The 135,260-nt window shown below is 47.1% G+C and overlaps 1 protein-coding gene across 2 annotated transcripts; it reads left to right on the forward strand.

The window, feature by feature from the left end:
- The first annotated feature begins 41,416 nt into the window (after window positions 1-41,416).
- B4galt5 (beta-1,4-galactosyltransferase 5) lies at window positions 41,417-98,873 on the forward strand. 2 transcript variants are annotated; one of them, XM_041670344.1, is made up of 9 exons: window positions 41,417-41,663; window positions 88,515-88,649; window positions 90,627-90,740; window positions 91,983-92,107; window positions 92,910-93,026; window positions 93,938-94,125; window positions 94,569-94,691; window positions 95,421-95,522; window positions 95,936-98,873. In XM_041670344.1, the coding sequence occupies exons 1-9, from the start codon at window positions 41,549-41,551 to the stop codon at window positions 96,081-96,083; spliced, it is 1,167 nt and encodes a 388-aa protein (XP_041526278.1). In that variant the 5' UTR covers window positions 41,417-41,548; the 3' UTR covers window positions 96,084-98,873. The 2 variants fall into 2 exon arrangements, with proteins under 2 accessions (XP_041526278.1, XP_041526279.1); XM_041670345.1 differs by lacking the exon at window positions 41,417-41,663 and adding an exon at window positions 45,627-45,691.
- The last annotated feature ends 36,387 nt before the right edge of the window (window positions 98,874-135,260 follow it).

Below are 135,260 nucleotides of genomic sequence, written 5' to 3' on the forward strand. Positions count from 1 at the left end.
TGAAATTGTAAATGACTGTGAGCCACCGTGTGGGTGCTGGGAACTGAATCCCGGTCCTCTAGAAGAACAGCCAGTACTCTTAACTACTGAGCCACCTCTCCAGCCATGTATGTATGTATGTATGTGTGTATATACATACACACATATTTCTCTCTCTCTCTCTCTCTCTCTCTCTCTCTCTCTCTCTCACACACACACACACACACACACACACACACACACACACACACATTCAAGACAGTGTCTCTTGATATGGGCCTGTCTGGCCTAGAGTCCTAGATGTTGACCAATCTGGACTTGAACTTATAGAGTGTCTCCACGTCCCAAGTGCTGGGATTAAAGGTGTGCACCATCATGCCTGGTCTCTGCCTTAGGTTTTGAGTCAGGATCGCTCACTGAACTGGCTGGCCAGCACAGGAATCTTGCTGTCTCTGCTCCCCTACAGAGATGAGTTTATAGATTTGCACCACTATTCCCGGCTTTTTACATCGGTACAGAAATCCGAATTCCTCATGCTGTGGGTCAAGTACTTTACCAACTGAGCTATCTTTTCAGCTCCTATGATTCTTACTTATGCCTCGAAATTCTGCTCCTTGCATGTATGGGGAAACTGAGGCCCTCAGAAAGGAGATGGCATGCTCAGTGCAGAATCCATGCCTGGGCATCAGGAGTCTCAGCACTCACATGGGTGGGAGCTTTGGTCTTTAAAGAGAGGACACAGTGCATACCTTTAATCCCAGCACTCGGGAGGCAGAGGCAGGCAGATCTCTATGAGTTCGAGGCTAGCCTGGTCTACAAGAGCTAGTTTCAGGACAGCCAGGACTGTTACACAGAAAAGCCCTGCCTCGAAAAACCAAGAGAGGGGAGAGAGAGAGAGAGAGAGAGAGAGAGAGAGAGAGAGAGAGAAAGAGAGAGAGAGAGACAGAGAGAGAGACAGAGGGAGAGACAGAGAGAAAGACAGAGACAGAGGGAGGAGGTTTTGGAAAGCGTGCTTCATTGTTTCAAGAAAAAACCAAACCCAGCCTCCTGTCACTCACGGTATGGGTGTGGGCTATCTACTGTGGAGAATGATCTGAGGTGTACCTGGCAACCAGTCATTATTTCAGAGACAATGAGTTGGTGCTGAAACACCGTTGAGCCCAGAGGCAGCTTTGGCATGGCTTCCGGGTGCGGCTGGGAGTGGGAGTCCTAGAATGTTCTGAGGAGTTAAAGGCAGAGCCTCTGTGCTGACACTTGTGAAAAATTGCCTCATCAGCTTCCTGAAGGGCTTCAGAAATGATGTGGGAGTCTCAGAAGACCCGAGTTCAGTTCCCAGCTCCCACATCAGGTGGCTGACATCTGTGACTCCAGCTCCAAAGGATCTGATGCCCTCTGCTGGCCTCTGTGGGCACCACACACACACATGCACATCCTAAAACAAGACTCTATCACAATAGATCTTCAAAGACAAGGTTCTGACTCTTCAAGTGTCCTTTTTTCACTTTTTCTGTCAATACCTGTAGCCTTTTTCTTCTTCATATTTATAGTTGTCTGCGTCTGTCTGTGTTATTCTCAATCTTCCCTACTCTCTTACTTAGGTTTACCTTGTGTGAACAAATCTCACCTTTCCTTTCTTTCTTTCTTCCTTCCTTCCTTCCTTCCTTCCTTCTTTCTTTCCTTCCTTCCATTCTTCCCTCCTTTCTTTTTGAGGCAAGGCTTCTCTGTATGGCCCTGGCTGACTCAAACTCACTCTATAGACCAGGTTGGCCTCGAACTCACAGAGATTTGCCTACCACTGCCTCCCAGGTTCTGGGATTAAAGACAGTGCTACCACTGTCTTGCTCAGATCTCACTTTCTTGTACATTATTAGTTGTGTTCCACTTGGGTGGTTTTGTGAGTCACCCAATGAGTTGGGGTCTAATCTCTGAGACCTAGACAGTTTTCCAGCAGTGCTATGTCACTTTCCATCGCCTCGAGCCGGCCCCTGAGTAGCGCAGTTTTGCTGTCTTTGGTGAGCTGCCTAGACACTGTGGGTCCTCATTTTCCTATATCTTACATGAGGATCCACTGGTTGGTCAAGGCTGGGTGCAGCTCAGTGGAAAATATGTGCACAAGTCCCGGGGTTTCATGCTTGGGAAAAAGGATTGAGTTTAGTCTGGGCTACATAAGTTTCAAGCGATCCACAGACTTCCTTTCTTTCTTTTTTTCTTTCTTCCTTCCTTGCTTTTTTAAAGGGGAAGTTTCCTCACAACATTTGAGGTGAGGAGGTAAGTCAACTCAGAAAGGGCACACCCAAGGCAGGGTGGCTACAGACCTATTGGATACCCTTCTCCCAGAGAAGAAAAGCTGCCTGGGTGCCAGTTAGCCAAACAACCACAGCACAGCATATAGCAATACCTTGTGGACATATTTTTCTGTCTCACCTACCAGCTCCCAAATAATCACATAGAAACATTATTAATTATGAAAGTTCTGCCAATAGCTTAGGCTTGTTTCTAACTAGCTCTTATAACTTAAATTAACCCAGTTTTATGATTTCACATGCTGCCACATGGCTCATGGTTTGTTACTTCATCTCCTACATGTCATGTTTCCTCTGTGTCTCCTCGAAATTCGGCCCTTCCTTTTCCCAGCATCCTCTGTGCCTGGAAATCCTAGGCACCGACTATTCAGTTGTTTAGTAAACCAATCAGAATGACATGACATATCTTCACACAGCGAGCAGGAGTATCCCACATCAATTCCTGCCCCATTTCATGCTGGGAAACCTCCCCCTGAGCAACCCCAGATCTGTGGTTCAGTATGTGGCATCAGCTGACATCTCAGGGCTGTGGGCTTGGTCAGTGGATGATGGGACCTGACTTTATTCGAACAGGAGTCATGCCTGAGCCAGGAGAGTTAAATCCAATGACTGAGTCAGGGCTCCGGGAAAGGGAGGAAGCCTAGGCCGAAGCTGCAGCCTCCTCTTTCTCCTCCACTGTCCCCTCAAGCACTTGCATTTGCAAGAACAAGACCCTTCTCCTTAGGTGCTCTTCCTGGTCTTCTTTCTGGTCTTTTTTCTAGTCTTTTCCTCCATCACCTGGTAAAGTCCAGCTGACCCTTGAGCTTTCAATTTGAGGGCCATCTTCTCCAGGAAACTGCCTTCTGCCTTACATGTGTGACAGATCTTGCATCCTCCTATCGGAAGACAGCCATTCACTGCCCCATTTGTTCTGTTGTCCAGGCTGGCCTCGAACTCTATGTAGAGACAATGACCTTGAGCTTCTGACTTTGGTGCATCTACCTCTGCTAGGTTATAGGTGCTCTGAATTATGCCCAGGTATATGCAGTCCAGGGGATCAAACCTAGGGGAAGTACTCTATTCAACAACTCCTGTCTCAGTTGGTACCCAAGCCTTAGGCATGGTTTTGGGAAATTCCCTGGCTGTTGAAATTGGTTCTTGGACAAGCTCCTGGCTCTAGCTGGACTAATCAGATTCATTCTTGGAATCTTTGCTGGAACTGCCGAGAATAGGAGATCCCTTTGAATAGAGCTACAGGGGAGCTTACAGAGGTGCTCACCACCCCTCCAGAAATGAAAGTGGAGCTGTGGGCACCCAGCTGTGGGCGTCACCATGTACAGAACGCTTGAGTGAACATGAATCCAAGCAGAGTAAAGCAGAGCAAAAGAGTGATGGAGGAGATGGAGAGATGGATTTTTTTTTTTGTTTTTTTTCGAGACAGGGTTTCTCTGTGGTTTTTTTGGAGCCTGTCCTGGAACTAGCTCTTGTAGACCAGGCTGGTCTCGAACTCACAGAGATCCGCCTGCCTCTGCCTCCCAAGTGCTGGGATTAAAGGCGTGCGCCACCACCGCCCAGTTGGAGAGATGGATTTTAAGATTTATTTATTTATTTTATGTGTGTGTGTGAACTTGTGCCATGATGCACTTGTAGAGGTCCTTGGATGACTTGTGGGAGTCCATTCTCTCCTTCCATTGTGGGTTCTGGGGATCAGATTCAGGTGACTCAGTTTGTGCCACAGGAACCTGCCGAGTTATCTCACCAGCTGGATATTCTGGTTTTGAGTCCCTGGATCCAGTGGCACCGAAGAGATTTACTCCAAGGTCTACCCAACAAAAATATTTCACCCTCTTTTTTATTTACCTTGTTGATTGGTAGTCTGCTGCCAGCTAAACTCCATGGCCAGCATGCATGGTGATGATGATGGTGATGATGATGATGATGGTGGTAATGATGATGATGGTGGTGATGATGATGATGGTGGTGATGATGATGATGATGGTAATGGTGATAAAGGCAGTGATGATGATGATGATGATGATGATGGTGATGATGGTGGTGATGATGGTGATGATGGCGGTGATGCTGGTGATGATGATGATGGTGGTGATGAGGGTGGTAATGATGGTGATGATGGCAATGATAATGATGATGATTATGATGATGACAGTATTGATGATGGTGACAATATTGATGATGGTAATAATGGTAATGCTGCTGCTGCTGATGATGATATCAAGTGACAATACTAATAATGGTGATGATAATGGTGGTGATGGTGATGATAGTGTTGTTAATGATAATGGTGATGATCTTTTGGAGAATTAATGAGGAACACTACACACACACACAATCCTTATCTGAACAACCAAAGCATAGTATTGATTGTACTAATGAACGCTGACCATGGGAAAGCATATAGGGGAGCCGACTTTACTCAAGGGAGGCATGTGGCCAAACCCTCAATGGAAACCTGAAACCACAGATATTACGAAGCCTCTCTGTCACTATGGTGCGGTACATGCACAGCCCTGCTTAAGCAAATGATTAAGGAGAATAATTTTAAGAACAGACCAGTGGCCTCCCGAGGAGATGGTACAGGAGAGATACAAATCTCACCATGCTATTTGGCAGTGGTGCCAGACTTAAAACTTACAAATTGTAATCTGGTGTGGTGCACACCTTCAGTCCCAGCACTCGGGAGGCAGAAGCAGGACGAGCTTCATTAGTTTGTGTTTAGTTTATTCTACACAGTGAGTCCCTGGCAAGCCAGAAGTGTATAGTGAGAGACCCTGGCTCAAAAATGAATTAAGTTTAAGAATTGTTTGTTTCTGGAATTTTCCATTTGATAGTGTTGGATAACAGTTGGCTTCAGGGAGCTTAGACTATAGAAAAAAAAAAAAACAAGAAACCCAACTAAAGAGGGCATAGGTTTTACTCAAAGATGAAGTCACTTTGCCCCTCCTAATATGCATGCGTTGGATGAATGAATAATGCATACCTATGAATAGTTAGTGAATGAGTGATTAAGAGACAGTGGGACAGAGGCTTAGTTCAAGGTGACCCCCACCCAGCAGGCCAATGGCTTTTCCTGAAAGTCTGGGCCTTGGGCCAAGGTTTTATTTCTTCCTGGAATGGGCACCTTATCTGGATGTCTTTTTTCCCCAGGAACCTTGGGGAATGACTCACGGGGCTCTTGGTGAACAGCACGTCAGCTAGTGACCAGTTACCTCCTGCTACTGAAGCAGGTGTGATCTCGGTGGGTCAAGCACAGAGCGCCTGCCTACTGAGCTCCTGTGTGGCTGGGGGCCAGTGGCTGCCTTGACCTATGATGTACGATAGCGTTTCTTTTCTAAATGAGTACATGGTAAACTGTTCTGTTTCTAGTTCCTTCAGTTGAGTTAGCTTACTGTATTTATTCATTTTAGATACGGTCTCCTTGTAGCTCTGGTTGACTGGAACTCACTGTGGGTGCCAAATTGGCCTCAAACTTCCAGAGATCCACTGGCTCTGCTGCCCAACACTGGGATTAAAGATTTCTTCTGTTGAGTGGCGGTAACACACACCTTTAATTCCAGCCTGTGGGAGGCAAAATCAGGTGGATCTCTAGGAGTTTGAGGCCAGCCTGGTCTACATAGTGAGTTCCAGGACTAGTGATGTTTGTCTTCATCATCTTCTCCCTCCTCCTTGTCTTCATCCTCCTCCCTTTCTCCTACTTTTCTAATGTGACTGTTTCCATCTATAAACATCTTGGGGGTGATGTCTATGAGGCCAGGGTAGTGACTTGGAACCCGGATGTCCCTGAGTCTGTAGCTAGAACAGACAGACGATGGCTGTGCCGAGATGAAGAGGAGAGAGCCTTGGTGGCTTGCACACTCGCCTGGCTTGCACACTTGCCTGGCTCTCACGCTCCCCTGGCTTTCATGCACTTCATACCCAGAATTCAACTTCTCTTCTGAGGTTAGAGCTGAACCCCTGCTCTCTTCTGTCCACGTCTGCCTTCCCTGCATGGCCACAAAGCTGTGGGTTTTCATCTCTGGTTTTTGGGGGTGAAACGTCCCCACCTTTAGTTTCCTGTTGCTTTGGGAACTCTGAGCAGCCAAGAGAGGGAGGAGAAAGATGGGAGGTAGTGACCGTTGGGCTTGTTGACACATCACCTTCTAATTTCTCAGCTCTGGGTCTTTGGAAAGAATGAGAAATCCTGCCGCGCTTTATGAGAAGGACAGGAAAGCCCTTTATTTCTTCCCAGCGCCTCCTGACTCTTAGGCAGAATTCACAACCGTCTTTCCTCCCACTGCGAACTTAAATTTTGATAGACAGGGTCTCTCACTGAACCTGGGTCTATACTGGTCGCCACCAAGTCCTAGCCTCCTCCTCTCTCTGCTTACCGAAGAAATGAGGTTATGGGTGCATGGCCACTCCCAGCTTTTATTTTGTGTGCTGGGAATTTGAACTCAGGTTCACATGCTCGCCCGGAAAGAGCTTTCCCCCACTGAGCCAGCTCCCCAGTTCCGGCTCCCATCCCTCCCTCCCTTTCTGTCTCTGTCTTTTCTTAGAGATAAGGGCTTGCTATGTAGCCCAGGCTAGCCCAAATGTTAGCTCTTCCTGTGCCCTCCTCCCGAGTGCCGGACTACATGTGTGCTTCATAACTCAGTGTTTGCAAATTTGCCTTTCAAATATGCTTCTCCAAAGTTGAAAATTCAGATAAACTAGGAGAGGTGGAGGTCATCTTTGGCCACATGGTGCGTTTGTGTTACCCTGTCCTATTTAGGAGGTTTTTGTTTTTTGTTTATTTTTTAATTTCCAGACAGGGTTTCTCTGTGTAGCTTTGGAACCTGTCCTGGAACTCACTATGTAGACCAGGCTGGCCTCAAACTCACAGAGATCCTCCTGCCTCTGCTTCCTGAGTGCTGGGATTAAAGGTATGCACCACCACTGCCCTACAGGAGTTATGATTTTTGAGAAAAAAATTAATGTTCGCTCTGTCTAAAACAAGCTGCATCCTGTGCAGGGAGGTGTGCACTGGCTTGTTAAAGGCAGCTTTGTTGATGGTGGGAGCAGCTTGGTGCTTATGTGGGTCCCCTAAAGGACCCTGGAAAGACAGAGCTTCTCAGTGGAAACTCTCTCCATTTTCATGCTGTCTCCTGTCTAGACACTTTTTGAAAGCCCATGACATTGTGATTAGGTTCTCACAGTGGCCAAGCCATTATGTTCATCCACACCAATCATAAGAGATAGGCAACATGACAGTGGTGCCACAGGCCAAGTTCAAGTCCCTGCTTCTCAAAAGATCCATATTTTAAACATGTGGGAAGACATGGAGACACAGGGACAGAACGTTGGCTCACCACTGGTGGCCCCCAGGACGAGTGGCGGGCCCTGTGCTCCCAAGGTTGTCCACCTCTCCTTGGTCACTCTTCAAAAATCCCCACTTCCAGTCTACCCAAAGGCGTATGGAAACTCACCTGGGGTGAGAGGGGGCTGTTCTACCTCAGTGCCGTGCTCAGCAGCCTCGTTCTCATCCATATCCGCTCTACTGCGCTGGGGGTCATAGTCGGATGCTAACTTGTCTTTCTGACATAGCCTGAGACAGGTCGTGGCCACCCCTCAAAAACTCTATGTCCTAGGCAGCTAAGGCTCTCTCTCTTTCTCTCTCTCTCTCTCTCTCTTTGGTTTTTGTTTTGTTTTGTTTTGTTTTTTTTTCTGGTTTTTTGAGACAGGGTTTCTCTGTGGTTTTGGAGCCTGTCCTGGAACTAGCTCTTGTAGACCAGGCTGGTCTCGAACTCACAGAGATCCGCCTGCCTCTGCCTCCCAAGTGCTGGGATTAAAGGCGTGCGCCACCACCGCCTGGCTGTTTTGTTTTTTGAGACAGGATTTCTCTGTGTAGTTCTGGCTGTCCCAGAACTCACTCAGTGGCCTGGAACTCAGAGATCTGCTTGTCTCTGCTTCCTGAGTGCTGGGATTAAAACCATGTGCCACCACCATCCAGCTCAGTTAAGGCCTCTTGACTGACCATATAGTGACCACAGCCCAAAGCATGCTGAAGATGGCCTACAGGTGAGCCTGGTGGAGTGCCCAGAGTGCATGCTGGCTCTCCAGTGGGGCAGCCTTTCCAGCTTTGTCCTGAGAGCTGGGGAGAGGCGTTTGTCTGTGGTAAGCACTAACAACTCATTGAGATTCTGTCACTAAAGGCTTTGTAAGTGATGACTATCTATTGGGACAACCCCTCTGACCCTGGGCAGGCACCTCCGGGAGGGAAGAAGGGACTCCAAAAGAGAAATGGTTGCTAAGTGCTGCGGTCATTTCTGCTCCTAGAAATTGCCATCTTTTCTTCTCTGGCAGTCTGCTCAACTTTCCACTGGAGAGTCTGCCCCCTCAACTGTATGCACTCATAGGCACTGTCCCGGCTGCTGAAAGATCAGACCCTTGTTTGTTCTTCTGCCTCTTGTTTCTTTAAGCTGCCTCAGAAATCTAACAGTAAATCTGGGAGTTGCCTGCAGCCCGAGGCCTATTCCAGCATTTACGGCACAGCGGGTCATTGTGGGCTGGCCCATGTCCTCATACTGACCTGAGCTAAGAAACCAAAATGACTAGGACCTGGAAAGTGACTCCATGGTGAGGCAAGCCCTGGGCTCCACCCCAAGCACAAGGAAGAATGAAGCTAGGCTCAGCACCTATCAAGTATAATTCCTTGTCTACTATTGCATGAGATAGAAGTGCCTGCCTGTAATCTCAGTATTTAGGAGGTAGAGGCAGGAGGATCACATGGGTTTGAGGCTAGCCTAGGCTATAAAATAAGTTCCAGACAGCCTGGGTTATAGAGTGAGATCATGTCCCAAACAAACAAGCAGAAATTTCAATATTAAATATGTTTATATATTGAGTTCCTCATCTGCCTGAGCTATAGGACATCTTGGGTCAACAAACAGCTAAGTACAGTGGTGAACATCTGTAATTCCAGCAGTGGGAAGCCTGATGTAAGAGGATCTGACGTTCCAGGCTAGTCTGGGCTACATCCTGAGAAGTTGCCTCATTAAACAGATAAATGGATGATAGATAGATAGATAGATAGATAGATAGATAGATAATAGATAGACAGACAGATAGATAAATGATAGACAGACAGATAGATGATAGATAGATAGATAGATAGATAGATAGATAGATAGATAGATAGGAGACAGATGATAGACATTCAGACAGACAGATAAGCAAGCTTCAGATTTGCTGCATAGTAGAGGATGACCTTGAACTCCTGACCCTCCGGCCTCTGTAACTCTAGTGCTGTGATCACAGTCACACACCATCATGCCTGTTTATGCAATGCTGGGGTTTGAACCTAGGGCTTTGTGCATCAAGTGAACGCTCTAGAGACTGAGCTGTACCCCGAACCTTGCTGCTTTTTTCATAGGGGCCACCCAGCACTAACATTCTTAGAAAACAAAGAAGACCCCTTGGGCAGGATGGCAAAGGGGAACAGAGGACCCAGGGGTGAAAGACCCATGCTAAGAGAATGTTAGCTATTGGGGAGCCTTGGTGATATATACCTCATTACCAACTGGCTATGTGTCATCTTGGGAAAACATCTCCTCCAGAACCCCAGCCACCTGCCTTATGTAACAAATGACAAGACCACCTTTGAGGTCCTTCGGCTGCCAGCCACACTTTCTGCGTGGTCTTTGAAGAGGACGTAGGGGGAATCATTTGAACTTGACATTCAAAGGACTTCAAGGGGGTACAGCGGGTGCCTGGGTGCCTTCAGGAAATCTTTGAAATGCAGGACTGGGGGACTGGAGGGGGATAGAGAGGCAGGCAGGAAGGATGCTGGGGGTCCCTCGGATGCAGTGCAGGATCACCTCTGACCTCTTAGTCATGAAACCTACCGACAACTTTCTTTGCTTTCCAAGGGACAGTGTCTGGGAGACTTTCTACTGTGGCTGGGCTTGCCCGATGAAAAGGCTTACTTATCTCAAGTACTTCAAAGAAATGTAAAACCCGGTTGTCGGGCTGACTTTGAAGTCTTGCTACCTAGGTTTTGGAATGGTGAAGGCTGACCTCAAGTTAGCAAACTCCAAGCACAGTAAAAATCCAGGAATGGAGGTGGGGCCGGAAAACCGCTTGTAAACCAAGTTCAGTCCACAGCAGCCGTGTGGAAAAACTGGGCTCCCAGGAGAGTTGGGGTGGTAAAGACAGGTGGATGGATCACTGGGGCTCCCTGGCTAGTCTGCCTAGCTGAAACAGTGAACCCCAGGTCCCACTGAGAATCATTTCTCAAACAAGCTGAACAGCTCCTGAGGCATGACACCCAAATTTGTTCTCTGCTTCCAAAGTGCCTGCCCACGAGTACCAGTTCACATGCGTGAACACATACACACAGGCACACATAGGCACACACATGCACGCATGCGCGCACACACACACACACACACACACACTAGGATCTGGGAGTGTGCCTCAGTCAATAGTGCCCTTGTCTAGAATGCAGGAAGTCCTGAGCACCATTTACCTGGGTGCAGGGCACACACCTGTAATCTCATCACTTGAGAGGTGGAGGCAGGAGGATGAGGAGGTCAAGGAGGTCAAAGTCACCCTCGGCTATATTGGGAATTTGAGGCAACCAGGGCTACAGGAGATCCTGTCTCAAATTATGTATGTATGTAAAATAGAATAAAATCCAGTGCTAGACATAGTGGTCTCCTTTCCTCCCAGCTCTTAGGAGGCGGGGCCAGCAGAACTCTGGGAGTCCAAGGCCAATCCGGAACACACAGTTTGTTCTAGGGCAGCCAAGACTTCAGAGTGCCTTTTATATTTTTTTTTTTAAAACCCAGAATGACGGGGTGGGCAGTGCCTGCCTGTAATCCCAGCACTTGGAAGTCTCAGGCAGGAGGATTGCTGTGATTGCACTGATGCTACAAAGTGAAATTCTGTCTTCAGCAACATCAACAAATGTGTGTGTTGTGTTGTGTGTGTGCGTGCGCGCGTGTGTGTGTCTGTCTGTCTGTCTATGCGTCCACAGGATAAGGAAGCCTGTCTCTCAGCCCCTGGAGGCCTGGTCCTCAGAAACACCCAGAATTCTTCTTCCCTTTCCTCTGTCTGAGAATGTGCACACATTTTTAGGATGATTTGGGCTGTATATCCAGTGTCCCATGTCCTCAGGAAGTCAAGACCTAGGTTCCCTTGGGAATATGAGAACATCAAGGACTCTCTCTGCTATCCTCAGCAGGATGCCTTTTTTGTTTTGGTTTGAGACAGGGTCTCAGATGCCCTGTAGTCAAGGATGACTTTGAGCTCCTGAACCTCATCTCTTGTCTCTACTTCCCTAGTGCTTGGGCTGCAGACGCGTTGAGTCACCTGACTACAGCTGGACCTGCAGGCAAGGCCCCCAGAAGTGAAGAGAGATTGGGAGAGAGCATCCAGGCAGAGAAATGGGTTTGGGGCAGTCAGGAAGCAACAGCTTGGTTTTGACCTTATTAAATTTGAACTTCCTTATACAAACAGCAAGTGGCTCTTGGACGTGCAAACCAGCCTATATGCCCCGCCCCCTGCCCTTTTAGTTGATCTGGGACAGGGTCTCCCTGTGTAGACCTAACTGGCCTGGACATCAATGAATAGACTAGGCTAGCCTTGAAATTTCAGCAATACTTTGAACTTTCTATTTCAATGGTAGCGATAACAGATTGTTTTTACAGCTATCTATTTATCGCCTACCTACCCACCTAGTTATTTATTTTTTGGGGGGGATGGGAGCCAGCGTACGTGCCATTCACATGTACAGAGGTCAGAGGACAACGTGTAGCAGTGTTCTCTCTCTACTATGTGTTGTTTGGCATCAACCTTCTTCTACCGCGACCTCTCACTGACCCCAGGATACAGGGGTTTTTGTTTGTTTGCTTGCTTGCTTGGTTTGTTGCTTGGTTGGTTGGCTTTTTGGGACAGGGCTTCTCTGAGCAGTCTTGGCTGTCCTGGAACTCCTGTGGAACTCCTGTAGACCAGGGGAATTACAGAATTTAAAAAGTACTTGTCTTTCTGTGTGTGGTGGCTCACAGCAAGCATCATGGGCACCTTAATAAATCTCTACTCCAGGGCCAGATGTGGAGACATACCTTTAATGCCAGCATTCATACCTTTAATGCCAATGTTCAGGAGGCTGAGGCAGGCAGAATTTCATGAATTCAAGGTCAGCCTTGTCTACACAGTGAATTCCAGGTCAGCCAGGGCTCCATAGAGAGACTCTTTTTCAAACAACAAATATCACAACAAAAAGAAAAATCAAATGCACTCCTGTGGATAAGTGCATGATACATTTGTAACTTTTTCCTGTTTGTTTGCTTTGTTTCTTTGAGACAGGGTTTCTCTGTGTAGCCTTGGCTGTCCTGGAATTCACATTACAGACCAGGCTTGCCTTGAACGCCTGCCTCTGCCTCCCAAGTGCTGGGATTGAAGATGAACACCACCATGCCTGGTTTAATTAGCTTTTGCATTTTTGAAACGGAGTCTCAAGTAGTGCAGGCTGGCCTGGGACACTTTTTCGCTGGGGTTGACCACACAGTTGCAGTGATCATCCCTCTGGCCTCAGGCTTCTGAGTGCTGGGGGAGCAGATGTGGGCATCGCCACCCACATTCTTTCTCTTTGACTACCAGTGCAGGTGTGTTTGAACTTATTCAGAACAAAACTTTCTCTCTCTCTCTCTTTACTTATTTTTGTCTTTACACTGATTGCTTGTGTGGGAGCATGTGGAGGCCAGAGGGCAACTTTTAGGAGTTGGTGCTCTCCTCCTACTCCCATGTGAGTCCTGGGGACCGAACTCAGGTGGTCAGGCTTGGCAGCAAGCTCCTTCACCTGCCGAGCCTTCTCGTTGTCCTGGGCTTTCTCTTATTGTCATTCTAGTCTTTGTATCGAGCTTCTTTTTAATGCTTGATATTAAATATTAAATATTTCCCCATTCTAATTTCGCATTACTCTGCCAAGGCAGACAAAACCTGAAAGTTGTCTGAAAGCTGTGCACGGCACACCCACGATGAGCCAGGCTAGAACCTGCTGACTTTATTCTCTGTGCGGCATAAGCGGAATCCAGCCCTGCAAAGAGGGAGCGGACTTGGACCTTCTCATTTTTATATTTATTTTTTTAAGATTTATTTTTATTTTAGATTCTGTGCATGCAATCAGAGGCATTTGTTGGCTCCTCTTGCCCTGCCTCCACGCTGGTCAGTTACAGCCATTTATCCGCTGAGGTCACAGTGATTGGGTCAGGGCTTGGCACGTGACTCAGTAAAACCCCACAGCACTCTATTCTGGGCTTTGCTGTTGAAACCAATGAGTAGACAGAATCTTTCTGGCCTGTGGTTGCTGGGGGGCTATGAGTGGCCCTGTTACCTCCTGAATGTGGGATTCCCATGAGGAGAACTAGAGAGCAGGGCTGGGGAGGGAGGGACAGAGGGACTGACCCCAGGATGACATTTGAACCCTTGGGTGCAGCTGTGCTGGGGCTGATCCTGGCGTTTTATTTTAGAGGTGTGTGTGTGCATGTGTGCGTGCGTGTGTGTGTGTGTGTGTGTGTGTGTGTGTGTGAGAGAGAGAGAGAGAGAGAGAGAGAGAGAGAGAGAGAGAGAACCCCACTGCGTGCACATGGAAATCGGGACTTTTGGGGGTCAGTTCTCAGGACCAAACTCAGTGTTTGTACTCCAAAGGCCTTTACCTATTGTGCCATCTTGCCACGATCCCCCACCTGCCTATTTTGAGACGGGGCCTCACGGAGCCCAGGCTAGCCTTGAACTTATTAGAACTCACCGCCTCAGCCTCACCACATAGCTGAGGATGACCTTGAACTTCTGATTCTCCTGCCACTTCAGTGTTGGAAACACAGATGTCCACCACCATGGTGGTTTTTATGGGAGTTGGTTCTCTCCTTCTGCCATGTGGGTCTTGGGAATTGAACTCAGGTTGTCAGGCTTGTTTGGCTGCAAGCTCCTTTACATACTGAGCCATCTTGCCAGTTCTTGTTTTTTGTTTTGCTTTACTTACTATGTAGTAGAGGCTGACCTCAAATCAGGGCAATCCTCTGTCTCAGAGGATTCAGGGATTCCTGGGTTCAGGGATCACAGATTACAGGCGTTTCTTTTCTTTTTATTTTCTTTCTTTCTTTTTTTGGGGGGGGGGGAGGGTTGAAACAGGGTTTCCCTGTGTAACAGTCCTAGCTGTTCTGGAACTAGCTCTTGTAGACCAGGCTGGCCTCGAACTCACAGGGCTTCACCTGCCTCTGTCTCCCGAGTGCTGGGATTAAAGGCATGTGCAACACCACTGCCTGGCCAGCCGTGTACTCTTATGCCCGGTTTTTGTTGCTTTGCTTTTGTGTGTGTGCAGTGCTAGGGATCTAAGCCAGAGCTTCACGAATGCCAGGCAAGCAATCTGCCACTGAGCTCTCCCTCAGCCCATGTCTGGTGATTTTAGTGAAGTGGGCCAGTGATCAGCCTCTTCCTGTCATCACGGAGTCATTGACTGAGACGCCCCTCGGCAAGTCCCCTTCTCACCCTAGCTGCTTGGGTCCCAAGCTAACTCTCTATTCCCAGGAGTCCTGTGGGTCTGGACTGGGTTCTTTGTTTCCTTTTCTTGCTCTTCTCTTTTGAAAAAGGGAAGTGAGAATTCCCATTGGTCCAGGAAGGAGAGTATATCAGACTTGGCCACCACCACTGTCCCGTGAGAAAGGTCCCCTCACAGCCCATCACCATTCGTTCAAGTTGGCAGGGAAGAGCAGCCTACCAGTCCGGTAAGCGTGACGGGTGAGAACACAGACAACCAGCCTGGTGGGGCAGCCCTCAGACCCTGAGCAAGATTTGAGCCTGACTGTAGACTTCAAAGCCTGACCATCATTCGCCATCTGTCCTGGCCAGCATCCAGAGTGTTCCCAGGTCCAGCCACTTGCTGGGCAAGGTCTGAGGTTCCCACCTGGTACACTTTGGTCTCATTCCAGGTATAGCTGTTTATGTGAAGGAGCAACTGACAGAGATTACTGGTAATGTATATACCTTAGAAAAGCTTGGGGAGGTGCGGATGAAGGGCCAAAGACTCCACCCCCTCAGTTATGAGAGCAAAGTAAGCCTGGACCTCTTTTTAAAGTTTCTTTTTACTTAAAAACTTATTTTTACCTTGTGTATCTCCCCTACCTCTTGTGTGTAGATTCCTTTGGAGGCCAGAAGAAGGCTTTGAATCCCCAAGTGTTATAGGCAGCTGTGACCCACCCAGCATGGGTGCTGGGAATCAAACTCTAGCCTTCCTCAAGAGCGGCAAGAGATAGCTCCTGACCGCTGAGCTGTGTCTGCAGCACCCTCTTCGACTTCCTTCATTTCACTTTCCTTTCGTGTTCAGTGAAGGTTCTTCTGGAGGCCGGGTTAAAATGGAAACAGCACGTGAAACCTGACCATGCGGCTCCAGATTCATATTTGCAATCGTCCAAGGGAGGGAGGCTGAAGCAGACAGATGGCCATGGAGTTGCAGGCCAGCTGGGCTAGAGGAGACCATGCTCCCCACAAAATCCCCAAATCATAACTCCCCCAAAAACAGAAAAGAAAGGGAGATAGGTAAGTAGACCAAGTTCAAGACCATAGACTGTTCGAAGCCAAACTGAGGTATGTGAGACCGGATCCAAAGCAACAAAACAAAGAGAAAGCCTGCTGTCTCTCGAGTAGTTAAGATAACCGAGGACTCTCCTAGAGCGTGATTCTCTCGCCTGCAGGCTGCCCAGGCGCTAGTGGAGGGCTCCACACCTATACACGGCCTTAACTGGACTTTCTATCAAGAAACCCTGAGTCTTTGAGAAGTCATGTCATGCCCAAGGGCACAGGATAGGAAAATCTAGGGGTCCTAGCTCTGGAGCTCAGTCAGTGTCTTTCAGGCTAGAGCCCTCCTCAATCACTGTCTCTCTGTCTGCAACGCCCTCGGTCTACGACCTGTGCCTTTTAGGTGGCAGCCTGCATAGAGCCAGGGCCTGTACTGTGTCTCCCCAGAAGGCCTTGAAGGGCACCATGCCAGGCCCTTTCTTTCCTTTGGAGCCTGGCCTGGCTCACACGGGTTGCACTGTGAGTCCGTGGGCAGGAGGCCTCTCTGACCAGCAGTGTTGGGTTACCCCAGTGACATTCAATTGTTCCTAAGCGAGGAGGCCCGTTTCTTGGCAGCTTGGGGCCCTGGATTCCAGGAAGCCTTGCTTGACTCCTGCTTGTTTCCAGTTAGCAGGGTGGGTCTCGCTTTCCACAGCTTACATAATGGCAGAGCTCACAGGCACTTTCCTCCTCTTGTTGAGGCTCCCGAGTGCTCTGAGCACATCCCTGGCCAGGGAGGGAGCCAGGGGATGGAGGAGAAGGGCGTGACCCAGGAGCTCGGCCAAGATGGACTTCATCACTCCAGAGGAAGAGCTCTGTAGTGGTAGCTGGGGGCACGTAGACCCTTGCCTGTGTGGCAGGAGTCCTTGTGTATGCAGGTGCGGAGAGAGTAGAACAGGTAGCAGATAAGACGGGCTCTATAAGTTCTAGGTTCAAATGCCTCTCTTACGTACTGGCTGTGTAATTTGTGTAGGAGTGCCTCACTTTCCGCACCTATAGAGACAAAACAACAACAGCAAACCCCCTACTCTGTTCAGTCATGAGTGGAATTGATCATGGCTGTTTCTGTAGCTGAGCATGAGTTGGGTTCTAGTCCAGTACCGGAGTAAAACAAGACAAAACATCAATGTAAGTAAAAGTCTTAAAGCGATGCTGGGCACACAGTAAAGCTCTCCCCAGGGTTCTTATTTTAAAATAGTGACTATTAGGGGTGGGGTTGTAGCTCAGCTGGAAGCAAGCCTGCCTAGCAGGCTCGAAGTCCTGACTTCCTCCCAGCCACAATCCTAGCATGCAAGAGATGGAGACAGGAGAATCAGATGTTCAGAAGTCGTCCTTGGCTACACATGAACTTGGAGGCTAGCCTGGGCTACATGACACTCCCTCCCCCTGCCAAAAACAAAAAAACCTAATAGAGTTTGTACAGTATGATAGCACACAGCTGTAATCCAAACATGTGAGAAACTGAGACAGGAGAATTGCCCAAGTGTGAGGTCAGCCTGGTTACAGAGTGTGACCCTACCTCGATCTCCTCTCAAAAAACAAAAAAGCACAGTTTGAGTTTCCCAACTTCCAAAATCTGAAATCTACAAGATCCACACACATTCAGACTTCCAAATGAGAGTGTTCAACGGACTGATTCTGAATACTCCAAGTCTAAAGTTAGAAATACTGGCGGTCTCAAGCGTCTGTATTCATCAGAGAGGAGGGACATACATGTCCCCAGGGAGCCAGCATTCCTTCTGGCTCTCTGTTATTTATTGATTTATTCCTGAGACAGTTTTTATAGCCCAGGCTAGCCTCAAACTTGCTACACAGCCAAGGATGATCTTGAACGCCTGCTCTTCCCATTTCCACTTGTAATGCCAAAATCACAGGCCACCCTCTTTTCCTTTGAGACAGGTTCTTGCCACATAGCCCTGGCTAAGCCTACAATTTGTGGCAATCCTTTTGCCTCCTCTCGTGGGGTTTAGGATTGTTCCTGGCTGTAGCTATATTTCTGTCGGGGGCAGACTGAAAGGCATCTACGTGTCTGTCTCTCGATAGGGGATGGCTGAACAAATTATGGCTCGTCCATACTATTGAATTCTGGGTAGTAAATTAAGACATTGAGGCATAGGCTCAGTAATGGAGATAGCTCAGTGGGTAAGGGCTTCCGTCACCAAGTCTAATGACTCCCAAGCTCCCACAGGATGAAGAGAGGAAGCATTGTGGCTTGTACACTTTCTTAAGCACTCATACAGACAAATGTAATTTAAATAATTTTAAAAAGAAGACTACCAGCTGGGCATTGGTAGTGCATGCCTTTAATCCCAGCATTCGGGAGGCAGAGTCTGGTGGATTTCTGTGAGTTCAAGGCCAGCCTGGTCTACAGAGCAAGTGCCAGGACAGGCTCCAAAGCTACACAGAGAAACCCCATCTTGAAAAACAAACAAACAAACGACTACCATAGTTCTCTATGGCCTGATCTGTTAAAACTTCCAAATATAATGTTCACCGGGAAAAAAAAAATCAAGCATCAGCCGGGCGGTGGTGGTGCACACATTTAATCCCTCGGGATTAAGCACTCAGGAGGCAGAGGCAGGCTGATCTCTGTGAGTTCGAGGCCAGACTGGTCTACAAGAGCTAGTTCCAGGACAGGCACCAAAGCTACAAAGAGAAATCCTGTCTCAAACAAACAAACAAACAAACAAACAAAAAACCCAAACCAAACTAAACCAAACAACAACAAAAATCAAGCATCAACAGAGAAACCCTGTCTCAAAAAACAAACAAACAAACAAACAAACAAAAAAGACTACCATAGTTGACTACGGCCTGGTCTAGAAAGACTTCCAAATATAATGTTCAGTGGGAAAAAATAAACAAGCATCAAAAGAATAAAATGGGGCATGGAAATGAATGCAAAAAGGCAAAATGCAAAGTAGCTACTGGTCACCCCCACACTGGGAAAGACAAAGTAGCTACCGGTCACCCCCACACTGGGAAAGACACAGGAAAAAGCCAAGGACAGCTTAGTCACACGTTGCCACAAGCCACATGTCACTATTTACATTTAAATGCAAATCAATTAAATTTAAATAAGACGTCGTAACATCCAGCTCCTACATGGTAGTAGCCATGTTTCAAGCCTGGCCCGTGGGAGAAGATGGTTGTCAATGTAGGAAAAGGTCCTAGGAAGCAGGTGTACCTTCTGCAGGGCTGATTGACAGGTGAGAGCTTCAGGGATGTAGAGGTTGGAACGTTGCAGGGCCAGAGCATAATCGCAATTTATCTTGAGTTATCTTTTCTCCTTTCGCTTTCTCGTTGTGGAGACAGGGTTTCTCTGTGTAGCTCTGGCTGCCTCTGTCTCTCACGAGCTCGGACTAAAGGCTTGCACCACTATATCCAGCTGTCTTGGGCTATCTTTAGCCTCCTAAGTAACTATCCCCTGCCTCTTCTATATAGACCCAGCTGTGACTAACAGAGTCCTGGTTTCTACCAACTAAAGGCAGAAGAGTGTCACCAGACAGCCGCTGAAGCCCTTAGCTACCGCTTCTCTGCTTCCATTCAACCCACCTTAATGCCACCACCAGCATAACTGAAAAGTGTCTGATTTACGTTTTTATACTGTTACTATAAAACCTTTATCAAATGTTGTCATGTAACAGAATTTGGGGTAATCTAAATCTGTATTTCTGGGCCATGTTGCTCATGTTTGTCTCCAGAATAGACTCCCTTTCTCTCCTGGTCTACAAGAGCTAGTTCCAGGACAGGCTCCAAAGCTACAGAGAAACCCTGTCTCAAAAAACCAAACACACACACACACATAAAATTGAAAATCAAAAGAAACAAACCCAAAAATAGTAAGGTAAAAAAAATACCAAAGCAAAAGGTATATATACATACACACAACAACAACAACATGGAGTTCTGCCCTGGAGTGTGGCTGATAGAACCAGCGTCATTCCATTGAAAAGAATCGATTTTCCCTTTTCCAGTGGACATCAGTTGCAAATAGCCTCTTGTTTGGAGGTAGAAATGCTAAGAGCCAGGGGTGATGGACAACTCCAGGCCCAGCAGGACTGGTGGACATAGGAACTCACAGAGACTGTGGCAGCGAACACAAGGCCTGCCCAGGTTCAAGTCATGTGGTGTTGGGGTGGGGGTGGAGTGGGGGGGCAGGACGGTGAGGTGGGGCACAAACGCGGGGGGCACGAACATGAGGTTCCACCCCAACCAGAGCCCTGTTTGGTGTTGACACTGTCAAAGCAAGGCAAGAAAGCTAAAGGGGGACTGGGCATGCCCATAATCCCAGTTAGGAAGATTGCCGCAAGTTCAAGGTTAGCCAGGCTACACCGTACCTGGTGGTGATGGAGGAGGGTCATTTGTCTATCTGTTGCTTTTACTGGTTAATAAAGAAACTGCCTGGCCTTTGATAGGACAGAAAACTAGGTAGGCAGAGTAGACAGAACAGAATGCTGGGGAAAAGGGAAGTGAGGCAGTCGCCATAGCTCTCCTCTCCAAGATGGATATGGGTTAAGATCTTACCAGTAAACCACCATCTCATGGTGCTACACAGATTATTAGATATGGGTTAATCAAGATGTGAGAGTTAGGCAATAAGAGGCTAGAACTAATGGGCCAAGCAGTATTTAAAAGAATACAGTTTCTGTGTAATTATTTTGGGTAAAGCTAGCTTTGCGAAGCTGGGCGGGAACGCAGCCCACCCCCACCGCTCCTCCGCACAAGGTGGTACATAGCAAGGCTCTGTCTCAAAAGTGAAAAGAACTCCTGACTCCTGAGTACTGGAATTACAGACGTGTGCTGCCACGCCCAGTTGAGCGTGTCAACTGTTTCTCAACCCTTTTACTGTTATTATTACTACTACTTGTGGAGACCCAGAAACGAACCTATTTCTACTTGTTTGAAGGTCAGAGAGTTTGAGGTTTCGCAAAATTGTTGACAGCAACTAGGGCCACACATCCTGACCCAGGATGTGGTTACTTGGTCCTTTTGACATTAAGATGGCCCAGACAGGTAGATCCACACCCCTTGACCAATGGTCAGGAAATTCAATCGTACTTCTTTTGAGATAGGGGGTTTGACCTTGGGAGTGGCTATCTTCAGGCTGCTTGGTCTAGGGTGGGTTCACTGTCTAAACAACAGAAAGCTTTTGTCAAGAATTAATGACTTGATAGAGAGTCCTAGTTATCCTTTGTATCATATTAGTGCAGTCTTTTGTTTTCTTACCCTTTTTGTATTGGGCTATAAAAATTTATGAAAAATAAATGCAGGTGTTTAATCTCAGCACTTGGGAGGCAGAGGCAGGTGAATCTCTGTGAGTTCAAGGCCAGCCTGGTCTACAGAGCTAGTGCCAGGACAGGCTCCAAAAGCTACACAGAGACACCTTTTAAAGAAAAATAAATGCAGGTGAATTCAGCATTCAGTATTCGCCAAGTTGCCCTCCCATCACTATCCTACGTCTTAGTGATTTTTTCTTATCTCTGTTCCTCCTACTTAACATTTTTCTAATCCTCCTGCCCCTTACCCTGGTAAGTAGTTTACTTTTGAAGCTGGTCTCTGACAACAGCTACTACTATTATTACTGTTTTTGAGACAGGGTTTTACTGTGTAGTCCTTGCTGTCCTGGAACTTCTTCTGTAGACCAGACTGGCCTTAAACTCACAGAAATCCACCAGCCTCTACCTCCTGAGGGCTGGGTTTAAAAATGTTCACCATTACCTGGCTATTATTCTTATTTTATTTGAGACAGTGGCTTACTGAATTCTCCAGGCAGGCCTTGAATTATGGTTGTCTTGCTGACACCTCCCGAGTGCTGGGATCTTGGGCATGCACCACCCTGCCCATTATTGGTGCTAGGACCAAGTCCAGAGCTTTGTGAATGCTAGGCAAGCACTCTACTACTTGATAAAGGAAGTTAAAGTACCCAGAGAGAGGAAGCCTGGGTTCCTGCCTGAGTCTCACACTGACTGTGTGTGCCACTTCCTGGCCCTCATTTCTTTATTTCTCATTGACTCAGAGGCTCAGCAGCCCAGGGGCCCTGTTCTCTGGGGAACTGAACGTTCCTGTGGATCTCTTCCCATGTCCCAGAAACCCACAGAGCTTCCTCCCAACTGTTACAGCAAGGATTCTGCAGGCAGCTGTTTTAAGAAAGCCAAGAAGGACTAAGTTCTAGAAGTTTCTATAGCCAGCACGTAGAGACTTCACGCCCAGCACATGGCCTACGATAAAGTCATCCAGAGTTCTGGAGAAAGTTACCCTCAGATGTTTGGGGCTACCTGCTGGTGTTCAGGGAGTAATCCCCACATCCTGAGCCCCTTTGCTTGGATTTCCCCTTTGAATCCCTGTCACTTCCCATCGGGGTCAGAACCAGCTTTACAGGTGAAAACACCAAGTTTCCAACAAGCTCCATTAAGCCCTGAGTCTTAACTGCCATGGTTGAGCACCTGCTGTATACAGCCGACTGGAGCACAGAGCAGGAGGAATGGAGGCTCTGTTGAAAGCGGTCGCGATTGTATGCTGGGTGTACAGAGCGAGGGGTCGGCAGTGACTGTGGGCCGCTTGCTTCTGCCTCTACTGGTCCCCTGACAAACGTGAGGAGATTTCAACCAGACCACGTTTCCCGGCTTCACCTCAGAGAAGACTGCAGGTCTCCCCTTAGCCTTGGTCCCTCCCGTCCAGCCCCCATACCCACCCCTAAGCCCTCCACCTCCATCCCTTTTAGCAGAGGAACGTCTGCCAGAGCACCTGCAGGCTGAGTGCGTGGGTGAGAGAGCGGGAAAGGGAAGGGAGATTTCCAGAGGAAATATTTCACACATAGAGTGAGTAAGCACGCCGCCTTTAATGACTTAAAGGAAACCAGGGTGTGATGTCTCTGAGATAAGGAACCCAGTGGGAAACCTTCAGGGAGTGAGCGACTGAGCTCTGCTAGGGATGTTTGCTTGCCTTTTCTTTTGAGGGCAATGCAGAGCTATGGGTGCTTTGGAGCAAAGAAAGAGCACATTCGAATTCACTTTCCTGACATCTTACTTTGCCTATCATTACTTTTTATTTATTTATTTATTTATTTATTTTTGGCTTTTCAAGACAGGGATTTCTCTATGCGGCCCTGACTGCCCTGGATTCACTCTGCAGACCAGGCTGGCCAGGAACTCAGAAATCTGCCTGCCTCTACCTCCTGAGTGCTGGGACTAAAGGCATACACCTTCAAGGCCAGCCTGGTCTACAGAATGAGTGTCAGGACAACCAGGGCTACACAGGGAAACCCTGTCTCAAAAACAAAATAAAACAAAAAGATTAAAAAAAAATTATGTGCCACCATTACCTGGCCACCTATCACCGCTTTTATAAACAGCATGGCTGAAGAAACTTGGGAAGAAAGGATTTATTTGGCTTACACTTCCTGATCACAGTCTCTGGGGGAAACAGGGCAGGAATTCAAGCGGGATCAGCGCAAGAATCACGAAGGAACACTGCTTACTGACTTGCTCCCTGCAGCTTGTCCAGCCTGTGTCCTTACACAATCCAGGACCACCTGCCCATGGGTGGCACTGCCTGCCCTGGACTACAGCCTCCCACATCAACCATTAATCAGGAAAATGCCCTATGGGCCAATCTGAAGGACTTGATCCCTCAACTGAGGCTCCCTCTTCCTAGGTGACCCTAAGTTTGTGTAGTGGTGACAACAACTGACCAGCACACTGTCCCTCTTGGTCTTTCCAGAGGGCACGTTTTTTGCAGGTGACGGCTCATCATCTCTGTTGTCTAGGGGACAAACCTTGCCTCCCTCATCAGCTCATTCAATATGGCTGAGTATTCAATGTGGATAAAGGGAACAGTTGGCTCACTGGAAGACGCAACCGTAAGAGCTAGAGGCAAGATGTGTGCTGCCTCTGACCATTGACACACCATGGAAAGGGCTAGAAGGAACCCACGAGGGGTAGATGAGAGCTGAGAGGGAGATGAGCTGTTGTGATTTGAGCTGGGTGTCAAAAGAGGGAGGGCCTGAAGGTTACAGGAGGAGCCATTTGAATGTTTTTTTATACATTCATTTTGTTTATTTATTTTTTGTAGCACATCCCACTGCACGTGATTGGATATCAGAAGACAATTTGGAGTTGGTTCTTGTCTTTGTTGTTTTTGTTGTTGTTGTTTTGAGACAGGGTTTCTCTGTAGCTTTGGACCCTGTCCTGGAACTCGTTCTGTAGACCAGGCTGGCCTCCAACTCACAGAGATCCACCTGCCTCTGCCTCCCGATTAAAGGTGTGTGACACCACCGCCTGACCTTTGTTCTTGTCTTCTGCCACGTGGCCCCAAGGAGCAAACTCAGGCCATCAGATTTAGCAGCAAGAGCTTATTGTTACCAGCCGGTTTGTGTCAACTTGCCCCAAGCTAGAGTCATCTGAGCAGAAGGAGCCTCAGCTGAGGAAATGTCTCCATGAGACCCAACTGTAAGGCATTTTCTCAATTAGTGATCAATGGGGAGTGCCCAGCCATTGAGGGTGGTGCCTCTCCTGGACTGGTGGGCCTGAGTTCTATAAGAAAGCAGGGTGAGCAAGTCATGGGGAGCAAGCCCCAGATCCCAGCGAGAGACCCTGCCTCAAAAAACAAGGATGACGGCTCCTGGGGAACAGGACCTGCGCATAACTCCTCCACGTGCAGTAGAATGTATTGTGCATGTGATAGCTGGGGTTGTTGCATGGATTGAGGTAGTGTGCTGCACGCTTGCTGGTGTGTCTAGAACAATAAATACTAGATCAAAAATATTAGATAATATTGAAGGACCTAAGAATAAGAATATAAAAATGTAGATTTCAGAAATAGAAATGTGGAAATAAAGAAATATAAAGTTGTAAGCCTAGGAGAATGAGAACAGACTATCAGCAGCTTTCTCAGAAGCTTAGGGATTAACTATCAATAGTGGGTTACTCCACTTTACAACCCATAGCTCTATTAACAAGGCCAAAGCATCTCTCTGCAAACTGAGAGCTAGCCTACGGATATGAGCTGAATCAACTTTTAGGCAATAGATATATGACTTTTGGGTTACACATTATCTCTGCTATGTGAGACTGGCAGCATCAAAGGGCTTCAGTAAACACCACCTGGAAGTACCAGGGAAGACAAAAGATTAAGTACAACATGAGTTTAACAGAAAAACTCTGTTAATAGAGATTGTAAAGTAAGGCAATCTGTATCTGGGTTTTACCTCGATATTGTAAAAATTCCTTTTGGTACACCTTACTATAAGAAGGTGGGCTCAGAAACCGGCCTTTGCCACAGCCTTACACAATCCATCTCTGGCTAGCTGATAAGCTTTTTGTACCCCATGGAGATTTTTTTTTATCTATCTATCTATCTATCTATCTATCTATCTATTTTTCCTGGAATCTAATCTGTTTTCTGGAATAAAGTTTGCTTTGGCTTATTAGACTTTGGTGGTCTGTCCCCATCTTTGCACGACCCCCCTGGACCCAACAATATCATGGCTGTTGTGTTGTTCTGCCCCAGCTTCCAGCTTCTTTCTCTTCATTCTCTTCCTCTTTTGGGCTGGGAATCAAACCCAGCACCTCACATACCCTAAGCACCTGTCCAACCACAGCTGTACCCACCCTGTTTTTTCATAAATAGAGCAAGAGGCCCGATCTCCATGGAGAAGCAGAGCAGAGTTGTTAAAACACAGGATAAAGCCGGGTGTGGTGGCTCAGGCCGTCGTGACACTCAGGAAGCTGCGGTAGGAATATTATAGTCAATCCAAGGCCAGCCTTAGCTACACGGTGAGTCAGCCTGAGCTACCTGGTGAGTTTCAGGCCAATCTAGACCAGAGAGTAAGGACCTGTCTCAAATTCAAGCAAGAGAGCTGGGGAGATGACTCAGTAGTTAAGAGCAATTGCTGTTCTTGCAGAGGACCTGGACTCAGTCCCTAGCACAGACATGGTGGCTCTATAGACGAGGCTGGCCTCTATCTCACTGCTATCCACCTGCCTCTGCCTCCTTTAATCCCAGTACTGGGAATAAAGGCATGTGCCACCACTCCCGGAAACAAATCTTTTTTAAAATCCAAATAAACAACTGCCCAGAGGGCAAAGAAGGTAAATTTTTGTTGTCTTTCTAACCTCACAGCAGGAAAGACTAAGGCTAGAAGTTGCTTCTAAGAGATGGGGGAGAGGCTGTCCTAACAGATGTGAAATCCAGAGCTGGGCATGTGGTGCAGGGCTGTAATCCCAAAGGTAGAGGAAGGAGGATCAGAAATTCACATTCAGAAACGGTGAGATGGCTTACTAAGTAAAGGTACTTGCCACCAAGACTGAAGACCCGTGTTTGTTCTCCCACACGGTGGAAGGAGAGAGCCGGGTCCCACAAGCTGTCCTCTGACTGCCACACACGCCATACCATAGTGTGCACATACCCCCAATAAACACATGGAATAAAAATGTAATAATAAAAGAAGTTCAGGGTTAGTCTTAGCTATGTAGCAAATTTGAGGCCAGCCTGGGCTACATGAGTTCCTGTCTCCATAAAATAACAATGAAAATCATATGAAGTGAAACACAGAAGCAACTTTGTAAAAGGTCAGAGCACAGGCTAAAAGAGTTCGGAGGTTAAAGTTGCAAGTCCACACAAAGATAGCCTCAAAAGTAGGTCCGAGGTGAGCTGTGGGCTATGCCTATATGCCCCATGAGCTATGGAGAACACTATTGGCAATCCCCCACTTCTTAGAGAAGGCTGTGTGATGGGGGATAGACTGGGTGGCACTGTTGAGCAGGTCCTGATGCTGCACTTATCAATGCAAACTGGAAAAGTCATCCTCATCCTCAAGAGGCTGTGGACTTGGTTGGGTTGTGTTCACAGCAAAGCTCTGTGCAAGGTGCAGCAAGGTTTTGTTTGTTTTGGTTTTTCAAGACAGGGTCTCTCTATGTAGCTTTGGAGCCTGTCCTGGAACTCACTCTGTAGACCAGGCCGGCCTCAAACTCACAGAGATCCGTCTGCCTCTGCCTCCTGAGTGCTGTGATTAAAGATGTGTGCCACCACTGCCTGGCTCTGTTTTTGTTTTTTGAGACAGGACAAATTTGTGTAGCCCTGGCCATCCTGGAATTCACTTTGTAGACCAGGCTGTCCCTGAATTCCTGCCTCTGCCTCCAAAGAGCAGTGTTGGGATTAAAGGCAACAATTTGTGAGTTGGAGACTTTCTCTGAAGTTGTTTCTCAGGAGGGCATGGAAGTTGTGGCCCCACTGTTTCTGGGCCCACTGTTGTGGGCCCACTGTTTCAGTAGCACAGGTGGCTGGGTGGGGCAGGAGTATGTGTGATTTGACCAGAGATCTATGGGTCAGAGGAAGCAGAATTCTGACACTCAAGAGATTCAGAGTCCGTCTACGCTGGGGAAAGTGAGAAGCTGAGCTAAGTGTGGTGCCTCAAGCACTTACCATCACAGGCCCAAAATGTCAGGGCTGTGGGTAAAGGGACTTCAGCTGCCAGTGTTGTCACTTTCTAGGCTGCTCTCCCAAAGCCATTAAGGGCACGCCTTGATGTGGCCCCTGCTGTGCCCAGAAAAACTCTGAAGTTGGTGACCTCTACCTGGAGTTTAAAGAATGTCCCCCAAAGCTGTGTGGCACCCTCATAAAGAAGCAACTGCGGGGCCCAAACCTCCATGTGGGCAGAAGTATGGAAGGTGGGCTCCCTGAGTGTGCCCAGGCAGCCTGTGGTAGCCAGCCACCAATGTGTCTGGGACTCACAGGCTCGGGACTGTGGCTCCTGGGAGCCATGCGCCAGCTGTGATGAACAAGACCAGGGCATGGGCTGCTAGGTCTCAGGTGTTAAACTGTTGCCCAGAAAGACTACAGAGGTGGAACTGGCTCTGGACAGCAGAGGCCTGTGGCTGAGCACTGTCCAATGGTAGGTTTGGAGGCTTGTTGGGGACTTTTCTCCCTTCCTGAATTCGAGGGTCTAACCTGTGCTCATCATGCCATGGCACTTGTCAGGTTTGACCTTCCAGCCTCCCACCTGGAGAACACATTGTCTGCTGATGAATCATGCCAGAGTCTGGCTCATGCCTACCTAACAGGGCACGAGTTTTACATAAGAGCCTTTGGACTTTCCTCTGGAGTTCATTGTTAACACCTTTGAGGCTATTGAGATGGCATGGGTGTGTCCTGAAAGAGCAGAACCTAGAGGGGTGGCAACAAGTTTGTATTTCGACCGTGGAGGTAGGTGGAGGCGCGTTTTCTCTCCATCCTCTGAGGTTTTGCTGGAACCAGCTGACAATAGGTGAATTAAAGCAAAACAGACAGATACTTGCACAGGGCCAAGCCTCCCTAGACAGCCATGCAGTCCAGGCTTTGATAACTGCAGTCACAGGGAAGAGATCAGGTGTCTGGAACAGGGAGGCTGGAATTGGAGATCCTGAGGCGGCAGTGAGGCACTGCTGGAAGGGTGGGGTGAGCTGCAAGGTGACCAAGGCTTTTTGTATAGACAATCAGGCCCCAGTAATCTCAGCTGTGTCCACAGAAGAGCTGAGGGAGCAGCTGTGGCACGGGCATGTGTTCTCCCTGGTAACACTGTCCATAAAGTAAGGTCCTTCCCCGCCCCCCCCTTCCCCCCAGGGTTTCTCTGTGTAACACTCCTGGCTGTTGGCTGTCCTGGAACTCACTTTGTAGACCAGGCTGGCCTCGAACTCACTGAGATCTGCCTGCCTCGCCCTTCTGAGTGCTGGGATTAAAGGTGTGCAGGTGTGCACCACAACCGCTTGGTGTAAGATTTTCTTCTTCTTCTTCTTCTTCTTCTTCTTCTTCTTCTTCTTCTTCTTCCTCCTCCTCCTCCTCCTCCTCCTCCTCTTCCTCTTCTTCTTCTTCCTCCTCTGCCTCCTTCGCCTCCTCCTCCTCTTCTTCCTCCTCCTCCTCCTCCTTCTCCTCTTCTTTTTGGTTTTTGGAGACAGAGTTTCTCTGCTTAGCCCTGGCTGTCCTAGAACTTGCTCTGTAAACCAGACTGGTCTAGAATTTAAGAGATCCCTCTTCCTCTGCTTCCTGAGTGCTGGGATTAAAGGCATGTAATACCAATGCCCTATGACCTATTTGCTTTTTGTAAGCATAGAAAAATACTCAAGAAATTAATGATAGTGGTGAAGCTTTCTGTGTGTGCATGTCTATGTGCGTGGATAGTATATCTCTGTGTGTGTGTGCATGTGAGACCTGGCAATAGGAACAGGTTGAATAGAAAATAGAGTGGGTAGACTAGGTGGGTGTGATGATTACAACAAGTAGGTGGCTAGCCTGGGCTATGGGAAACTTTGCTTATTATAATAAAAGCAAAAGCTGAGCATGGTATCCCATACCTATGGCCCCAGCACTTGGGAAGCAGAGGCAAGGTAGGGTGGATCTTTGCACTCAAGGCTAAAATGATCTACAGGGCAAAGTTCCAGGACAGTCAGGGCTACACAGTGACACAGAGCAACCCTGTCTCAAAACAACAAACAAACAAAAAAGCAAAAGTAAAAGATGAAAGTTAAAATCTAATGTATTTTTGAGAATTTCATGCATGTGCTCAGAGTATTTCTTTTGGGGGGGGATAATTTTTTTTTTTATTGAGCTATGTATGAAAAACTGGGGCTGGAGAGATGGCTCAGTGGTTAAGAGCATTTCCTGCTCTTCCAAAGGTCCTAAGTTCGGTTCCCAGCAACCACATGGTGGCTCACAGCCATCTGTGATGAGGTCTGGTGCCCTCTTCTGGCCTGCAGACACACACGCAGACAGAATATTGTATACATAATAAATAAATAGATATTTTTAAAAAAAACTGTAGTTTTTCTCTGTTCCCCTCTCTGCCTTTCCCCTTCCCTTTACTCCTCTCCCATGGTCCCCATGCTCCCAATTTACTCACGAGATTTTTGTCTTTTTCTATTTCCCATGTAGATTAGATCTATGTATGCCCCTCTTAGGGTCCTCATTGTTGTCTAGGTTCTCTGGGATTGTGACTTGTAAGCTGATATTTTTTTTTTGCTTTATGTTTAAAAACTACTTATGAATGAGTACATATGATTATTGTCTTTCTGGGTCTGGGTTACCTCACTCAATATGATGTTTTCTAGCTCCATCCATTTGCCTGCAAATTTCAAGATGTCATTATTTTTTTCTTCTGTGTAGTACTCCACTGTGTAAATGCACTACATTTTTTTCCTTATCCATTCTTCGGTTGAGGGACATCTAGGTTGTTTCCGGGTTCTGGCTATGACAAACAATGCTGCTATGAACATAGTTAAGCACATGTCATTGTGGCTCGATTGGTTTTTAATTGCATTCCCTCTCCGGCTACTCACTCCAGCTTTTTCTCTCCACTTCCTTTTTTTTTTTTTTTTTTTTTCCGAGACAGGGTTTCTCTGTGGTTTTGGAGCCTCTCCTGGAACTAGCTCTTGTAGACCAGGCTGGTCTTGAACTCACAGAGATCCGCCTGCCTCTGCCTCCCGAGTGCTGGGATTAAAGGCGTGCGCCACCACCGCCCGGCTTCCACTTCCTTTTTTTCTTTCTTTTTTTTTTTTTTGGTGGGTCCTATGCAGGAGCCACCACACCCACAAGTCCTGGATAGTTTTCCTTCTATAAAAGAAGTTTCTATCCATGCAGGAAGCTGTTCCCTCTGCTAGCCAGGCTTCCGCAGCCCTTGCCAACTGTCCCTTCGTCTCTGGTCACTTCCCTCATATATAACTCCCATGTGTATGTTGGATGCTTGTGTCTGTGAGCTGCCATTTGCCTCTGCTGATTTACCTCTGGCCACTCTAGTTTTTAGGGTTTCAGCTAAAGAACACAGGATGGGTAGAGGAGACATCAGAGACATCTCCATCCCAACCCCCACTCCCCCACTCCCATTCCCCCCACCCACACCCTACACACACACACACACACACACCCGCATTGACTAATCAGGGCTGGGCTCTGGGACTGTGAAGTGAAGTTCCTAGAAAGGAAGCCACAGGGCCCCGCCTGCTTTAAAGACTGAACAGCTGGTTTCTCTGATTAGAAAGCCTTGGATTGAAAGAGTCACAATGTAACCAATCTGTAGTTAAATTATCTTTAGTGCCTTCAGTAGGCATTCACTGCCCACCCGTGTCTGACCTTACCTCCTTGTGACTATCACATGGAACTTGTGAGAATGCAGTAATACACCACTGGCTTTCATTGGCTCAGAGCCAAGAACATGTCATGAGATAGCATCTGAGGCCCACAACGGAGACTTCTGCGTGGAGCCTATAGCCTGTCTACCTTGATTTATGACTTTTTCCTGTGACTATAAAACTCAATGGAACTGTCTCAGTCACACTGCACGGATCAAGTGGTTGGCTTAAAACCTTGCTGGCTGGATCATGGTAGTCAAAGGCACCCAATGTCCCTGTTCCTGGGTCATGGTCACTCATCCCTTTTTGAGGTGAGCATTGTGTTTTTGTGTTGACAGGGATGTTAAGACCCTGACTCCCTTGAGTGTGGCAGTACACGCCTCTAATCCCAGCACTAGGGAAGTAAAAGCAGGCAGATCTATGTTGAGTTTAGCTTCTCCTGGTCTATGGAGTGAGATCCAGGCCAGTGAGGTCTAAATAGAGAAACCTCGTCTCAAACAAAACAAAAATAACCTGAACGCAGGACCAGAAAGGCTGTTTAGTGGGTTAAGATGCTTGCTGCCAGGCCTGATAACTTGAGTTCAATCCTGGTTTAAAAACTGGGACCCACACGATGGAAGGAGAGAACAGACACACACCTACGAGTCCTCTGACCTCCATAAGGTTGATGAGATATACGCCATCTTCCTACTGTCCACCAAACAAACAAATGTAGAAAAGAAGAAAGGAAGACCCTAGATATTCCCCCATCTCCATCTTTACATCATGTCTGAGCCTTAGTGACAACTGTGGCTCCTTCTCTTGCCCCCAGTTGTGGTGTGGCTAGTTCACACACTAGTCTCTCCCCAGAGACTCCTGGGGTGGTTGCAGTTGTGGAGGGAAGCTGACACAGCTGTTGCCCCTTCCTGAGCCAGTGACACTGTTTCCATGGCACCTGTCACAACACAATGCCTGTGACTTCTACTTGTGGCCTTTCCTCAAACCGGATGGTAACATCTGAGGTCTGTCCATCTCTTGAGAGTCAGGGCGAGCATAGCAGACCCTGCTCCAGAGTGGACCGGCAGAGCTGCTGCAGCAGGCAATTTGCAGGAGTCTTCCCATAGGAGCTTCCAGAAAGTCCCCAACTTGGAGCCATTTCAGGATCTGCCCAGGGTCCTCGAATGGCTTTCAAGCCCCTTCCATATCCTATAAAGCATAAGAAAATTGCTTATAGAACCATCTGAGGTCTGAGGTAAGTGGCTAGTTGATCTGATAAATTTTTCCCCTAGACGTTTTAACTGGTCGTTGGCTAATTTCAATTTTTGTTTTCTCCTTTGGAATCAATATTGTTGTTTGGATCTCAAGCAACTGTGGTTTGGTTTGGTTTGTATTGTTATTTGTTTGTTTGACACAGGGTTTCACTATGTAACCCTGGATGGCCTGGAACTTGCCTATATGGACCAGGTTGGCTTCAAACTCACAGAGATCCACCTGCCTCTACCTCCCTACCTCCTGAGTGCTGGGACGAAAGGCACGTGCCACCATTGCCTTGAATAAGCCTCTACGAGTGCTGGGATTAAAGACGTGTGTCACCACCGCTGGCTCCATCTTTAGGGTTTTTTTGTTTGTTTGTTTTTGAGCATCTACTTACTTTTTAAGGCACTGGATTAAGATCAGGACCTCATGCATGCTAGACAAGGGCTCTGTCTCTTCAGTCCATCCGGACCGGGTTCCCAAGCATCTTTTCTTCTTCTGAATCAGGTCTCTTGTATCCTACTCTGGCCTTGAACTTGCTGCGTGTTAGGACCTTGAGCTTTGGTCCTCCTGTCTTTACCAAGTGCTGGAATTACAGGTGTGTATGTGACAACCTTTTCAGTTATAATTGGAATGTTTGCAAACTATGTTTTTTTTAAAACAACAATAACAACATTTTCTCAGTTCCCACTCCCTCCCCTTCTCCTACTCCCCCCACCTTCCACCCACCCCACTCCCCATCCACTCCTCAGAGAGGGTAAGGCTTCCTTCCCATGGGAGTCAACAAAGTCTGACACATCACTTTGAGGCAGGACCAAGGCCTTCCCCTCTATATCTAGGCTGAGCAAGATATCCCTCCATAGAGAATGGGCTCCAAAAAGCCAGTTCATGCAATGGGGTAAATCCTGGTCCCACTGCCAGTGGTCACACAGACTGCCCCAGCCACATAACTCCCACCCACATTCAGAGGGCCTAATTTGGGTCTATATAGGTCCCCCCCCCCATCAGTCCAGAGTCAGCGAGCTCCCACTAGCTTAGGTCAGGTGTTTCTGTGGGTATCCCTATCACGGTCTTGACCCCTTTGCTCATTTTATCACTCCTCCCTCTCTTTGACTGGACTCTGGGAGCAGCACTAAGAGGAACAATAAATAAATGGGACTTCCTGAAACCGAAAAGCTTCTGTAAGGCAAAGGACACAGACAATAAGACAAAATGGCAGCCAACTGAATAGGAAAAGATCTTCACCAGTAACACATCATACAGAGGACTGAACTCCAAAACAAATAAAGAACTTAAGAAGCTAGACATAAAAAAACCAAATAATCCAATTAAAAAATGGGCTACAAATCTAAACAGTATTCTCAACAGAAGACTCTCAAATGACCAAAAGACACTTCAGGAATTGCTTATCATGCTTAGTCATCAGGGAAATGCAAATCAAAACGACTCTGAGATACCATCGTATACCAATCAGAATAGCTAAGATCAAAAACACTGATGATAGCTTATGCTGGAGAGGATACAGAGTAAGGGAACACTCTTCCATTGCTGGTGGGAGTGCAAACTTGTACATCCAGTTTGGAAATAGGTATGGTGGTTTCTCAGAAAATTGGGAATCAATCTACCTCAAGACCCAGCAATAGCATTCTCGGGCATATACCCAAAGGATGCACAGTCATACCAGAATGATATTTGCTCAGCTGTGTTCATAGCAGCAGCATTTGTAACAACTGGAAACAACCAGTTGCCCCTCTCAGAAGAATGGATATAGAAAACGTGATACATTTCCACAATGGAGTACTACTCAGTGGTAAAAAGCAATAACATCTTGAAATTTGCAGGCAAATGGATGGAACTAGAAAAAAACCATCCTGAGTGAGGTAACCCAGACCCAGAAAGACGAACACAGTACGTACTCACTCATAAGTAGATATTAGACGTAAAGCAAAGGATAATCAGCTTATAATCCACAACCCCAGAGAAGCTAGGTAACAAAGAGAACCCTAAGAGAAACATGGATCACCATGAGAAGGGGAAATAGACAAGAACTCCTAAGAAAATTGGGAGCATGGGTGGGGGTGGGGGTATAGGATGGGGAAGGGAGGATAGAAGGGGAGGGGAAGGGGAGGAGAACGTGAGGGAATGAGATGGCCGAGATGGGGGAAGGACAGAGAGGGAGAGCAAGGAAAGAGATTTCTTGATTGAGGGAACTATATGGATCTAGCAAGAAACTTGCCACTAGGGAAATTCTCAGAAATCCACAAGGATGAGCCCAGCTAAGATGCTAAGCAATAGTGGAGAAGGTGCCTTCCCCTTCAATCAGATGAATGACGGCTTTAATTGTCATCATAGAAACTTCATCCAGCGTCTGATGGAAGCAGTTGCAGAGTTTATTTTTTTAAACTTGTGTGTGTCTGTGTGTAGGGTATGCGGTGTGTACATGCCACAGCATGTGTATAGAGGTCAGAGGACAACTTTAAGAAGTGGGTTTTTGCGGCTGGAGAGATGGCTCAGTGGTTAAGAGCTACTTTCCCAAAGGACCCAGGTTCAATTCCAGTGCTTACATGATAGCTCACAGCTGTCTGTAACTCAAATTCCAACACCTTCACACAGACATACATGCAGGCCAAGTACCAACACACATAACATTAAATAAATAAATAAATAAATATTACTTAAAGAAAAAGAAGTTGGTGTTCTTCTTCCATCGTGAGGGTCTTGGGAATCACTCAGGTAGTAAGGTCCGCCAGCAAACACCTTCACCTGATGAACCACCTTACTGGGCCCTTTAAACTACATTTTGCCTAGTGAATCTGTTGGTGAAACTGTCTGGCCACTGGCTTTCCTTCATTGGGCAAGATCTGCCCAACTGGCCATATCCCACAAAGCCCCTAGTGCTAGCCTAGCTCCTTTCTGGGCAGCTGCAGGAGCCTTCAGGAGCCATCTTTGGGTGGCACTAATGAATGATTTGCAGGGATTCCTTCTCCGCTTGGCAGAATCAAGGAATGCTTGCTGGATCCCTTCATCTGTGTAGCATGCTGGAATGTGGGCTGAGCTCCTGCCTGCAGTTCAAACACTGGGAAATTTGAAGTGTCTCAGTCACCCTTCTATTGCTGTGAAGAGACACCATGACCGAGGCAACTCATATCAAAAAAAAGCATTTCCTTAGGGGCTTGCTTCCACTTTCAGAAGTTGGTTCATTGTCACCATGGCAGGGAGCATGGCAGCATGAAGGCAGACATAGTGCTGGAGGAGGAGCTGAGAGCTCGATATACAGATTGGCAGGAAAGGGAGAGAGAGACTCGGGCCTAGTCTGGGCTTTTGATTTAACACAGCACAGTTGTCTAGAGTAAACAGTCTTAGGAAATAAGACCCCTTCCGAGTACAGGAAGCAGAGACTGTAAATGAAGTTGTATTGGCGCACACTCGTGCACGTGTGTTACGTGTGCTCCGTGGCAGTTTTAGCTGAACTCAGCTGGTTGTGACAGAGATTATATGGCTCGTAAAACCAAAGCATTTATTCTCTGTTCTGCAAAGCTTGTCCCATATGCTCTGGTGTGTGTGTCGGTGGGCGGGGGGATATCACCTGAAAATGTAGTTCTAACGTTTGGGGTTTTTTGGTTGTTGTTGTTGTTAATTTGTGTTATCAGAGCAGACTCTGTTGAACTCATGGACCATTTGCTCATTCTTTGAGCCAATATTTACCAGTCACTTAGGATGTGCCAAGTTCTTGCTTAAGGCACAAGGATGAAAGGGACACATGGAGCAAGGCCACAGAGTCATCTCGTTCCTGAGAAATCGGCAGTGTGTGCTCACGCAGGTTCCTCCTGTGTAAATGAGGGTGGCCAAGAGTGTTTCCCTCGCGCTATTGCAGGCTAGGACACCTATTATTCATCAGGGTCCTTTACCACTCATCTTTTTCTTTTTTTTCTTTTTTTTTTTTTAAGCTAAGTTTCCTCCGTGTAGCCCTTACTGTCCTGGCCTGGATCCTCCTATCTCTTCTTCCCAAGTGCTGGGATGAAAGGCCTGCTCTACCATGCCCTGCTTATTTTTTTGTGTTTTGAGACAGGGTTACACATCGTCCTTCCTGGTATTGATTTCATCACATAGCTGAGGATGACCTTGAACTTCTGATCCTCTTTCTTTCTTTCTAATGGTTTTTTAAGACAAGGTTTCTTTGTAGCTTTGGAGCCTGTCCTGGAACTAGCTCTTGTAGACCAGGCTGGCCTCATACTCACAGAGATCTGCCTACCTCTGCCTCCCGAGTGCTGGGATTAAAGGCATGAGCCACCTCCGCCCAGCTCTGATCCTCTTTCATCCACCTCCCTGATGCTGGGACTATGGTGTACATTACCACAACTCCCTGTGAGTTCTAATGTATGTGCTTAGACATTACTGCCTCAGAAAGGAAAGCCATGTGGCACTCCAAAGTGCCTGTGATTACCCTACCTAGGGGTTTCTGTTAGTTTTTTAAGTGTTTGAAGTGCTCTGTCGGGCAATAACTCTTCAATAAGCTACATCCCAGCCCCTACACATGGGAATTTGCTCAGGGCTTCATTCGGTTGTTGAAAGCCACTCCACTAACATTAGCCAAAAAGGGATTTAATAGTGGGACACAGATACTTACAGAGCCATTGGGAAGATAGGAAGTGTGTCATGGCCAAACTCCCATTGCCTCTGCTATCACCACAGGCAGAGGTCCTGTCACCCAACACCCTCCAAACTGGGGACAAGAGAGTGGATAACCTGTCTTGTGCCTCTCCCCATCTACCAGGATTGGCTATTCAGCTGCTACCCAGAGGAAGAGGCCTCTGAAGATCTCACTGACAGGACCTCATTTGCACGGCAGCCTGTACACAGATGCTTAGGCAGAAGGATTGTTGAGTTCATGTCCAACCTGAGCTACAAAGTGAGTTCCAAGCACTGTATTAGAAATTCAGAATAACAAAAGGATTCCATTCACATTCCAGTTGCAGGGGAGTTGGGTACAGTCTCTTCTAGTGGAGGCAAAAAGAATGGAGCTTGAGAGCATCCATTCGAGAATTCCTGGGCCCATTCTCAGGATGGCTGATGCCAAGCCTGAGGACTTTGAGTTTGATCCCCTGAACCTACATGGTAGAAGAGAACCAGTTCCACATGTTCTTTGGCCTACACACATACACACACACACACACACACACACACACACACACACACACAGAGAGAGAGAGAGAGAGAGAGAGAGAGAGAGAGAGCGAGAGAGAGAGAGAGAGAGAGAGAGTAATAAAGTGTTACAAAATAAATAGAATACAGCACTTCAATTCTGGGACATTGCTGGTGGGGAAGGTATTTGAATTGGGTCTTGGTGGATACGGGGAAAGAGAACACAGTGCTTCCAAGCACCACAAGAGGAATATTAGGCAGGCGGTGGTGGTGCACACCTTTAATCCCAGCACTTGGGAGGCAGAGGCAGGTGGATCTCTGTGAGGTTGCGGCCAGCCTGGTCTACAGAGTTAGTTCCAGGACAACCAGGACTATTTCATAGAGAAACCCTGTCTAGAAAAACAAAACAAAAAAACAACAACCAAACAAAAAGGAATATTAAAGGGGTGAAGGCCTGGCCTCCAGCTGTCGGCTGTCACGCCCTGTTCCTTCCACCAGATAACTGTTTCTTTCTCTTTGGAGAGCCACCCTTCCTATTTATCAGTCATGTGCTTCCTGTGACGTTGACAGGACCCTCCAGCCTGGGCACCTGACAAGGTCTGACCAGTTAGCACGTACAGCTGCCCGGTCAGTGACTGGTCCGGGAAGAGATATGTGACACTTTACAGAAACAGCTCTGACTTTGGGCTTTGGGAGATGGCTCAGCAGTTAGGAACTCATGCTGCCCTTCCAGAAGACCCAGGGTCAGTTCTCAGTACCCACATGGTGGCTCACAGCTACCTGTAACTCTGGTTCCCAGAGGATTCAATGCTCTTTCCTGACCTCCATGGACACTGCACACCTGTGCTATACAGACATACATGCAGGCAAAACACCCATACACATAAAATAAAAATTTTAAATGTTAGAAAAGTTACATGCATTTTTATTGTGTGTCATGTACCATGACAAGACGGTGCAGATCTGTGGTCTCATGTAACCTCTGTGTGTGTGTGTGTCTGTGTGCATGTGTTTGTGTGTGTGTGCACGTGCGTGCATACGCATGTGCGTGCTAAGCACACTTTGCTAACTGGCCTGTGAGTTTCTGAGGATTCTTTTATTTTCGCCTCCCATCTTCCCACAGGAGCAACGCATTATAGACAGACACTTGAGCTATGCATCCAACTTTTATGTGGGTTCTGGGGATTCAGCAGGTCCTCATGCTTGTATTGAACCCTGTTACCCATGTACTGCCCTTCCTAACCTTGGTGTTCATATTTGAAACAGGGTCTTGTTAGGTAGCCCTGGCTGGTCTTGAACTTGTGGCAATCCCGTTGCCTCTGGACTGCCTGTAACTCCAGTTCCAGAAGGATCTGATTTCCTCTTCTGGCCTCTGCAGACACCTGCACTCGTGAGCATACACCACTGACCCCACGTACACATAATTAGAATTAAATGAATCTTTTTTAAAAAAAATGAAGAGCAGGCTGCAGCATACCATAACCCTGATCAGTTAGGATAGTCCAGGCTGTGCTGAGGTGAACAATCGCCCCTGGACTGGCCTCCATGTCTGAAGTGTTGGGGTTACAAGCTGGTGCCACTCTGAGGCTTTACCAGCTCTCAGAGTGGCTGGCCTAAATGCCAACCTCCCTTTTCACTTAGAGTTTCGTTTCCTTTGAAAGAGGATGATTGACCACAGGGAACCTCCCAGCCACCTAAACTCAGCTTACATGGGCTTCTGGCTGGAGAAACACTCAGTGGCTCCAGGCCCAAGGGATCCTGGGAGGTGGCTGGTTTTCTCTATCTTCAGGAGTTTGAATTGAGACAGTCCTGCCCAGAGATGCTATCTCACCTCTAAATGTTTACTCCTTGTGCAATGGCCTCCTCAGGGCAGGCATCTGGAACCTTCAGGTGAGGGAAGAACAGGGCACCTTGCTAGCTGGGAATTTTTTCTTTGACCCAGGGTCTCACGTAGCCCATGCTGTCCTTGGATTAATTATGTTAAGAATAGGAATGGCTCCAGTTGCCAAGTATACAGGCTGGACACTTTACAGAGATCCTGTCCTGAATACTCATGGCGGAACATCAACTTGGAGGAATGGTGAGCCTCTGCTTTACAGATAGAGAAACAGAGGTCAGAGGCCAAGCAACTTGTCAGTATGAAGGAGTAAAAGGAAGAGGCTGGATTAGATTTTTTTTTTAAATATTTTTTTGTTTGTTTTTTTGAGACAGGGGTTCTCTATGTAACAACCCTGACTGTTCTGGAATTCATTTTGTAGACCAGGCTGGCCTCAAACTCACAGAGATCTGCCTGCCTCTGCCTCCCGAGTGCTGGGATTAAAGGCGTGTGCCACCATGGCTTGGATTAGATGTCTTTAGGATCCTGCTGAGCCATGGCTGTGGCCTTGATCAGGACCAGATGCTTCATCCAGAAAAACTCCATCTCATCCCTTTCAAACCAACTTTGACCTTCTATGTGTATTTCATTTGAAATACTTTATTTGTGTGTGTGTATATGTACTGGTGTTCAAGTGTGGAGGTCAGCCCAAGGTGTCACCACGACTGGTTCCCTCTCACTGAGGGTTCTGAGACTTTCTGCCTGAGCAGGAGGAGCCTGCTCTGGGACTTCAAGAGCTCTGATCTTAGCAGGTGCTTTGTACACACCTGCTGCTCTTATGGGTCTCAGACTCTGAGCTGGGTGGACAGACACAGCAGAATGTGAAACAGAATCTCTGTCCTTGTGGAGCTCTGATGGGAGAAACTAAAAGGAATACACAGATACAGGCACAGCTTTAGAGATGATGGGAAAGTCAGGGCTCAGAGGAACACTTGACAGCGCAGAATGAGAAGTAGGGGTTAGTGGTCAAGGGCCTGCCACGTTGACAGGTCACTTTTGATCAGAGCCCTTCCTGCATCACTTGGGTGGCTTGCTTTTCTTGCTTCTCTTTGCAGAAACTTCCGTTTTCTCATCTGTGCAATAGGGACAAAGACAGCACCCTCAGGACTTAGGCTCCCAGTGTCTTTACACGACAGTTACCACCATTGTTCTGTCCTGGAGGAAGTGACCTTGTCTGGCTCTTTCCTTCCTTCTGGCCATTTGTTGGCCTTGGATTCATTCTGCCAGCAGATCAAGCCTCTTCTCTCAGGGCTTTTACGACTGTGGTTATCCTTGCTGGTGGGGCTTCTCTTACTCCTGGCTATTCTCCAGCTGACAGTTCTCTCTCCTGTGGTCTTTTTCCGACTAGTGCAGACCGCATCCAAAACAGTCTTAAGTTCAGTTGTCTTCATATCTCCTATCCTCACCTGTTATTACTGTTTCTTTTCTCCTCCACATGAATGCAGGGTCCTAGAAGGCAGATCTCCAGTGGCGCATCTCCAGTCCCAGGACCCATAACTGGCACTTTATCATAAATAGTGACTGGAATGAATGGATGAATGAGGGCGAACACCAGAGCCCCGGCCTCTGTATCCTTGCTCTCTCGCCGCGGCGGGCTACCTGGTTATTCAGACTCTGTCCACCACCCCTCGGCCCTCGCGCTGGGTGCTTGCGTCCGGAACCAACTCGTACTAGCGAGGTGCTTCCTGCTAGCAGGGCGGCGGCCGCGCGAGAGGGTCTCGAGGCTAGAGGGCAAGCGCGCAGTCCCCCGCCCGCCCCGCCACCACATTCAGGCCCCACCCCGCAGTGCGCTCCCCAGCCTGTCGGCCCCGCCCCCTTACCTCAGGCCACGCCCTTCTCTCCTCCCTGTCAGGCCTCAGGCCCAGTCTCCGCCTAAAAGCTTCTCAGGCTCGCGGCTACGCCCTTATTCCTCAGACTCCGCCCTTATCCCCCCCCCCATCAGACCTTGCCGGTGTGCTCCTCGGGCTCGCGGCGGCGCCCTTAGCATCAGGCCCCGCCCCCGTCCCGCCCCCACCGTAGGCCCCGCCCTTCTCCGGTCCCCGTCACACCAGCCTCAGGCCGGGTTCCCCCATCTGCTCCTCAGGCTGCGGGCCTTGCCCCCGCCCACCCCCGGCCTCAAATCCCGCCCCTCCCGATAGGCCCCGCCCTCCTGCCCCGCCCCCGCCGCTGCGCTCCTCTGGCCGCCGGCCCCCCTCCCGCCTCATGTGGCCCGGCCCGCGGCGGCCGGCGGCTGAAAGCGGCGAGGCGGCGGCGCGCGAAGCCCGGAAGGCGGCGGCCGAGGCCCAGGCGGCGAACCGGAGCGGCGGGAGCGGGGCCCGGGCCGGCCCTCGAGCGGCCGCCGGCTCAGCATGCGCGCCCGCCGGGGGCTGCTGCGGCTGCCGCGCCGCTCGCTTCTCGCCGCGCTCTTCTTCTTCTCGCTGTCGTCTTCGCTGCTCTACTTCGTCTATGTGGCGCCCGGCATAGGTAGGAAGGAGACCCCGCGGCCACCCCACGCCCCTTCCCGCCGTGGCCCGCGCCGCCGCCCGGCCGGCCCCGCGCTCCGTGACTCGCCGTTTCCTGCCGCGCCGCCCCGCAGCTCGCCCGCACGCTCGGCCTCCTCCCTGACGCAGCCGCCCGCGCCCCCCGCGGCCGCGCGTTGCTGCTGCCTAGACCCGGCGGGGCTGCGGGCTGCGCGCCCCTTTCCCCTCCCCCTCCTCCTTCCCCTGAGCCTGCTGCTCGCCCGCGGATCCTCGTAGCGGACCGGACCTGCTCTGGGGACCGATGGGAAGTTTGAATTGGCCCTGGAGGAGGTGCTGTGACAGGGGCCTTGGGGAAACAGTGCCAGGTGGAAGGGAGGGGGCGCTCAGAGAAGAGACGGAATGGGTAGCGATTCTCCTCCAAGGCCCGCCCTTTAGAGGGGGAGACGGTCTGGGGAGCAAACGAACCTTTCCCGGAACAGAAGGGAGGCTGATGAGAAGGCAAAGGCTGCGTGAGGGTTTAGGGCAGAGGACACTGAGGTCAGATGTCCTGTATGACCTTGGGCCCTCAGCTTCTCTCCTCTGTAAAATGGGGACATGAATCCCAGCCTCATCGGGTTCTAAGGAATGGAGAGCCATAAGTGCCCCTTTAAAGCTTTTTATCTCCATAGCGGATGCCCAGAGTCTTTGAAATAAATAAAATCTGTTACAGGTAGTTTGGGGGACAGAAGGAAAAAGGTTTAAGGGATGCGACTTGTCTGCCTTAGCGTGGTCTTGGAGTTCTGGAGAAAACTTCACCTCATGGTGAAAAATGAGAAGATGCTGTTGGGGGTGGGGCCGACTCTGGATGGTTGGGTTGGGTGCCGCCGGTGGGGAAGTGCCTTTGCGATAGAGTAGTAACTGCTGCTGTGCCCTGTTGACCTGGCAACTCTGAACTGGCAGAGAAATTTCCAGAGAGACGGTGGAAGGTTCTCCCCCGATTAGTTTTTAAAACTGGTTTCACTTGACGTTTAGATGTCGGTGTTTCGTACTGTCAGCCTCATCTGGGAAGATGGAAGAGCCAACATGAGATTGTCCCGACTGACTTGGTGAACGGCAGCCCACTAGGGATGTATAATTTTTGTGGCTTGTTAGGCTTACTAAGTAAAAGGACAGGAATTGTGGCTGAACAAGAATAGATAAGTAATTAGTGGAATTAATTGAGAGAAGAGCTCATTAGCGAATAGGATATTAGGTTCTCGGAACATGGGTGTGAAGTGATGGGTCTAAACCTGGAGGCATCATCCAGTCAGATCCTCTCTTTTGTCCTTTTGCGAAAGTGACGGGTGCTTCTGGTCTGTGTCTATATAGCCCCTGTATCTCCAAGGTGATCACTCTTTTGATAAGAAAGGATAGAAGCCAGACTCTCCAACAGAAATTCAACTTACTGACTTCAGATTCCTCAGTGGTCGATTTCAGGTCAGCGGATCCCCTGTGCCGCCACCACACTTAGAACCCCAAATCCTGTGTCACTGCAAGAGGAAACTTTTGACATTTCATTAGTAGCTTCTTTGAAGTATGCAAGAGAGCAGATCTATTGTGGATTCAAGTGTGTTGGTATAGAATAGGAACAGCAGGGCTGGGGTGTCGTTGGGTGGTAGAGTGGCACTTTGCATACCTAGCACTGGCGACGGGAGGAGGGGGTGGAGAGAATCAGTAAAAAGGAGGAGTCTTAGGATCCGTATAACCACAGTTATATTTAGCTGTTTGGCTGTTTTATTTATCTTGCCTTTTAGAAAAAGATTTTTATTTTGTATGTTTGGATGTCTTGCCTGCATGTATGTCTGTGCACCACATGCATGCAATGCTTATGAAGACCAGAAGAGGGCATTGGATCCCCTGGAACTGGAATTACAGATGGTTATTAGTCCCCATGTTGGCGCTAGGAACCAAGCCTGGTTCTCCCCCCAAAGCAGCAAATGTTGCTCTTTGCTGAGCCATCTCACCAGCCCCTTTCCATACCTTCCCTGTTAATGAACTTAGTTTTTCAATTGTCTAGTTTTCACCTGTGCTATGGTAAAGCTTCCTCAAAGGTTGAGGCAGTCTAGAGAATGTAGGGTTTATGTGTCTTCAGATATAAAAACCCTATTTGAGATGGTTATAAACATGAGCTTAAGATGTGTATTGTGGCACATGCCTTTAATCCCAGCACTTAGGGGGCTGAAGCAAGAGGATCTCAGTGAGTTTGAGCTCAGTCTGGTCTATATAGTGAGACAGTGGTGAGTTCCAGGACAGCCAGGACTACACAGACCCTGTCTCAAAAACTTAAAAAGACCTTAGAGGGTTGGAGAGGTAGCCTAATGGTTAAGAGCACTGGTTGCTCCAGAGGCCTTGTGTTCAATTCCCAGCAGGTACATGGTAGCTCACAACCATCTGTAACTCTGATTCTAGGAGATCCATCCCCCTCTTCTGACTGCTGAATGTACCAGGTATGCATATGCATGGCCCACAGACATGCACATAGACAAAACACCTATACATATACAAAAAAATTTTATTTTTTCTTATTTTGAGACTGGATCTTTATGTAGGCCAGGCTGGGGCTGGAGAGATGGCTCAGCCATTAAAGGCTAGGCTCACAACCAAAATATGTAGGCCAGGCTGTCCCAGAACTCACAGAGATCTGCCTGTTTCTATCTCCTGGGTGCCGTGATTAAAGGTGAGTGTCACTATATCAATCCACATAAAGAACATAAAGTCGAATCAAATGAAATTGTATCTTGTAGGGGCTGGAGAGATGGCTCACTGGTTAAGAGCATTGACTGTTCTTCCAGAGGATCAGGGTTCAATTCCCAGCACCCATATGACAGCTCACAACTGCCTGTAATTCCAGTTCTGAGGGATCCAGCATCCATGGCATCAATGCAAATAAAAATAAATAAATTTAAATAATTGTATTTTGTAGGCTGTGTATCAACCATAGTTCAGTCTAGTATATTTCCAAATGGTGGCTGGTCTGTTTTTCTGGTACAGTGGAAAGTGGCAGACCTGACCTTTCTCCCAGATACTCCTCTCCCCCTGCACCTTCCTAATCCTTGCTTTTGACTCCATTTGTAACCCTTATGACCATGTGCCCTAGGACTAAGAGACATCACCCCTCCCAGAGTATATCACAACTTAGTGAGACCCCTTGTCCCAAAACAGACTTGAAACTGGAGAGATGGCTGAGCAGTTTGTTGTTCTTCCAGAGGACCCGATTTTGACTCCTAGCACCCACCTACATGGGAGGCTCACAACTGCCTCTAACACTCTTTAAGGGATCTCAAGTCCTCTTCTGGCCTTTTAAGGTACCTTCACACCTATAGCACATGCATACACACACACACACACACACACACACACACGCTCGCGCACTCACAAATACACATTCTACACATAAATAAAAAGAATAAACTTTTTTTAAAAACATAGGGCTATAATTCAGCATTAGAGTTCTCATCCAGTATGTGTGAGGCCCTGTTTTCAATCCCTACTTTTGGGGGCTGAGAATTGAAAAAGAAGAGGAAGGGGAGAAGGTATTTGGACATGAGGTATCCTTCCTTGAAGCCCTTCTCCACAGCCTGAGGAATGTTTCTTAGCACTTTTACCTGCAGTGTTGACATACCCTCTCTTCTGGAGAAAACTTTGATCTTATTTATGACCCTCTGACTAGAGGAATTTCAGAGCTTAGAGGACCTCCAGGCTGACCGGGTCCTTTAAAGGAGAATGGGCTTGAGCTGCTCACAGATGCAGGTATAAAGTGCAATCTGATGGTCCCTTCTTTGGCAAGATGTGCAGGGCAGCTGACCTCCACCAGTTGTTACAACAGGAACCCTTGGAGAGTGGCCCTGCACGCAGGCGGTCAGGGCTAACGGCACACTACTGATATTTTACTATTTGAAGTTCTGTTTTGCCATTTCAACCAATTTTTCTCTGCTTCTTTGACAGTTGAAGAAAGGAAGTGGGGAATGGTTTTCCTGTTTTGGTCTCTTAGTCCCAAGGAAAGTTTGGTTTGTGGTGAGTGTTTGGAAGACAAGAAAGAGCCAGTTGTTCAGATCCCTCCTGATTTGACCAAATAATTTTGTGGAAGTATTTGGATTTCCTCATTTGTGTGTGTGTGTGTGTGTGTGTGTGTGTGTGTGTGTGTGTGTGAGAGAGAGAGAGAGAGAGAGAGAGAGAATTGAGGGCTCAGTGAGTAAAACTCATGACCTGAGTTTGATTCCATGTGGAGGAAGGAGCTCTGACTTTTATAATCTCCCCATGGCATACCATAAATAAATAAACAAACAAATAAATAAATGTAATAAAAAGTACAGAGATCGAGACAGGTCAGGGTTTTACTCACTCTAGCTTGGAGGCAAACCTTGAACTTTCAATTCTCTTGCCTATACTCTTTCAGTATCTGGGATTGCAGGCCTTTCTTTGTGTTAAAAAAAAGATTGTACCTTGCTAGGTAGTGGTGGCACATGCCTTTAGTCCCAGCACTCAGGAGTCAGAGGCAGGCAGATCTCTGTGAATTTGAGTCCAGCCTGGTCTACAGATGGAATTCTAGAACAGCCAGGACTACACAGAAAAACCTGTCTCCCTAAACAAAACAAACAAAAGAAATTACACCTCAGTCAGGCTAATGAATGATTTAGTATATGGAATGCTGCTAGTTTGTTGACATTATAAAAAGATAACTGAATTCTAAAAAAAAAAAGATTATACAGAAAGGACATGTTTTACGTATTCAAATAGATGTCTTTTTTCTAATAAACATTGGAAATAAATGTTCAGATCTCTTTTAGTCTGTTATGGCAGGAAAAGCCTTTTGTTGTTACTGTCTTCAAAATGCCTTCTGAATGTCTCCATTACTTAACACAGGGGGTTTTCTGGAGGAAACACAGTGGGGGTATATGGATTATTTTGCTCTAGAAAGTTAAATACCTTCTCCTGTTAAGACTCCCCCCTTCCCCAGTGTTCCTTTTCCAACTCAGGTTCACAGATTGTGTTCTGTTGGGACATGGTCTCATGTAGCCTAGGCTGGTCTCAGACTTGATCTGTGGCTAAGGATGAACTGAACTTCTGATCTTTCTTCCTCCAGCTCCCAAATTCTGAACAGATGTCTTTACATACAGCCCCCTGCTCTCCTTCTTCGGAGGGATCTGTATTTGAAGGTAGGCTGGATTATAGAAGGAACAGTTCACCTGCTGTCAGGGTGTGGGCCATGTCTTTGGTTCTCTCTGCAGAGTTCTTGCTTTCTATAAAGAAGGTGTTAGATTTGGAGTGAGCTGATCTTTGGTTGTTTGAAAGGTGGGTCTGCTTCTGTCTGACTGGTCAAGATCATGACAGCCAGGAGTGGGAGGGGCTCGCTTGCCATGTCTTTCTAGAGTTCTTTAGGAGAGTGACAATCCAAAACCACAATGGCCATGCTGCTGACTCACCTGGACCCCTTGGTTTGGCTTTTGTGACTGTTAAAGGGGAGGGACATGCCACCATTCAGAGGAAACCAGTAAGGCTTGGGAGAGCTGCTGAGGTCTGTCAGGAATAGCAGTGGAGGTGAAGCTAAGTAGATAGGGCTAATCAGAAGCCAGCAGGGTAGGCGTGGGCAGAGAGACATCGAGTCAGTCAAGAGCTATCAGGGAAGTCACAGTCATTCCTCAGGTCCCAGGACCTGCCTTTGACATTTTGTTTTTTGTAGATCACTGAGACAAAAAGAATTAAGAAAATGGCTCAGTAAGTTGGCGTATGCATGCCTGTCTTGTTCCCAGATGTGGTCAGTTCTTACTGCAGCTTCATTTCAAAGATGGCATATCAGCCAGAGTTAAGAATTATAATGTCTCAGGGACACACATGTCATACAGATGATGGCAAGATCAGTTGCAAGAAACACATAGAAGCCGGGTGGTGGTGGCGCATGCCTTAAGTCACAGTACTCTGGAGGTAGAGGCAGGCCTATGAGTTTGAGGCCATCCTGGTGTCCAGAGCTAGTTCCAGGACAGCTAGGGCTGTTACATAGAGAAACCCTGTCTCAAAAAAAAAAAAAAAAAAAAAAAAAAAAGAAAGAAACATAGAAATGGAAGACAGTATGTACTGAAGGGCCAAGTCAGTCAGTCATCAGCAGACTTAGGTAGAGAGACTTCATTCATTTAGTCAACAGGTCATTTTGTAGCATCCCTCTTGTGCACTTTCATTGTGGGATAGCTTAGAAGTGGGGAGGGCAGAGTATTTCTACCCCTGTGGTCCCTTCTAGGGGAAGGTTTTGTGTTTTATTCTGATGGAGATGGGTTCATGCAAGAGAATTTTAAGATCTTGGGGTCAACCAGAGAGCCTGGTTGAAAGCTGAATGTGATACTGCCACTCATCAGTCTGTGGATGGCAGTTGTGGTGCTGGAGGACCAGGACATGTAGGGGCCCTGGAGCAGGAAATAGTAAGGGACTAGCAGGAGATGAGTGGGACCTGCATGCCCAGCTGTGGAGGACTGGGCCTTAGTTGAGGTGGCAGCTATACCTTTGTTCCAGTCAGCCCTGACTTCGAGAGCACTTCGTTCTCCCTTCCCTTACCTGTCCACAGAGGAGACTATTTCTCTATGTGCTTGTTACAATTAAATTTGAGTGTGGGTATAAAAGGGCTTGGTATAGAGCTGAGCCCAAAGCCTCTTACATTTGTTGCTGTTCCTGATTCAGATAGCCAACTGCTCTAAACTGCACTGGGACTGAGCACCATTCACATTTAGATGAAAACTTGCTGAGTCTTCTGCCCTGTGGATTGAAGAAACTGGACTGTAGAATAGAGTCACTTTCTGACTTCAGGTTGCATGAACTAGACCCTTTTGCCCTTTTCTGTGGTGCTGCGAAGATATAGCCTAGGCAAGTACTCTACCAGAGAGCTCTACCCTAGCCCCAAGAACTCCTATTCCCTGGGAAAACTCTGCTGCTGTAAGTTGGGGAAAGGATTTGTGTGTGGTTCCCTGCCTTTTGAGGTGCTGCTGCTTGAGGACATTGGCCTGGCATCCAAGACTTGGAATCTACACTGATGTCTGTCTGGTAAAAGAAAAGAATGCCAAGGATGGTCTGGGTGTCTCTGGGATGTTATCTGTCTTGGTTTCATCCTTTGCCCTGGGGTCATCTTTAAATTTGAATATGCAGAGAGGAGTCTTGCTTTTTTTTCAGTTCCAGCCCCTCACCTCATCCTACTTTTCAGCAAACAGGGTCCATTGCACTTTCCCTCCAGTCCCAGCTTAGTGGATGTGAAGTGAAAAGAACAGTGCCTTGTGACTCACGCTTTGTATTTGGTGCCTTTGTGTGAGGAGCATTCAAATGGGATCCTCCCACAAATTGAATTCAGTTCCCCCAGCATGGGTGGCACCTTAAATAATTTAGAGAGTTGGCCCTTCTCGGATTTCCCACTTTCCCCCTTCTCTTTGTTAGCTTGGGTAAGCAGTTGGTTGCCCTAGGGCATTGTTCCTCTTCAGTGACACTGACACTCTCTATGGAAGGAGCCTGGATGCTGTTCTTAGGTGCCTTAGTTACCTGCATCAGTTAGCAATGGCTCTTTGAGGTAGGGAGTGGCCTAATTATGGAGATGACCTGTGCAGTAGAGTAGCCACTGTGGAGTGGTCTGAAAGCGAGCACAGAATTAGACTGTAAATTAATCTCTGTATGCTAGTGGGCACAATTCTTTGCTATTTTTAATAAAAGTCAAAGACATTGTAATAAATACCAGTATGCAGAACTGTTTTCTCCCTCCAAGTGTTCTGAACACTGTATTTTTTTTTATTTTATTTATTTATTTATTTTTTTAGAGACAGTGTTTCTCCGTAGCTTTTTGGTTCCTGTCCTGGAACTAGCTCTTGTAGACCAGGCTGGCCTCGAACTCACAGAGATCCGCCTGTCTCTGCCTCCCGAGTGCTGGGATTAAAGGCGTGCGCCACCACCGCCCGGCTGTGAACACCGTAATTTATAGGCATTTAAACCTATTGCTTAATTCTGTGTCTAGTAAAGTGGTGACTTGGAAAGATGAGAAAAGAGAAAATGTGTTTTCGTCTCATAGAACTGCTGATTGTGAAGGTTCTGTTTTTTTTTTTTTTTTTTTTTGAGAAAGCTATGTAGACCAGGATGGTCTTGAACTGAGAGATCTATTTGGCATCTGCCTCCTGAGTACTGGGATGAATGATGGTGTCACTCTGCTGAGCCTAGAAGATATGCTGAAAAAAAATTTTTTTTTTGACAATTTCATGTAGCTCAAGTTGGCCTCAAGTTTATTGTATTGGGAGAGTATGACCTTGGCCTCCCATCCTCCTGCCTGTTCCTCCTCAGCAGGCCTGTGCCACCATGGCCGGCTCAGACTTTGTATGTACTACGCAAGCACTGTACCAATGAGCGACAGTAACTCCTATTTGTCTGGTTTTTAGACGTGGTCTCTCTGTGTTGATCAGGCTGGCCTTGAACCCAAGATCCTGTCTCTGCAGGGATTACAGCTATGAGCCAATATATCCAGCTTCATGCAGGAGCTGATTCTCTTCGGCCACTGTGGATCATGAACTAGTCATGGAGCACTGGGGACCCTCCCTTGAATGGGCGTTACTCAGTACCTGTGACCTCTTTCCTGTTTCGGCACCTGATATTCTGCTCAAAAATGACCAATCTCAGTAAAGATGACCTCAGTTTCCCTCTGATTACCACCATAAAAGCTATAAAAGCCCACCGGGCAGGGCAGCTGGACAGTATTCCTCCTTTAGAGCCCTTCCCATGCTTGGGAATTCTTTCCCATGTTTCCTTAATAAAACTGCCATTCATTCTGCTCGCTCCATGTTGCAGTTTCCTTATTCTTGGACATGAGACAACAAACTTGGAAACTGTATCCTAGCTCCCCAAGTTAAACCCACCAAGAGAAAGACTCCATTTTACGAAAACAGCTGGATCAAGCTGAGGAATTCTACTTTTATGCTTTTATACACAAAGCCCAAAGTGTTCGTGCTCAGTTTATCTTTTGGACCAGTGGACCATTTGTGATGCTCAGAAAATAATATTTTTCTTTTTTTTTTAAATAATATTTTTCTACATAACACCGCTGCCGTATTTGTGTTAGCTAAACCTTTGTTGTCATTCAGAAGAATGACAAAATTGTTGATTGTAGGGAGACTGACTTGTTTTTGTTTTTTTTTTCTGACTTGTTTTGCAATCCTGGGGAGTCCCTAATTTTGCACATGTGTAGGGGTATACCATCCCATTATATGGAAAATTCTGAAATAAAGTATTTGGATTTTGGATGGAAGAAATTTTTTTTGATTTTTTTTTTTTTTTTTTTTTTGAGACTTGGAATTAGCCCTTGTAGACCAGGCTGGCCTTAAACTCATAAGGATCCGCCTGCCTCTGTTTCCCTAGTGCTGGGATTAAAGGCGTTACTACTAGGTACTAGGTAGGTACTAGGTGCTACCTACTACCACTTGGCTGGATGGAAGAATTTTTAAGGTATTTATATGTATGTATGTTGTATGTGAGAGAGTGTCCAGGCAGGTCAGGTCAGGCATTCATGAGTCATCTGGTGTGGCTGCTGGGAACCCAACTCTAGTCCTCTCAGAGGGCAGCGAGTGCTCTTAACTACTGAGCCATCTCTTCAGTTCTGGGATCAGGATTTTGCTTTTATGTTTTACTTTAGAGGAGTTTTGCATCTTTTTTTTTTAAATATTTATTTATTTATTATGTATACAATATTCTGTCTGTGTGTATGCCTGCAGGCCAGAAGAGGGCACCAGACCTCATTACAGATGGTTGTGAGCCACCATGTGGTTGCTGGGAATTGAACTCAGGACCTCTGGAAGAGCAGGCAATGCTCCTAACCGCTGTTAAAAAAAAAAAAAAAACTTGATTTACTAAAAGTTACTATTTGAGGAAGTCAAATCAGACAGACCTGAAAGGACAGGCTTAACTAACACCCCCCTTCTCCAGGGTCTCACCGGGCAGCATACACCTTTAATCCCAGCACTTAGGAGGCAGAAACAGGCGGATCTCAGTGAGTTTGAGGCCAACCGGGTCTACAAAATAAGACAGCCAGGGCTACATAGAGAAATCCTGTCTGAGGGGGGAAAAATCCAGGGCCTCAATGGTTAGCCCAGTGCTGAGCCACACTGCTCATAGCCACAGAATGACTGAACAAGTCACAGTGTACTGTATATATATATCAAGACTGTCCTCCAAGTTTTGATGGAGGCTAACCTTGAACTCCTTATCCTATTGCCTCTACCTCCTGAGTGTGGGGAGGAACCACCACATCTGTCCTGTGTGAATTGTGTGTAAAAGCATTTGGTCTCTAAAATAAATACTCATTTTTCTCTGTATCCTCAGAGTAATGATAGGGCATTTTCTGGGTTGTAATTTCCCTGCATCTGGATTGGCAGCAAACACTGTGTACGCTTCCCAGATTAATGAGGGAAGAAGAAACACACACATTAAGTTCCTGTGTGGTGGTGCATGCCTGCAATTCAAGCACTCCCAACACAAGAGGCAGGTGGATCTCTGTGAGATTGAGGCCAGCTTGGTCTACAGAGTGAGTTCTAGGTCAGCTGGGGTTGTCACTGAGGCCCCAGGTAGCTAATGGTGATCCTTTTTTTCTTTTGCCCTTTCCTCCCAGGTGTTGTATAATAGGCTTGGGCTACCGTGTCTGGTTTCATGCAGTGCTGAGGATTGAACCCAGAACTTTACGCATGGTGGACAAATACTTACCAAGTGGCTACATCCCCAGCCCCAGGTTTTTTTTGTTTTGTTTGTTTGTTGTTGTTGTTTTTCTAGGCAGGGTCTTTCTATGTATCCCTGGCTGGCCTGGGACTCGATTTATAGACCAAGGTGACCTGGAATTCACCGATCCGCCTGCTTCTGCCTCCTGTGAGCTGTAATTAAAACTGTTTGCTGTTGGGCAGTGGTGGTCCACACCTTTAATTCTAGCACTCAGGAGGCAGAGGCAGGCGAATCTCCGTGAATTTGAAGCCAGCCTGGTCTACAGAGTGAGTTCCAGCTGGGATAGCCAAGGCTACATAGAGAAATGTCTTGAAAATGAACTAGGGGGAAGGGGAGGAGAGGGAGAGAGAATTGTTGGTGTGGTGGGACTCTAGGGAGGCAGAAGCTACGGAAGTTCAAGGTCAAGGGCACACAGTAGGTGCAGAGCCAGCCTGGACTAGTAGAAACCTGTCTTCAGAAGAAAAGCCCTGTGGTAGGAGTGAAATGGTATCTCATTCTGGTTTCAGTCTTCATTTCCCTGTTGGTACTTAACACTTTCTGTGTTGGTTGGCTACTGTGTAATACTTGGAATAATATTAAACCTTTATCAGATGTACTATGTATTTGTGTATTAATATATTTACTTTTACTCTGTGGCTTGTCATTGTTATTTTCCTAATAATGTGTTTTGAGGCACAAAAGATAAAATAACTTAGTTTTATTTTCAGTGCTAGGGCTTAAGTCTAGAGCCTACCTGTGAATGATGGCTAACAGCGGTTGATCTCAGCACCCAAGGATGAGGCAGAATTGCTTTAGTTCAAGAACAGAGTGAAAAAACAAAACAAAACAAAACTGGGCTGTAGTACTATGGGCGGCGGGGCTGCATCCCCAGCACCCCGGCCGCCTGGCTAGCTTATGCCCCGAAATAACAACACACAAATTGTATTCATTTAAACACTGCTTGGCCCTTTAGCTCTAGCCCTTACTGGCTAATTCTGATATCCCGATCAGCCCATCTCTAATAATCTGTGAGAACTGGTCTTACCGGGAAAGGTTCAGCATGTCTAACCTGGCGGCTTGCTTCATCGCATGTGTCTGCCCGGGAGAGCAGAGCATGGCGTCTCTCTGAGGCATCTGCTCCCGAGAGGAGAGCTGTAGAGTCTGAGCTCACTTCCTCTTCCTCCCAGCGTTCTGTTCTGTTTACTCCTCCCACCTATCTTCTAACCAATGAGGGCCAAGCAGTTTCTTTTTATTTAACCAATGACCTTCCTCCATCATTTCCCCTTTTTCGGTTTAAACAAAAAAAAAAAAAAAAGGCTTTAACTTTAACATAGCAAAATTACATATAACAAAACAGTTATCAAGTAAAAGTTACAATAATCTTTATCATAACTAAGGAAAACCATAACTATAACTAACTATTCTTAACTCCATCAAAGACTCCAGAAAAATACAATACTACCTAAGCAAACAAGAAAAAAGCAACTTTTAAAACTCGAGAAATGACAGAGACATCTCGCTGCCTGGACAGTCACCCAAAGTTCCTCTGTACCGTTGGGGCATCCATCTTCAGCCTTCAGGCCCATGGTATCCAGCAGACATTTCCATAAAGCAGGAAAATTCAAAGTCAGTTTAGTCACTATCTGTTGTGTCCTGCAGAATGTCTCGCAGACTCTTTCATGAATCAGGAACCCCGAAAGATCATCTCACCTTAGGCAAGTTCAGTAGTCCTCTCTCTGTGGGTTCTCTGTGTCCAGTTTATGCAATAGTCCAGGCAAGAGCAGTTTCTTGCCCAAATGGCTATCAAACTCCATAAGGATCCTCTTTGATGCCCATCTTCCTCTTGAAGTAGATTGGTGCTGCCAGGAGCAGAGTGTCTCATTGTCATGAAAAGTCCTCAGTTATTAAAACATTAAATGTCCTATTCTGTAATCTTTGAAAGACATGAAGAATGTCTATCTAAAATATATCTCTATATATCTAGAAAATCTAACTAACATGACTACAAGCTTTACTATTATCGATGATTATCCATTAACAACCTATATTTCTTAATTATACAGTACATATTTAAATGAACTACACAATCACAATACCTTAATCAAAATCAGAAACACTTATACATTTAACAAAAATGACCTTAAATCTCTATCAATAAAGCAAAATCTATACTAATGTAAATTATTCATATCTATATCATATCCCCCTTTAAATGTAAAAGAACGTTTATAAACCATATTTGGGAACATGGGCACAGTTTTTTCTCTCCAAACTGCTTCCTGCTGAATGGGGGCGTCGTTAGTTAGGTCTTTCATGGTATAACCTGTGTACTAGTTTCATCTCAGTTGGCAGTTGAGAGAAGCAATTTTCTGAAGGTGTTCACACCAACCCTTCAGGAGGATGTGGTCCATCATACCAAATCGGAATAGAAGAAATGAACAGGGTCTCATCCTCTGTGGAAACAAAATAAGAAACTCCTTTCCAAAGCATCATGTCCTTAGATCCAAATTTCAAAGTCAAGGCATCAAAATATCTATGTTGGATTAGTTCAGCAGCATTTATACATAAATATCTTTTAGCATCTGTTGCTCCTTCCTCAGCATTTAAACAATTCAAAGAGAGCATAATAGCATACAGTATCAAAATTCTCTGTGTATTTTCCATCTTTGTGCACTTTATTTTAACCTCTATTTTGTTTATTTTTATTTTTTGCTTTTTTTTTTTTTTTTTTTTTTTGATTTTCGAGACAGGGTTTCTCCGTAGCTTTTGGTTCCTGTCCTGGAAATAGCTCTTGTAGACCAGGCTGGCCTCGAATTTACAGAGATCCGCCTGCATCTGCCTCCTGAGTGCTGGGATTAAAGGCGTGAGCCACCACCGATGGGCTATATTTTGCTTTTTAAGACAGGTTCTCTGTATCTAGAATAGCTCTATAGACCAGGCTGTCCTTGAATTCACAGAGATCTGTTTGTCTCTGCCTTCTAGGTACTGGGATTAAAGGCGCATGCTACCACACCTTGAAGTCACAGAGGTCAATCTCCCTCTGCCTCCCAAGTGTTGGGATTAAAGGTGTGTCCTACCACACCCAACTACTCTCTTTCTTCCTTATTTTTGTTTTTTACTTTAAGAACTTCAACTTTTAGCTTGCATATATTTTTAACACACTGTAAACCATGTTTACTGCCACAACTCTACAGCATTTCAAGGTTCCTGCCAGCAAGTAAGTTGGAGCATTATGTCCACAGGCAACACACAAGTCCTCTCTCTGTAGTTGGCCCTCCTGCCTCAAACAGTCAGAGTTTGCCCTGGCAGGATGGCCCAGAAAGCCGGCATTTTTAAACAGGGCAGCTTTTTTCCTGCTATGGCTGAAAACCGAAAAGCATGTGTTCAGCTTTTCGTCAACAGCGTTTAAGTGTTTCGTAGCAGGACCTCTTAATGAGCTGCAGGGTTTTGCAGCTAAAGCTGAGTCAGGAAGCCTCTCTCAGATGAGGCGCTTGCTTGCCTCTAGCAAGCAGAGTAGATCCGAGAAATTGTCACTATCAAGAAAACATGCTTTACTCTTTCCCAAGCTTTTTCAGGCTTTCTGTGGATTCAGTTGTCCTTGTGGGCGCCATATGTAATAATTAGGGCAGCGGTGGCTGCGTTCTCAGCACCCCCGGCCGCCTGCCTAGCTTATGCCCCGAAATAACAACACACAAATTGTATTCATTTAAACACTGCTTGGCCCTTTAGCTCTAGCCCTTACTGGCTAATTCTGATATCCCGATCAGCCCATCTCTAATAATCTGTGAGAACTGGTCTTACCGGGAAAGGTTCAGCATGTCTAACCTGGCGGCTTGCTTCATCGCATGTGTCTGCCCGGGAGAGCAGAGCATGGCGTCTCTCTGAGGCATCTGCTCCCGAGAGGAGAGCTGTAGAGTCTGAGCTCACTTCCTCTTCCTCCCAGCGTTCTGTTCTGTTTACTCCTCCCACCTATCTTCTAACCAATGAGGGCCAAGCAGTTTCTTTTTATTTAACCAATGACCTTCCTCCATCACTGGGCTACAGAGTAAGATCCTTTTTCAAAAAAAAAAAAAAAAAACAGCTGACCTAGTGAAACCCCCAACTGCTTTCAGTGCTGACACTTCTGCCTTTTGCCTGAGGTCTGAGATTGCTAAGGGGTGTTTGAAAGGACGGAGTGAAAGTTTCTTTCTCATGATCTACGTATACTTTTTTTTTTTTAATTGAGACAATGCTTCTCTGTGTAGCCCTGACTGTCCTGGAACTCTATAGACCAGGCTGGCCTCGACCTCACAGAGATCCACCTGCCTCTCCCTCCCAAGTGCTGGGATTAAAGGCGCATGCCACCACCCACCACCTGGCATATTAGTTGTTTTAAGACGTGGTTTTATGTAGCCCATACTTGCCTCAAACTGGTAGCAGTTCTCCTGCCTCAGTCTCTCTCAGTGCTCAGTGCTGGGATTGCAGGCGTGCCCTCTGTGATTGCTGATTTCAGATTATTTTTAAGAAGTTCATCTGTTTGTCAAACCTGAAATATTCCATTCAGTATTTTAAGTGTTGGAAGCATCCGGTGACCACTTCCAATGAACAGGTCCAAGCCATATTGTCCATGTTTCCCTTTTACTGATTATTTTGTTAAGTAGGGCTAAAATATAACTCAACATGTTAACATTTTCTGCTTCTAAATGCTGTTCTCTAGTAATTCATGCGAGACAAGGCTACTACATTTTTATGTGAGACAATACAGTTTCAGGGTTAAACAAACAGTGAGATTTGGAAAATGCAGCTCCATTATCTGTTTCCATCTGTATTTTCTAAACAAGAAGTTCTTTAACCCTGTGCCACCTCTCTATCCCCAAGGTTTATTTATTTATTTTTTTTGTTTATGTGTATGTAGAGGTCAGAAGGGGAAGTCAGATTCCCCTGGAGCTGGAGTTACCAGCAGTTGTGAAGCCACCCCCACATGGATATTGGGAACTGAACTTGGGTCCTCTGGAGAAGCAGTGCACACTCTTACCATTGAGCCATCTTCCAGCTACTGAAGTGTGTAAAGAGGGTCATGGCAGCGCACCACTATATGGTCCCAGTATTTGGGAGGCCGAGACAGGAGGACTGAGGGTTCAAGGTCTTTCTAGAGTTACATAGTAAGACCATATCAGTGTGACACTTAGTAGGTGCTCAGAAAGCATTTGTCTTGCATCATGAACCTGCTTCCTGTCCCTCCAGCACTTCTCCAGCAGACTGGCTAGTGACTGTTTTCACGCAGCAGCTCTATGCTGCTGGCCCCAGGCCTCTCATTCAACAAGTTCATGGGCCTTGATGCTCTTGGTCACCACTGTAACCCTGGTTCCCATACTATCAGATGCTCTGAAAGGACTTGTTGATAAGTGTTGGGCAGTGAAGGTGGAGAGATTTGAGATTCTGAGTGATCCCTGTTGCTGGAGTATGTTGACACTCTCACTACTAATAAACCTTCAAGGCAAGGAACTCGGCTAAGAACATTTTGGATTTGTAAAAATGCTGATTACGATCTAAAATATAAATCAGCACAGTTTCAGAGTCATCATGCCCATTGAAATCAGATGCTTGCTGGCTATATGAGGGACAGGTCTGTTGTAGGCCATATTTTCTACGTGGTGTGACAGCCAAGGTCTCGGCCTGTGGCTACCTAACAAAAGGCTCAGGATGGGCTGCTCCTTCTCTTTTGTTATTATGTAGATCGCCTGGGAAGAGGTGTGGATTCCAAGCTGGTGACCTGAGTTGCAGGTGTGACTGTACTCCCACATTCTGGAAAGAGAATATTAATGAGCTTCCACCTTGGTTTGGGGGGGGGGGCGACACCACACGGGGATAAAAGGTGTTTGAGGATCACGCTGGTGATCTTCAGACTCCCTTCCCATATTGCTGTGTGAACTGTGTCTCATTTTTTTCCCATGTCTCTGCACCGGTCCAGTTAGGGAAAGGTAGTTTTATGTTGGGGCATTGGACCCCGACAGTCTGTGAGCTGTTGACAAGTGGGAGGTTCTCCCCCGACCCCCAAGTTAGGACTCAAGATAGGTTTTAACCATGTTTTCAAGTATATACAGTGTGGTGCTGTACACCGCAAGTGAGTGCAGCATTGCTTTTTTTTATCCTTAGCCTGGAGTCTTTAAGGTAAAATAACCAATAAACATAAGGACACAGTCCGTCCTGACTTAGAATATAAGCTGCTGTGGGTGTTGTTTCTAGTTTTAATTAGAGGCATACTTAGTGTTATGGTTTTGGTCCCTTCAAGAGACAAGCCACACCCATTCCCCTCCCCATCCGCTGAGGCAGGCTGATCTTCAGCTTCCGGCCTGAGCTCGTTCTCTTTTCCATCTTCCTCTCGGAGAGGCAGCTTTGCTTCTGCCTCTCTCCCCACTTCTCTGTCTCTTTCTCCTCTTCTCTCTCTCCCTCTCTCTCTGTCCCCCCCCTTCACCCTTCCTCCTCCATAACCCCCTGAATAAACATCCAACCTCACCCTGCATGTCGTGTCTATCTATGTTTCTGTCTTCTGCCCGCCTGCCATGTGTCTCCCTGCCACCACCGCTCGGGCCACTGCTCTGGGACCGGCAGCGATTTCTGCCTGGGACTGGCTGCTCCCAGGGCCTGCTGCCTGCCACCACATGGTCCGCCACCATTTGGTGCCATGACTCCTGCTTTTTATTATAAGGAAGACCTGGGAATGTTGTAGAGAAGGTCCTCGAGTCCTGATTCTGCCCCAGGAAGGAGCTCAGAGTCCCAGACGGCACCTAAAGCCGGAACTCCGGCCCCAGGTGGAAGTCTGGGGCAGGCGAATCATCCGAGTCACGTGGCACCAAAATGTTGTTCTTTTTTAAAAAATGCTGCAAGATGCCCGCGGCAGTAGGCAGCAGAAATGCTGTAGGTCCCAAATGGTGGCGGCGGGCCAGGTGGTGGCAGGCAGCGGGCCCTGGGAGCAGCCAGTCCCAGGCAGAGACTGGCTGCTGGTCTCAGAGCAGTGGTTGGTTCCAGGCAGGGAGATACATGGCGGGTGGGCAGAAGACAGAAACATAGATAGACACGACATGCAGGGTGAGGTTGAATGTTTATTCAGGGGGTTATGGAGGAGGAAGGGTGAAGGGGGGGACAGAGAGAGAAGAAGAGAAAGAGACAGAGAAGGGGGGAAGCAGAGAAGTGGGGAGAGAGGCAGAAGCGAAGCTGCCTCTCCGAGAGGAAGATGGAAAAGAGAACGAGCTCAGGCCGGAAGCTGAAGATCAGCCTGCCTCAGCGGATGGGGAGGGGAATGGGTGTGGCTTGTCTCTTAAAGGGACCAAAACCATAACATTCCCAGGTCTTCCTTATAATAAAAAGCATGCACGTCAAGGAAGCAGAAAAGGAAGGGCCCAAGATGGCGGCAGGCAGGTCAGAGGTAATGGGAGTGGGCGTGGCTTATCCCTTAAAGCGACAGGAAAGCATAACACTTAGCTCCATGGTTCCCATGTTTCCATGTTTTCATGCTTTGTCTTTGGGATTCACACATGCTGCCTGTCATCCCTCTGAGTTTTTTAAGTCAAGGTTCACTATGGTTTAAACTGGCCTGGAACTTTGGTAGTCCTCCTGCCTTAGCTTTTGGAGTGTTGTGATTACAGATGTACTCACCATGCCCAGCCCAAAGTTTGCTTCAAGAGGCATTTTTTTGCTTAGGATCTGGAAATGTTGGTTCTTTGAAGGAGAGTGAAGAACCAAGCTGTTTATGAAATTGCCACCCATGTGAGAAGCCTATTCCTCATGGGAGCTACTCTCCCATGCTCTGTATGAGCACAAGGTAGGAAGAGCTCCTTTCCATTGCAGCAAGGCCAGGGCACATCCTGGAGTCATCTGCAGGGCTGTTGGATCTCCCACTGTAAGGTTCTGGCCTGGGCTACCAGTCTGAGCCAGTGAGAAGCTGGAAGGGGGAAGAAGTCAGAGGTTGGTTTGGCACTGTTGATTTTGTTTTGCTGTTGACTTGGGAGGCTGGCTTCTTTTCACTCTGGTTTAAAGTATTAAGAATCTTAAGATTTGTAGGAATTAGAATGTTGAGATTTGTTCAGATTTCACTTGGCACTAAGGAAGATTAACTTGAATTTTAAGAGCTACTTTGGGGGTTGGCTTTAGGCTCATGCTAATTTGCTTCCTTAGTAATGACTTTATTATAGAAAACCTCAGAGCTACAATAAAATGAATAGTATAGTGGACCTCCATGATGTGACTAGAGACTTACCATGAAACAAAGTAGAAGGGCCGGCTGGAAGAGCCCCTCCCTGCCCCAGCATAAAACAGAATGTAAGCCAGAGGTCTGCTAGTCTGTAACCTGGACCTTTGAAGGTTTGAGTGGCTAGACTTCATTCCTTCAGAGGCCTGTGATCTCAGGTGCCATCCTGTGAAAAACGATGACAGACAGTGGGTAAGCCTGCAGGGACAGCAGGAGGATTGAAAGATCGTATGCAGATGCTTGAAGTCCAGTACCAGTTCAGACAAATGTCTCCTTACTGTCCCTGTGTCCTCGCTACCATGCTGGGTAGGTGAGAGGGAAGCTTCCTGTCTATAGATTAGAATCTATAGAATCTATAGTGAATGGCACATGCAAGGCCTGAAGCTCTTGGTCTCAGTGAAATTCCTACCACTCCCAACCTTTACTCTTGAAATTCAGAACTTCTGCAGGGACCATGTCTTCCCAGGCTGTGGTAAACCTGGAGGGTGAAGGGGCCTGTGCCCCAGAGGCTCTGCTTTCGAGTATAGCACCTGTGTGTTGCCATGCCCTTGGCCCTCCCTCTGAGAAGATGTTACTAATTTCTACTGCGCTTAATTTATACCAGCCCTGGGCAGAGCCACGTCTGTACTTGCAAAGGAAAAGCCCTGCAGAAGCACCTGCCAGCCCGCCTCTGGCTCTTGTGGTTTGTGTTCAAGATCATTGCCCAATAACCACCAGTTAAACACTACAGATCTAATTTTAATGTTATTAGCCCTGCTAATTCATTAGTGCTAATTAAAACAGTAAAACAGATGGCACATTCAGAGCTGATGCTTCAGGTATGTGTTGTGTGTTGGAAAGCAGACTCTTCATTGGATTGTGCCACTTGCCAGAAGACTGTTGTGAGCTGTGTCATCAGACATGTACCTTCTGAGGTAAATCATGTTTGACTAGGTTTTTGGGGAAGGAGGGGTCGAGACAGGGTTTCTCTGTAACTTTGGAGCCTGTCCTAGAACTCGCTCTGTAGACCAGGCTGGCTTTGAACGCAAAGAGATCCACCTGCCTCTGCCTTCCAAGTACTGGGATTAAAGGTGTGCACCACCGCCCCAGCCTTGACTAGGTTTTAACACATGTTGCCATTCTTGTTCTGTTGGAACAATATTTTTGAACCATTAAGTCAAGTTTAAGAGTGATAAAGGGAAATGACACTTATTTACTCCTGCACACCTCTGTCACCATGTTAATTTCTGTTTTTTTTTTTCAATGAACACAGGCTCTTGAGAAGGCTGAGGTGAAGAACGTAATAGTTGAGTCAGGGCCGGACTTCTATAGAGTACTCTTTTAGCTCACTCTCTTTTCTTTCTGTCACTTTTTCTCTTTCCTTCTTTTATTTTGAGATGGTTTGAACTCTGGATTTCCAGGTTCTGCTCTCTAAATGGCCCTCTGCTATTTGTAGTCTTTTCAAGGATAGTTGTTTCTCTGTTGTAACTATAAATACAATATCTGGATGTAAGATTATTTCTGGTAGGGATTTTTGATATGGAAACCATAAAAAATCTTGTCTTTGTTGGTATATAAAATATTTGACCCTTTGGTCCCAAATCTACTTAATTTCATTCCTAAATACTATTGAAAAAGTTAAGGAGAATCTCATATTCCAGCGAATGGTGTGACACTCTGTTAATTGATGTGGAAGTTTAACAGTCTAATGGTTGGTTCAGTAAAGCAGAGAACCTGTGTGGGCCTGGCGATTGCTGTGTTCTTTGGTTGATCTGAGCAGGGGCCTTTTAGGGATTAGAAAGCTGTCTGGGGTTGAGTCACGCTGCTGCTTGGCTTGGTGTCCATCGTTTTGAGCTGGAACCAAAGGGCCAGTGCTCTGTGTTCCCTGTGTTTCCTTTCTCTGGTCCTGCACTGCTGTGGGCACGGTGGCCTGGCTTGTCCCTGGTTCTGTGGCGGCAGGAGTAGAGCTTAGTTAGTGTAGGCCTTCAAGGGTGGTGCCTTTCCCATTCTTTTAGTCACTCAGGATATCCCCATGCTTCTGAGTTATTGGAGATGACTGGCTTGAGGTTAGACAAGATGGTTTCTTTTTCCACTCTTTTAAAGAATATCTGTGTGTACCATGAGAATGCCATTGGTAGAGTGCACTTACTTGTCTATAAAGGTGATTATATTAATTTATTGTGTAGTTAATTTTGTCACAGCATGATGTAAATAGTCTTAGAATTCATGATACCATGTAAAGTTGTTTAGTAAAAAATAGCATTTACAAGGGGCAGAGTAGGCACAAGTTTCACTAATGGCATATGTTAAGAAGAGAATCCTAGCCGGGCGGTGGTGGCTCACGCCTTTAATCCCAGCACTCAGGAGGCAGAGGCAGGTGGATCTCTGTGAGTTCGAGGCCAGCCTGGTCTACAAGAGCTAGTTCCGGGACGGGTACCAAAGCTACAGAGAAACCCTGTCTCGAAAAGCCAAAACCAAAACCAAAAAAAAAAGAAGAAGAAGAAGAAGAGAATCCTAGTGCTAGTAAGGTGACTGACTGATTTATGAGGTAAAAATACCTGCCACCACGCCTGGTGACTGCAGTTTAGTCACCAGGACTCAACACGAACCTAAAAAAGTTTGAAACGTGAAATGGTTAGGAAACACCATGAATGTAGTTCGTGTAAACATCTTCAAGTTTACTCGTGGAAGTGGCATGCAAAGGGAGCTGTGCCTGGTTCTCGTGTGGCCAGAGTTTTCTGAAGCAGCAGGTGGGTACGATTGGACTGGCATCCCTGCAGTGTGAGTGTGCATGTCGATGAGTGTTCAGCTGTTCCCTAGGGATGTAATTGCATTGGCGTACATGGAGTTCTGCTCATTGTTCCCAGAGATTTCAGTTCTTTTAGAACAAACTTGCATTTTCAAAACAAACATTTTAGATGGATCATAAGGTAAACTGTGATATATTTGAATAGTATATGAAAATAATTTAGAATATTTATTTTATATGTATGTATATGTGCCTGTTTGAATTTATGTGCACCACATGCATGCAAAGACCAGAAGAGGGTGTCAGATCCCTGGAACTAGAGTTGCAGATGGTTGTGAGCTGCTCCTAACCACTGAGACTCCCCTGCAGCACCCCGTTCTGTTATTGACACAAGGTTCTCTCTTCCTGCAGATTCTTCCAGGGTGTGTTTTTCAAACAAACAAATAAACAAGCGGATATGCAAAAGGAGACTTAACCATATGATTAAGAAGTTAACAGGAATCTTGACTGACATCTAGTCCTGAGATCCTTAAGGGGATGGGGGAGAGTTCTCAGGATCAAACCCAGTGCTTTCTGCTTGCTAGGCGAATGCTCTACCACTGACCTGTACCACCAGACCACTCTACCTCAACAAAGTCCCTTTGCTGTCACAGGATCTGGGTCATAGTCATTGTGTTTATTATCCTGTTTCTTTGGCCCCCTGGAAAAGTTCCTCAGTTCTCAATTTTCAGGACTGTGACACTGTTGATCTTGGATGACAGGCCATCTGCTCCATACAGGTCTCTCACACTGAGTTTGTCTGATATTCCTCATAGTAGATTCGCTCTGTGTCTTTGGCAGCAAGATTTCATGTGTGATGATGTAGAACTCTAGTCTGTCCCTTTGTTAAGGAGGTTCAGGTGGTCACAGCCTGCTGCCTGATCCTTTCCCTGTTTCAGTTTAGTCAAGACTCTGTGGTGCTCTCTGTCATGTTTACCTTACTACCAATGTGAATTTAGGGTTCTATCTTATGTCTGTCTGCCTATTTATCCAAGGGGCAGCAGATGGAACCCAGGGCCTTGTGCCTGCTAGGGCAAGTGGCCTACCACTGAGCTGTATTCCCAGCCTTTGTTATTATTATTTTTTTTTTTTTTTTGGTTTTTCGAGACAGGGTTTCTCTGTGGTTTTGGAGCCTATCCTGGAACTAGCTCTTGTAGACCAGGCTGGTCTCGAACTCACAGAGATCCGCCTGCCTCTGCCTCCCGAGTGCTGGGATTAAAGGCGTGCGCCACCACCGCCCGGCCTTTTCTTTTTTTTTTTTTTTTTGTTATTATTTTTTATATTACATTTATTTATTGCATGTGGGCTTGCATGTGGCAGTCAGAAGACAGCTTGTGGGAGTCATTTCTTTTTACCATGTGAGTTTCAGGAATCAGGCATGAGCTGCTGAGCCATCTTGGTGAATGTAATGTGTATGTGCATGCATGTGTATATACACACATATGTATATATTGTACATGTGCGTGTGCACACACACACAGACATACACATATATATATCAGCATGACCCTGCCAATTTTAATCTGTTATTTAGTTATTTGCATGCTCCACTGTGTTGATTGGGCTAATGACACCATTTTCACCTTGACATCCATCTGTCCCCATCCTTCCTGAACACTTTTCTTTCTGAATGACAAAGTGTTCCATGAACATTTTGTGTTTCCTGCCCAGATGGGAGCCAGCTATTTCTCCACAGAACTTAATCTTCCTAGTTGGGCATGGGTTGGGGAAAGAATTTCTTGTTGCTAGTGTGTACCTTGCTCTGAGGGAGCTGGTTCCTAGGTTTTGTCATTTAGCCCTTGTCATTTCATTGAGTTTCCTGTGGTGTGAGACGCCCATCTTGCTTGTCCACAGGCAGCATCGTGGCTCTCTCTATGTTCCCTGGTCAGTCTCCCTCCCATGTCTGCTTGGCAGATGCAGGTACCTTAAACCTAGTAGCCCAAGACTTCCAGAGCTTAAGAGAATTTTTCTCATCAGAATCCCCTGGTTTGTGTTGGGTAGAACTGCCACAGAACCCCATAGGTCTGTCCCCAGCAGAAATCTGAAGTCTCCATTGATGAGACTGAACCGGATGTTAACCCAGTATAGTACTTTCGTCACTGGGTTGAGCCTTTTGATTTAGAAAGTTGTAGTGGAAAAATAAAAGCGGATGCTGCAGTGTGTGGGAGCTCTGGCACTGGCTTGCTGTGCCCTCTAATAAGCCCTAGCTGCACTAGGGGCCCCTCTAGGCCCAGTGTTATGTTACCCATCCAAGCCTATTTCCTGTGCAGAGAAAAGGGCTTTGAAGTAAGGAGCAGAACTTCCTAACTTCTTTAGAAACGGCTGAAAGTGAGTCTTACAGCACACTCTCCTGGCTTACTGTATAAGAGCCCTGATAACTTGAGGGCCTACATGGTGTCTCCAGCTCCATTCTGTCATTGCCCTATAAACACCATGTGTTTGTGAGGTATTTTCCAGGGGAAGGGCTGATTACTTTTGTGCCCTCATCCCTTTCAGGAATTCCCCTTTTGGCAGTCCATGGTGAAGTGGCTGTCTAGGGGTTGAGGCTCTTCCTATGTAGATAGAGTGGTGTCTTCATGCAAAGCTGCTGCCTACGCTGCCTCATCCTGACCTTGCTACTTGTTCGCAATACCCTCTAACTATAAGTGCCTATCTACCTCATGCCACAGGATCTTAGGTGTGGTACCACCAGCCACCCAGGCATTTGCGTATGTGTGTGCTAGGCCTGGCAAGCACTAAGCAGCTCCCCTCAGAGCTATACCTCAAGCCAGGCTTTTTTTTTTTTTTTTTAAGTTTTGTGAGAGGGGAGGGTTTTTCTGTGTAGCCCTGGCTCTGTAGACCAGACTAGCCTTGAATTTAGAGATCAACCTGCCTCTGCCTCTGAAGTACTGGGATTAAAGATGTGCACCCCCACCACCAGGCTTCAGAGCCAGGCTTTCAGGTGAGAAAAGGAAGCCAGTCATTTAGTGATGTCTAATCTAATCATGAGAATAATAAGGCCATTCTCATTCAGCTCCCAGACTCCTAATGGCTGAGGTATAAAAAGTGGTCTAGCCCCACAGTTTACAGGCTGTAGGACACTTAGCAAGACAAAGAGAAACCCACTCATCCCTGCCCTGACCTGAGAATCAGCCACCCTTTCTGTTCCTGTTGTAGCTTGCATTTGACTGGCTTTGTGGCTTTGGGCAAATTTGAATCTCTTCTGTTGTCTCATGAGGAGAGGTAATAGTTTCTTCCAACAGTGAAATGTTTGGTGAGGTCCTCAATGGTGAGTGTTTCCAGTAAGTGCCACTGCCACTTAGATTCTACCTAGTTATGTTTTTAGACACAATTTCTGGTGGATTCATATACAGAGAGTAAGCCAGTGGATCTGAAAGTGGATAGCTCATTCAAGAGTACTGGGCCCACCTTGTATATTTTTGGGAAAACAGGGGAGTGGAATGTTGGAGATATTCATAGATTTACCCATCTTCCCAATCAGTGCTCCATAGAAAGCTTATAGTGCTTTCTGTAACAGTGTAGCCCTAGAATAGAAACAGCACAGTGGACATACCTGTTAATTACAGAATTCCGGCTTCAGTGAATAAGTATAAGAAAGCTTGGCAGGTGAGAATACTGAGAACAGAAAGTAAAACTGTAGGGTACAGCTTTAAGCAGGCTAGCCACTGTCCAGCTCATGGACAAGTGCAGTGCCTAGGAGTTTGTGTTGGGAGAGCCTGGTTGTACAAAGGTAAATTGGGGAGGAAGGACATGAACATACCTGTAAGGTGATGGTACTTACATTCACATGGGGGTCATTTTAGATCAACTAGTGACTGCAGCTTCTCCCTCCCTTAGTAGCCGTTAGTTATTTGGGATTAAAAAACAATATATTCGGGGCCAGCATGATGACTTGAAGATACTTGCCAACAATCCTGACAGTCTTGAGTTTGGTCCTGGGACCCAACCATATTAATACATAGAAAATGACTCCCAAAAGTTGTCCTTTGATCTTCACACACTCACTGTGGAATGCATGTGCCCCCAACACGTACGAAAAATAAAGATCGTTTTTAAAATAAAAACCAGTGTATTTGCTGTAAGATTTTGGCAACAAAGCAAAGCTTAAACAAAACCCAGCCTGAATTCTGACCCTGAGATAACACATATTAACATTTTGGGCCTCTTTTTGGCCTTTTATTTTGGTATGCAATTTTTAAAAAAGAGATTTATTTTTACTTAAAATTGTGTGTTGGGGGAAGGTTGTACACGTGTGTGGTGCCTGAGGAGGCCAGAGAGGGCATCAAGTCTCCTGGAGCACTTGCAGGTGTTTGTGAGCTGCTTGTGGGTGCTCCAGTCCTCTGCTCTTAGTCATCTCTTTAGCCCGTTATGCATAGTTCTTCCAAACCTTAGTTGTTACATTATATACACAGTTCCGTGTATGCAGTGGGAGTGCCGAAGTGTAGCTGGGGGCAAAGATTGCCAGACTGGTAGTGCTCTAAGCAAATGGGGTGATGCCATGAAGAGCAGCTCTGGTACGCTTATGCTTGTGAAGGGTTGTGGCGTGGAATAGAATATTTGTTTAACTGTGCAAATATGTGTTGCATTTGTTTGTGGTTACATTGCTTAACTATGTAAAGATGTATTGCTGTTTTACTTTGCCTTCCTAAGGCACCTGATTGGTCTAATAAAAAGCTAAACTGCTGAGCTGGGCAATGGTGGCGCACACCTTTAATCCCAGCACTCGGGAGGCAGAGGCAGGCGGATCTCTGTGAGTTCTAGGCCAGCCTGGTCTACAAGAGCTAGTTCTGGGACAAGCTCCAAAAGCTTCAGAGAAACCTTGTCTCGAAAAATAAAAAAAAAATTAAAAAAAGGTTGAATCTGCTAGTAGCTAGACAGAGGAGGGATAGGTGGGACTGGCTGGCAGAGAGAAAAGAGGAACCAGCCAGCCAGCGGGAGGTTGGGGGGCACCCAGCAGCCAGTGAACAACCAGGGTCTAGTCAGGTAGCAGTCAGCCAGCCAACCAGACGTGAAGAAAGCAGGAAAATAGGACGGACAGTATGTAGATGAGGTAAGTGAGCCTCAGGACAGCACAGAGATGGATAGAAATGGGTTGATTTTAAGTTATAAAAAAAAAAAAAGCTAGCTAGAAACAAGCCTAAGCTAAGGCCAAGCATTCACAATTCCCCATTGTTATGATTGGGTGCTGGCTGTCCAAGAAAGCATACTACAGGAATAACAGCATTTTTAGTTGTTTTTTTTTTTTTTGGACAGTTTCTCCCTGAGCCCTGGCTGTCCTGGAACTCCTGTAGACCAGGTTGGCTTCAAACTCAGAGATCCTCCTGCTTCTGCCTCCTGAGTGCTGGGATTAAAGGTGTGCACTCTTTTTAGGTTTTGGTTGTAAGATTTATTTTGTTTTCTAAGTATGTGTATGTATTTCTCTGTGTGCTGGTACCCATGGAGACTAGTGGCGTCTGGTCTCCATGGAGCTGGAGTTTCAGGTGGTTATAAGATGCCCAGTGCTGGTGCTGGCAATCAAACTTAGGCTCATTGCAAGAACAGTAAGTACTCTTAATCACTGAGCCATTCCTCCAGCCCCTGTAGCTACTGTTTTGTTTTGTTTTGTTTTGTTTTATAACAGGGTTCCACTTTTAGCTTAGACTGGCCTAGAATTTATTATGCAGCCCAGGTTGGCCACAAACTAATGATAATCCTGTCTGCTCTTCAGTTGATGGGATTAAGATATGCATCACAAGCCTGGTTCCAGTATGGCTCCTCAACACATGTATACAGTGTATGACTGGCATATAATTGGCCTACCTGTTGCCTCCATCAGCTATTAATTTATGTTGGAAACATTAAAAATCATCTGTATTCTGAGGTAGTTAACTGTTGTCTGCCATTATTACACCCATGGTTACAACACCATGTATGTGTGTAATTTTCCAGAGCTGTAATTAAGCTTTTATCCCATGTTGGCTGTGCTGCTACCAAGTTATTGTTCTCTCCGGCTTGTCAGCCATTCGTCCAGCTCTCCATTTTGCATCTGGAGACCAGGAACCCATAGAGGTCCACTTCAGCTTCTCGATGTGAGAGCATGGTGATGTCTCCTTTCTGTGACCATTGTTTTTACTGGAATGATTCATGTTTCCTATCCATAGATTGTCTCAGGAGTGAAAAGCATAATAAATTACTCAATAGTCAAGGAATTCCTGCCAGATAGCAAATCCTACAGATCCTTTCCTGCTTACATCTACCATATGTTACGTAAGAGTCCAAGTCCACAGGCCTAATCTGCAGATTTATGTTAAATGAACTGATTGCAGTGACCATCACAGCAGAGACTGTTCCATTCTCTCTACCCAAGGATTCCATTTGGTGATTTAGAGAAAACTAGTCTTTCAACCTTGTTGCTTATTGTCCATTGTTAGCAGTTAGTGGCTTCAAGATTGTAGACTTACAGGTGGAGTGGAGGTGTTTGGATCTGGTAAAGGCCACGGCCATGTTAGCTTCAGGGCTTTGAGGGTGCAGAGTGGAAGCTGAGTAAGGAATTCCATTCGTCTCACAAACCAAGTCACAAGGGTTATTTCCCTGATGCCACACTGATGACCAAGGAGCACAAATCCTCCAGACTGTAAAGCACTCATGGTCATCTCTGTCTGTAGCAAGAGGGGAGGAAAAGCTGTTTACTAAGACACTGGCTTGCCAAAGTCAGTCTTCTGTTTTTCTCCAAACTTCAGTCTGCATATTTTCTGTGAGTTTGTCTTCTGGTTCAATAATTCATTCTTGCCGGGCGGTGGTGGCGCACGCCTTTAATCCCAGCACTTGGGAGGCAGAGGCAGGCGGATCTCTGGGAGTTCGAGGCCAGCCTGGTCTACAAGAGCTAGTTCCAGGACAGGAACCAAAAGCTACGGAGAAACCCTGTCTCGAAAAATCAAAAAAAAAAAAATTCATTCTTTTTCCCTATATAATCCAATATTAAAGTAAATCCTAATTTCAGTTTGAAGTCTAGATTATTTTTAATTTTGTGTGTGTGTGTGTGACAGGATCTCATATATCCCAGACTGACCTCAATCTCATTATGTAGCCTTGAATAGCCTTTTATTTTATTATATATGTGTATCAAAGTGAATGTCTGTGTGCATGGGTACCCACAGAGGCCAGAAGAGGTTCATTGGAGCTGAAGTTACAGGTGGTTTTGAGCCTCCTCATGTAGGTGCTGGAAACAAATACGGGTCCACTGTAAGAGCAGCAATTACTCCTAAATTCTGAACCGTTACTCCAGCCAAGAGGATGACCTCTAAATCCTAGTCCTCCTGCTTCCACCTCCCTTTTTCTCCCACCAAGCCCAGTTTATTCAGTCCTGTAGATAGAATCCAGGGCCTCATAAGCATGCTAGTCAGGCACTCTGCCAACTAAAGTATATCCCTAGTGTCATGCTCCTTTAACATTAATTTTTAATTAGTTTGTGTGTACAGGCACAGACATGCCATGCCACAGTGCAGAGGACAGAGGACATTTGCTGGAGTGGATTCTCTCCTACTATTGTATGAGTTCCAGGGATTGGAATCAGGTCATTATGATGCCTTGGTAGCAAGGGTCTTTTCTTTACCAGCTGATTCATCTTACTGGCATTGTTTGTTTGTTTGTTTGTTTGAGGCAATGACTTGGTACAGTCAGACTGGTCTACAACATTCAACTCTCCTGCCTTAACTTCTTTTACAGCTTAACCACTTTTTCTTTTTTATCACTCAATCATCTAAAGTACTTTGTTATAAGAATGGAAAGCTGAGGAGCTGAAGAGAAGGCTCAGTGGTTAAGAGCACTGACTGCTCTTCCAAAGGACCTGGGTTCAATTCCCAGCACCCACATAGCAGCTCACAACTGCCTGTAACTCCAGTTCGAGGATATCTGACACCTTCACACTTATGCACATAAAATAAAGTTAAATAAATTAAAAAAAAAAAACAAAAAGTGAAAAGCTGCCTGACAGCAACTGAGCTGACCCCAGGGTGGGGTTAGTCAGGTTTCATCTGTGCTGGTTTGCCGGCACCCTTCTAGGTGATCCTCCAAGTACCAGCAGAGGACCTGGGTGGTTTCTTGGCCCTTTGCCTGGTACTCAGGCCATGCTCCTTAAGGGCTTCTGCTGAGCCTCCTGTCTGTCCTCTTTTGTCTCTTTGTTTCTTAGGACCTGAGATGCCATCACCAGGTCTCTGCTGTCATTAGTGGTTCTGTTTCTGTGCCAGGCTGTGTAGCACTTCTTTAACCTTCTTACTGGCACCTGGAATTGGCCAAAGCCCCAAGGGGCAGAGCAGCTGCAGTGTGATGTGTCACCTCTGGGATTCTCCTTCAGAATTTCATCTCCTGGAGTCATGTTCACCTTGGCAGCTCTCCAAAGTCTGCAGGGTTTTTTTTTCCCCTGGTTTTTCTTGCTTTCTGAGGATTTCTGGTCTTAGGTTCTCAGCCATCCCTGAAGCAGCAGCTGCTTTCTGCAAGTCTTTAGACTCTGAGGAGGACCTGGAACAAGCCCCCACAAGAGAGACAAAAAGTTCAGAGCCACAGCAGGAACTGCTTGAACTACTTGAGTAGAAAGGAAGCTGCTAGGTAGTCACTCTGTTTAAAGAAAGAAAAAAAAAAAGATTTTTTTTTTTGTTTGGTTTTTCAAGACAGGGTTTCTCTATGTATCCCTGACTGTTCTGAAACTAACTCTGTAGACCAGGCTGACCTCAAACTCAAGAGATCCACCTGCCTCTGCCTCCCTAGTGCTGGGATTAAAGGCCTGTGCCACCACATCCAGTAAAGTGGGTGTTGGAATCTAAACTTGAGTCCTCATGCTTGTGCAGCAAGCAATCTTACCCACTGAGCCTCTTTCTAGCTCTAGTTTTTATTCACACATAAACTTAACTCATTGAATTGTTAATGAGAGAAGTGTGTCCTTATCCTCATTTTATGATTGAGGAAACATTCAGAATGGTTACTTTGCTCAGAGTCACTTGGCAACTTAGTACTTAACAGGGTTCTCTTCCAGAATTGACAATTTGAACCACGGGGACATTTACCTTGCAGTTTAAATAGAATAATAACATTAATTATTAATTCATTTTAAAGAGATAACGAAACCCAGAGACTGCTGGTAGACCAGATACAACAGTGGTGTACAATTTGAAGCTTCTGAGCTGAGCATGGGCTTACGAAATTTTATGTGGGGGTCTAGTTTGACATTATGGCCATTTTGCCCAACTGCTTACCCTAGCACTAGTGCCAAGTCTTTGTAGGGTAAACAAAACCATGATAGCCAGCCCAAGCCCAGTATGGTGGCTTGTAACTGTAGTCCTAGTACTTGCTCAAGCAGATGGATTGCCGTGCGGATTTCTGGGAATTAAACTCAGGTCCTATGGAAGAGCAGTCAGTGATTCTAATCACTGAGCCATCTCTCCAGTCCCAAGCTTTATTTATTTAGTTCACAGGGTTTTTTTTGTTGGGTTTTGGTAATGGTGCTTGGGTTGGAACCCAGGGCCTCTGCTATGGTAAGCACTCTGCTATGATCTCCTCAGCCTGACCGAGTGCTCTGCCACATCTCCTCAGTCTCCTGTTTGCTGTCTCTGGCAGCAGCATTATGCCTATGATATGAGCCATGGGAAACCTGACTCTGGGATTCAGGAGCCCAGTCCACCAAAGAAATGCTCAGTTGACCAGAAACAAGGGTACTTGTGTATTTAGCCAACATTCAGCTTGCCATCAAGACCTGACAGTATTAGACTAGTAGGACAGGTGAAGGTTAATATTTAGTTTTATATGAGGACTAGCAGTTTCAAAAAAGGTCTGTTTAGTTTTTAAAAATGTGGAAAAGAAAGTTAGAGGTAGGAGAGTATTTTTTAAAATTAATTTTGTTTATTTATTTATACATACCAATTCCAGTTCCCCTTTCCTCCTCTTTTCCTGCTTCCCTCCCCTTTCCCCACCTCACCCCCCCCATCAGCTTCTCAGAGGGTAAGGCCTCCCAAGGGAAGTCAACTAAGTCTGCCTTGTTGAGGCAGAACCAAGGCCCTCCCCACTCTGTGTGCCCCTCCCCCCATGCCTAGACTGAGCAAGGTATCTCTCCATAGAGAATGGGTTCTACATAGTCAGTTCATACATTAGCGTTAGATCTGGTCCCACTGCCAGTAGCCCCATACACTGTCCAAACCACACCATTGTCACCTGCATTTAGCGGGGGTCGGTCCTATGCAGGTTCCCTGGTTGTCAGTCAAGAGTCAGTGATCTCCCACTAGCTTGGGTCAGCTGGTTTCTGTGGGTTTCCTCATCATGGTCTTGACCCCTTTGTTCATATTATTGCTTCTCACTCACTTTGATTGTACTCCAGGAGCTTGGTCTGGTGGTTAGTTGTGGATTGAAAGAGAGTATTTTTAAAAATGAAGCTGGGTTAAGCCATACATCTTTAATTCCGGCACTGTGGAGGCAGGCAGTTCTCTGAATTTGAGGCTAGCCTGGTCTATGTAGTTCTAGAGCAGCTGAGACTGCATAGTGAGATCCTGTCTCACTGTCTCCCCCCCACATACACATATACATACATACAAATGGAGCTGAATTTAGGCTACTGTCCAAGAGACCATTCTGATTATTTCCCATAATCCACTTAGTTATCCCAGCAGTTCTGAACAGGCAGCTATAGAAAGGGACGAGGAAGATGAGGTATCCTTTGTTCTATTGTTGTCACTGCCTTTACCTTGTTCTTTGCGCTGGAGGCATGAAAGGAGATTAGTCTGTCCAGAAGGCTGTAGGGACTCTTTTGGGCTTCTAGAACTCTTTTTGCAACCAGCGTCACAGCATTGACAGTGCTCACAGTGAAGTGGACAGGTAGGTAGGTAGTCAGGGCTCTCTAAGTCTTAGCAGGCTCTTGGCCAGATAAAGCTGGCTCTTGACCTGTTTTTGTAAAATAGGGATTATAGCAAAGCCTCTTTTATCAATGATTCTGAAGTCTTACTTAAGTTTCTTCTTTAATAAGGTGTGTGTAGGAGGGCAGTCTGGGAAGAACATGTCACTTGGCCCTCCTAGAGCCCTGCTACACCCCAAGCTGGCTCCTGGGCTTAGTGATGTTGTGTGTCATTGAGCATAGGCCAGTTGGCTTCTTAAATCTCTTAGCTTGTTATAAGGCTTGGTCTTTAGACAGCTCCCATGCTGGAGGGTATACCCACTTAAGCTGTGGCGTACTTGTTTTACAGCCACAGTTGGATAGTTCCTGTGCACTTGGAACAGTAGAGGAACAAAGGGATGGGCCTCCACTTTTTGCCAGCTAGGCTGTTTTATGTCCTCTGGTCTGTGACATTGCTTCTCTGTTCTGAGCTCATGGCTTGTTTTTTCTGCTTTCTTGCTTGACCTATGCTGGCTCGTCATTACTAAGCTGACCTCCATCTCTTCCTTTTCATGGTGTTGGAATTGAACCCAGAGCTTTATACATGAGAAATAGGTACTTTGCCACTGAGCTACACTCCCAGTTCTGGCTTTTCTCTTTAAGTTAGTCCATGATCCTGGGTGTGTTAGAAAGGGTGAAATAGATTGACAAGACTATCGGGAGCTGAACCATTTGCCCTCTGTTTTGGAGCAGGGTTAGCACAGTCCTCAGTCAATAGCCTGACTTTATCTCCACTTATATTGCTGCTCCCAGCATCAGTTATTAGGCCAAAATGCAGGCACATTCTCATCCCTACACGGAGCATTGGTGTCCTGCTGGGAACATCATTTTCTTGAGTGTTTTTGTTCTAACTGCAAATTAACAAGACACTTCCAGAGAGCCTGTTTAGAGGGGTAGGATGTTGTAATTGAAACACAAGCACAAATTACTGTTTTTGTTGAGACAGAGTTCTACAGTATAGCCCAGGCTGGTCTTCAGCTTTCACTTCTCCTGCATCAGCCCTTGAATGCTGGGATTAAGGCATGTACTGTCACATCGGATTCTATTGTAGTCTCTAAGGGTCTTGTCTTGCTCTTGAGTAGACAGAGCCATTCTATGGGAGGACTCCAAAAGCTGGAGCATAGTAAACATTGACTCTTAAAGACTCTGTCAGGACTTGTAGGCTTTTGAATTCAGGAATGACTCTTGGGGTAGCCCCAGGACACAACCCCCTACTCTAAAAAATAAGGTTACCCAATCTTTAGTGATCTTCCATACCATAGAGTGAAGCCCACAGCTGCAAACTCCTGACCATAAGCTAAGATGATCAGCTGGCCCTGGTGATTCTGAATGTTGGGGTTCAGCTGGCTTTCTTGCCTGTCTGCCTGCCTCCTTCCTTCTGTGTGGGTATTTTGTGTACATGTATGTCTGTACATGTGTGTATATGATACCCAAAGATCAGAAGAGGTTGTTGGATCCCTTGGAACTGGAGTTACAGATGTTGTTAGCCTCCTTGTGGGTGCTGGCAACCAACCCCAGACCTCTGGAATAGTAGCAAATGTTCTGAACTGCTGACGTAAATCTCCAGACCTGACCCACTTCGATTAACTTTAAAGGCAAGAGAACTAAACATTAAGTAACCTGTGTGTGGTGTGTGTGTATGCATGCATGTATGTATTTATGTGTATATGTGCTTGAATATGTATCGAAGTCAAAGGTCAGCTTTGGTTCCTCAGTCACCATCCACCTTGTTTTAATTATTTATTTATTTATTAGTTTTAGTTTTAGTTTTTCAAGACAGGGTTTCTCTAGCTTTGGAGCCTGTCCTGGAACTAGCTCTTGGGGTTTCTCCCTGGCCTGGAGCTTCCCAAGCAGGCTCAGTTCACTGCCTATTGAGCCAGGGGTCTGCTGTCTCTGCCTCCCCAGCTCTAGATTATAGGTGCACACAGCTTTTTAATGTGGGTACTGTGCACTGAAGTCATAGTTTTCATGCTTCCCTAACCCCTTAACCCTTTGTCTTCTATTATCTTAATTTCTGGAGAGTTTTTACAGTACTTAGTAATTTATTTATGCAAATGCGTGTGGTGTGTGTGCCATGATGCACTCGTGGAGGTCAGAGGACAACTTGCAGAAATTGATTCTCTCCTACTGTATGGATTCTGGGACTCAAACTCAGGTTCTTAGACTTGGTGGCAAGTTCCTTTACCTACTGAGTCATCTTGCTGGCTTCTTTGGTGTTTCGATACAGAGTTTCATGTAGCTCACCACTAACTCCTGATCTTCCTGTGTCAGCCTGCCATGTAATGAGATTATCAGCATTTACTACCTCACTTAGTTTACTATTTGGGATTTTAATCTTCAGACAGCAAAAGAAACTAAACAAAGCAAGATAGGTTTGCTTGGTTAGCTTGCGTGCTTAGCCCCTGATGCGCTGATCCACAGAGGCTTCTGACAAAGGCTGAGCTGCAAATCCAGAATCCCAAGAGGCCCTGAGCACCCAGAGAGGTTGTTTTCAGGCAAGATGGGGATGCTAATTGGCCTCTGAGAGAGCAGGGCTGCTGCTGAGCTCCATCCCTTGGTAAACGTACTCCCCTCGGCAGTCCTGTTAATATTTAAAAATAAAGTGCCAAATCTATTACAGCCACTGTAATTTAATTTTTGCTGCAGTTCAGAGCTATATGGTTGCCAGCATGGCATCAGTGTGGGCTGAGTTTTAACTGCTAACCTATTTACTTATATGTTTATTTTTAATTGTTATATGGGATGCCTTGGATGAGAGCAACAGTAATATTAACTTGAGAATAAGTAATTTGTGTTTAGGTATACCTACAAATGTGACTTTGGTTGTCCCTCCTCCCGGTCCCTGTCTTTTTTTTTCCCAGAGTACATGCTTTGTTGTGGTAAAGTGTTGTTTTCTGAAATTTTTGTTTGGAGTCTTTCAGTCCAAGATACATAGTAGGGGCATTGTGTGGGGTCATGGCTGTCCCTACAGAACTGCTCAAAAGATTGTTTTGACAGGTATTAGAGTGGCAAGAATGAAAATGGCCAAGTCACACCCCTGCCCCCACACCTCTACCCCTGCCAGGTGTGTGTGGTATGTGTGTTGTGAGACAAGGTCTCAAGGGCTGGGCTTAAAGATCTTTCTGCAGAGCTAAGGATGGTCTTGAGCCCTCAGTCTTCCTGCCTTCACTTGCTGAATTCCAAACTTGAAGGTATGCACCACAGTACCTACAGGCTTCATGCGTTCTTTTCTGAGTCATGCCAAATACTAAAAGTTTGGTCCTGAGATTAATTTTACTTTTAATCGTGTATATATGTGTATGTATGCCACGTGTATGTGGGTACCCTTGAAGGCCAGAGGTGTCAGATTCTCTGGAGCTAGAGTTATAGGCATTTGAGAGTCACCTGAAATGCTTGCTGGGAATTGAGCTCATGTCCTTCTGGAAGACTAATACATACTCTGCATCCCTGAACCATCTCTCTAGCCCAATAAATGATATTCTTGATCCTGTAAACCAAATAATGGCTTGGGGGACTCCAGATTGCTACCAGATGCTTTAACTTCATATATAGTATCCTTGAATTATGATCCTTGATTTATAGGATTCATAGTTTTAATATATTTTGACTTAGGTTTAGTTGGCAATTTAGATATATCCAAAACCAAACTTGACACAGACTTTTACTGTGCAGCCCAGGCTGGCCTAGGATTCACAGAGATCCACATTGTTATAATTGGAGTGGAGGGCTGCGTCCCTGGCACCCGGCCGCCCGCATGGCTATTTTATGCCCCGAAATAATTACACGGAAACTGTATTCTTTTAAACACTGCCTGGCCTCTTATTGGCTAGCTCTTCCATATCGATCTAACCCATTTCTAATATCCCTGTAACACCACGAGGTGTCTTACCAGGGAAGATCTTAACCTGCGTCTATGTCCGGTAGGAGAATCATGGCAACTCCTTGACTCAGCTTCTTTCTCCCAGCATTCTGTTCTGTTTACTCCTCCCACCTATGTTTTAACCTATGAGGCCAAGCAGTTTCTTTATTACTTAACCAATGAAATTAACACAAAACAGAAGACTCTCCCCCCCATCACCACATGACTCTCCCTCCCAAGTGCTGGGATTAAAAGCACCACTACACCCAGCTACTCTCAGCATTGTTAGTCATTCATTCTTCTGTCATAGAGCAATTGGCTCCTGCTTTTGTGGACTTGGTTCATCAGAACTGACTCTACTAACCATACATCACAAGGCCAAAGGGGAAAGTTAATGGCGGAACATTCTGGATCAAGTATAGACGAACAACACAGCAGAGGGAGAAGAGTATGAGCCATCTCTTGTTTTCTGCATTCACTATTGTCTGCATTCACTACAGGCAGGGTGTAGCTGCAGCCTGGTGCCTGGACTGGTCTGAGGCCTCCACCCTCAGGCTGCTCTGGAAAACCTTGCTTTACTTGCTGTATATGCCTCAGGCTGTGCAGTTTCTAGTGCTTTCTCTAGATCTTTGACTATTTTGATGAAAGATTGGCTCTTACCGCAAATGTTTGGCAAGATGGGTGTTAATGTGAGTTAGAATGATGCCTTCGTAGAAACTGAAAATCACAAAGAATGGAAACCCTATTAATTGGCTAGGATCTTCCAGGCTAACAGTAATGTGAGTTCACCCTCACTAGACACAAAGAGAGATGGCCTTCCAAAAGAGACTGCATCGAAGATGTTTGGAATTTTGGTGGGAGGCTGAGGCGGAAGGATGCAAGCTCAAGGCCAGCCTGAGTTTCTGTGTAATGTATTATCTAAGAAAAAGACCTTTGATTTGGACTGTATGCCAGAGAGCAGAAAATTGGTGAAGTTTGACACAGCACCCCTTTATCATACAGCAACTTTCTCATAGGATTGGGGAAATGGTTTATTGCAACAAAGAAAATAAAGTTTTGTTTTGTTGTCTTTTGAGACAGGATCTCATGTATCATGTAGTCCAGGCTAGCCTCAAACTTGGTGTGTAGCCTTGACTTTCTGGTCCTCCCATCTAATCATTCAAGTGCCACGGTTGTAGTTGTACTCAAGCCACCATACAAAGCCAGAGGAAGATTCTTACCCCATCAATGTCTGCCATTTGTGTGGTATAAATGCAGCTCTCAGGAGAGGAGTGCTGGAGCCTTTGTCGGTACCTCAGTTCTTGGTTTCTTTATATAGTTCTTGTTCTGGGAATCTCTTCTGGGCTTCAAGATAAGGAATGTTTGAGAATGTGGCATCCCTTGCTGGCCTTTGTAAAGCAGAGGTCATTCAAGTACAGCAGCCGCAAGTGACCATAGCAGTATTCTGTGTGTCAGCCTGCATGCATCTCACATAGGACAAGGTACCTCTTCATTAAGCAGACATGGTGTGTCAACTGGAAAGACTAGAGATAGGAGTGGACAGTACCAGTCCTGCAATGGAGGGGCATCGGGAAAGTTAAGAACTCATGAGCAAGTAGTGTCAGTCACAGTGGAAGCTGATACCGTAGGACAGACCAAGGCCACAGTTGGAGAGAGGGAATCGTGACAAGGGACCAGAGAGACAGCCTGCAGGTGGCTGCATCTCTCACAGCATCTTTTCTTCTGCATTACCCAGTCCAGCATATAGTGGGTGCTAGGAAACATATGTGTGATACAGACAGTCTCCGAAGGCTTGTGTGTTGTTGTTTCTTCTGGCCCAGAGTTCCCTTTGGGCATGTGGTGTGAGATTTGGGCATCTTTGCTGAACTCTCTGTGGGGTATGTGCCTGGTATAGGTACTTGTGAGGGTTGGTCAGTATCATACAATTCAGAATTAAAAATTCTTAGTTGCAATTAGAATTTATATTCCTGTCTATATAAATATGCAGTAAACTTGCATTCTCATAAACAGAGACAGTGAGAGTGGAAGCTGTGGCTTACCTACCTGTTGTGAGCTGCCCAATGAGCTTTGTTTAAATATGTATTCTTATCTGATCATGGGCCATTTAATAATCAATGTTTTAAAAAGACTGGCAGGTTTCTAGGTTTGCTTTGAAGATACTGCATGGCTGTTGATTTTATTATTTTTTTTTCTTTTAAATACTTGGAAATAAGTTGACACAACCTGTGATGGACTGAATGACTTTTGTGCTAGAGATGGGAAGGCCTTTGAGAGCAAGGCAGTTTCTTCCCGGAGTCAACCTGAAATGAAAGCTTTTGCTCTTTGTTCTTTGTGTGGGTCTACTTCCAGTTTCCTTAAACACTTTCTGCTGCTCCAAAGCATTTAAAAGGATGTGAAAGTGTGTGTGCATGCAAATTTTGCAGCCAAAAAGTCTTCTTGCATTTTAGAGAAAAGAAATGTAGCCCTTTTTTTAGATTTGTATGTAAATGTCCATACGTATTTTAGAATTTCCTTCCTTCCTTCCTTCCTCCTTCCTTCCTCCTTCCTTTTCTTCTTTTTTTTTTTCTGAGACAGGGTCTCACTATGTTTTTGACTTTCCTAGAACTTGCTCTGTAGATCCTCCTGAGTGCTGGGATTGATATATATGCAGACATGTGTGTATGTGTGTCCCCATCTATCACTTTCTTCCTATGCCTTTGAAGCAGGTTTTTTCCAGGGACCTAGGGCTTGAGTTTCCTCAGCTAGCCTCAAAGCCGGCAAGCCCCAGGGATCCCCCTGTCTCTGCCCTTAGAGCTGGAATGCCAGGTTCATTACATGGGTGCTGGGATCTGAATTCTGGCTCATGATTGTTCAGTAAGCATTTACCTTTTTAAAATTTTGTTTATTTTTATTTTTATGTGCATTAGTGTTTTGCCTGTATATATGCCTGTGTGAGGTGTTAGATTGTAGAGTTACAGATAGTTGTGAGCTGCTATGTGGGTGCTGGGAATTGAACCCAGTCAGTGCTCTTAACTGCCAAGCCATCTTCTCAGTCGCTTAGTACACGTTCTTAACTGCTGAGCCATCTTTCGAGCTTAATAACTTTTTTCTTTTTTAAAGAAAATTTGTGTGTTGCTGTGTGCTATAACCCACTGTCTCCTAGCGTATGCAGTGAGTAGATTTGAAATGTATAAGTCAGTGACTCTCATCCCAGCATCAACTTTTTAAAACTTTATAAATGGTGTGTTGTGTTGTATTGGTGCTCAGCACTGAAATCTGGGGATCAGTTGTGCTTGTGACCCTGACAGTAAAAAGATCACATCAAAGAAAGAAATGAGGATGGCTTTGGGCACTTTGGGAGACCTGGACTCCAGAGACCAAGCCGTGTTGTAAAATCTGACTTCACAGGGTCAGGTGACTTAGGCAGACCTCTGTTCCTGCTTCTGTGACCCAGAGGCAACAAACCTGCATGTCAGTGACCTCAGGGGTCACACACAGAGACATTAGGAAACACACTAGTGCAGCAGGATGCAAGAAGCATGCTGACTCCATTGGGAGTCATAACAGTGGCTTCATTCTTCATGGAGAACCTTCCTGAGAGCTGGGACTCGGATCTCTAGTGGTTAGGGTGGGGTTCAGCTATTCATAAACTTAGCAGATGCTGGTCATAGAGATCGTGTGGCTTCACAGGTATTCCAACACACTGGGAGTCACCAGTCCTTCTGTCAGAAGTGCTTTAAATCTCCGTTTTCACCTCTGTGGTGGAGACATCACCCCTGGTGCCCTCTACAGTGTAGGTCTTGGAGGACAAACTCAGGTTCTCAGGTTTGGTTTTTACCCATTTCCCCAACTCATAGACCAAGACTGAGTTTTGCTGCTGTGCAGACCAGGCTGGCCTTTAACAGGGAACCATCTTCCTGCTTCTGCTTCCCACAGGCAGGCATTATAGGCCTGTTACTGCAGTTTATGCACAATAGAGGCAGAATCTTGCTTTATTGCCAATGGTGGCTCAAAACTCACTATGTAGACCAGGCTGGCCTCTTCCTGCCTCAGCTTTCCAAGTAAAGCTAACAGGATTGAGTCCCTAGGTGTGGCTTTGGAACATTGGTGTTTGGATGGGGGGATTTCCTTGTTTTCAGCATTTCCTATTGGCTCTCTTGACATCTAGTTCTGCATCCTTTCTTCACCGTCCTGTCTTTCAGAGTGGGGATCGTAGCACAGAAGCCCCTAGATCGTGTTCCTTCTCCAGCTCCCTGCTATGCTATGCTCTGCTTCCTAGCCACTCTAGCTTTCTAGGCACACACGAGTGCACAGGTCTCCAGCAGACACTTCAGCGCATTTGCCCTTGAGCCCTCTTCCTGTGGGTTCATTGCATCACATTATTATTTTACTTCTAATCTGGTAGTGTTGTGGGGGATTTTTCTGTGTCATAGTCTTACTAGTGTGTGTTCAAGAGAAAACTGCAGGTTGAACCCAGGAAGAGAGAAGAGCTGCCAGCTCTGTGCCTGGAGGCATTCCAGGGAAGCCGTGGCTACAAGGAAAACTTATTTATCTTTGTCGTGGTTATAAAAGATTCCTCAATCTAGACACGGGGCTGGGTAATAATTACAGACTGATTTGTGCTAAGTGTTGCTTTAACAGCCCGCACGCTGTGGTAGCATTTCTGAGCTGGTGCCTGTAGGGGCCTGCTACTTCTCAGAAGAGAAGTCTAAAATCTGTGCAGAGGCACGTGCTGACACCTAGAACACTTCTCAACTGGATGCTAAGATAAAATTGGCTTTTCACTTCAGTTCAGCCAGTGTTGATCAGGACCATGGTGCTGGAAAGTACTGCTTGTCAAGGTAAGGCTCAATACAATGTTCCAGAACACCTGGGCTTTAATACGTAAGGGTTTTTTTGACTTCACTAACCACATTACCATGGACCAATTTGAAACAAAAAATGTTGATACTCATGGAAAAATGGTCAAGACAGCATCTACCGCACAAAGATGCAATTCTTTATGAATGAGTGTTTAGACTGGAAGTCATGTGTCTGCTCGGACACTAGCTCATGAGTCATGTGTGGCTAGGTTTAGTAATGACTTTCTAGAGACGTTCATACAGTTCTTCTCTGTGACCTTTGGTCACTTGCACATGAAACAGAAGGGTGGGAGGGACACTTGAAGGTCCTATAGAGTCTGCTACATGTACACGTAACAGAAGGGCACTTAGCAATAAGATTAAGGTATTTTGCTTCCAGCAAACTTAGTAAGAATAACAGTGACTGCTGTTTACTAACATTCATCAGATATCCAGTGACTCTACCCAAGGGATAGTAGGTTTATTACCAGAAATACCCTCAAACAGAATTTTCCGCAGCCAGTTCTACAGAGAACCTGTTGATATTGCTGGTGAACTGTCAGGGCCAGGTGCCTGTTTGGGGAGTAGCAGGGGTCTTGAGCTGTCTGTTGTGAACCCCTCTGAAGGGGGCTCAAGTTGGCTGTTTTGGGTTAGTAGGTGAGCAGCTGCACCTGGACCTCTCTGTGAGTGTAGGTACCAGCTGCCACCGTGGACAGCTGGCTCTGTCTGTAGCCAGCCATGGAGGAATACACATGGAAGTGGGGTTGAATAAGAAATAGTATTGAGTCGGGCGGTGGTGGCATATACCTTTAATCCCAGCACTCGGAAGGCAAAGGCAGGCAGATCTCTGTGAGTTCAAGGCCAGCTTGGGCTACAAAAGCTAGTTCCAGGACAGGAACCAAAGCTACAGAGAAACCCTGTCTTGAAACACCAAAGGGAAAAAAAGAAGAAAGAAAGAAAAAAAGAAAGAAAGAAGTGGTATTGAATAGCCAGGGAGTGTTGCACACACCTTTAATCCCAGCACTTAAGTGACAGAGGTAGGTGGATCTCTGTGAATTCAAGGCTAGCCTGGTCTACAGAGCTAGTTCTAAGACAGAAAAACCCTGTCCCGAAAAAAAAAGAAAAAAAGAAAGATATAGTGTTTAACGTCACTGGGGACAGTTTGAGCCCAGTCCAAAGGAGAATTTTCTTTACAGATGGCAGTGTCTTACAGATTGCCTGTGTTCTTGGAAACCATTGTTTCTGGACAGTGTTAGATGGTACTGACCCCAGGCAGGCTGAGTCTGAATCTGTGACAGTTTCCCTTTGTTTGACAACATTTGCCTTCTTGGTCTTTTATGTTTTCCAGGGTTGAGCATGTTCCTGTGTAAAGAAAATCTTTACGGGTGTTTGCCTGTGTGAATTAATTCCTTCCTTCCTTCCTTTCCTTTTTTTGAAGTTTTTTTTTTTTATTTGTTTTATGTTTAAGTGTTCTTTCTGCATGTACTCCTTTATTCCAGAAGAGGGCATCAGATCCCACTATATGGTGAATATTGAACTCAGGTCCTCTGAAAGGAAGAACAGCCAGAGCCCTTAACTGTTGAGCCATCTCTCCAACCCCCATGTGAATTTCTTAGTAAAATGACAAGACTCATTCAGGAGACAGTATTCACAAGCTATTAATAAAACAGATTGCAAACCAATTTAATTTTTTTTTTCTTCAAGACAGGGTTTCTCTGTAGCTTTGGAGCCTGTCCTGGAACTAGCTCTGTAGACCAGGTTGGCCTCGAACTCACAGAGATCCACCCACCTCTGCCTCCTAAGTGCTGGGATTAAAGGCATAAACCACCACTGCCCAACCAATTTAAATTTTTTAAAAATATTTTTATGGCTTATTTAACTTTATTTTATGTGCATTGGTGTGAAGGTGTCAGATCCTCTGGAACTAGATCTTCAGACAGTTGTGAGCGGCCATGTGGATGCTGGGAATTGAACCCAGGTCCTCTGGAAGAGCAGTCAGTGCTCTTAACCACCGAGCCATCTCTTCAGCCCCTTAAATTTTTAATTAGAATTTATTTACTGCTGGATGGTGACAGTGCACACCTTTAATCCCAGAACTTTGGGGCAGAGGCGAGTGGATCTCTGTGAGTTTGAGGCCAGCCTGATCTAGAGAGTGGGTTCTAGGACAGCCAGGGCTACACAAAGAAACCCTGTAAAAAATTAATTTACTTATGGGATGTGACAGTTTTTAAGAGCCAGGTCTCGACAGTGGTCAAGATTGGCCAGAGGGACCTTCATCCAGTGAGTCATCTTGACCTCAAAGCCAAGCTTAAAAGTGTACCCTGAGCTGCAGAAGAGTCAAAGCAAGCTGAACCCTAACACATATTTACATCTCTCTGCTCTAGCTGCTTCACACTTTAAGACTGCCTCAAACTAATGGACTACATGCTGGAAGTGTAAGCCAAGCAAAGCCTTTCTGCCCTAGGTAGTTTGTCAGGATGGTTTTTTGTTTGTTTGTTTGTTTTTTGCTTTTTTTTTTGTTTCATTAGCAGAAACAACTGGGACAGAAAGGGAAGGCTAGCATTGAAGATTCCCTCCAGAACTCTGTATTGACCCAGGTTTGAAGGTTTATTGAGATTTTATATGTCAAAAAAAAAAAAACCAGACCACTGTATATCAGTAGCAGCCCCAGCGAAGCAGGAGATGTATGTGGCTAAGTCTAGAAAGGTCCATCTGACAGTTTTCTGCAGGGGAAAAATATTGCCGGTCTCATCTAGCTCCATCCTAGCAACCACTGTACATGGCCCCTCTGTGACTTCACAATGGAACAGGATGCTAAAAACTTAGTTGTAAGAGAAAAAGAAATAGCTGTAGCTGGGGAAAGTGGCACATGCATATAATCCCTTGTGAGCTCAAGGCCAGTCTGAACTACATAGCCAGTTTAAGGTTGACCTGGGTTTTATAGGGAGACCCTGTCTCAAAAGAACCAGAGCAGGGCTGGGGAGATGTCTCATTGGGTAAAGTACTCTGTGTGTAAGCATGAGAACCCGAGTTCAGCACCCACATTAAAGGCTGGGTGTAAAGTTGGCTGTGGTGGTGCACACCTTTAATTCCAGAGGGAGGCAGAGGCAGGTGGATCTGTGAGTTTGAGGACAGACAGGGCTACACAGAGAAACCCCATCTTAAAACAAAACCAAAGGCTGGGTGCGGTTAGTGTGCACCTGCAATCCCAGCAGTGAGCAGGCAGAGACAGGAATCAGTTCACCAGACCTCACTGGCTGGTCAGCTTATATAGTTGGTGAGGGTTCAGCCATAGACTCTGTCTTTAAAAATAAGGTAGAGAGAGATGGTAAGTGAATACATGATGCTGACCTCTGGCCTTTACAATTTACTTCTCATTCCCCACAAATCCAAACCAAACCAAAAGCCCTTAGTGGTAGAGCCAGGGTACAGTGTTTTCTCCTACCTCATCAATGACTGCTAAAGGTGCTCAGAGGTCACTGCTGTGTAGATAGATTCTCACCTCTTTAGTTCCTTAGGGAGAGTAAGAGAGATAAAGCATTAACGCACAGTTCTCGGGCGGTTAATGCTCCTTGTAGCAGTGTGTTTCCAGGTGTACCCTTGGCTAACGGCATTGATGCCACCTGTGAGCTTGTTACAACTTATATATAGGTTCAGCCCTGGCTGTCCTAGTTCAAGTGCCTGGGGGCAGATGCGGGAAACTGGCTTTCGGAACTCTCTTTGGGGAAAGAACAAGGAAGAATGACATGGCTATGCCAGTGGAGCCCCTCTGCTAGCATTATCTTTCAGAACATGGGGTGGGTTTGTCTGCAGTACCTAAGTACTTTGAATGCTTCCATAAACATTTGTCTGGGGACAGAGATGGTTCAGTTGGTAAAGTACTTCCAAAGGTCCTAATTTCCATCCGTAGCATCCAGTGAAAATGCCAGGCATAGTGCCTTGTGCCTGTGATCTGAGCACTGAGGCACTGGAGACGTGAGAGTCCCTCTTACTCACTGGCCCCTCAGTCTTGCTTAATTGGTAAGCTTCAGGCCAAAAAGAAGCCCTGCTTCAAAGGAGGTGGATGGCATTCCTGAAGATAACAGCTTCTAGCCTTCACTCACGTACGCCCACCAGCACCCATTGAAAGAAGAGCAGCTTGTTTTTAAGGTGATTTCTGACATTTGATGTGGAAGTGAAGGAAAACAAGGTTATGGGAACATGGAACAATGTCACAGAAGCAAGCAAGAGATATAATAGGAAGTTTAAGCTCTCCCTTTTAATGGATGAACTGTAGGCAGCTCTCCTGCTGTGACCCTGCAAGTTGGAAATAGAAAATGTCTTGTGCACAAGCTTCTCAGAGCTGTCTTAAAGATTCTGAAGTTCAAGCTAGTGATGGTGGTGGACACCTTTAATCCCAGCACTTGGGAAGCAGAGGTGGGCGAATCTCTGTGAATTTGAGGCCAGCCCAGGAGGCCAGTCCACAGATTGAGTCCAGGACAGCCAGAGAGACAGCCTCGAAAAACTAAAACTTGAAGTTCTCTAGCCCCTTGGAGAACGAACCCTGTGTCTATTTTGTTCTTGGAGTGTGGAGTGGGTGTGCATGAATCTTCCAGCACAGAGCATTAACTAGTTACTGCCAACTCCGTTCCGAAGGTGCTAGGTGCCTGGGATTTCCACACTACACACTGAGTTGTCCTACTGCTTTGTCCCTACTCCCAGTGTAGCATCAGACTCTGACTGGAATGGAGTGAACTGCATTATCCCTTCAGTTGTTACTGCCCGATGTGTGTTACCGAGATACAGCTTGTTGAGCCAGAATTGCTAGCCCAAGGCCATGTGTGCTGAGCACAGAGGAGTGCCAAGACAGACAGCAAGCCTTGTACAACAGCCTGAGGCCACGTTAGAGGCCAGCCAGGCATTGACGATTCCACCTCAGACCCTAGCAGGGAGGGCTTGTAAATGCCCCCCATCTTGTCAAGCAGTCCTCCCTTTGAGAGGAGTGGTGAGTCTTGGAGTGGCCTGCCAGGAAAGGAGGATTACGACTTCTGGGGTGTGACTCCCTCCTGGAGCAGCCACACGAGCCCAAAGTGACAATGGCTTGCCCATCCACTGCTCACAGTATACATTAGTTTACTCACAGTACCTGAAGAACACTCAGCTGTGCTTGCCTTACTGCCTGGGGTGGTGGCAGTCTGGGCGGGGCACCTTCCACTGTTCTTCAGTTTTTTCTAGGGACACAGAGCTTTTAGTGCCTGGGGAGCAGAGTGGCCTGAGGCTTCTGAGTGACACCAAGTATAAAGTGGGTGTGCTGAGAACAGAGATCTTTGCTGGTGTTTCCGCTGGTCTGTAAAGGTCTTTCTGATTGTCACGGTGCTAGAGGGCACTGTGAAGGCTTGCCCACCAAGTGGAACATAACTGTACTTTATGCTTATCTGTGACTTGGGATTGGCTGAAATTCCCCTGAGCCCTACTGGTCACCAAGAACTGTGAGTGTCCTGAATCCAGGGTGGAAAGCTTTAGAGCTGAAGGAGATTAAGTTGTGTAAGAGATACTTTCACCCCTACTTCTTACCTCTCCTCCATCCTCTTTTCCACAGTGAATACCTACCTCTTCATGGTGCAGGCTCAAGGCATCCTGCTTCGGGACAATGTGAGGACCATTGGTGCCCAGGTGTATGAGCAGGTGGTCCGAAGCGCCTATGCCAAGAGGAACAGTAGCCTGAACGACTCAGGTAAGCTCTAGTGAAGAGAGCCTTATGGAATGTCTGAGAACCTTATACCTGTAAAGTAGTTCCCTCAGCGTGGTGTTGCACTTTTGTCCTCTCTGCCAGGGTGCTTGATTCAGGACTGCTGTTAGGGCAGAGTACTAGAGCAGATCTCTCTGGGGAGTCTGACCAGACCCAGTGAAAGACCTGAAGATAGTTTATGACAGTGGGGCTCTGGACCACAGTACTAAGCCAGAACAGCTTGCCATGTGACTCGGTGTCCACACCCTAACAACTGCCTGACTTCCCACTCCAATGCTTAGCAACACTACTACTGAAACAAAGGAAAGCAGAACAGTGAAGGGACACCTCACCCTAAACATTCCAGAACCAGAGAATAGTGAAATTCCAGACTTGGAAGGCCCACTGAATGGCCAATACAGGGTTGGAAGTAGATCCCCAGTAAGGCACAGCCATTTGCAATTCCTGAACAAACCACACCCAAAAGACCAAGTGTTCGAACAGCACCAACCACCTTCAGCACCACAGGCTAAAAAGCCATGGAAGTTGGGAAGTTGCTTACACTACTATAGAGCTCAACCACTTTGAATGAAGTGAGAGAAACAGAAACCATCAGATACACTAGGTTTTAAGATAATGTACTTTCTACCACCTCTGTTGCTGTGGTTTCTCCAGACAGGGTTTCCTCCTGTAGCCCTGGCTGTCCTGGAACTTGCTCTGTAGACCAGACTGACCTCAAACTCATGGAGATCCTCCTGAGTGCTAGGATTAAAGGTGTGCACCACCACCACCTGGCTCCACCATATCTTTTTAAAAGTATTTCTTAATTAACCCTGATTGCTTTTCGGGCTGGGGGGGGGGACTTAGTTGGGGGAGGGAAATGGGAGGCGGTGGCGGGGAAGAGACAGAAATCTTTAATAAATAAATAAATTTAAAAAAAAGTATTTCTTAATGTTTATTTTGTATATTTGAGTGTTTTGCTTGCATGTGTGTCTGTGTGCCATAATACCTAGTGTTTGTATCTAGTGTCCACAGAGGCTAGAAGAAGACATTGAATCTATGAGACTAGTTACAGGTGGTTTTGAACTGTGGGTCTGGGAACTGAATTTGAATCCTCTGTGAGAGCAGCCAGTACTCTAACCACTGGGCCATTTCTCCAGCCCTTTACCCCCCTTAAGGAAGCCATTGGAGAACCCAAGAAGAGGAAACTAGAACTTTCAAAAATGAGGTTCAGTCCTACATAAAGCGTGAAAGTCATCCAGTGGCGCTAGTGAAAGACCTGGGGGATGGGGCACTGTCACAGCAAGGAGGTACCTCCTCTTCTCTGAGAGGTGGTGCAGAGGGAGGGAGTCATAAGCAATTCCATGTGAAACCGAGGGAGTAGATGAGAACAACTCCAAAAAAACAGCATCATAAAGAAAAAAAAAGAAAAGAAAACCAAAAAAACAGCATCACCTTCCACACTCCTCAGTTATGACTGATGTTTATGGCATCTTCAGATTAACACCAAACATTCCCTCCCCTAAGTCCAATTATGCCAAGTAATTGGGAGACTGTAGGACAAGAAGAGGCAAGACATGCAGGCCATGGAAAGGAAGTGCAGTGGCCTTCCTCATCTAGAGTAAATTCATAGAAGCAGGTTAGCAGGATGAGCTGCTTGGCTGTGAACAAGTGCAGATGCCAAGGAAGCTGGTCAGAGGTTCAAGGCACTGGGAAAATAGGAAGTGTGTGTGTGGGGGGGGGTCATCTGTGCTGTTTAGACTTCCTTCTGATTCCCACTGGCTATAAACTGAGTATCAGAAACCCACAGTGCTGATGCACATGGGAAGGGAGCCATTACAGCAGTCCCCTCCTGTGAGTGGCTTCATATTTTTAGCTGCAGCACTGCACCGCCTGCTCCCACCAAGCTACAAAAGCTTCTGAGGAGCTGAAGGAGTCAGCATACTAGTGCCTTGCTGAGCCGCCTTTCTCTTCTCTCCCTAGATTATCCTCTGGACTTGAACCACAGTGAAGCCTTCCCCCCAACCACGACATTTCTTCCTGAAGATTTCACCTACTTTGCCAACCACCCTTGCCCAGAGAGGCTCCCTTCCATGAGTAAGTAGATCCGGCCTGCCTCGATGCTTCAGGCAACTAGTTCTTAACAAGTTACTTAACTTCTGGTTAACTAATGTGGAAGGGAGAGTGTGACCAGCTGGCTTCTCTGACTTTGGATAGTGAAAGGCTTCCTGCCCTGGGAGTTGGGGCGGAAGAATTCCTTGTACCTCAGCTTCTCTTCAGCCAAACCTGCTGCTATTGACCCACATTCTCAGTGGTGCTGTGTTCTGCCCTTTGTGATGGCCTTCATGAGGTGTCCTGGAGAAAGAGCTGGCCATGGCTTTGCCATTTTAGTGTAAATTGCCCACTGGTTATATAACTGGTTTGATAAAATAGACCCCTCTACCCACCTTCTTCTTCTGTGTCCTGCTTTGTTCCCATTTGTGCCCCCCTCACCCCCTGCTCTCCCAACACTTCTTGTCCATCCCACTCTGGCTAGTTGCCAAAGGTTATTTTCTTTTTGTTGTTGTTGTTGTTGTTTTTATTTTGTTTTTTGAGATAGGGTCCTAGAACTCTCTTTGTAGACGAGGCTGGTTTCAAACTCACAGAGATCCACCTGCCTCTGCCTCTTTTGTGTTGGGATTAAAGGTGTATGCCACCACATCCCAGCAAAAGTTATTTTCCTAACAAAATGCTGGTTTAAAAAAAATTCAAGCCATGCATGGTGGTCACACCTTTAATTCCAGCATTAGTACTCCTGCTGTTCTGGGACTCGCTCTGTAGACTAGGTTAGCCTGGAACTCACAAAAACAGATGCTCCTGCCTCTGCAGCCCTGGGGACTAGAATCAAAGGCCTGTGCCCTACTCCTGGCTTCCCTAGCACTTACAGTCACCATGGTTTGTGCTCTGAGCACTATTACTCAGAGCCCCTACTCACTGGTGGCTGGGGGGAGACAGGCAGCTGGCCTGAACAAGCTGCCAAGCCTGAGTACACCACTCTGTCCCTCTGAATCGAGCTGCTACCTCAGGGGCTTTTGGAAGGGCGAGCAGTATGTGTGTTGAGTGAAATGGAGCTCCCTGTGGCGGGGGTGGGGTGGGGGGCTTGAAAAGAGCTGCCTCCTCTTTGCTTCAAGGTCTCTGTTCTTTCCCCACCTTGGCAGGAGCCAACCTCTAAGGTGTTGTCCCTTTATTACACTTCTTTGTCAGATGGCAGTGACACCCTAAAGAGCAGAGAGATGGGAAACAGCACGGCCAGGGCTCAGCCTGGGAAAGTTTTAATTGTTTTTCTCTCTGTGTGTCCAGAGGGCCCGATAGACATAAACATGAGTGAGATCAGAATGGACGACATTCACGAGCTCTTCTCCAGAGACCCAGCCATCAAGCTTGGAGGCCACTGGAAGCCTTCGGACTGTGTGCCTCGATGGAAGGTGGGCTGTGAGTCAGACCGCAGGCGTTAAGAACACTTCTGGGGTTCAAGAACTGTGACATCTGGGAACTTGCACTCTGCCTCTCATTTTCGAGAAATGAGTTTCCCCAAGCACTCTCCTGCAGCCAGAGAGATTGGTAGCACCCTGTTGGCGTGTGGCGGCACTGAACCCCTTTGTTCCCAGGCAGGATTATTTGTGGGAGAGAGGGTCAGTAAGTCAGCTGACACATTTGTGAACTGTGTCTTTGCAGAGCCAGTGCTTCCTGTCTGGTCTCCCAAGTTACTGGAAGATAACTGGACTGTAGTGCAGTTCTCCGGCTGAACCCTTGGGTCTTTGTAGGATGACTGTAGTCAGGAGAGGAGGCGGAAGCTAAAGGCCATTCTTTGACAAGTGTTTGATAAAGTGCTTGGATGTTGCTGATCCTGTGAGGGGCAGACCATGACACAAGCCATGGGACAAGCTGAGTGTATGGTAGCAAGTGTGCACAGATGACCATTGTAGAACGAGCCATGTGCAGCACTGAGGAGCTTCACTCACTTTGTGTTGGCATACTTTTAGAGAGACCTTTGTGTTGGGTCACCTTGGGTCTCTCTGCCTCCTAGAGCTGCAGTCTAGATAGGATCCAGATAGTTCCATGGTGCTATTGCTTGCATAGGCCAGCATTAGAGAATGTCAGGAGGGTCTCAGCACTCCCTAAGGGTTGCTTATCTAGGGGTTTCCAACTGTGTAGCAATGTAGAGAACTAACTGGGCAGCTAGGCCAACAGCTAACTGGTGGCTCCCTGTTCTGTGATTCACTGCAGGTGGCCATCCTCATCCCCTTCCGGAACCGCCATGAGCACCTCCCAGTCCTCCTGCGACACCTGCTCCCAATGCTTCAGCGCCAGCGCCTGCAGTTTGCCTTCTATGTGGTCGAGCAAGTGAGTGACATTTAGTTTCCTTCTCTCTCTTCTGAGCCCACAATCTAGAAAGCAGCAAGTGACACTGTCTTCAGTATAAAGAGCCCAGGGTAGCATTGTCCCCATGAGCTTGGCCCTCCCACATCAATCATTAATTAAGAAAATGTTCCATAGAGGTTCCTACAGGCCAGTCTTAGGGAGTTATTTTCTTAATTAAGGGTCCCTCTTTGCTGGGTGTGAGCCCTCACCTTTAATCCCAGAACTCAGGAGGCAGAGGCTAGCAGATCTCTGTGAGTTCAAGGCCAGCTTGCTCTACAGAGTGTGTTCCAGGACAGCCAGGGAGGGCTGTTACACAGAGAAACCTGTCTCAAAAAACAAAACAAAAAAGTCTGTCTTCCTAGATATGTCTAGGTTTGTGTCAAATTGTCAAACATCAAAACCATCCAGCACCTCCCTTGCCCCTGTCCTGAGTGTATGTTTTGGTGTTAGCCTGTGTAAGAAGGTTAACATGTAGTTAAGTAGGCCATAACTGGTGTGAACTGGTTTCTACCTGCCACAGAATTTATAATCCTCAGACAGTCATCCCTGGAGAGCTCAGTGACTATTGTAGTGGGACCTTCAGAATAAAAGGCTGAGATGAACACACCCTCTTTCACTAGATGTGTGAGCAGCATAAATTGAGACTTGGTAGTGCCCGGCCTGTTTCCTGTATATCCGGTAGCTGTAGGCCTCCGTCTTCAGCTGTGGCTTGTGTTGGTCCAGCACATTCTGAAGAAACATGACAGAGTCCAGTGTATTCCCTGGGTGACTGTGGGCTGAGTAGTGCTGCAGTCTCTGTGGGCTCAGTAGTCTGTCCATTTGGCTCCTAGGAGCCCTTTTGGTGTGCAGCAAAGGCAGTAAGGTCTTTGCTTCAAGATCGTTTGTTTTTTTAGGTTGGTACCCAGCCCTTTAACCGAGCCATGCTTTTCAATGTCGGCTTTCAAGAAGCCATGAAGGACTTGGATTGGGACTGCCTGATCTTCCATGATGTGGATCACATACCCGAGAGTGACCGCAACTACTATGGCTGCGGACAAATGCCCAGGCACTTTGCAACCAAGCTGGACAAATACATGTACCTGTGAGTGTCTCCTGCTCCCAAAGGCCAGTCGCAGAAATGAGATGCAGCTGGCTGTGACCAACTGTGTCAGCTGATGGGCGGGTTGTAAAGTGTAGTGTTCTGTGCAGGAGCTCAGCAGTGAGCAGGCATGAGGTGGAAAGTGGGTTAGTAGTGTGACTGAGGATGGGGGGCAAAATGTTTGAGTGGTGATGATCAGTGTGGAGTGGCCGAACACTGAAGATGGCCATGGTTGCACAACTCCATACACGCTGAGTAAATTCTGTGCTCTGTCACTCATTGCACAGTAAAGTTGTTGCAGACCAGTTGAGAGTTTGGAGAGGTGCTCAGTTCTCTTGCCTGGCTGTGTGAGCCTCCAGGTTCCATCCCTGCAGTGCAGGAAAACAAAGACAAAGTCATCAGGAAATTCAACTCTAGTTCTAACGTGACTGCTGTCCTTCCTTCAGGCTTCCCTACGCAGAGTTTTTTGGTGGAGTGAGCGGCCTGACTGTAGAACAGTTTCGGAAAATCAATGGCTTTCCTAATGCCTTCTGGGGCTGGGGTGGAGAAGATGACGATCTGTGGAACAGGTATGCACCCCCGTCCTACCCCCACCCTGCCACAGTGTCCACCAGGAGCTACCTGTGTCATCCAGTGTCCTTGAGGCCACATTGGAAAGAACCATATACACAGTAACATTTCAGCCAGCTGTCGGTGTGAGCTGGTGGGTGTTTCCCGTATGCCCCCACCACATTATACAGCAGCTCCACCCAGCCTTCTGATGGGATTCTTGGAGTGACTGACTTATTTTCTTTCATGATGGAGATGAATATTGGGAGTTGTAACTATTTGGAGTTTGTTTTAAAAATTACAGTTATAACATTAAATAACAACAGAAAAACCCTTCTAACCAAACTAAAAATGTATCTCTACTTTCTATGAAGGCAACTATTCTCAATTTCTCCTGATATATAAAAATAAACAAATGACAGCTTAACAATCTTTTTATAATGACATGTCTGAGGGCTGGAGAAATGACTCAGCAGTTAAGAGCACCTATTGTTTTTCCAGAGCACCTAAGTTTGGTTCCCAGCACTCACATTGGGCAACTCTAGCTCTCCAAGCACATGCATGTCAACACACACACACACACACACACACACACACACACGAAATGTTAGCACGTTAAAATAAATGTCAGATCAGTTATATGAGTGAGAAGGTACTTGGACATTGTTGGAGAAACTGTGAGGTGTCTTTAGAGTTTGCTAATCTCTGGGTCTTCAACATCTCACTGTTGTCTCCTTGGTTTTGGACAGGGTACAGAATGCGGGCTATTCTGTGAGCCGGCCAGAAGGGGACACAGGAAAATACAAGTCCATTCCTCACCATCATCGAGGAGAAGTCCAGTTTCTTGGAAGGTTGGTATTGTTTATCTGGCTGTACACCCCTCTGCCCCTGCAGTGTGACTTCAGGTGTCACGGGTGTCTGTTCTGATTAGCCAAGGTAGACATTTTGCCTGACCATTGGTGAGATTTAGATATTTGGGTCTCCTATGCAATCTGAGAGAGTTGGTGTCACCTCCTGCTAAGCCCTGCCCTGTGAAAGTGTCTCCAGGGGAGTAGCAGGGCTCTAACTTGGCTGTTTTTTGTCCCCTCCTCTGTTTGAAATCTCTTTCTGGGGCTTTTCTACTCTGACCTTGGGTCAGTCTCTTGAGCTTCCATTCCTTTGACCTGAGGCGTTAGATGAGATGCTGTAAAGCTGGTGAGGCAGCTGTCCTGACTGTGGAGCTGGGATGCTGGCTCTGAGTCCCTCTCTGTCCTTGGCTTTCCAGGTATGCTCTGCTGAGGAAGTCAAAGGAGCGGCAAGGGCTAGACGGCCTCAACAACCTGAACTACTTTGCAAACATCACATACGACGCCTTGTATAAAAACATAACTGTCAACTTGACACCCGAGCTGGCTCAGGTGACTGAGTACTGAGATGTGGAGAGAAGTCGTATCCGCCTACCCACCACCCCCTCAGAAGCGCTGTGATGCGCCGTCCTGGGGGTCAACACAGGACGAGGACAGAAAGAGAGTGGAGTGCAGGACCATAGGGTTCCAGAAAACTGTCACAGAGCACACGCACAAAGGCCTTCGCTGTAGGCCCAAACAGGGACAGGCGGCTTGGGGACACCTCTCATCAGCACTGGCTTCATTCTACAAGACAGATGCCTGCCCTGCTGCTCTCTTCTGTCCCCACCCCAGGGCCAGGCTAGGTGCCCCTCGGATAGATGGATGGCCAGACCCAGAGGCCATGGCCAGCCACCCCTGGCTTGAAGCAGGAGGACTGCCACACCGTTCTCTGCATCTCTGGTTCTCATTTTTGTTTGCTTTTGGGGAGAATACTTTCTTTCTTTCTTTCTCATTTTTTCTTTTCTATCCTTTTTTTTTCTTTTTCTTTTCTTTTTTTTTTTTAGAAAATTAGCTGCATTAGGTGGGAACTAAGGGCGAAGGGGAGGGACCTGGGGTGATAGGCACATAACAGTCACTTCTTGAAGAAGTGTAGTTGTAAATAAGCCATGTAAAATGCCTTTTTAAAATTTAATTTTATAGCTGGCTCCACTTCAGAGTGAGGGCTTCGTATATTAGATCACCTTGGGTGGCAAACACAACTGAGTTACCACATAGTTGGAGAGTGTCATCGCCCAAATCCCTGTCATTTCTGAAGGGAGTAGACACGGGGCAGAGCAAAGAACCTGTCACTACAGCCCCTTCACTTCTCCCTCCCCTCTTCCAGACCCCTCAGTGCCAGGGTATGTGGAGGCTGGGCGAGGCAGGGTGCAGGGCTATCACTCCAGTGTGAAAGGCAGGAGCTGATGAACAGGAAGTTTGAGGTTGTTGTGGGATACATAGCAAGTTCCAGGCCAACCTGAGCTGTGTAGCAGGATCCGCGCCCCCTCCCAGGGGGTGGCACTGTGCAGACCCAGCTCTCTGGACTTTGTTTTTTATCCCTTCAACATCTCAGGGTGCCTGTTGGGTGACGCTCCTCTTTCTTTTGAACTTGGCCAGTTTCTCAGAGCTGTGCCTGCATGACCAGCTGGCTTCAGTGGTTTCTCCTTTCCCCTTTTTTGGTTTCTGGGAAGATGCTGTGTTGTACTAACAAGCAATTGATTGGGAAGGGCTCAGTCAAGGAGGAGGTGGCACTGGGGTGCTGTGTGTCAGCTAGGATCCAGGTGAGATCTCACCAGAGCTTTGACAGGCAGCCAGCAGAGGTCGCCCCTGCTTCCTGATGGCAGTTCGTAAACTGCAGTCAAAAGGGTTCTTCCTTCCTGTGTCTGCCTTTGCTGTGGCCCTGTCCCTACAGCAGGGATCTGTATGTGGTGAGGAGTGCTCTCTTTAGGCCTCCAACTTCTATTCTTTGCCTTTTTGCCTTCAGCGCCCTCGATGTTCATGGTTTACATAAGTGGGTGTGGGGTGTGTAAATATGTGGGGTTGGGGTTTTTGCATCGCACAAATTGGTTCTGTGGACATATGATCCCCACAGACTGTGGGAGTGATTGGCCAGGCCTTGTTTTTTTTTTCTTTCTTGTTTTTGTTCTTTTTGTAGAATAGAGTGGTATTTAGGGAACAGATGGCATTGCAGAATGCTTCCCGCTCGTATGAGAGAGCAGGTGCCTGCCCTTGAGAGCGCTGGTGAGCTGCGTCATCTGTTTGCACTGGGCAAGGAGCTGCACGGCTGCGTTGACTTGCCTTTGTCTTACGGTACACAGCAATAAAGATTGTGTTGGTCCCCAGTCCAGACCCTCTGCCCTTCTTTTGTTAGTTTTGAAGTGCTGGGCATGAAACTCATGGCTTTGGCATGCTATTGAGTGCTCTGCCACTGAGCCGTGGGCCCAGCCCTCACTCCCCTCATTCTCCTGTTTCTGCACTGAAGGCCAGGAGCTGCTTTCAGTGTGGCAGAGCCATGGTCCTTTGGAGGGGCTTCCAGAGAGGGACAGTGGTGCATGCCGCATGTGTCCCAGTTGAAGCTCTGCCTTCTCACACTTGCCACAGGGTACTGCTTTGGGCCAAAGGCTGATACTTGGAAAGAAACACCAATTTGGGGACAAAAGGAAAGGTCTTTTTACTGCTCAAAGTAGGGTCGCTTATATTCTTTTGCAATCATGTCCAAGTTTGTTTTTAATGTGGGCTCTTAGCGGGCACTGTTGATCATTGTCCACTAAGTCACGTACTGAGTGGGAAATGTCACAGTCAAAACCATACCACCAGGCCACATGTTAGTTAGGTCACAGGATGCTTAAAGAAAATGACAGCGAGGAGCGAGTATGACCTTGATGTATTGGCAGCTGAGGTTATTCAGTGCTACAGACGAGTGACCCTCAAACCAGCCTTGCCCTTGACTGCCTTGTGTGTGGAAGGCTCCCCTTCACACAGGGTTTCTTTCAAGGGAGAGGGGTTTTGCAAACCTTTGATTTTGCTGAAACAGGGACTCTTGTGAGCACCTCCCTTCCTCAGAGGCCAGTAGCGGAGCATGTACTGACTGTACCCACACACCACTGATGAGGCATTGAACGCAGCTAGCTTATTCCATCGTTACTTCTGTTTGTTTTGAGCTTGCTCTCTGTTTAAAAGGTGCCAGGGGTACATTTTTGCACTGAAATCTAAAGATGTTTTAAAAACACTTTTCACAGAAGCAGTCCTTTGTCATTACATTGTTCACTCATGTGTTTGTACATTTTTGTATGTTAATTTATGAATGATTTTTTCAGTAAAAATACATATTCAAGAACCAAACTTTGGTGGTTGTCTTTCTGTGTAACTGCCTTTCAGGGAGGTTCCCTCTCTGTAGAACACCACACATGGGTGACAATTTGGTTCTAAAACGTCCCCTGTGGCCAGTTCTGGGTTACTTACTTTCTACCTGATTCTACTCACAAATTGTGTGTGTGTGTGTGTGTGCACATGTGTGTCTGTGGGCATGGTAGCCGAGGCTGGTCACAAACCTGTTCAATATAGGTGCTTGAAGGTGACCTTGAACTTCTGATAGGTGTGCACCACCAGGTTTGTGTGTGCTGGGGAAATAGCTCAGATTTAGTGCATGCTTGCCCAGCTCTCTACCAGTGGAGCCCCAACCCAGTCTTTCTTGCTATTTTACTTTATGAGTGCAGATGTTTGCCTAAATGAGGCCAGAAGAGGGCATTGGCTCACCTGGAACTGGAGTTAGAGATGGTCATGAGTCACCATGTAGCTGGTGGGAATTGAACCCAGGTTCTTTGCAAGAAACTCTATGTACTTAGCCATTGAGCCATCTGTCCAGTGTCCCCATCCCCAGTATTTCCATATATATATATATATATATATATATATATAGTAGAGGACACAGTCCTGCACTTAGGCACTGGGAACAAGATAGATAAAATAAGAGACCTCTCAGAGCAAGCTGTCTGGGGTGCCCGGAAGCCGCTCCCAGTCCACAGGATGTGTTGGGAAGAAGGCCTGGCTGGTACTTGGCCAAGGAGGAAGCCTAGTGAAGTAGAGTTGGAGCTGGGTGAGCTAAGCTGCATGTCCACAGCAGCAGAAAGCAGCAGAGCTGGTCAGGGCCTGTGGGTCAGGGAAGGAGGCTGGGCGGGGCCAGGGCTGGAGGATGGAAGAGTCCTGGGACTAAAGGTGTGTATCACCACCTCCTGGCCTCTAGTGGCTTAGTTTTGCACTCTGATCTTCAGGCAAGCTTTATTTCTTAAAATACAAATATAAAAATAAAAGGAATACAGATAAAATACCACTACATAGAATTGAATCTGTCAGAATGCATTGCCACCGCTTCTGGCAGAATGGCGTCCACCTGCAAATGTGCACCAATGAGAAACGTGTCCTGGGGGCCCTGTCGACTGAGTGTGCTGTGAAGAGATCCACATCCTCTTCCTCTCAATTTCACACTTGACTTCACCTGACTCCTTTGGGGAGGGGCTGAGGTGGGGCAGTGGGCTGTGCTTCATTATAGGGTGTTCTGCAGCCTCTGCCTCTAAGTGCCAACCAGAATGGTCTCCAGACTTCAGATGACTCGAGGTGATGGAAGCCAAGAATGCCTTGAGGTCAGAAAGTGAGCTGCAGAACACTGCCCTGGGGAAAGCCCTGAAGCCCACAACTGCTTTTTGTTGTGGGCTCTTAAAAGCTTTTCCAGGCATAACCTAAAAGTAATTTATTCTAAAAGCAATAAATGGGTTTATGTTAGGGAGTGGGGGAGGGAGTGTTGAATCCCCTCTTTAATAGTTTGCCTACATATGTACATATGTGGGGGATAAATATATGATTTGTAAAAGGCCTTGTGATTGGCCTATTACCTTATTTATAAGGCTTCCCAAGTGTCACTGCCCCTGGGAGCCCTGTGTGAACACCCAGGCTAAGTAAGGCACCATTCCCTCTCCTCCATTTAGCTTCTCTGGTCTCTTCTAGACTCCTTCCTTCATTAATGTTAGGCCCCAAACCCAGGACAAACTGTTGAGATTCCTATTAACATCAAAGTAGGCTCTGGCTGCCAGGTTCTCCCAACATCCCTCAGTCCCTACCTGATACGGGGTCCTCCTGGCTGGCATGCCAGAGCCCTACCCTAAACTCCACCCAGGGACTGGGCTGGCCTGCTCTTCCCCCAACTTCTCTGATTTCTATATAACCCAGTCATCTTGGTTACAGACCCTTTTAGCCTCTTGGTCTCCTGGTCCCCTGGCTCTCCCCTATCCCTTCTTAACTTGGCCTGACTGAGGGTCATGTTCACTCTGGGTTCTTCCAGATGTCTCTGGCTATGCTCTCCCTCATAGCTACAATGAACTCCTCCCTCCACCATACCTAGGAGCAGTCACCCCCTCCTTTTTTTTTTGTTTTTCGAGACAGGGTTTCTCTGTGGCTTTGGAGCCTGTCCTGGAACTAGCTCTGTAGACCAGGCTGGTCTCGAACTCACAGAGATCCGCCTGCCTCTGCCTCCCGAGTGCTGGGATTAAAGGCGTGCGCCACCACCGCCCGGCCCCCCTCCTTTTATTTTTATTCACAAACATTTGTATAGTTTTCAGTGAGATGGGGCAGTGTGACTGAAGTGTGTCACCAGGAAGGAGGAGCCTTTTCCCTTCCGGATGGCCAGTCAATAACTCCTCCTGGGTGTGGTGCTGACATAGCAGTCAGGTAGAGGCAGGAGAATCGCTATGAGTTCACAGCAAGCATGGTCTACATTTTTAGTTCCAGGTCAGTTGGAGCTACATAGTGAGACCCTATTTCAAAGAGAAAAAAAAGTCTTCCTGCCAGTGACTCCCCAAATGATAGTTGATGTTTTGTTTGTTTTCTGGCTTATTGATCTGATTTCTCCCATCAGTGGTAACTCATGGGGAAAGGGTCATTGGTTCTCACTGCTGTCTAGAGCAGGGTCTGATGGGCGATGTTACTGAATGAATGAAACGTCCGACTACCTTTCTGTTTATTGTAAAGAGACACTGTGACTATGGCAGAAAAAAAAGTGTTTCATTGTCTTGCTTACGGTTTCAGAGGTCAGTAGTGTTCAGTTGGAGCCTTGGGCTCGCCTCTGCACAGTTTGGGAAGCCCCATTCTTGTCTCCTTTCTCTCTCTTTCCAAACCCTGCCTGCTCAGAGAGTCTCCAAACAAAGGAAAGGCTCCAAAAGTACCACCTGCCGCTCCAGTCCCCGTCTTAAGCGCTCAGCTTTTGACTGTATTGGGCACAAGCCCAGCTTGTGGTGGACACATCATCACCCCTCGCCTACAACCTATGAAATATTGTGAAATGCTGTTGCTCTTTGGCTTTTTGAGGGGCCCACCACTCAGCTCCCAAATAAATCACACGTAATGACGTATTTAGATATGAGTGCCTGGCCTTAGCCTGGCTTGTTTCTTGCAAGCTTTTCTTGTCTTAAATTATCCCCTTTACCTTTTCCCTCTGGGCATTTATCTTTCTTGGCTGACTAAGTGGCTGGCCCCTGCCATCCTCTTCTTGTTCTCTTGCTTGCTCTTTTGCCTCCTTGCTTCTTTTATTCTCTCTACCTGCCTATCCTTGTTCCTGCCTTGCTATTGGCTGTTCATCTCTTTATTAGGACCATCAGGTGTTTTAAACAAAGAATCACAGCTTCATAGTAAATCAAATGCAGCATAAATAAAAGTAATACACCTGAAAATAATATTCCTCAACAATGAACCTCCCCCCCCCCCATCTTAGCTCAGGTGCATGGCTTTCCTGGCCTTGTTTTCTGAGACCAGTGAACCCACCCAGGAGTTGCTTTGTTCTCAACAAACCTGCTGTTAAACTTTTTAAGTTCAGCTTAATTTGGCTCCCTGCGTTAGCAGAGAAACTTATTATGGGGGCAGAAAACCTATGACGTAGAACATCTCACTGTGCTGTTGAGCGACCAGGGTATGGGGGAACCAGCAGTCTCAGGACCTGGCTTATAACAGTGACATCATGACAGGCTATAGAAGGGGCCTTTGGTCCCCTTGCTATAACTTTAATAACTCCCCGGGCACCTTGGGTAAACATACAGCCTCAGAAATGAGGAAGTGTTTGGGTGGCCTCTAGACAAACCTGTGTTTCCTACCTTTGACCAAATGACTGCCTGCCCACCCCACCCCACCCCTTCTACAGAGACTCACTATTCACTAAACTGCCTTACAGACCGGAAACAAATTCTGAGACAGAGGAACACAGTGTGTCTTAGCAGGAAGATGGTAACTATAGGTTCGCTGGCTCTTCCAAGCCAATTACACTTAGTACTTTCAAGACAGTTAGGAATAGTGATCAGGGAACTCCAAATTCCTCAGGTGACAGGCTCTAACATCACCATGGAAACATGTTTGTGAGTGAGCGTCTAGACTGGGGTAGTTGAGGAGGAAGACCCACCCTGTATGTGAACTCCACTCTCTTGTGGCTGTGGTACCGTGAGGAACCAAAATGAGAAAGCCAGCACCAGGGTCCATTTTCTTCCTGACTGGATCAGCGTGATCAGCTACCTCAAGCCCTTGCTGCCACGCCTTCTGTGCCTCAGACTGGACAAAAACAAATCCTTAAACTGCTTGTATTAGGCACTTTGTCCAAGCAACGAGGGGAGTAATGACTTTTAAAATGCTTATTAGCCGGGTGCTGGTGCACACCTTTAATCCCAGAGGCAGAAACAGGAGGATCTTTTTGAGTTTGAGGGTTTGAGGCCACACTGGTCTACAGAGTGAGTTCTAGGACAGCCAGAGCTACACAGAGAAACCCTGTCTTTAAAAAAAAAAAAAGTCAGGCAGTGGTGGGGTACACCTTTAATCACAGTACTCTGGAGGCAGAGGCAGACGGATCTTGGAGTTCAAAGTCAGCCTGGTCTACAGAGTAAGTTCCAGGACAAACAGGACTGTAACATAGGGAAAACTGTCTCGAACCCCATCCCCCAAAACAAAACAAAACAAAATGTTTATTTAAAGCTGTGTGTGGTGGCCCATGTGTTTAAATCTCAGTATTTGGGAAATAGAGGCAGGTGTATCTCTGACTTCAAGATCAGCCTGGTTTATGGAGCAAGTTCCAGGACACCAAGGGTATATAGAGAAGCCCTGTCTCTAAAATCCAGAACCCACAAAAAGAAACAAAAACAAAAGAGAGAGAGAGAGGTTCAGATCAACTTCAGCTAAATAGCAAATTATGAGACCCTGCCTCAAAAAACAAAATGACAAACCAAAGAAGCATTAAAGATGAGAGATGGAGAGGGAGAGAGGGAGGGAGGGAGGGAGGGAGGAAAAGGAACTGGACTAGGTGAAACCCAGTGTTTGAGCCTTTACCTCATTTGCAAAAAGTTTCATCCAAACACTGGGAAAAAAGAAAGGAGGGGGAAGGAAGGATGGCAGGAGAACTCTCAACAACCCTTACTAAGGAAAAACCAGGAAGAGCAGGACTAGGGGAAGTCAGGATATATAGTCCCAAGTGCTTCTCTGAGTGCAGAAACACCCACTGTGAGCGCTTGTTTAAGAGCTGCAAAGAGCAGCAACAAATGCTAGGATGCCTGCCTTCCCGGGCTCACTCTCCAGGGAGAAGACAAAGTGATGCTGGGTGGTGTGATAGGAAAATAGTGTGGTCAGCCCGTGCCTCTGAGGAGGTCGCTCACTATGGGAGGCTTGACATGGGCAGAGGCAGCTCTGGGAAGTTCTCACAGGCACAGGCCCATATCCCAGACACTTGGGAGACTGGGGCTGGAGGATTGATGCTTCAAGGCTTGAATATGTCACTGAATGAATTCCAAAGACGTCTGGGGATTTAGTTCAGTGGTCAGGTTGGCCAGGCAAGTGTGAGGCACTAGGTTGAAGCCACATGCTGTAAATGAAATAAAACGAGGTCTGTAAGAAATAAGGACAGCAAACAGGAGCCAAGGAACAGAGGCCGGAGCAGCAGAGAGGGAGGGGAGGAAGCAGAGGAAGGCAGCACTGCATGTCTTGTCTGGAGAGGCTACGGGCAGTGGAGAGGAGTCAGCGACCCCCAGCTTCTGCTCTAGAACAACCCTGAGGCTTTACTGGGGCTGTGGGAAAGGAGCCAGCGTGGACCTGGACCCTAGGGAGCCTGTAGCCCTGTCCAGGTGGGAGGTGATGTGTTGGGACCAATTGAGTCCTGGCCTTCAGCTGCTCTTCCCTGCCTTACCTAGAGGATCAGAGGATGGGATTTTCACCTGTTGGCCATTGACTGCAGGGTATTTAAGCCTCTATGGTGCTATTAAAGAAGGGCTTTTGTACCAGCGATTGGAGGTCCGTGTGTTGGTCTGTCTCTGCGTGTGTTTCCTCAACCTCCAGCCCCTTGTCCGAAGCTCGCTAACTGGGTTCTAGCGCATAGAGCGCAGACGGGGGTGTGTGTGTGTGTGCGTGGCAGTGATGGGTGATGGAGGTATGTGGGAGCAAAGGGCAACCACGTAGAGGAGCCCCCAGTGCTCTGTGGGCATTTTAGGCCTTCTGCTCTTCACCCTTGCCAGGGGCCAGCCCCTGCATTCCAGTCAGCCCCTCTGTGTCACCTGGTGTACCCAGATGCTGATAGCAGAGCCACACCAACGACAGCTGGGCTTTGGTGGCCCTGTGTCCCCAGTCACATCTCACTGCTCACAAGGATCTCCCGCTATAGACAGGCCAAGACAGATGCATGGCAGGATGCTTGAACAAAGGTCTAAACCTCCCACAAACTGAGCCCTGGTGTGGTCCCAGGATTCACTCAGACCACCCTCCTGCAGACACCCGCCACTGGTCACTGTTGCCACCGGATCTGTGCAGTGACCAAGGCAGAAGTGTCACTCGATGGGGCGGGGCACTATCCCTGACCTGTATTTCTGCTCTTCATCAGAGTTGTGCCTACCAACTCACAGTCATGAATTTCTTACACACTCACACACTCATCCACCCACACTCAGTATTCACACACATACACACACTCCGTCAGTGATCACTGATGTGGCTAAGCAGGGGTCAAATGCTGAGTCTTATGAAGATAATGAGTCATGCTCACATGCTGGGAGGCAAATGACTGCCTGACCGCTTTCCTTACCTAAGTTGACTCCCTCCTTCCATCGTAAATGTTCTGAGACATTGAACTCAGGTCCTTGAGCTTGGTGCCTTTACCCACTATGGTGGCTAATTTTTATATCATCTTGACACAAGGTAGAGTCACTTGTGGGAAGGAACCTTAATTGGGAAAATGCCTCCATCACACTGGCCTGTGGGGAAGCATGGGGGCATTGATTTGATTAATGAACAATAGGTGGCCCAGAGGGGCATAAGTAAGTCAACTGAGTGAGCCTTGAGTAACAAACCAGCGATTAGCATGCTCTACAGCCTCTGCCTCAGTTTCTGCCTCCAGCTTCCTGCTTGAGCTCCTGCTGAGACCTGTGTAGTGAAATAAACTTTCTTCCTCTGCTTTTGGTCACAGTGTTTGATAACCAAGGGGGAGGAAAAGCAAACCGAGACACCCAGTCGGCCATTTCGCCACCTGTGGCTGCTTTCTTAATACTCCTGCATGAATTGCTTCTGGGAGTACAGTGAGCACCCATCTTGAGAACAGTTGGGTTTGTTCAAAACAGAAGAAGCTTTGAATGTCCCCAAAAGGAGTTTGTTGTCTTTTCTATAGACCAGTGGGAGCCAGAGAAGATTTTTGAGGGAGAGAGGTGATCATTACAGCTGTAACTCAGACTCCTATGTGTGGCTGTTTTCTCATCTGCCCATTAAGATTTTATTGAGCATCTGCTCCATCCAGGTCCTCTGTTGTACACCTGGCTTCCATCTCAGGCAGTGAACAAAACTGGCATAAATCTCCATTGTGGGCCCAATGTTCTGGGGAGGATGGGAGAGACACAGTGTTACGCCTGAAATCCGGAACCTGAATCACCACCACCACAAAGAGTCTTTATTTGTGAGTTAACTCAGATCCCTCTTTCTCTCCCTCTCTGGGTCTCCCCCGCCTCCCCCAATCCTCCTCTCCCCTCAATAAATTCCAAACCCAAATTATGTCTGCATGGTTCTGACACCCACAGTGGTTTGGGCCCAAACTGCTATGGGATGCCTAGTCCTCACTGGTGCTATGTGTTAACAGTGGTGCCCGTGACACTCAACAGGCTCTTCTGTCACCTCCCCCTGCCTGGCTCTTTCAGGAGCTACAGAACCCTGTAATCTATCCCGTCACCCATTTTGAATCTTTGGGATGCCGGAGTTCAGTCCCTTGGATGTTTTCTTTTCTACCTCGCTCATGGAAACTGTGCCCCCCTTCAACAATTGAACCACATAGCTGCTTATACTCTGCCAGTGATTCAGCAGTTGGAAGTGTGGCCTCTGCTCCTTGTCCCTTCTCTCTTTGTTTGTCTGTCAGCCTCTCGTTCCTGGTGGTCCAGCCATGCTAAAGCCTGTCCTGCCAGGCAACCTCTTACCACCTCCCACCGTGGTTAAGCCTGTCTGGGGTGGGAAGCTCCCCCTGGAAATGTTTTGCTTTGTTCTCCTGTTCAAAATGTCTCTCTCTTAAAAAAAAAAAAGTCTCTCTCTTATATCTGTTCTATCCCCACTGCTCATGGGGTTCTGCCTCTGCCACCGCTGCTGCTGGACCATCCAGCACAGAGGGTGGATGCCTCTTTCTTGCCCAACTGTAGGCTGGCACCATATGGTAGGGAGGTTTCCTGTCTCCTTCATGTATGAAAGAGTATGTGGATGGTGTGGCCACACAGATGTGATTCTGATTGTTTTAAATGTTTGTTTTACATGTTCTGCATGTCTGCCTTGTTATTTGGGTCCATTTCAAACTTGTACAACTGCTCTATGAGACACGTGAATTCTTAGTGCCTTGCAAAACATGGCAGACACCATTGTGGCTAAGGGCAGGTCAGATAATCTCACCGCCATCTTTGCTATGGTCGACCACTTGACCGCCACCATCTTGACTAAGGGCAAAAAAGGCAGGTCAGATGACCAAACCTCCATCTTTGCCATGGGTGACCACGGAACCAGCTGCCAACACGCCACTCAGCCCCCGGTGGCAAACGGGACTGAGACAGAGAGAGGCTTCATTTCCGCAGTTCTGCCCCTGACCAAGCAGAACAGAAGTGTACCTGCACGCGGGAAACCTATGAGCCTGAAACAGCCCCCTCACACCTGTAACGAATCTCTGCTTTTAATTCAGGGCCGGCAGCTGGGTCTGCAACGTGGGAATCAGAAATGTAAAATATTCAGGCTCTTCATTCTCACTATTCATATGACGCTTATTCTCTCTCTCTCTCTCTCTCTCTCTCTCTCTCTCTCTCTCTGTACGCAGCTTAAACTCAGCTGCCCTTTGGGTACATTCACCTACAATTTAGAAAAATGCTTTAAACAATCACAATGCTTTCTTAATCCCAATGAGCTCTGTTCATTGTATCTCCTCCTAGAATAAGAAAGCAATAAGTCTCAAACTGTTAAATTGGTATGTATTTTAAATGATTATATATATACACACATACATACATATTATATATATGGTTAAATTTATTACAATATACTCTATGTGACTCAACCTTACTTTAACATATATTCTATATGATGATTAAAATTTAATGTTATAAACATCTACTACAGATGAACAAAAGCTAACCTAGAGAGTTACTGGGAGCTGTTCTTCACTATTGTCAATTTTTGCTATTAAGGTTCTATTGCTAAATTTTTTTTCTATGTCCTTCTCAAGTAGAAGTCATACCCGCTAAAGGAAAACCAGTTACAGTCAAGCTGGAGGACTCTGGGTAAAGCACTGCTCCACAACCTCTCAGCTTGGATCCAGCCAGCTCTCCAGGCTGATCCCATACTGTAGTCATAACTCACATAGGCCCCAGCAGACAGCCCTCAAATGCTCAGAGATCTGGGGAATGTGGCATTTAAATGTTTAATTAAAAGGCTTTTCATAACAGAGAGATAGGTTAGCTCCTGGCAGCAACCACTACTTCCTTCAGAGAAGATGAACATCTATCTGTAACTCACGCCATCAAGTGAAAGCGCTAGCCACTGAGCCAAACTGCCTTTTATCTAAACTACTGCCAAGACCTCTTCAGACCGTGTCCAACAGGACACTGAGGAGTCCACTGGCTCGTTGCCAGGGTGAGGTAGGCTGGTCCTCCTACAAACTCCTAATCCACAGCATCTTCTGAAGCTGTCAGACCTTACGGTGCCAGCCTTAAGACAGATGCTGCCCTGAGACCTGGCCTCAAGGGCCATGGAAGACCCCGGGGTGGCTGTCTAGGTAGCCAATCAAGTAAGTCCTCTGTCATTTTTAAATCAACAACTCAGGTAAAATGTTATCCTTCTCAAGAACTCTGGTGCAGTTTGAAGGCCAGGAGGTTTGCCAGTTTAAAAGGGACAACCTCCCAAAACATATGTCAGCATAACTTCTTACCGTGTTTTAATAAAAGATATTTTAGGATGCAAAACTCAAGAAGTGCGGATCCAGGACTGTTTGAGGGTCTAAGAAGCTGTCTTATGGTATGCAAATTGCCTTTAATAAGACGTGTTCATGGGAGTTATGCTGGTCAGGGGATAAAGAGCTGGCTCCCTCACTTTAGGGTTGGCAAGAGAACTGACCCTAGAGGGGCTCCCAGGTGCCCAAGCCGAGGTCCCCAGTTAGTTCCTTGGGCAGTTGAGGATAGGGAACCTGAAATGACCCTATCCTAGAGCAATACTGACGAATATCTTGCATATCATCATAGAACCTTCATCTGGTGATGGATGGAGATAGAGACAGAGACCCACTCTGGAGCACTGGACTGAGCTCCCAAGGTCCCAATGAGGAGCAGAAGGAGGGAGAACATGAGCAAAGAAGTCGGGACCACGAGGGATGCACCCACCCACTGAGACAGTGGAGCTGATCTATTGGGAGCTCACCAAGACCAGCTGGACTGTGACTGAAAAAGCATGGGATAAAACTGGACTCTCTGAACATGGCGAACAATGAGGGCTGATGAGACGCAAAGGACAATGGCACGGGGTTTTGATCCTACGTAATGTGATGGCTTTGTGGGAGCCTAGCCAGTTTGGATGTTCACCTTCCTAGATATGGACGGAGGGGGGAGGTCCTAGGTCTTACCACAGGGCAGAAAACCCTGACTGCTCTTTGGACTGGAGAGGGAGGGGGAAAGGAGTGGGGGGAGGGGGAGAAGGGTGGGAGGAGGGGGAGGGAAATGGGCGGCTGGGAGGAGGTGGAAACTTGTTTTTTTTTTCTCCTTTTCTCAATAAAAAAAAAAGAAAAGAAAAAAAAAAGAGCTGGCTCCCTGACAAAGGCACGTGGTTTGAGACGTTTGAAAGAATGAAACAAGTTCCAGATTTCTCTCTTTTGTTATGCTGCTGTGGTATCTAGGGACTCCAAGGGTCCGTAGCCTTAACATGAATCAACACCGTTCTGAGAAGCTGTCAGTCTAGCTTGGGCACAGAAAGCCAGGAGTATAACTGCAAACTCCAGAGTTTAAATGCTCTCTACTTGTTTTCTGTAGAGGAAAGATCCTGCCTGGTCCGGTGGCCCAACTATTATTTTCTTTAATATTTATTTATTTATTGTGTATACAATATTCTGTCTGTGTGTATGCCTGCAGGCCAGAAGAGGGCACCAGACCCCATTACAGATGGTTGTGAGCCACCATGTGGTTGCAATGCTCTTAACCTCTAAGCCATCTCCCCAGCCCCCGTGGCCCAATTGTTAATGGAACTAACAAGTTTCCAAAGCCACCCAGGCAAGAAGTAGAGGCTGGCCAATGAGAACAGGGCTATTGCCCTAACATTATCATAGGCTGCTCAGTCCCAAAGACAGGCACAGAGGATTACTCAGTGATGCATTCTCATCTCGCTTCCTCAGCTTCTGGTAGGTGACTGCCTCTCTACCTTTCCTCATTCCAGAATTCTCCTTGTCTGGTTGCCCTGCCAATATATACTTTCTGCCTGGCAACTGGCCAAACAGTGTTTTAATAAACTGAGGTGACTAAAAACCCTTTGTAGAGTACGGGTTTTCTAACTATATACCAAAATGATACTTTTCATTGGACAACAAAACATCATTCACACTGAGTACCGGCACTTTTGGAAAACCACACTGCTATTTCTAAAGCAGAGGGGAATTCCCCTCAGATCTGTATATTACATCACACAAGGCGGTCATTCCCAAACCCAGAGGCTTGCAACTGCTCAAGCCTCTTCCTCTATATAAACTGGCCTGTTGGTCCTGTAGCTGCGGCTGTTATTGCCTCAAGTGGACAGAGGGATCTGAGTTAATGAGCAAATAGACGCCTAGTTTTGTGAATCTGACTTGGTTTAGTGGTGGTGATTTGGGTCCGGATTTCAGGCACAATCTTGTCTTTCCACTCTCTTCCCCAGAAGCTTCACAGTGTGTGCTATAACTGATTATTAAAGCTTAAGAAAATATGACCATCCCAACAGGCGATCCAGCTGACAACCTTAGTGTGATCACTGTGAACAACAGCAGTCCACCAGGGCTGACTCTCAGAGGGACCACAATGGTGATCATGAGAGTGAACTTCAGCTGTCCATCAATGCTTACCATCCTAGTATCTCTTATGGTGACCAGGACAGTGAATTACATCAGTCACTCAAGTTGGACTCTCACCGTGACCACCATGGTGAGCATGAAAATGATATATAGCAGTCCACTAGGGCTGACTCTCACAGGGACCACAATGGTGATCATGACATTGAACTACAACCCTCCGTCAGGGATGATTGTCAGTATGACCACCATGTGGACGATGTTGGTAAATTACAGCAGCTCATTGAGGCTGACTATCGCATTGGCCACCATGGTGACCAGGAGAGTGAACTTCAGCTGTCCATCAATGCTCACTATCTTATTAACTGTTGTGGTGACCATGAGAGTAAACTACAGCAATCCATCAAGTCTGGTCAGGTCTCACCCTGACCACCATGGTGACCATGACAATGATCTACAGTAGTCCATCAATGATGACTACCACCTTCTCCACCATGGTGACTTTGTCAGTGAAATCCATCAGCTATTCGAGGCTGACTATTACAGTGTTCTCCATGGCAACCATGAAAATAAACTACAGCAGCCTACCAGGGCTGACTGTCACAGGGACCACAATAGCGACCATGGCAGTGAACTACAGCTCTCAATCAGGGCTAATGATCACAGGGACCACCATGTTGATGATGTTGGTAGATTATAGTAGCTCATCAAGTCTGACTATGTCAGTGACCACCATAGTGACCATGAGATTCAGCTTCGGTACTCCATCATGGCTTACTATCTCAGGGATCACGATGATGACCAGGTCAATGTACTACAGCAGCCCATCAAGGCTGCCTATCACAGTGACCACCATGGTGACCATGACAGTCAACTACAGCAGTCTGTCATGGCTTCCTATCAGAATGAACACGATGGTGAACATGACCGTGATCTACAGTAGCCCATCAACTGTGACCAGCACATTGAACTCCATGGGGACCCTAGCACTGGTTTGCAATGGTCCATCAAGGCTTGCTATCACAGTCACCACCATGGACACCTTGTCAGTGAACCACAGCAATCCATCAAGGCTGGTTATCACATGGATCACCATGGTGACCATGGCAATGAACTTCAGCTGTTCATCCTTGCTGGCTGTCTTAGTAACTTCCATGATGTCCACGACAGTAAACTACAGCAGTGTTTCAAGGCTGACTATCCCCGTGACCACCATGGTGACCAGGACAGTGAACTACTGCAGCTTGTCCAGGCTGACTATCACAGTTACTGCATTAGTGACCATGACAATGATCTACAGGGTTCCACCAATGCCGACTATCACATTTTCTACTATGGTGACCTTCTCAGCGAAATACATCAGCATTTCGAGTCTGACTATTACGGTGTTCTCCATGGTGACCATGACAACGAGCGACAGCAGTCCACCAGGGCTGGCAATCACAGTGACCCCCATGGTGACCATGACAGTGAACCAAGGCACTCCATTAGGGCTGATGATCACAGTTAAGACCACGTTGACGGTGTTGGTAAATGACAGCACTTCATCAAGGCTGACAATCACAGACAGCACCATGGTGACCATGACAGTCTGCTTCAGTTGTTTGTCATGGTTTACTATCTCATGGACCACTATGATGGCCATGTCAATTTATTGGAGTAGTTCCTCAAGGCTGATTATCACAGCGACCACCATTCAACCGTGACAGTGAACTACAGCATTTCTTCAAACCTATCGCCTTGACAATCATGGCGACCATGACAGTGAACGGCAGCTGTCCATCAAGTCTGACTCTCATAGTAACTGACATAGAGATCATGACAGTGAACTACACAGTCCTTTAAGGCTGACTATCACACTGACCACCACTGTGACCATGAGTGTCATCTTCAGCGGTCCATCAAGGTTGGCATTCACAATGAGTACCATGGTGACCATGACAGTGAACTACAGCTCTCCATCAAGGCTGACTATCACACTGACCACCACTGTGACCATGAGTGTCATCTTCATCGGTCCATCAAAGTTGGCCATCACAGTAAGTTACACAGTGACCACGACACAGAACTACACCAGTCCTTCAAGGCTGACTATCACAGTGACCATTGCTGTGAATACATCACACCTGACTGCAGGAAGATTTTTCTTTGTTATCAGCCAGCCCCGAAATCGTGACATTGAGACTTATTATTAATTATGGAATCTCAGCCAATTCTTTATGCCTATTTTTACCTAGCTCTTGGAACTTAAATTAAACAATTTCTTAAAAAAGGATGTTGTATTGGTATATTCTTTGTATTTTAATAATAAATCTTGCCCAAAGACCAGAGTTAAAGCTAAAGCCACTAGAGTTTAGGTAATGGGGACACACGGCTTTAATGGCAGGATTTGGGATGCAGAGGCAGATGGATCTCTGTGAGTTTGAAGCTGCCCTGGGCTACACAAGATCAGTGCAGAGAGAAACCCAGCTGGTGGCAGTCTAGACCTTTAATCCCCGCACTAGGGAGTCAAGGCTTTCCTCCCAGCACTAGAGGGAATATAAAATGAGAGGACATAGAGGCTCAGTGTGCTTAGTTCACGGTAGCCTTGGTAGTTGTGAGACTTCTCTAGTGGTTTGGTTGCTTTGCTTTTCTGGGTTTTGGGTTGAGGCCCACTTTGTGCCTCTGGGTTTTTATTATCCTTGCTACAGACAGTGTGTGCTGGCCCAAGGCTCATTCCCCTGTCTAAGTTCTGTCCATCCTCTTTCCTTCTTCTGTGTCTCCACGTGACTCCACCCTTTCTTTTTCTCAGCATCTTCTCTGCCCCTATAAGCCTTCCTAACTCTTCGCCATTTAGGTTTTTAGTAACCCAATCTGAGTGACACATCTTCACAGTATCCAAAAAGAGAGTACTCCATAAAAACTGACCTCTGCGGGTGTGTACTCAACACCAGGAAGGACTGGTCTATTCTCACACCGTGAAGACACTGAGTCTGAGGCTTAAGAGAATCCTGACATGGCTCAAGCTATTCAGCCAGCTTGATGTGGCCCTCACAGCTGTCTTGCTGTCCTTGGTGTCCAGGTGACCTGGTCCCTGCCTGTCCTCCCCACTGTCAGGAAGCTCTATGCTCTGAGAATTCTCACTGTATTCTTATTTACCACCAATCGTTTTGCTGACTGTGGCAGGCATATGTGCCAGGAGGGTCCCTGAGTCTCTTCCTGCATTCTGTAACAGGCCTCTGTAATCAAACTTCTTGGCTTGCTCACTATGAAGGCTTTTGACCAGCAGCTATATGTTTTTTTGTAATCTAGTCTCCTTAGATCAGGCTAGCTACTGGGGTCCTTGCATTTGCTGTATTCTGTGACAGGCAAGGACTGTCCGCAGTTTGTCTCACAACCTGTCAAACAGCTGACTCACTAGGGGTGCTGCCAGCAACATTGTAATAAGGCCTTACAATACAGGTTTGACCCGCTCGCTCGCTGTGAAGTGCTGAGGAAAGCATCAGGTACTAGAGAGAGTCACCTCAGGAGAGGAGTCTGACCCAGGAGGAAAGTGTCTAAGGAAGCTGCAAGATTAAATGTCCTGAAGCTGTTTCTGTGCCAGCATGGATGAGGGCTACAAGGAGTCTGAACCATCTGACTCAGAGCCAGCAAAGGTGTGTTCATCCTAGGAGATGGGATGGAACTCCTACAGGGCCTTAAAAGTCCCAGAGTTTGCCTAGTGTAGGATAGGATATGGGTTAATGGATCCTGATATGTACACCCTCTCCTGCTTACTCCTTCAAATCCCAGTCCAGTCCGAGGTAACAGGGACGCTGAATGAAAACATGAAGTGAGGCTCATCCCTGGCAGCAATCACCTCTCTGGAATCATCTGTGCTGTAATAGGATTTCCGTGTGTAGCTTTGTTTGGCCTGGAACTTGTTGTGTAGACCAGGCTGGCCTTGAACTCAGAGATCCACCTGCCTCTTTGCCTGCTGAAATGCTGGGATCTAAGGTGTGCAACACCACCTTACCTGACCCTTCTTGGCCATCATTTTCTCTCAGCAGCTCTTTTTTTTTTTTTTTTTTTTTTTTTAGTACGGAGGCCGCTTGTTTGTTTCCCAGCTGCCCAGACTCTTGAAATAATCACACAGAAACTATATTATTTAAATCACTGCTTGGCCCATTAGCTCTAGGTTCTTATTGGCTAACTTTTACTTCCTAATTTAGCCCATTTCCATTAATCTGTGCCTCACTAGGAGGTTGTGGCCTACCAGCAAAGTTTCAGCACGTCTGTCTCAGGTGGGGCTCCATGGGTCCTCCCCAACTCCTCCTTTTTTTCTCCCAGCATTCTGTTTAGTTTTCCCCACGTACCTCTATTCCCTGTGCAGGCCCAAGACAGTTTCTTTATTAACCAACGTTATTCACAGAATACAGAGGGGAACCTCACATCACCAGTGTCAGGTGACAGTTATGATGGGCTCTGTGTGCCACAGGCCTGAATTAGCAGATCAAGATTGCCCTAACATCCTGCCATGAAATTCAGAGTCCCAACCCCATCTCTGCGTGATCCATGAAAGCTGAGGGTTGACCAGACAAGGCTGAGGCCAGTTCTGCAGCTGGGGCTAGCACCACCTGGTGGCTGCAGGAGACATTACTGCCCCTGAAGGCCCTCCTGAGCCTGAGGGTCTCATTACCCTGGCTTTTAGTTCAAGTACTAAGTGTGTCACCAGGATCACAGCAGGGATGGCTATGGCTTTCCATGTTGCTATTCCCTCTAGACATGCAGTGCCCACACTCACATACACACAGTATGATCCCTTTAAAGATGTCTTTATTTCATGTTATGTGTATGAGTGTTTGCCTGGATGTTTGTTTGCACATCATGTATGTGCCTGATACCTCTGGAACTAAGAAGAATGTGTCAGATCCCCTAGGACAGGAATTGCAGACAGTTGTGAGTCACCAGGTGTATTCTGGGATTTGAACCCGGGTCTTCTGTCAGAACAACCAATGCTCTCAGCCACTGAGTCATCTCTCCAGATGAACCATCTCTTCAGCTCCTCACTCCCTTCAAATATTTTGAGTTTTTTTTTTGAGAAAGGATTTTTCTGTGTAGCCCTGGCTGTCCTGGAACTCACTCTGTAGACCAGGTTGGCCTCAAATTTAGAGATCCGCCTGCCTTTGCCACCACCCAACTAAAATATTTTTTAATGATTAAAAAGAACCAGATAGTCTGTGAAGAACCGTACCTGAGGGAGATCTCTGGCCTCCACACATACACACACATGCACCTACGCCACACCATGAACATAATTATCCGTGCCTGTGCACGAGCACACACACACACACACACAGCCCATCTCACTCTTGTGGGCCATTTTGGGACCATGGACCTCACTATGAATGAGACAGGAGACTCCGGGCTTCTGGTGTCATGAAGAGGCCAAGGTAGAGGGGGAGCCTATGACATGATGAGAGGAGCTTGTCTTTGGGGAAACTGAGTCACATTCTGATTGTATCTTGAGAGTAGGTGAAACACAGTGGGGAAACAATCAGGTATATTGGGGGGCACAGAGGTCCTTGCGTTCACAGGTAAGTGCTAGGGGAACCACAATGTTAAACAAGCAGGATTGTCTCTTCAAAAAAATTTTTGCCAGGCAGTGGTAGTGCACACCTTTAATCCCAGCACTTGGAAGCAGGGGCAGGTGGATCTCTGTGAGTTTGAGGCCAGCCTGGTCTACAAAAGCTAGTTCCAGGACAGTCAGGGCTGTTAAACAGAGAAACCCTGTCCCCCCACCCCCAAAATGTATAACCTGTTTTCCACCCAGAAGGCTGGGAGTGGAAGTGGCTAACAGCCTGGTGACTTCTGCACACTTGGCTTTCCCAGACCCTCCCTCCCTAGACCCTTTCATTGAGTATTGTTTCTCAGTCAGTTAGAACCCACTCGTATGGAAAAGATAGCATGTACTTTGAAAAGAGTCTCAATATAATCATGTCTTAAATTTTGCTGTACACATGGGATTGAGTTATGTTGAGGGATATTCAATCACACAGTGAACCCCAAATTTGCCTTTGCATTAATTAGATAAACTTACCTTTGGGTCAGGAGGGTGAGTTAGCAAGTAGTTGACAGAAAGTAACCATAGAGTATCAGAGGACATCTGGAAAAGATAGAGAGGGAGGTATCAGAAGGATCAGGGAGGGATTAGGAATGGCACAATTTTTTTTTTTTTGGTTTTGGTGGAGCAGAAGGCTGTGCTGTTTGGGAGCCGCCAGCAAGGAGAGGAGGTTAGCTAGATATTACTTAACCTCAACCTCTCTGAGCTAGCAGGTTTTCATCCCAGCCTTGAATCTCGAGTCTTATTTATAAATAGAACGATAAAGATTTAGTTAAAGCTATTTTTAGTGGCAGCAACAGAGTCAGTGCCTGTGGAACAGAATTCCCACCAGGCTGTGGCCTGAGTGGCCAGGCCTCTGCCAGAGAAGCAGGCCAGTAACTGCAGAGTTGTAATTGCTGGCTGAAATAGCAGTAGATCAAGGTTTAGCCACTGTGCCAGAGTTAAAACAACAGAGTTAATTATCACCAGAAAACTCCCCCCCCCCAATATTGTGCTGTATTTAAATATGCCTAAAATAGTTGCCAGGGTTAGACTCTAGAAGTCTGAACCAACATTGGCTACTGAGTCATGATGAACAGGACTTCTTTCATGCCTCATGTAGATCAACACTGCTGGCCTTGGTGCTTACACACACACACACACACACACACACACACACACACACACGGGGGGGGGTGTCTTAGTTTACCTTCTGTTTCTGTGATAGAAACCAAGACCAAAAGCAACTTGGAGAGAAAAGGGTTTGTTTCAGCTTACAGATAATAGTCCATCTTTTTTTTAATTGTGTGTTTTTTTTAATTTTTATTGAGCTCTACATTTTTCCCTTCTCCCCTCCCTGCCTCTCCCCTCCCCCCTTCAACCTTCCTCCAAGGTCCCCATGCTTCTAATTTACTCAGGAGATTTTGTACTTCCCATGTAGATTAGATCTATGTAAGTCTCTCCTAGGGTGCTCATTCTTGTATGAGTTTTCTGGGATTGTGGTTTGTATGATGGCTTTCTTTGCTTTACGTTTAAAAACCACCTGTGAGTGAGTAATATGATAATTGTCTTTCTGTGTCTGGGTTACCTCACTCAAAATAATGTTTTCTAGCTCCATGCATTTTCCTGCAAAATTCAAACTGTTGTTACTTTTTTCTACTGTGTAGTACTCCATTGTGTAAATGTACCACATTTTCCTTATTCATTCTTTAGCTGAGGCGCATTTAGGTTGTTTCCAGGTTCTGGCTATGACAAACAAAGCTGTTATGAACATAGTTGAGCACATGTCCTTGTGGCACGATTGAGCATCCTTTGGATATATACCCAAAAGTGGTATTACTGGGTCCTGAGGAGGTTGTTTCCTAATTTTCTGAGAAATCGCCACACTGACATCCAAAGGAGTTGTACCAGCTTGCATTCCTGCCAGCAATGCAGAAGTGTTCCCTTTTCCCCACAACCTCTCCAGCATAAGTTGTCAGTGTTTTTGATTTTGGCCATTCTTACAGGTGTAAGGTGAAATCTCAGAGTTGTTTTCATTTGCATTTCTCTGATGTATAGTCCATCTTGAAGGGAAGTCAGGGCAGGAATCTGGAGGCAGGAACTGAAACAGGAGCCATGAAGGGGAGCTGCTTGTTGACTTGCTCTTTGTGGCTTGCTCAGCCTGCTTTCTTTCAGAACCAAGGACCACCAGCCCAGGGATGGTACCCCAGGGGCTGGAGTTCCTGCATCAGTCATCAATCAAGAAAATGTACCCACAGGCCAACCTGATCGGGCCATTTTCTCAAGTGAGGTTTCCTTTTCTCAGATTCTAGTTTGTGTCAGGTTGACAAGAACCAACCAGGACAAGGTTAATTTAACCCCTGGGAAGAGGAGCTGCCTGGAGCCTGGGCCTGTTGTACACAGAACTATATTCTAGAGAATGGCAACCAGGCCTCACAGAACCATTTGCTGAGGGATTGTTTGTACAGTCTTTGACTGACATACCATTGATGTGGGTTCCCTTTGTATGCTGTGAATACCATTGGTTAATAAAGAAGCTGACTTGGCCTGATAGGACAGAGTAGACTTAGGTGGGGAGAACTAAACTGAATGCTGGGAGGAAGAAGGCAGAGTCAGGAGAAGCCATGGAGCTCCTGCCAGAGACAGATATACCAAAACTTTGCTGGCAAGCCACAGCCACATGATCATACATAGATTAATGGAGATGGGAGATGGGTTAGTTTAGGATCTAAGAGTTAGTTAGAAATATACTTAAGCTATTGGCCAAACAGTATTGCAAATAATATAGTTTCTGTATGGTTATTTCAGATCTGAGCAGCCGGGAACAAACAAGCGGCCTCCTACAACACACCATGAGTCAGGGCCATCAGGTGACCATGGCCACTTCTGCTATGATCCTGGTGACACACATAGTGCTTGAACTAGAAGCTAGTATAATGGGACCCTCAGGCCCAGGAGGGCCCTTCAGGTGCAGCAATGTCTCCTAAGGCCACCAGGTGGCGCTAACCACAGTGGCAGGACTGGCCTCAGTCTAACCTGGGCAATTGAAGGTTCATGAGGGGCTCTGCCATTGGGCAGGTCTGTCTGTTCAGGTCTGCCCTATACTTCTTTTTTTTTTTTTTTTTAAGATTTATTTATTTATTATGTATACAACATTCCTTCCATGTATGTTTGTATGCCAGAAGAGGGCACCAGATCTCATTATAGATGGTTGTGAGCCACCATGTGGTTGCTGGGAATTGAACTCAGGACCTCTGGAAGAGCAATCAGTGCTCTTAACCTCTGAGCCATCTCTCCAGCCCTGCCCTATACTTCTTAACTCCACTAGCTGCCCCACAGGCTTCCGGGTGTCCTGTCTATCTCCCACATCCCCACAGTAGATGCTCTGGGATTCATAGCCAAGCCATTGCATTCTGCCTTTGCCCGTGGGTTCTGGGATCACACTCACACGCTCAGGCTAGCACGGCGAGCACTTTTATCTGCTGAGCCATCTCACCAACCCAACCCAAAGCCTCTCACCTCGACCTGGAACTCAGGTTAGACTAAGCTGTGTGGCCAGTGCACTCTTGGGAGGCTCTTTTATTTTATTTTATTTTATTTTATTTTATTTTATTTTATTTTATTTATTTGTTTGTTTGCTTTTATGTGCATTGGTGTTTTGCCATGGGCATCTGGTCCCATGGAACTGGAGTTAAAGACAGTTACAAGCTGACATGTGGGTGCTGGGAATTGAATTTGGGTCCCCTGGAAAAGCAGTAGTTACTCTTAACCACTCAGCCATCTTTCTAGCCCCACCCCCGGGAGCCTCTTGTAGTACTGGGGTGCACACCACCATACTCGGCTTTTTATATGGGTGCCAGGAATCAAGCTCAGGCATTTGTGCTTACGTTGCCAGGTGCTTTACTGACTGAGCCCTCTCTCCAGCCCCCTCTTCCTTGAGACAGTGCACCTGTCTCTGACACACTTTAGTTCCCTAGGGCACCTCCAATTCCCTTTATATTTAAGGCTGGCTTTGAATGCTCTACCCTCCCGCCTCTGCCTCATGAGTGCTGGGTTCACAGGTGTCTGTCACACCTCGCCCTGGCCTCTACCTTGCCTTATAGCAGGATCACCAAGTGCCACACACCCCCTCACCCATCTCCTCTTGAGGTCACTGCTGTCCCTGTTATTGCTGATGGCAACTCAGACAGCACACAGGACAGTGCCGGCCACACGGTCGGAGCCCGTCAAACGTTTGTTCTGTACGTGGGTGGATGACAGTGCAGTCTGGGTGGGGGATTGTGAGAGGTCAGAGCCCACCCTTACACTATGCTTCCTAGTCCCACCCCCACCACATGCCTGGTGGGCCTCAGCTGTAAGAATAGTCCCCATCGTGACCGGAGAGGAGGCTCAGTGATTTTATAAGAGCACTTGCTGAGCTAGGGGCTGGTGGCACATGCCTTTGATCACAGCACTTGGAAGACAAGAGGCAGGCAGATCTCTGTGAGTTCAAGGCCAGGCTGGTCTACAGAGGGAGTTCAAGGATGGCCAGAACTACACAAAGCAACCCTGTCACAAACAAACAAGCAACAACACGCACGCACACACACACACACACACACACACACACACACAATGGGGGGGGCACCTGCTGCTCTTCCAGAGGGCCTGAGTTTGATTCCCAGCACCCACATTGAGCTCAGTAGCTCTAGGTGATCCAAAGCTTTCTTCTCACCTCCAAGGGTGCCTTCACACATGTGGCACACACACACACACACACACACACACACACACACACGAAAACAAACATTTAAAAACTGTTCCCAGCCGGGCAGTGGTGGCGCACGCCTTTAATCCCAGCACTTGGGAGGCAGAGGCAGGTGGATCTTTGTGAGTTCGAGACCAGCCTGGTCTACAAGAGCTAGTTCCAGGACAGGCTCCAAAACCACAGAGAAACCCTGTCTCGAAAAACCAAAAAATAAATAAATAAATAAATAAATAAAAATAAAAACTGTTCCCAGCTCAAGTTCTGTGAGTCCTAAGTATATAATAGCCCGTCTGTACGCCCAGCTAAGCCCAGGCCCAGCACATAGCAGGTTCTCAGCAAATGTGTCCAGGCACCAGGACAGTTTCTGACTTCTCTAGAACAGAAAACAGGTACTTAATAAGGCCAGTATCTTACTTCAGTCACCATGCCCAGCTTCTTCCTTCTCCGCCTCTAGTCCCTTCAGGGGAGAGCTGTGTTTAGTCTGGTCACCCCGCCCCTGAACGCAGTAGGTGCCCAGTAAGTGCTGGTGCGGAGGCTGTGCTGCGGAGCTCTCAGAGGGAGCCAGGCCAGACTGTCATTCTGCATGTTGGCCAGCAGGGGGCGAATGGAGCCTGCGGTTTCTCGGTGGCTGCAGGGACTCACAGCCCAGAGAGAGCAGGTGCCTACCTCTGGCCTCCAAGGCCCAAGCTCTCTTTTTGTCTCACCCCCAAGTCACCTGACTGGGGGCCTCTATTGGCCCTCTTCCCTGCACAGAGCGCTCACTTCTCCCACAAATATTGTTCCCTTCACTGTGGCCTACACTGTGTGCTAAAAAAGATGACCCCGTGGCCATCCCTGCTAGTCAGGGACAAGACTGGACAAGGGTGGTCACTAGCCAGAGGCAGGGTTGTCCCTCCACCTCTTAGTAGGAATGTGGAGTCAGGTTCCGTTCTTCGGGATGACGGTGTGACCGTCTTAAACATTTGCATTGGATCCTTCGGGGGCAGGCTGAGTGTGCCTGCCCATCAAAGGAAGAGAAGTACCGTTTGTGACCAAGAGAGGGCGCTGTCGTATCGTTTAATCTTGTGCTCAGGCGGCCATCTCCATGCACGAGTGCGAAAATCAGTGCCCCATGGGTTGAAGAACATTCATTCCTGCAGGCTCTAGCTGCTGGGCTGTCCGTCCCATGACAGAGCCCTGCCAGAGGGTGGGAGGAAGGGAACCCAGTGATACGATGCTGTGTCCTCTACAGGCTATGAGCTGCCGGATAAAACAACATCCAGTCGATGACTCCCTGGCTTGTGTGACCCAGAATGCCCCCGGCCTCAGGGTATACAGCTGGTGCTCAGGCTGACCTCCAGAGCCTTGGGCGTCTTTTAGGAGGCTGGGATTACAGGCATGCACTCACCCAGAGACCTCTTGAGGCAGGGTATACAGCTGGTGCTCAGCCTGGCCTCCGGAGCCTTGGGTGTCTATTAGAAGGCTCGGTTTCTTTTCTTTATTTGTGTTTCTTTTGTACAGCGAGCCATTCCCTGTGCCACCAACTCTTTCCTGGGCAGGGCTTGAAAACCCATGTCACATGGGAAATACTTTCAGGGACAAGGAAGGGCTGAAATTACAGGCCATTCTACCACCCACTCTCACGGGGACGAAGCACTGTCTGGACCAGCTTGGGGTTTTCCCGAAGCTGCAGGGAGTTTCTGTGTCCTTCACTGAGTGTGTCAGGTTGTGAACATATGGGCCCTGAACGGTGTCTGCAGCCTCAAAGGGTGTTGACCCCACCAATCAGTTCTCTACCATCTGGACTCAGAGTCATCCGGAAGGGGCCCCATGACAGCTGTTCCAGAGACAGCACCAAAAATTGTGGCTTGACCTTGACCTCAGTGCAACATGGATGTACAGTTGGAAAGGCGCAACAGAGTAGGGTTTTGGTTTTTTAGTTTCTTTAGTTTGTTTCTTTCTTTCTTCTTCTTCTTCTTCTTCTTCTTCTTCTTCTTCTTCTCCTCCTCCTCCTCCTCCTCCTCCTCCTCTTCCTCCTCTTCCTCCTTTTTCCACTTCCTCTTCTTTTTTCCAAGACAAGGTTTCTTTGTGTAGCCCTAGCTGTTCTGGAACTCACTCTATAGACAAGGATCTGCCTGTCTCTGCCTCTCAACTGCTGGGATTAAAGGCATGTGCCACCATTGCCAGGCTGACAGTATTTGTTTTAAGAAAGATTTTTTAAAAATATTTATTTATTTATTATGTATACAATATTCTGTCTGTGTGTATGTCTGCAGGCCAGAAGAGGGCACCAGACCTCATTACAGATGGTTGTGAGCCACCATGTGGTTGCTGGGAATTGAACTCAGGACCTTTGGAAGAGCAGGCAATGCTCTTAACCACTGAGCCATCTCTCCAGCCCTAAGAAAGATTTTAAAGAGTATTCCCCACACCGAGGAGAAAGAGAGACATGGGTATGGAGGGGGTCATTACTCCCAGAGCAGGTAAACTGCTTCTGCCCCTACAACCCATCACACTCCCTGCGCCTGCTTGACAAATATTTGTGGGTGTGATACAGTGAGGGGGATACACAGGACCATCCTGGAGCCCAGAGCCTGAGCAGGCAGCCCGGGTGCGTAGAGGAGAACACTTTCTGGGATGCTCTCCTGCCTGAACACCTTGGGGCTCAGGAACATCCATCCAAGATGCTGTGTGAGTCGGGGGAAGGTGGGGGCTGGTCCTCCACTGTGCTTTTTGATCATGAGGCAGGGCTGCCATTCTGTGGTGTTGGGGTTGGAACCTGGGCCCACGTCTACCTGCTCTTTACTGTGAGCTACATGTCCCACCCCTTGGAAGACTTGCTTTGTTTTGTTTTTGCTTGTTTTTCAAGACAGGGTTTCTCTGTGTAACAGCCCTAGCTGTCCTGGAACTAGCTCTGTAGACCAGGCTGGTCTCAAACTCACAGAGATCTGCCTGCCTCTGCCTCCCGAGTGCTAGGATTAAAGGCGTGCGCCACCATCCCACCTCCACCCCGCCTCCACCCCGCCTCCACCCCGCCCATGGCTTCTTTGGAAGACTTTTCACTGGAAACAAATCAATGTTATAAGAGGACTGGTAAAATGGCTCAGCAGGTAAAGGCAATTGTTGCCAAAAGAGAACCTGAGTTTGATCCCCAGGTTCCATGTGGTAGAAAGAGAGAATCAACTCTTTGAAGGTTATTTTTTTAATCTCCACAAGTGTCCTGTGGCCTGCAGGAGTGCACATGTGTGCACACACTAGATAAATAAAATTAAAACATAAATTTTTTTAATGGCACCTCACATGTTGGTGGATCAGGAAATAAAAAAATAAAGTATTTTTTTAAAATATTTATTTATGGGGGCTGGAGAGATGGCTCAGTGGTTAAGAGCATTGCCTGCTCTTCCAAAGATCCTGAGTTCAATTCCTGGCAACCACATGGTGGCTCACAACCATCTATAATAAGGTCTGGTACCCTCTTCTGGCCTGCAGGCATACATGTAGACAGAATATTGTATACATAATAAGTAAATAAATAAATATTTAAAAAAAATAAAATATTTATTTATTATGTATAGAATATTCTTTCTGTGTGTGATGCCTGAAGGCCAGAAGAGGGCACCAGACCTCATTACAGATGGTTGTGAGCCACCATGTGGTTTGCTGGGAATTGAACTCAGGACCTTTGGAAGAGCAGGCAATACTCTTAACCGCTGAGCCATCTCTCCAGCCCAAGTATGTTTTTAAATTATAAGAAAAGTCTATAGCCAGGCATTGGTGGCGCACGCCTTTAATCCCAGCACTCAGGAGGCAGAGGCAGGCAGATCTCTGTGAGTTCAAGGCTAGCCTGGTCTATAAGAGCTAGTTCCAGGACAGGTTCCAAAAGCTACAGAGAAACTCTGTCTCAAAAGAAAGAAAGAAAGAAAGAAAGAAAGAAAGAAAGAAAGAAAAAGTCTATCTGAGCATGGTGGCACATGGCTTTAATCTCAGCACTTGGGAGTCAGAGACAGGTGGATCTCTAAGTTTGAGGCCAGCCTGGGCTACAGAACAAGTTCCAGGAAGGAAGGAAGGGAAGGAGGGGGGGAGGAAGAGAGAAAGAAAAGAAAAGAAAGAAGGAAGGAAGGAAGGAAGAAAGAAAGAAAGAAAGAAAGGTTTAATGCTAGTTGGATTGGAGAGATGACTCAGCGGTTAAGAACATAGGCTGCTGTTTCAGAGGACCTGGGTCTGATTCCCAGCACCCACTTGGGACTCAGCTATCTGTAACTCCAGTTCCATGGGATCCGATATCCTCTTCTGGTCTCTGTGGCATTGGACACACACGGTGCACAGGGATATCCTGGCAAAACCCTTATTCACATAATATAGTCCATTTTGGGGGAATGTGGGCATAGTATTTGTTTACTTAGGTAATATTATATCCTTCTGGAGTCCTTGATGGAGTTAAAGAATGGATAGTTAGGGCTGGAGAGATGACTCAGCAGTTAAGAGCATTGCCTGCTCTTCCAAAGGTCCTGAGTTCAATTCCCAGCAACCACATGGTGGCTTACAACCATCTGTAATGAGGTCTGGTGCCCTCTTCTGGCCTGCAGGCATACATGTACACAGGATATTATATACATAATAAATAAATATTTTTAAAAAAGAATGGATAGTTATTATTATACTTTTTCTTTTTTACGATAAAAGATAAAATAGATATAAACGTTGTAACTGTAATTCTTGCTTGATAACTGTTTTGTTATATGTAATTTTACTATGTTAAAGTTAAAGCCTTCCTTTTTGTTTAAACAGAAAAAGGAGAAATGATGTAGGAGGGTCTTCTTTCTACGTGTTGCTTTCATTGGTTGAATAAAGAAAACTGCCTTGGCCTTTTGATAGGGCAGCCCTTAGGTGGGCAGAGTAGACAGAACAGAATGCTGGGAGGAAAAGGCAGAGTCAGGGAGAGCTGCCATGAAGCTACCAGATCAGACATGCTAAATCTTTTCCGGTAAGCCAAGACCTCATGGTGACACATAGATTATTAGAAATGGGTTAATCAAATGTGAGAGTTAGCCAAGAAGAGGCTAGATCTAATGGGTCAGGCAGTGTTTAATCAATACAGTTTCCATGTGGTTATTTCAGGGGTTAAGCTAGCCGGGTGGTGGGACATAGCCCGCTTCTCCTCACTACAACAAAGGAGAGGTGGAGAGAGCAGGGGAGGTTCGGTGATAGAGCACTCATCAGGCATGCACAAGGCCCTGGCTTGGACTTCCACACTGCAACAAAAAAAGTCCAGATGATGTTTTCCAGAAAAAGAGCCTTGTATGTGGGTATCGATTTCGTCAGGAAGCTCCGTGTGTATGTGTATGTGTGTGTGTGTATCTGTGTCTGTGTGTGTAAGTATGCATGTCTGTGTTCTTTGTATATGTGTGTGTCTGTGTTTTGTGTGTCTGTGTATGTATGTATGTATGCGCCTGTGTTCTACATGCCTGTGTGTATACTGTGTGTCTGTATGTGTGTACCATGTGTGTCTGTGTTCTGTGTGTGAGTGGTATGTGTGCTGTATGTGTCTGTGTTCTGTGTGTGTGCCTCTGTGTGTGTGTTTATGAGCATGTGGAGGTCAGAGAATAGCTCATAGGAACTGGTTCTCTTCTACCCTGTGAGTCCCAGACGCTGACCTCAGGTCGTCAGGCTTGGCAGCAGCTCCTTTACTGCTGTACCATCTCGCTGGCCCTGTTTTTTGATCTCTCATTTTGCTTTCTCTTCATCCTTGGTACCCAGGCCTTGGCTCTGCCCATATGCCACAGTGCTCTCAAATGTTGTCTGAAGCCCTCCTGTTCCCTGACCTCTGTGGGCCAGCGCCTGCTCTGAGGCCAAAAGCCCTTTAGTTCTGTTTCCTTTCTGAGCCCTCCTGCTCATATCCTCCCAGCCAGAACATTTTTCAGCCGTGAGGAAACCTGGGTTGGAGCCTGTCTGCTGTGATGCCAAAGCTGGGAAGAGAACAGGGAAGGAGGGAGCAGCCTCCCGCTGGCTGCCATAAACTAACCTTGCCCTGCGCCTAGGGCTGGACTAAGGGCTACCCACCACCTGACCCAAGGCTGCCCACTCCTCTAGCCTGCTCTCTGGGATGCCCAGCCCCCCAAGGTGCATTCTGTGTAATGGAGAAAGAAGCTGTTGGTACCGGTCCTGGCCCCTGGCATGGAGGTCCCTGCCAGCCTCCATGTTTCTTTCTTGGTTTGACGAGATGCCTGAGGTGTCTGAGTAATTTTTCCTGCCCCGCCTCCTTCAGTCACCACATACTCTCTGTCACCCTTGAGCTCAGCCACAAAGCCACCAACAGTGCCAGGCACCAGGTAGAGCCAGCACATCTTCCTGAGGATGCCACTTGGGCCACAGGTGTCCTCATGTGTGTGTTCACTCTCATGTATTCACGGGATGATGTCACGCTCTCCAGGGTCCATCAACAGCGATGGACCTCTGATTCTGGTTGGCTATAGGAAAGAAAACAAAATTTACAGGTGGAATTTAGGTGACTGTGCAGCTGGCCTTAGGCTGGGGTATTGTTCTCATCAGCCAGGGAACTCCAGAGTCATAACAGGAAGCACAAGAGTCAGAAGCAGGAGAAGGACACCACACAGGACTGGAGAGACATGAGCCCTTCCTCACTACCACTCCCTGGGTCTTGCCTCCTAGGGAGGTTCCTTCTTGAAGCCATTCTCTTGATCCCAGGGTACCAGACCCCAGACTTAGCACAACTGACTCCGTGATGGAAATGCCATTCAGGTTGTAAAACACAGCCTGTAGACAGCACCACCTGCCAAAACTAAAACAAAGGCCTAATCCATCAAAATCCATGCTTATGGGAAAGTGAAGTATATCAACATAGAAGGTGTTGTTTGTGCAAGGCTCACCCTGAGAAAGGCTTGGGGCTACCCTGGGCTCCAAACCCTCAGTGTAGTTGCTGGCCCGCTAATAAAGACCTTCTATTGGCTTACACCAGTGTCCGAGTCATCCTCTCTGGTGGATATCCCACAACACTTGGCATCTGACAAGGCAGGGCAGGTCAGAGAGGAAGAGGTTGCAGCACCCTGGTCAAGGACCATATGGCCCTTAGCACCAGCTGCCAGGCCTGGAGGGTGAGGCTGAGGCCTCGAAGGCCAAACGATAGCCATTCCAAGCCTGGGCGGTTGTCTGTGGCCCAAGGAGAGAGGTCACCATGTCTCCTCCCTTCCTGTGTTCTATGGCCTGGGGCTGGTGGCTCCCCATCTCTGGACCACTATCGCGCTCTGCCCTGAGTGCGTAGGTTAGTCGGGGGGGCCTCAAATGAACAGCTGACAGCTTCATCCTTCTAACAGATGTGTTTACATCTCCTAAGCTGATTGTCAACATTCAGAATTGAAGAAATCTGGAAGCTCAAGATTCCTGGCTTCTGAGAAATTGAAAGAGCTGGCCTTGTGGGTGACCATGCTTGGGGAGCCGTTGCCAAGTCTCCTCCCAGTTTCTGTGGTCATTGCTGGCTCCTGCCTGGGCTCTTGCGAACTAAGTTTTCAGCTCTGGACTCTGAGTTCCCTCCAGCGGAGACCCTTCTCTTCCTCTTTTGTTCCCTAGGACTGCAACCCCTGTGTGTGGGCACACCACACATTTCACACGTGGCCGTCACTCAGAGGACAGCCCTCGAGAGCTGGTTTTCTCGCACTGCCATGTGGGATCTGGGGGTTGAACTTGGATCACCAGGTCCCACCCACCACGCCATCTTGTCTTCTATCTTTTTTCTTCCTTTTTTTCTCTAGCTCTTTCATCTTGTTACTATTGTTTTGTTGTTGTTGTTTCTGAGACTCAGTCTCATGGAGCCCTGGCCATCCTGGAACCTGCTATGTAGACCAGGCTGTCCTCGAGCTCACAGACATCACAGAGATCTGTCTGCCTCTGCTTTGTTGGGATTAAAGGTGTGTGCCACCAAACCTGGCACATTCCTCCTCCTCCTCCTCCTCCTCCTCCTCCTCCTCCTCCTCCTCCTCTTCTTCTTCTTCTTCTTCTTCTTCTTCTTCTTCTTTTCGAGATAGGGTCTTGCTATGTTATCCAGGCTGGCTTTGAACTCGAAATAATCCTCTTGTCTCAGCCTTCCAAATATGGTGTACCACCATATCTTGCTCCCTTGAATGTCAAGTACATGTGGGACCCAGTGACAAGCCTGACCTGGTCACTACTCAGGTGACAAACAGAGGCTCAGCGAGAACATGTGGTAACGAGGGGAGGGGGGCACACATCCAGGGCGGGGTCTGCATCTGACCCAAGATGCCCCTGGCTCTTTGGCCCTGATTTCTTGAGTACTGGCTCTGGCTAGTCCATGGCCCCTGAACAGAAAGACAAAGCTCTGTTGTGGTGGCTCCGAGAGCTGAGCGGCTGTTACAGAATGTGCATAAAACCTGGGCTGACTGACAAGGAGCAGACAGGACAGGGTGAGACAGGGCTGGAAACAGAGAAGCCAACAGGTTGAGGCTGGAGCTGATGTGGCCCCTCCTATGTCCATGTGGTCATGTTGGTGATGGTAACTATTTCTCATGGCAGCAGAGGATTCTGGCTGATGAAATCCTCTGTCCTCTGGCTGACTGCAGTCAACTGGGATACCTGCGAGTGTGGGAGGAGGCATGGAGATAGCAGGGCCTGGAGCCCAGCCCTGGGGAGGCATGGGCTTCAGGCCAGGACCCAGACAGCAGTGCTCTGTCTTCCCAGCAGTCCTCTGTAAACCTCCCCACCTGCCTACACACACAGCCCCCACCATCTCTTGCACCTGCTCCAGCCCCAGGACAGACACAGCACCAGCAAGGACCTCCCAGAGGGAAGTTGAACCCACAACACTTCCAAACAACCCAGACCAGCTTGGCCTCAGCTTGGCTTCAGCTTGGCCCCAACCTCAGCTGTAGCCCCAGGTTCCCACTTTTCCTAAACAGCATAGGCCCTAGTGGACAGACGCCCCTGAATCCTAATCCCCCCACCCACAGCCAGCCCTGCCCCCAGGAGAGGTTCTTCCAAGCAGTGGAGGAAGCATCAGCCCTAGAGGAGCTGGAAGCTGCCCACCTGGGCCCCAAGGGAATTAAGAACATGATAAAGCCGGGCTCTTGCCTCTCTGCCTCTCTGCGTACCGTTGCCTCTCTGCCCAGACACATTTCTGAAGAACTGTGAGTCACAGTGGACTGTTTGTCTAAAAAATACTGGCAGCTGACCTCTCTCATCCCCTTTGAGGCCGAAGGGGCAAAGATAAACATCCCCGAGGCTCCCTATAGTCACGTTTTGTGTCCTTCTCCAGATCCGAGAGACATTCTTGTCTTAAACCTGTGGTCACATCTGGTTCCAAGAATGTGAAGTCTGACAGACAGATAATCCCAGGATGAGATCCCCTCCAAGCAGAAGCAATATCTGATGGGAGTGCCTTGTTCCCATAGTGACAGGAACTTCTCTGGGGGATCATGCAGAACCAGAGATCAATTAAAACCTGTGTCATTAAGTCTGTTTAGTTCAGTGTCCCTGCCACCCCTATTTTCTCTCTATTTAAATGGAAAGCCCCACTCAGTACCCGGGAGATGGGCAAGGCTCCTGCTTTCCAGCCTCTGTGTGGTGATTTGAAAGAAAATGGCCACCATAGAAAGTGGCACTATTAGGAGGTGTGGTTTTGTTGGAGTGGGTGTGGCCTTGTTGGAGGAAGTGTGTCACCGTGGGGGTAGGCTTTGAGTCGCCTATGCTCAAGCTACACCCAGTGATACAGTTCACTTTCTGTTGCCTGTGGATCAAGATGTAGAACTCTCAGCTCCTTCTCCAGCACTACATCTGCTTGTATGTTGCCATGTCCCACCATGATGATAATGGACTAAACCTCTGAAGTTGTAAGCAAAAAAGTATGTTTTTCTTTCTTTCTTTCTTTTTTTTATAAGAGTTGCCATGGTCATGGTGTCTCTTCACAGTAATAGAAACCCTAAGACATTCTAGAATTTCCTTCCTATTGCTTCTCCAAGATGTCTGTAACCGAGGGGTGTCATCAGACATGGCATGTTGGAATTCTTTGTCCTGAAGCCCCAGTTGCAGAATGAGTAGGACTCAGACAAGCCCACCCAGCCCGCACTCTGTCCCCTGCCTGTGCAGTGTAGGCACATTGCAAGCCTGCAATAAATGTCTGCTGGCTGAATGTGCGAAAATAACTAGATAGAGGGATAGGTGGACAGATGGATGTGAGGACAGACAGATGGGCAAGTGGATAGATGGATAGGTTAATGGAGGTTGGAAGAATGGATGAGAGAATGGACAGATAGATGGACGTAGATTGTGAGATGCATGAATAAATGGTGGATTGGTAGATGAGTAGGCAAGTAGATGGTAGATACGTGAGTGGATGGATTATAGATAGATAGAGGGGAAATGAATGGATGGAAGGATGGAGGAGACAGTGGATGGTTGTGTGGCTGGGTGGGAAGATGAATGAGTGGGTATGTGAATGGATAGATGGATGGATGGATGGATATTGAATGGATGGATGGATGGATGGTTGGATGGATGGATGGGTGGGTGGATGGATGGATGGAGACATGGATGGATGGATGGATGGATGGATGGATGGATGGATGGATGATGAGATGGACGGATGGATGGATGGATGGATGGATGGATAGATGGATGGGTGGGTGGATGGATGGTAGAAGAGAAATAAATGGATGCATGGCTAGAGCCTAATTCTGAGAAACTGAGTCTGGAGAAAACTGACTAAGTCATCACCCTAGTCTCAAAGTGACCCATGTCACCCCATTTTCCCTCCCTCTTGGAACCCTAGAGCCCAAGGGTCCCAAGGAAGGGAGTCTTCTCAGAGCAGGTGACCAGGTGGTGGGAGAGAGGCTAGCCTGCCTGGGACAAGGTGACCTTGGAAGATGGGTCTGGACAAATGGCAATGACATTTCAGCTCCCCAAAGCCCAGGAGGCAGACTGCCTGGTCAGACCTGTTGGGAGCTGTGAGACCCCAGATCCTGAATTTCTTGTAAACAACTTGTTTTCCCCTGATCTGAGTGCCTACAGCTGCCCTGAGCACGAAACCCTCAGGAGTTTCTGATGGCAGGAGAGTGGTTTCTGGTGCGTTTGGCTGGGGCGTGGCTACCTCCATATAAGCTGCTCCCGAACACAATAAAGAGGGCATTCTTGGGGAATTCCTGTTTCAAGGATGACCCGTGTCCATCTCTGTCTGTGAGTCTTTGTGTGTTTCCATCTCCAGCCCTTTGCCCTGTTCACGAACTGTATGGTGGCGTATAGAGCATAGACGGGCATCATGCACCACACAGACCCACCTCTACCAACTGTCTCCTTGCTGTGGCCTAGGTGGGGGCTTCACTGTTTGGCTCCAGAGGCCCAAGTCTCCTCATCTTCCAGAGGGTAAACAATATCCGTCCCATAGAGAGTGTGGAGGTTGCACTGAGGCCAGGAGCTCCCAGCCCCCCACAGGCCTGGCAGGCAGTGGGTATCAATATGTACCCATCATGAGTTCTGTTGTAACTTGAGCAGTCCAGCTCATCCTTCTTCTTGTGTATGGGAATTGTGGCTGAGTGCTTCCATTCCGTGAGAATCACTTTGTGTTCCCATATCTCTGAAGAGTCTGAGAAGCACCTTGGCCCCTGAGCCTATTGTAGCCGCCTCCAACTTCTCTACCATGGTTCATCCATTCCTGGGGCCTTCCTGCATTTAGCTCTCTCGATAGCTTCCTCTAACGTGCCCCTGTCAATATTTAATAGTTCCTCATCATCTCTGGTGTTTGAGTGGCTGCCGAAGTGTTTCCTGTTGTAGTCTATGTTGGCAGCATTAGGGTCAAAGTATTGTCTCCATCTTTGCCTCATCTCCCCCGGTCCTGTTAATAAATGACCTTGCCCATCTAATCACCCGAATCTGAGGAGCATGTCTGGCAGTTATCCATCTGAGACGGCAGGAAATGGCAGCCAGAGGGTACATTCTCTGCATCCATCACCTGGGAGCAGCACGACTTCCTCAGAAGAGCAGAGCTGGTCGACTCCGCTCTGGCTAAGGTGGGAGGACACACGGGGGCAGAAGTGGGGGGTCGTCCCCATCACATCCGCATTCTCGGGACCTGTAGAAACAACATATTTTAGCGTCTAGGAGAACAGTCTCCTCTGGGCAAGATTTTTTGAATTAGTTGTGCCTTCACTTCCAACTTCCCTGCTTAAAGAAAAAAAATCCAAACTGGAGAAAGAAACATATAATTTTATACCCAAGTATCTTTAAAAAAACCAAAGCATACTTTGGATTCCACTCCTCCGCCAGGGACGGACGGCGGTGGCAGTGGGGCCACGCTGATGGCACTGGGTACCAAGTGAGGGAGCAGACTATTCTGGGAGTTGGGAGCTCTTTCCACTGACCTTTGACCTTGGACCTTTCCCCCACCCCAATCCTGTCTCTTGTCTCTAAGCTTCTAGCTGCCCACACAGGCAGGAAAAGAGAATCCTCTGTAAACACTTTAGCTTGGGGCTCCTACAGAGCTGGGGGTGTCCTGGTGGGGGGGTGTGTCCTGGTGAGGGGGTGTCCTGGTGGGGGGTGTCCTGGTGGGGGGTGTCCTGGTGGGGGTGTGTCCTGGTGGGGGGTGTTCTGATGGGGGTGGGGTTGTCCTGACAGAGAGCATTCAGCCAGTTTCTCCATCTTGGTCCTGCCTGACCTCCCTCAGCATCCCATCCTCTTGATGGCACCAGTCAGGGAGTATTGAGTGACAGCCCCTGGGGAAGGCCTGACCGCCTGTGCTGTGTGTCTTCGGCTCCATGATCTCCATCACCCAAGGCTGTCCTCAGTGAGTCCACATCTCCTCACCACTCACCTGGACAGCCATCTCTTGGGACCAGACAATGTCCCCTGGTACATACCACATAGACAAGGGGTCTGACATCACAGGGACTTCATAGCTGACGATAACTTCCAGGACCCTGTATCTGGCTTCAATCTTACAGCTCTATTTCTGGTTCCAGGGCCCTTAAGAGATTCCTCATCTGATAGCCACTGTGCTTCTCCCATGGACAAAGGAAAGTCACCTGATGGAGGCTGAGGCTGGGAGAAGCCACAAGCCCTCGCCTTCCATTCTACCTGCCCAAATCATTTCAAGGTTTGCCTCAGTGGCCGCGCATGTGGACATGAACTCACTGAGAACTAGGTCACAGGCATGGGAAAAACAGTGGCAGAGGCTGTCTCGGGCAGGGGTCAGGCTGCAGGAAGCAGTGGAGATGAATTCGGAGGACGATGTCCTCGGAGCCCTGGACCCCGCTCTTCCTGAAGCTGAGACGACCCATGAGCTCTCCCCGCGTGAACTGGCAAGTTGCCATTCTGCTGGCCAGTGAGGCAGGAGTGTTTGGCCTTTACAGACCAAGAGGCGTGAGTGGAGAGGCGTACAGAAGCCATCGGCAGCAATGGGAGCACGGGACAGGGAGAAGTGGCTGTGTAATCAGTTCCCTGGGCTAAGGCTGCCCGGAGCACGATTGTCCCCCCCAGTAAGCGCCAAGGTGCCCCGAGGCTGGCTCCCTGGGTGCTCCTCACCTTCATCTTCCTCACAGGGACTCAGTTTCTCTGTCACCAAGGTGGGATTAGGCAGATACCACCTGGGAACCCTGAAGAGGAAGGAGTTGTACCAACAGAGGCTTGTCTCCCCTCACACCCTAGTGAAGCTGGCCCTGGGGGAGAAAGCCTGGCCAGACTCTGTGGCTCCTAGATGGGGGTTCATGACCACGGGCACTGCAGCAGAGCCTTCTGGAAACTCCCTCTAGACCAGGCTGTGGTCTAACTGTCCCCATCTCACTTTCTCTGGGCCCAGAGAGGTCAGGCCTCTTACCCGAGGCTACACAGTTAGTGCCTGTGCTGAGATGTGAACCCAGGTCCTTGGGCTCCAACCAGTTCCTG

Source organism: Microtus oregoni, unplaced genomic scaffold (genome assembly GCF_018167655.1).
Source record: "Microtus oregoni isolate MIOR12 unplaced genomic scaffold, Mior012 000020F_ref0000438, whole genome shotgun sequence".
Classification (NCBI taxonomy): domain Eukaryota; kingdom Metazoa; phylum Chordata; class Mammalia; order Rodentia; family Cricetidae; genus Microtus; species Microtus oregoni.

Coding starts and splice junctions, on each gene's coding strand:
- B4galt5 (XM_041670344.1), top strand. CDS start 41,549: ATGCGCGCCCGCCGGGGGCTGCTGCGGCTGCCGCGCCGCTCGCTTCTC. Junction 88,650..90,626: donor CAGTAGCCTGAACGACTCAG/GTAAGCTCTAGT, acceptor TTCTCTCCCTAG/ATTATCCTCTGGACTTGAAC. Junction 93,027..93,937: donor CCTTCTATGTGGTCGAGCAA/GTGAGTGACATT, acceptor TTGTTTTTTTAG/GTTGGTACCCAGCCCTTTAA.